Genomic DNA, 144,179 nt, shown 5'->3' on the forward strand with positions numbered 1-144,179 from the left:
CCAGAAGTAGGGAGACACTCGCAAATCTCAGCAAAAAGAGCTTTAAAAAAGAAAAGACAGCAACGTGATGGACCAGGAGTGGGCACGACAGTCCGTCAATTTTACAGCGGTCCTACGATGTGAGCGTTTACGGTCCGTGGCACTGCTTCAACTGTGCAATACCCTCACGAGGAGCGACTGGATTTCAAACATGTTTGAAATCCTCACAAAGAAGAAAAAAATAAAAATCCTTACGACCTACTATTGCTGATCGGGAACTGGTCGTGAGGTGTTAATCGCTTCTCGTGACCCCATGTATACTACACGATGCACGACACGCGATCTAGCAGAGACTCGCTCGATCCCACAAAATAGTCGCACGAGTCAAAAATTGGCTCGTATTTCTAAAGAAAATGCTGGATTTTTACATTTCACTGTTTTAGTTCATGTTCAGCAAACTAATCCGTGTAGCTTTCATTCTTTGGTTATTTTGTTTCAAAACCAAATTGAAAAAACAGATTCTTTTTTTTGGTTTTATTCATTTAAAACCAGAAACAGAAAAACAGAAAAACCAAACAAGTAGCGTTTTAAAATTAAATCTGGTTCTGTTTGCGTGATATTTGGATATTTACGGGAAAACTATAGGACGAGAGCTTCACGTGTTTTAATCTGTTAGAAATTCTAACATCTATTGTTCCTCGCACCAGTTGATAGTCAGTCACCAGTTTGTTTGGATACCATTTGGACCGTAACACCGCGAAACAAAACATAAACGTGAGCAGCTCTTTACGAGCAAAAACATCCACAAAACTGCTGAAATAAATCCTAAACAGTCCTATTGTATGAGGAGAACTGGTCCAGGACCTGGAAAACGAGGTGCAGCAAACTTCATTTCTCGTTCTATTGTCCCCGTAAATATCACACAAACAGAACAAGTTTTTTTTAAAAAAGAATAAAAAATACTGCTTATCTGGTTTTTGGTTTTTCTGTTTATTTGTTATTTTGATATGGTTTCAAAATGGAATAAACAAAGAACGAAGGGTACAGTCTAAAAATGTACTTAAGAACACACAATTAAAACCACCTCTATACAAAAAATGGCTGGTAAAAACAAAACTTAACCTTGGGAGAAAAAATGAGTTTAGCAGATGATTTACTTGCTGTAAAAAATACTTCCTGCCAATAAATCCTATTTTGTTGGAAAGATGCTATATAATTTCCCAAGAAGACAAACTATCATTGTCGTTATTTAGGAGAGGGACAAGTGACTCGTCAGTTGTGGGTTTTCCAGCCTCGAGAGCCTCGAGGCAATTTATTTTCCCCTCTCAAAAAGGCAAATGAGAGAATATTTTAAATGGTCATTTTAATTGGTCATTGTGTTACTTGACTATTGTTTGATTGTTTTAAAGAAAGTAAGTTTTGAGGCCTGGGGCTCCTTGGATCCCGTTGTTTCGGCGGCGTTTGGGTTCAAACATTGGTCATGGATGCACTGGCATGCCTTGATCTGTGGGACAAACTCATACTGGGCTTAACCTTAGACACGTTGATCCCAAATACCAGTTTTAGGTATAACCACTCACTCCTTCCCTCTGTTCACGGCCACCACTATTAAACTTAAGCTGGGTGCTGTGCTTCAATTTCTCCACACGTGTCACCAGACTGGCTGATCTGATTACACAAAACGATAAGCACATTATGCACAACTATAACATCACATCTCATTCTCACTTTAAAACAGTCAACTCTTCCCCACACCTTCCATTTCCTACCCTGACTCCCTCTTCCCTGTTCTCTTCCCCTTTTCTTAGATGTAACACTGCCCATTTTCCTACCCTGACTCTCTCTTCCCTGTTCCCTTCCCCCTCACCTAGGTGTAACACTGCCCTTTATTTTTATATTTTCCAATTAATAAAGTGTTTCTTACCATTCCTTAGGTGATTATCACAATTATGCAATAAAATAAATTCATTTATTTAATTTCAGTGACAAAACATGCATTGCTGTCTTAAAAAGATGGTCTGCACATGCTGTCGAAGGTCAACACTACAATAAATAAATAATGAAAAAAATAAAACAATATTATGGTTTTTATCCATGCCCTTTGTTTCTCTACAACAGTGTTGTGTGTGGACAACCGAGTGTTAGCAATTATTGTCAAATAATGTAGAAGTAGAAGACTTTAACTACCACTTTCCATTCCAGTCCTGTAAAACCATAGGATATTATTTATGTTCATCATATGTCTGTTTGCATTTACATCAAGTAGAAACCACAAGGATGTGGCTATTCTCCACTAGTATCTATAAATTGTTAATAGTTAGACAAAAAAGAAAACTTGGCTGTTCTAATGGAGAACCAGGCGACTGGGCTTCAATACACACACCCACCCACACATGATTGAATTCAGTTGCAAACATCTGGATCATCCAAGTTTGATTGTTTATTCAATTGAATGTGCATCAATCACCACTCCATCATTTATTAGAGCACACTGCCAAATGAGTGTGGGTGTTCAGATCCGATTTATATGTGTTGGTGGGACTGTAATTTGATAAGATCCATCTGAGCAAAGCTTGAAAATACAACTGGAAACAAAGGATTGTGTGTTGATCAGTGTGTGGTGGATGGCAATGTGTTGGAAAAGTCTGTCGAATACAAAATGTTGCTTTGTTTTTGACATAAATAACTGATTAATAGAATAACTGAGTCACATCTGATGCTTCAAAGTCGAGACAAATCTGTCCTGTTTTTTCTTTTAAAGTTGTGAGGATGGTTGGAGAAGCTGAGATATATTGGTGTCCCAGAAAATATGCAAATCCTCTAAATATATGCAAATTTTCTGGGACAAGGACAAGTCATCTTTCTCAAGCCTCTCTTTGAAGATTACCAAATTATCCCACACGGTATTTACTGGATGTGTTACTTAAGTAATCCAGTGGACGAAGATGAATTAATATGATGAATGCAGCAAATCGGGTTCATTTGGCAAAGTTTATGTGACTTGGGCTGCAATGTGTTGGTGTTTTATGAAGACGATAAAAGAAGGGAGGTGGAAGTCTTTGTAATGGACTGAAGGGCGAAGGCTAAAGCTGATTCAGAGCTCCTAGCTGCGTCAATGTGTGGAAAACTACAAAGAGCATAAACCTTGATCAACACCAGTATGTTAAGTCAGATAAGTCATATATAAACATAGCCGATAACCCTGACTTTCAATGCTTTACCTTGAGGTCCCTTTTTTTTCATCCTGTTCTTCAAATTCACACTTTAGCAGAAACGTCTTCCCCAAGCAGTGCGTCTCACTTATTAAAAGATCAATCAAATATTTATCAGACAAGCTCGCGTCTCACAAGAGAGTTGGACGCGCTCGTATATTTTCTGTCTTGTAGCGGTTTGACTTCAGCTGCAAATCATTTCATCTGCCTGACTGAAGTTCCACTAAAAGCCTCTCACAGTCCAGCATTCATCCCGTTCAACACAAAGACTACGATCTATTCAAAACAGCCTTTGTTCTTGAGGTGCATCAACCGGAGCAATTTTGCACATGGAAAAGAATTTGAAAAAGTCTTGGCGGGGAAACTCGGTTAGGTTGTTATGAAGGGGCGTAGTAATCACTCTGTAATGGAGTGACAGGGCTGGTAATAAGGAGTTCATGCATTGAGCTCTCACTCTGTACAGATGTTTAATCAGAATCACCCAGAGATGCCTGACCTGCTGAAGAAAAAAAAATACTACAATAACTTCTCCTGCTGGTTTATCCTCATACACTGGAATGCCCATTGTGACAGCTCATTATCACACACTAATCTCCTCTTTGCCAGATATTGGCAGTTTTCTAATTCAGTGATTGTGATCATGGCACCATGATCATTCACACTTAAAAGGCATGTAAGAAAATTATATATGTACTAAGCAATAATGATACAATAGGTCCAAATATATATAGAGACCCCCATTTTTTTCGAAAAATCGCATTGAAATGAGGAATCAAGTTGAGCAATTAGGGCCACTGGAAAATAAATAAATAAATAAATAAATACATACATACATAATACATACATACATGGGAGACCGTGGCTCAGGTGGTAGAGGGTCGTCTTCTGATCGCGAGGTTGGGGTTTCGATCCCAGTACCTGACTATGTGTCGAAGTGTCCTTGGGCAAGACACTGAACCCTAAGTTGCTCCCAGTGGTCGACTAGCGCCTTGCATGGCAGTCCTGTCCCACTGGTGTGTGAATGTGAGAGTGATTGGGTGAATGAGCTGATATGTAAAGCGCTTTGAGACTGCTTCAGTGTGGTGATAAAGCGCTATATAAAATCAAGTCCATTTACATGAATAAATAAATAAAACAAAGCCACCAAAGTTTTTTTTTTTCCGTTTTGATTTATTTTTTTTTATTTTTTATTTTTTTCAGTCTTGATTTTTTTTTTTTTTTTTTTTTTTTTTTCAGTTTATTTTATTTATTTATTTATTTTTCCAGTCCTGTTTTTTTTCTCCATTTGAAGAAGTAAAAATACTGGCCATAAACATATTACTTTGATTATGTTTTATATGATTTGTTTTGTAAATTCAAGCCAAAAACTGTCCCGATTACTGATAAAAATATTGCTTCACATTTTCTCTTTAACCCTTGAGCCCATTTGCAATACAGTATATAATACTTTTATGATGCAGTGACTGATAAGAGCTACATTTATTCATATACATCGATGAAGCAGTTTAGGAGGCCTTTTTGTAATGTTTATTACTATTTAGCACAACAATAAAAGGAACAGAAAGAGTTAAAATTGCAATGCGATTATGCGACATGTGTGCAGTCTTCCCATTGAATGTTAAAGGACCTTGAAATAGTCCACTTCTCAGATGGAGAATTCCTTTCTATAGAGCTATTAAAGCAAACTCTCACACTCCCCTCAGTGGAATTTCGCTGAAAGGCCACTGCACTCATAATCACTTGAATTGATCCAATGTAACATGCCGAGCAAGCAAAAAAAAGAAAAGCAAAGCAATTGGGATTCAGCAGGAAAACTTTCAGCGCTATTTACCCGCGTTGCCTAGAGTGTGCCTGCAGGCGCACACAGATGCCATCACCAAGAAATGATGCCTCATGGTGATTAAAGGGAAACATTTTTGAGTCTGGTTGATATTCTCATTACCATACAGACAGTTTCTGCTGAATAAAACATTATGCGCTTTTTTCAAACTTTCAGTCAGGAACCCTTTAAAAGTTACCTTTGTGTCATCCGTGAACTACGCAGATGTATCGTCAAGTTACAGCGGACCGTTCCATTGTCTCCCACTCTACTTTGCTAGAGCTCTCTTATGTTGAAAAGAGCTGAACTCTTTACAGTTGAGTGCAAAAACCTACACATAGATATTAGTCATGGATGTTCATGGATTTATCCATGTCAAGGGATATAGGAATTATAGGTAATTGCTGGACTCACAAGACCGTCCAGCTCTGGAAGCTAATGGCAGAGCAAGGGAGCGACTCTTTGGTGCTTATTGACTATGCATGAGCATCTGGTCACGATGGATGCAGATCTGATTGCTGCGCTACTCTTAAGAGCGTGTCCCTGTATTTGCCCTTTGGTGAAATGAAAACGATACAGAAAGAATAGCAAAATTTCTCCAAAAAAAAAAAAAAAACAGAAGACAACTACATCAATATACAAAACAATAACAAAAATACACAAAATATACAACATTTTGAATCTTTACTGTATACAAAATGGTCATTTTTCTAAACACTGACATCTCCTGTCTATGGTTATTATCACAGTATTTATTGTTTAATAAAACATTGGATTGTGCAAGACACTTTATTTGATCTGAAAAGATGGTTTCCTGGGACATAAACGATAGCCTGCACTGACCAGTATCAGCTAACCTCATCAAAGGGAAATAACTCCAATCAATCACAGCAGACGTGTTCCCTGTTTATTGTTGGTTCTGACCAAATGGTCTGGTAAGGATTTCTGACCTGCCTCATAATAATAATAATAATTATTATTATTATTATTATTAATAATAATAATACATAAATTTTCTCTGGAAGTCTTACAATAAACTTCTCTTAAAGGTCTGGTAGAGAGGGGTTCGGTTAAAGCTGTAATGCTTCATCAATCCATAATATACACTAAGCTGTAATTTACATTGCAGTTCTTTCAGGCACTCCCTGGTTCAGTTGAATGAGTTTTACTTTAAAATGCTATTTGAAGCGTGAAATTGGCTCATGCTTACCAACATTAGGCTTTGTTTCCTGATTCTTCACAAATACAACAAGCATGTCTGCGTAGGAAGTGCAAATGAATGCCAATTAGACTAATCCACTTCAGTATACACAATTTAATAACCAAGGAGGGACAAAAGCAGAAATTTTCTTACATTAAGATCCATCATTTTACAGTATTATGTCAGGTTGAAGGATGAACTGTGTTTGGTTCTCCACCCAATCATTTATCTCCGTTCATTCTATCCTAAGCTGGACAGAGGTCATTATGAACTGTCAGGGAGTCACATAATCAAGATGTTCTTTGCATTATGAATAATTATTATTGTTATTACATAGCTGTGTATGAATGATCAGCTTGGTAGCCATGCATACAAAGTGAAAAAGTTAATGAGCTAAAGCTGCAGCCAGAGATGGGGAATTACAAAGTTTGTCATTTCTTTTCTTAGAGTTGAACACCATCCAATTATTACTTTAATGTTAAAGTTAACATTAAAGTTATGATTTGTTTTAGCCCAGAATCCCCTCCTCCTAATTATACCCTGGCTTTTCTGCATTTCTGCCCCTGACTTGTTCAACAGCATCATTTACCATCTGTGCCTGGATATGTAATCAATGACACATTGGAAATGTTATATAGTGGGGCCACACCAGAAGTCACAGAGAATGCTTGGTCTAATTTTGAGTGGCTCCGAAAGTAAATGCACAAAGTTACAGAAAAAATACAAAAAAAGAATAAAAATGAACACAGTGACTCCAAAAGACACTACAAAAACTACACGATAATTTACAAAAAATACACAATAATATACAAAAAATCCACAATAATATACAAAAAAACAAAATGACAACAAATAATACACAAAATGACAAAAAAAAAACCCAACAAAACTACAGAGAAACACACAAAAGTATAACATAAAATAAACAAATTGACAAAAATATGCAGGGGGGTTGACTCCAAAACTACAGAAGCATATACAAAACAACAACAGTACACAGAAATGACTTGTAACACAAAATGACTCTAAAACAAAAATACACAACCTTTAATATTTTCTATAGTATTGCTCAAAACGGTTATTATTCTGAATGCTGTCAAGAATGTTATTAATGTGGCCCTTGGATCAGACAATCACCGTTTTGTGGTCCCCACTGTAATAAAAGTTGTCCATCTCTTGTTTAATGCATTTTGGGTGAAAAAAAAAAATCCAATTTTGTTTTTACTTTACTCACTTTTGCTTTTCTTTCACTGGCATGGAAATCTCATACTTCAAAGTTGCAAAGGACGCACATTGACAGACACCACCAGAGGAAAAAAGCTAAAATCCTGGCAGTGACTATGGAAATGTCACTTCAATGACGTGAAGTGACATGTGAATCCGCAACACCTCAGATATGCTTCAAATGGCATGTTAACAAGTGCTTAGCTAACCAAATTGATGGCTTTGTCACAACGCAATCAAGGAACGCAAAATGTACATTTGAGTATCCAACAGCAATCAGCAATGTCAGAGTCAACTGCCTGAGACTGGTACTGAATAAAGTCATCCATCCATTCATCCATCTTCAGACCCAAATTAGGGTCGCGGGGGTCTGCCGGTGCCTATCTCTGGCTCACACTGGGCGCCAGGCGGGGGTACACCCTGGACAGGGCGCCAGTCCATCACAGGACATGAATAAAGTCACCTCCTTTGAAATGGATCAACTAAAATCAAAATGGTCATGACGATGTGTTAACATTGATACAAACGTTTTATCATTTCTTTAATCAATAAAAGCTGAAAAGCAAATTGCAATCAGTCTTTTGTTTTAAAATCATTTATTATTCAGCAGTAGCAATATGAAGAATTATCTTACAATAATGCTGACAATTATACACAAAGCCCCTGATGTCAGCCTCCCTGTATATCCTATAATAATTGTCATACTGTCAAAAGAATTCCAAAAAAAATATCCGTGATTGTTGCTTAGCCCGTGCGCAATAGTCCAATGCAAATATTGCATCAAGAGGTACAAAAAGTTCAAATTGTCCAGTTGTGCACATCCAAAATTAGCTTTTAAATAAACAGACATTAACAAACACAGGTGATAAATAAACACGGTGTATAAGCTAAACTGAACACGTGATTAATCATGTCTTAAACTCATGTTATAGTGTAGAATCTTATCCCTTAAATTTGCACTTCATCCTTGATTTCACATTGAGAGGTAGACAAAAGTAGATTTAGCATTTTTAGTAATAAATAACTGATTTTACTCGCTAACAGCCTGCATGACATTAGCGCCACGAGTGTTCCTAATAAATCGTATAACATGCACATGGTGGTGATATACTTGAATGTGTGCAAGGACAGTACAAGGACAAAACACGATATAAGGTGGCAAGTGTCTGCTTTTATAGGAAAATAATAAATAAATAAATAAATGAAAGCACACAGTTGCTTTGTTGTATAGCTTGGTAGCACTAGCAAATATGGCGAGGGTGCATGGATGCCGCGTTATTCTCCTCTAACACTTTTTGGCAGCTAGCTTCATCTCTCATTTGTCCTTCAATTCTACCTTTTCAATACTGACCATTAGACATTTTTAGTCAAACTACTACAAGTAAAAGCAGGAGCCCAAATGTGAAGTTTAGCCTAGAATCCAATAAAATACTTGTCCTACTTCCTTAGGGCAATAATCATGCATTATTGATCCCAATAAGGTAAATAAAACAACTGCAGTTAAAGATGCCCTCCTTAACTTTAGGTTGACTACACATTGTTAGCTTGTTAGCTTGACCCTTAATACATTTAAACATGTCCATTACTTCCTTCTTCAGTTGCTCCTTTTACTGTTTTATTTGTGAAAGGCTAAGAAGACCTATATAGACAAAGCTAAACAAGACGGTCATGTTTTTTAGAGGTGGTTTAGCTAGTCTTATATTATTCCTGCCGCTTTGGTGCTTCTTTAACAGCAAAACAACACAGTTTTTTTTTTTTTGATGTAGCTCTATGAGCAGGTAGCCATAAAAGAGATTGGTACAGAAGTGTTTGCAGTAAGTAGGGGGCACAGATGGTGATCTATAAACTGACTCACAGTATGAACGGATGGATGGCTTACTGATGCTGCCCTTGTAGTTTTTTGGCAATGGACAACGTTGTCGAGCAACTTAATGGAAACTCCTTGATAAATCCTGAAGGAAAAAAAAACACTTGGAAATGATCACAGTTGTCATTATTAATATAGGGTGAGCAGATTTTTCAAAGTCAAAACCGGGACAGTAATTAAACCAAAGAAGACGACAGATCTTCAAAAGACAAACTATTTGCATACGCTTTTATTTGTAATAAAAAAAAATGGTCACATAAATGACTTTTCTTTTTTTCTCCCTTTAAGATGAAATGTATATTATTGCATTGGCTGAACCAAATTTGAACTGGCCATCAGTATTAAAAAAAAAGCAACATTTTAAGTTAACATCAAATTGTTTTGAATAATAAAAAAAACTTTTTTTATTTACTTTTTGGCATGTTGAGAACACATGAGAGGAAGCGAATGAGTAATATTGTCAATGCCCGCCACCAATCAGCATCGAGTTGCAAAGGATTAGAAGACTTTTGAGCTTTTTAATTGGTTTATATTGCAAGCGCTACTATGGCAACTGTTGTGATTGACAGCTCACAGTCCACAGAGATCAAGTTTTGAAGCGAAATGTGCTTTCAGAGTCTTTTCTATCAGCGGCAACAGACCAGAGGTCCATTTAAAAGTGACAAATGGGACTGAGCTTGTGCAAAACCGGGACAAATGAATGGTTTGGGGGAAATCGACAAAGACACGGGACGCAAGTCTGAAAACCGGGACTGTCCCAGGTAAATCAAGACGTCTGTTCACCCTATATTAATAAGCAATGCCCAGCAAGCCTGATAGTTTTTAAAGTGTTTCAGAGTTCTTAAGATACTTCTTGTAATCACCGATCAGCATTCATTCTGCGAAGTTTTGCGGGCAGATTGTCCTCCGGTCGACTGCTTGCTGACGGTATCTGAAACAGTGATGGGGTCGGGGCAGACGGGATACAAATGGCCGCCGGCAGTCTGTGTTTCTCCAACTCGCTCTCCTCAGGATCTCCATCTAAGGACAACAACTGAACCTGCTCCTCAGGCTGTCCTTGCCGCACAACTGGAACCGAGCTGGACCTCAGCCTTTGAATGCTAAGTGGTAAGTCACCTGTGCTGGAAGCCTTACCACCAGGTAAGGAGGGGGCGGTCTTCAACGCCTTCCTGAAGTGCTCTTCCTTAGTCGAGCTCATGCGCTGGAGTTTGGAAGGCAAGCGGGAGATTTGGTCTTCCATGTGGTCTACGCAGTCGGCCGAGAGGAGCCTTTCTCTGCGGATGTTGCGAGCACCGTTCCCCAGCGGTGGGGACGAGGGAGTGAGTGCAACAGGTAAAGGGTTGGGCGAAGTCAGGGAGGACTCCTCCTCCTGCTCTTTGACACTGTAGGGGGGTGTAGGAACCTCAAAGGTGTTGTGGAACTGAGAGTAATCCACTCTGAAGAATCCTTCCTCCAGTGACATGACTGGGAGGAAACGATGGCCCCACAACACTTCGTCCTCAGTATAGGACGTCCTTGCCTGGCATGTCATACCTGAAAAAAAAAGACAAAGAACAGATTACCCTTCAACGGCAAAAAAAAAGAGACTTAAGACTTGTCTTGGTGAGGTTTTTGATTATGAAATGAAAAGTGCTTGAGGTGGGGATGGGGAAAGGAAGAACGGAGCTTATAACAATGCACTTCAAAACTACAACTGCTGTGTGCCAATGGCAAAATAACCCCCATCAAATGAGTACGAAGAATGGGAATAGTTACAAGCTACTGTTAACAGTGGGAACAAATTGCATTCAAGGAAAGAAAAGTGCGTGATCCATACCAGTAGTTTCAACGATGCCCTCTAAAATAACAACAATCTCAAACTGCTCGTTCATGAGCGAGCGCTGTGACAGATCGAAGAACGGGCTGTTGGTGTTGATCTCATGGCAGATGGTGAGAGGCGATACCAAGAAAAGCTGGTCTGCCCCCGTACCAAAGCCTACGTCCAGCTCGCACTGGTCCAAGGGCAGAAACTCTCCCTCTGGGGTCTGTCGAGACTAGAAACACAAAAGCAAAAACTGTAAAATACTTTGTTTCTATTTGTGAGTATTTACAAGGGTAATGAGCAGTGCAAACCAATTGTTAAAATATGTTTACATGATTAGATGGTATTTGCCTGATTGGTCTTTTCTTTAAAAATGTCTGACAAAAGATTTTTTTATTTTGTTTTTTTTTCCATGATTAAAAAATATGAACCGATAGAACGAGGTGAAGAGATTTTCACACACAATCCAACTGGAGAACACATGGTGCACCATGCTCTAAATTAAGAGATTAAGACATTTTTTTTAATCTAATCAAGTTGAAAAGGTCATACCCAGAGTAGGTGTTTTCACAGTTATTGTCAAATAAAAGCTTGGTTATTTGTACTGAAAAACTCCTTTTTGTTCCCCCTTTCCTAAAATACTGTATTGTATCCTTAACTCGATGAATCATCCCACCCCCATGTTTTACATAAAAGAGCTGTTTTCTTCATTAGAATCTGTCTGCTGAGCTAAAAAGGTACATTGATGTCAATGAGTGGCAGATCAAGAGCAGAGTGGGCAGGGACCGTCCTCAAAGTGCAACACTGAAAGGAAATTTCTAAAAAAAAAAACAACATCCATCCATCCATCCATTTTCAGACCCACTTGTTCCTGTTTTTCAGGGTCGTGGGGGTCTGCCGGTGCCTATCTCTGGCTCCCACTGGGCACCAGGCGGGGGTACACCCTGGACAGGGCGCCAGTCTATCGCAGAACAGCAACATTACTGTCCTTTATGATGTTGCTCTGGAAATCGTGTGAAATGTTATATTCAGCTGAATAGGAATGAATGCTTTGGAGGAATGTTCAACAATATGTATTTATAAAGTATCATCAGTACTGTCATTAATTAGCAATAACCTGTTTAGAAAAATACTCTAGTTACATGAAAACCACAGACAGACAGTCTTTACTATGTCTCTCTCCAACTACTACAGCAAAAATATTAAGAACAAAAATTTCTCTGATTTACGCTGCGCTGCCCAAAAAATACAGTCTTCTGATTGTTGTTGGTTGTACTAATTCTTGGCTCTAGTTTGTTGCCAGGCAACCATCAGTGACTTGATGAAGTTCTTAGCTACTGGCTCAGACGTCATTTTCCCCACTCAGTGACCTTGTCCTCGAACTACAGTCCAGAAATCATTTACCGGTACTATCAATGCCAAATTACTTCTAAATTCAAAATACTGCAGATCTTGTGTGGGTCACTGATGAGGACTTGTGGCCACTTTCCAAGGCCTTTTAAATTCAGATCTTTTCCATACATCCCAAGGGACCTCAGTGGCCATTTTCCAGGGCCCTACTGTTCCCGTAAGAATTTATCTTCTTTTTTTTTTTTCTTCTTATTCTTTAACTGCCACTTTACTTGGATTTTTGGGCCCTTCACTGGGGTGCAATATCATTAAATTTGGCAGGACGGTATAGTTTGGTGACAGAGTTAATGTCTTTTTTTGATGCAATGTCAGGACTCATTAGCACCACCTAGAGTTTGTAACTTTTCACTGGTTTGAACTAGCAAAAAACCAGTGAAAAAGAATCCTTTATTAAGTAGTGATTTACACAATAGGCCAATCAACTCCACACTATGAGGCTTCAAACTCAGAATAAGAAAGAATAAGTAGACATAATGTGTGGGGTTATACTGCCAATTTGAAGCGTTTTATTTTGCCTGCAAATTAAATAAATGTCATTCTTTATATAGCATTAACTTACATGCAGAGTCATCTCCATGGCCCTTTGAGCAAAGACCTGCTTGATCCACAGATGGCAAACAGACTGTCATTTGTATTCACAGTGACACTGTGGACAGAAGGGTGTGACATTTCACAGGAAGACGTCTGTGCCCACAGATCCCTGGCTCGCCTTCCAGAGTGAATGTGTCACCCATCGGGTGATGGACACTCCGTGAATGTGCAGACAGGAAGCCTATGTTAGAAATCAACAATCACTAGGTCTGAAACCTAGGCATTGTTTTTTACAAAATCCCAATGGACAAAAATCCTAGTCTCATGTATAGGTATAAAAAAAAAAAAAGAATGATATTTAATGACAATCATGGGTTATTGATTCGGCATTTGGTGCATTTAGTCCATTAGAAAAGTGGTCTGAACCTGATTTTTTTCATTTTATTTTACTAATGCAGTGCCCGTAGGAAGTATGTATTGCTATAGAAAAGCAGAAGGTTAAGTAGCTTTCTTATGGATGGCCAAATGAGGTTGTGTTTGAAGGTGGGACATCAGGGACATTTATGTTTGTTGTGAAATATGTAGAGTGATAACTATTGTGTTTTCATATAATTAAATAAATAAATTGGGTAAAAGCAATGCACCAGCATGAAGTTATGTCTGGAGAAACACTTTGAAACACTCACATTTGCATGGGAGCTTTAATTCCTCTTTAATTCAAAATAAAAATTAATTCCTCTTTAAACTGACCTTGTAAACACTTAATTCCTGATGTAAATTGAACTCTGAATGACGCACACACACGCACACACAAACTACCACTAACAATGTTTTATTTTCTACTCTTCGGTTTAAACAAACCTGTTAAATCTATTTAGTGTGGGCTTCAATGCAATACCTAAACTTATGAATTGAAAACCAGTGGTACTTCAGCAACAGGTTCCTTGACACTAGGCTTTACACCGATCTGATTGGCTATATCGGATCGGCCGATATTGTGCATTTTATGCAATTAATGTGATCGACTGTAATGTCTTAATTTGCTGACCCAATTAATGACGTCATTGTCGTGACGAAACGTTCTGTAGATTCTCCCATTGCATTGTTTTATCGTCTCATTTACACCGAATAGTTGTTGGCTTTACGTGACACGGCTTTATTTCACTCACATTTGTGCACAAAGGTGAAAACTTCTGAGCAAAAATGTCGATTGGTTGGAGCGGAGCGGCTGAGCGCTGGACCTCTTCCCCAGTCTACAGGCTCTGAAAGCGGGGACAGTGTCTGTTGTTAGTGTGTGCGTGCGTGTTTCTTTTGTTTATTCAGGCCCAGCATGTTAAAAGTGAGTCCTAAAGCAGATTGATTCCTCTTATTTACTTTCGCTTTCATAGCGGACACTTCTGTTCGTTTCAGGTCGATGGTAGACACAGAAGCGTGTGTGTGTATGCGCCCCACCCCCGCTTTACACGCTCAAATTTTATCGTACTGCATCTAAAATCACCAATATAAGATGATAATCTGATAACAATTTCCGCTACAGCACTTCTATCCTATGGTACACACTCCACCAAAGTAACCTACTGTTGTTGACTATTGTTCTCTTGTTTGACTATCATCACTTGATCAAGCCTTTTCTCACATAAATAATATAACTATGTATGATTCGTACTGATGTTGTATCGGATGAATATCGGTATTGGCTGATACACAAGGCTGCAATATCGGTCTATATCGGAAGTGAAAAAGTTGTATCAAGACATCCCTAACTAAAAACGGCATACAGCTTATAATCGATCTGCTTCGTTCACACACGCTCCCTCACTCCACACAGTGGTCGAGCGACTAGGGCATTCAATCAATCAATCAATCAATCTTTTATTTGTATAGCGCCAAATCATAACCAATGGTATCTCAAGACACTTTACAGTAGAGCAGTCTTAAGGACGGACTCTTCATTTTATGGATACACACATATGCATATATACGTATATACACATACATATGTATCCCACACCCAACATGAATTCATCATGGCGGCAAGGAAAACCTTCTGTTAAGTAGCAGGAACCTTGTGTGGATCCCATTCCTATGATGAACAGCCATCCACGTTATGCTGTGTTGGGTGTGTGCAGAGGAAAGGGTGGAGACAGAGCCGCTGAGACTCTGTAACTCCACACTGAGGATCCCACGGACCTGCAAGACAAAAGCCAGAAGCAGTACAGGAGCAAACACACAAGGGAAGAAGCAGACATAGAGGGAGTGTTTGAGAGAGGAATGGGACCCTCTCCGGTCCCTCTCTAGCCTAAATGACCTCTCTCTTAATGCCCTCTCCAACCTCTCTCCAAACCGAGCATGCCAGACCCCCCCACCGGCAGTCTATGCCTATTGCATCTTAACTATGAGCTATGAGCTGGTTCCTAACTAAAAGCTTTACCAAAGAGGAATGTTTTGAGCCTAACCTTAAAGGTAGAGAGGGTGTCTGCCCCCCGAACCGTAGTTGGTAGATGGTTCCAGAGAAGTGGGGCCTGATAACTGAAAGCTCTTCCTCCTATACTACTTCTAGAGATGAATGGAACAACGAGTAGTCCAGCATTTTGAGAGCGTAGTGTTCTGGGGGGATTGTATGGCACTACAAGCTCCTTCAGATAGACTGGTGCCTGTCCATTTAGGGCTTTATAAGTGAGAAGAAGAATCTTGAATTCTATTCTATATTTTATGGGAAGCCAATGCAGAGAGGCTAATACAGGAGTAATGTGATCTCTTCTCCTAGTTTTAGTCAGTACACGTGCTGCAGCATTTTGAACCAGCTGAAGTGTCTTAAGCGACTTGCTCGGGCAGCCTGCTAAAAGAGAATTACAATAATCCAGTCTAGAGGTAACAAAAGCATGGACTAGCTTTTCGGCGTCGCCCTGAGACAGGATAGATCTGATTTTAGCAATGTTACGGAGATGAAAGAAGGCAGTTCTTGAAGTTTGTTTTATGTGAGAGTTGAAGGATAAATCCTGATCAAATAGAACCCCAAGGTTTCTATGAGTAATGAGTAATGCCATCTAGGGCAGTTAGGCTAGCATAGGTTTCTCTAAGGTGCCGTGGGCCCAGTACAATGACCTCAGTCTTGTCTGAGTTAAGAAGAAGAAAATTTTGGTCTATCCAGGCCCTAATGTCCTTTAGACATGCCTCAAGTTTAGATAGCTGATTTGTCTCACCTGGCTTTATTGATACATACAGTTGGGTATCATCAGCGTAGCAGTGAAAGTTAACAGAGTATTTTCTCATAACATTACCAAGGGGATCATATAGATACAGAAGAGGATTGGACCTAGCACAGAGCCCTGAGGAACCCCGTAGCTTACTTTAGTGTACACAGAAGACTTATTATTCATGTGTACAAACTGGTACCTATCAGATAGGTAGGACTTAAACCAGTTTAGGGCAGTCCCTGTGATTCCAAGTAATTTCTCTAATCTCTCTAGTAGAATATAGTGATCTATAGTGTCAAAAGCTGCACTAAGATCTAATAAAACCAGCACTGAGAGTCGTCCTTCATCTGAAGCCCAGAGTAGATCATTAGTTACTTTAACTAAAGCAGTCTCTGTGCTGTGTTGAGCTCTAAAACCTGACTGGAAGTCCTCGAACAGGTTGTTGTTTTGAAGAAATTCACAGAGCTGAGCCGCCACAACTTTCTCAAGAATCTTTGAAATAAAAGGAAGATTAGATATAGGCCTGTAGTTTGCTAAAGTGCTGGAATCAAGAGTAGGTTTTTTGAGAAGGGGTTTGATTACAGCTACTTTAAAGGACTGTGGCACGTAGCCTATTGATAGGGATATATTTATTGTCTCCAACAAAGATGGGCAGACCAGGGGAATAACTTCTTTAAACAGCTTAGTTGGGATTGGATCTGAAAGGCAGGTCGATGGTTTGGAGGATGAAATAATAGAGTTAAGTTCCTGAAGTCCTATATGTGTGAAACAGTTTAGGTTAGGCCTATTTACATTTAATGGTACAGCAGGCCCAGGTGAAGGCAGGGAGTGGCTAATTTTCATTCATGCAGTTAAAGGGCCACACACCCACACTCTGGCAACAAATGTTATGTTCATGTCCTGCATGGAAATTCTTCCACTCTTCCATGAATCTCTACCTAAAAAAAACAACTTGAATTCATATGATCGGATCGGTGACCATTTTTTTTTAACTCACTGATCGGTGATCGGCTCAAAAATGCTGAGCGCGTAAAGCCTACTTGACACCCCCCCCCCCACCCCCCCTTCACTGTCGGATTGACTTTCTGATTTGGGCTCAGAGTCATCTGTGAGGATTTGTTTCTCTAACAAACGAGTGACCACACCCTGTTTAAGTGCATCATCCCCACTTTCTGTTTTCACTGTGATGCCGAACTGGCGAGCAATTTGCAATAAGTCATTTTTGCATGAGTTGAGTGCTTCCCCAGTTGGATTTTCAATAAATGATTCCAATGAGAACTCCATGCTTTGTGCAGAAAACAAATGATACAAACGTCCATCCATCCATCAATTTTCAGTCCATCAAACACTAACGGCGTTGACTCTCTGGTGCCACACACACAGCTGACCAAGGGAACTGCAACAACATAGCCTCTCATCGAGAGCAGTCAGCAGAAGGAGAACATCACAGGTGCACCAAATAGCTCCTGATTATCTGTGACCTAGATCCTCAGAAAACGGCACACCATGACCTTTAAGAATCTGTCCATAACACGTAATATTAGCATAGTCATTAGAGATATTTCAAATTAAGATGCCAGATTGTTAGACACTGATATTGACGGTTCATTTTGGGTTATGATGAGTGAAGTGTTGGTTTGAATAGGATGTAAACATTGAATGGTCTCTGACCGTTTGAATTTGTTTATCTTGGTTCGTCCTAACTTTGCAACAACAAAAAAAACACAAAAAACAGCAGAAAGACCCCTGCAATGTCAGTGTCTGTGAAAACATTGTGTTTTAGCTCAGAGAAAAAAGAAACCAAAACAAATCCACCCACACAAGTTTAAAAACCCAGTTTCTGAATGTGCGTTGAATAACGATTTGCAGAATAAATTTGGTGGGGATGTATATTGACTTTGCAAGACTAGTGTGTGTTTTGCATGTTCCCATCCAAGCGTGCTTAGCTGTTGTTTTCATTAGTGTCTAATGGAGTGACAGTGTCTCTACGTGTCAGCAGAGTAATTAACTAAAGATATGATCAGGTGCCTATAGAAGATCAACTGTCTCCGTTCAGTCTGATCATCATTTGACTGATAGGACCATGTAATGACCTTCAGTCACAGTTATCTCATTAAAACTACACAGTTGTTTATTTCTATTGTCTTACATACAACAGTGAATAAATAGTACTGATTTTGCTCAAGATGAATATAGCAGCTTCCTATATCTTGACATATGACTTCACACAAAGGTAAAAACATTGATGCAATGATCTTTTAATACCTTGAATGAATATTTACAGTAAGTCCTCCAATTTTCCATTTAAAAATTTCCCATAATCCGTTTCAGGGTTTATGCTTTACCACGTTATACATTTCCGTTTCATCATCTTTCCCTCTTTTACTGTCTATTAAACTTCTCAAAACTGTGCCAGACATGCTAAATAGTATTAATGGAGTCAACTACTGTTATTAATTTGACTTTTTGTGTGCTTTTAAATTATTTATGAAAACACCATCGTTACAATTACGTCGCAAGAGCAACATTAGCCACAATGCTAGACCCTTAGCCACCCACTGAATGAGCAAAATACCATGAAAATACCATAGAAATAGCATGATCTCCCAAAAGATTATTTTTGAAACCTTTAAGTCGCGCTAATTGTTAGACTTTTTGCATAAAATCCTGCATTTCTGTGTCATGTTGGGGCCAAATTTTAATATATAAACAACTATTAATTTGGTAAATTAATTTATCTTTAGAAAATACATTAAAAGTGTAGAAATGTAAATGTAAACAAAGAGCTAGCAAGCAAGGTATGGATTATTTAACACTGGTAATTCATTCTCAATTCCATCATATACTGTATTATATTCACTCTGCCACCAGATTATAATACCTTACGTGTTCATAATTAATAAAAATATGGCTATCATTGGTTAAAAATAAAACTATGACATTATGAGTTTATGTCCTCTATAAAACCTTGAGAATTTAGTATCTGTTTTGCATTTTTCTGCATAAATTTCTGAAACGACTTCAGCCATGCCAACAAAACAAGTAAGAAGCTTACTTTTACCTAAGCTAATAATGAATATTTTTTCTTTATAACAAATTTAAATATGATATAGCTCAGACATTATTATGTAGGGATTAGTCAAAGTTTATACATTAACATTATTTTTGTGCAATGAGTATTGGTAATACATTGTGACATGTTTTAATGAGTGTGAGGAGGCGCACGCCCCCCCAGTGACTGACAATCCTTTCCTTTTCTTCCTTTTTCCACCCTAAACCCCCAACCCTCACCTTCCCCTTCCCACCAACAACCCCCACCCCCGCCCACGTGCTATGTTCTCAAGTTTTTGTTCAGACTGTGTTTTGTTTTTTGGTCCATGAGGAGGTTTTTACCCAGTTTTACACTGTCCTCCCCAATAGGGAACTCAGTTTAAAACCTGCCTTTTCCCCTCTTCTCTCCTACTGTTGTACTCCCACTTTTCATCTAAATACGGGGCGCTGCCCTTGTGGCGACCCACAGATCACCCACCCTTGTCCACCCTTGTACTCTCATGTCATTTTGTCTTTTCATGTTTTCTTGGACGGGACTGAACTGAAACTGAATTGCCACTCAGGGATAAATAAAGTTTCTGAGACTTTTTAAAAGGAAGTTTTCAATAATTTTTTTTTGGTCCATTTTCCGTGATGATGAAAAATCAGAGCCCCTAAATAGGTGGAGCGTGTTTACCAGCAATTGTTTTTGAAGCTCCATCATAGTAGAGTGCAATGTTCCCATGGCATTTATACATAAGCTGTAACTAAATCCTCAGAGAGATTGTGCAGCCAGGTGCACCATTTGTCTGCGTGGTGCATGGAAGCCAACAAGATTGGAAACCAATTTCCTGGGGAGTCCTATTTAAGACATTATGAAGGTGAAGCGGCTCATTTGGAGATACTGCTTTTGGCATTATTCACAAGCATCGCTGCTAAATTATACCCTCGAAAAGAAAAGCAGGCACCTGTTTATTCTAACAAGGTAAAAGCCTAGTGCGTTCTCTTAGTGTTGCTAAACAGTCGGAGCCACCAGGGGTAAAAGTAATGGTAATCGGAAAGAGTCCTGATATGAAGATAGTGCTTCATTTACCAAGCCACCTGAGATTGAGTTTGAGTGAAAGCTGGCCTTTTCCCTGGTGACTCACTTCCTCTTAAACGACAGTGAGTGTATATATGCAAAGGCAGCATTAGAGAGCAATGTACGCAACATTAGAGAGTGTCATTGTTTGTTTGTGTCTGTATTAAAGATGTGCAACAAAAAAGACTAAGTCGGACTACAAGTACTCATATTACTGTAATTCAGTTGCTTTTATGGGTACTTGTTCTTTTTTTTAAGTATATTTCTAAATCAGTATTTTTACTTGCACTTAAGTACATTTCAAAAGAAGTAAAGTAATTTGTTACATCTCTACACCTAACCGTTACTAAGTAAATTATTATTAGTAAATTATTATTTCTTCAACGGACATTGCAAAACTACAAAAAATGAACAATCAAATGCATCCCATCATAGCCGACCACCATATTAAATGTAACACACCACGGCAAAATAACATTGAACGGAGGTTATTTTCTCAGTTTTAGAGTTCATAAACTCAAGTCTGAGAATTTTTTTTTCTTTTTTTAAACAGAATTCATTGGTGTTATTTTGTACATTTTCACAAACCTTTTCTTTTATACAGATGCCTTTGTGCAAAATAAATGAAGTTCCAATTGTTCAAGATTTCATCTTTATACTATGAGATGTTTACTGTATGCAATGAAACTGTGGCAAGATTTATTACCAAAATAAACGTAGTGGTTGAGAGTAACTAATTACTTTTACTATTTAATTGAGCAACTTTTTACTTATACTTGAGTATTATATGTATACTTCTTCTTGAGTAGGATATATCAGTACTCTTTACACCTCTGCTCCATAGGCAGAGTTTGACAATCATACCAGGGAGCAAAAACAAAAATGGAACTAAATTCATAGACCGTCTCGAGATTCGCGCCAACCACTATGTGTGTAACATATACAATAATGCAAAAAATGATTAGTAACATAATTGATCATGTTGACTCCAAAAATTTGCATCAACGTGTCATTTAATGTTGTGAATTCATGATAAAGTCAAGCCGGCGGCTGCTTTTTGCTCCATTTTTGCTGCAGTACCATACATGAACTGCTGGGTGCAGTGAAGAATCCCGCAACAGAAGAAGAACCAACCTAAAGTCTAAAATGTTTGGGGCCATTTCACTGAAAACTTATCCTACACCCCTGAGGCAGAACTAACATCTGTGACATGAAACTAACAGTAATACTGCAGCAGAAAATGATTTTTATTTTTTATTTTTTTTCAATGAATTTGAGAAAAGTGTAATGAAAACTTTTGGCCACTGCCCCCACGGAAACTCCGCGTATGCTCTGCTCTACAAGCAAATTGAATTTATCATGTTTAGATATTGGATTTATTGAAAAGGTAGAGTATGTCCAGGAATGCATATACAGCTGGTAATATTTGGTGTTATTGGTCTATTCTGCTTGTCCTTCAGAGTTAGTCTGTGGATGATGTGGCGAGTCACGCCGACATGTTGTCTGTCTCTCAGAGCGTCGCAGTCTTGCACACCTGCCTGTCTAACAGCTGCGAGCCTGTATCCCTTGTGTCCTGCTGAGGACCAACACAATGACGAGTTGTCACACTCCCTCCCACACTCTGTATTCATCTTCATCTGTTTACTACTCTGCAGCGTTTTACCGCGCAGGTCATTTTAGGTTAGCTTTAGCTAAGGTAAACAGACCATACCTGAATGCATTATTGAAAACTAAACGCACTTTCCTGTTAAAGAACATTCCACCCGTGCATGGGGTCACTCCACCTCTGCATCCTCTTGGTTTATTAATGAGTGCCGCATTAATATTGATGGATAAACTCAAGGCCATTATTCTCTTTTCCTTAGTTAATATGCATAATGGATATAATGTGCATTACTGTAAGAGACTTTTGCTTAATAATTGCTGTAGAAAAAAGATGGGTTGGAGATTCCACTCCCTATTTATTGGAAACATCCTCATTTGTTTTGTTTTTTTTTTTTCAAATCTCTACATTAAAATAATTTAAATCCCACAGAATCTGTTTACTTTTATAGTTTAGCTGCAATGTGAAAAGGATTTTTACCCAGGGGGCCTTAATGTTGGCGGGGGGGGGGGGCGGTGGTCACTAATGGGAGGAGAAAAAACTACAAAGTAATTTTCCATGACTTTCATTTAAATAATCACTTCAGACTCTATAAAGTTACAAGAAGTAATATGGTCAGTTAGTTGTTATTCTTAAATCTGGTATTTATTTAAAGGCCTAATCTTATATTTAGTCTGCGCATTGCACAACAAAACACAACATCTAAAGCATTTACGGCAAAGTATGTGCACCGTTGTTTTGTGTTCATTTTAAATTAAAGTGAAATTATTACAAATGCGCTCTAAGCAAACAAATTTGGGTAAGAATTTGAAACCGTCGCTTTTCATTACCATTGTAATGGTGAAAAACGTAAATGTATCCCCTTTAGTAATCTTGTCAATTTGCTACAACAGTCACTCACAAAGGTACGAACATAAAAGAACAAATGAAGCGTAACAAATACTGAGCAGCAGGCAAACAAACTAAATTAAATATCAAGCTATAGAAAGGCAGCCGGGATCAAGGAAACTACAAAGAAACTTAAATAGTACAAGTGAAAGAAAAACAATGAATAAAGTGCTGTTGAAAACCCATGCAGACATCTGAACTAAACAAACTCAAAAGCAGATAAACATTGAATGTAATAAACAAAAAAAATACTGTTACATACACAGTAATAATTTTTCTAATATTTTACATTAATTTCGTACAAGGCAAGGCAAGGCAAATGTATTTGTATAGCACATTTCATACGCAAAGCAACTCAATGTGCTTTACGTGATCAAATAGTGCAAAAGAAAACATTTAACTGCTTAAAATCAATAACGACATGAAGTCGGCAACAAAAAAACAACAACAAAAAAATGAGTTATAATTATGTTTAAATTATATTTCTGACACTAGGCCTAAACTTTTTATGTGTGAGAGTTAACTGTTGAGAAAATATGTAAAATACAGCAAGACTTCATCTCCACTGACAAAATCCATAAGCCTTGTTGGCAGGTAAAGCAGATTTCTCAGCCAAGAAATGCTCCCAGAGCCACATCGAGTTATTACAACATAAACACATGAGTGTAGAGTTGTATATACATAGCTGCACATATGATAGGAAACAAACAAAATACATATTTGTGTCCAGTATCAAATTTTCTACTGACTGTCCAATGAAATTCACACTGTTGTTATATTTGTGCCGCATGTTTAGTGTTTAAATTAACCGCTTTGTGACCTACATTTTAACAGAGAGGATTTTCCAACATGGACATATGAAACTTTTCTACTCCTGCCTTCTGCAGTGTTATGTAAACCCAGAGGAGCTTAAATACTGCATTAAAAAAACACGCTACACAGCAATTAATCATTGCACAGAGCAGGAACTTTGCTCACTCTTGAAAATCCAATGTATCCAGGTCTTGCAAGCATTTACAGCCCATGCCTACCCCCCCCCCCCCCCCCCCCCACCTGTCTGTACTGTAATTGATTGCCACTACCATGTCACAGTGCATTTACACTGCTCCGTCATTTGGATGTAGTGCGGCACGCCTCGTTTCTCCATTATGCTTTGTGGGCAGCCTGTCGCCGCACAGTGACCTTGAGCTGGGACGGTACCTGAACACCACACTAGTAGTGGTGGTATTGTTTTCACACTGCAGGTGTAGTACAACAGGGTGATCCATTTAGTCCATTTAGTCCCCTGCACACACCACACCACAGTGCGGAGCAGTGCAGTCACACTCTGCAATGACGTCCCACTGTGGGATGGAAGACAACAGTGCCGCACTGCTTAAGTGCCGACTCACACTCTCGCACCATGACGTGGAATATTTCGAGTTTAGTTTTCTTTTTTGGCGATATAGAAAATTACAGTATCACCTATATCGATATATATCAGGGTTCTGGTCAATTACAGTTTTCAGTTAAAATTGCATTTCAATTACATTACAATACCATTTTTTTCCCAATTACTTCTAAATTACAATTATTTTTTAAACTCAGAAAGCCAATTACAATTATGTTCTCAATTACTAAAGTTCAGTAATCACAATTACTGAGCCTTTAATTAATAACCTAATAAAAGTTGAGCTTCCTCTTGTGTTAGCTTTCTGTTAGCATCTCTTATGATAACGGGTCCTAAATCAGCTGTAAAATACACTAAAACTAAAAATCAATCATCTAATTTATTTCCTATCTATTGGTTACCTTGTTAGGCTTCCTAATCAATGAAAATATAGGTTTTAATATTTTTGGTGTGTGCGTCTGAGCCTTTTTTGTGTCAGTATAGGCCTCAATTTCATTTAAAAATGTGGGAAAGCTTGATATGAAACATACTAATAATTATTAACGACGTGTGTAGAATTGTACATAGAATTATAGCATTTCCATGGCAATTACATTTATAATTACGCCATAATTGTAATTAAATATAATTTTTTTAATAGCTTATTTTTTTTCATTAAAATACTCATTTCAAACAATGGGAAATGGAACTGAACGTGATTTTGGATGATGGTACTTGGGGTGTACATGTTTGCTCTGGTTGTCATAAGGGGGTGGGGTGTCTGTCTGGAAGACTCACTCACACGTGCTGTCACATTGTGCAATTTTTTTTTCCTCCTTTCTTTTGCGTATTTTTCGATATTTTTCTTTCTGAGTTGTTTTGTGTATTTTTCGGTATGTATATGTTGTTCTCTGATTTTTCTTGTCCCATTGTGTGTTTTTTCTCTTTTTGTCCGCTTTCGCGTAATTCTTTTTCATTTTGTTCTGTTGTTCTTTTATGTATTTTTGTCACACTGTGCACTTTTTCCTCCTTTTGTGTACTTTATTTGTGTTGTTCTTTTGTGTATTTCTCATTTCATTTGTGTTTTTGTAGTAATTTTGTGTATTTTTTTTGTTGTCATTTTGTGCATTTACTTTTGGGCTCGCTAGTTACTCATGTTTGTGATACACGCACGAGTTGTTTTTTTTTTTAACCGATCTTAAAGCACTGTTGTGTTGTTTTAGCCTGTGTGGCATTTTGCATCAGCAAATTGAATTGTCTTTCTGGTAAGACTTTATCCATACAATAGGATAAGGATGTAATATAATAGTGCCTAGTAAAATATCCTTATCATATTATATCCTTAATAGGATAAGGATATTTGTTTTACTTGGTTGTGTACAGATATATTTAAAGTTCAATAAAAGTTAGGAGTTCTATTAGTGTATTTAATTTAATTTTTAATATATATTTATATCATATGAGTGTTTCATAATCAATGTATATCGGCTTTCAAAATCGGCTCTAGGTATCGACCTTTTAAAATCCCATAACCTCTATTGTATATCGCCATTTTGAGAAAAGATATCGAAATCGGGAATTTTGGTCCATATTGCCCAGCTCTACTTGATATATTCAAGGAGTAAAACTACTCAAGTTCAAGACATGCTTTATTTATCTACCATGCTAAGCAAATTATTAGCTTGTCTTAAATTTGTGTCCTTGCATGTGCACAATGATTGCATTTCTCTAAAGAACAAAAAATCCATTTCTTTATTGGCAGAAATCCCAGATTCAGATGATTATCAGAATGATATTACGTTATCCCTGAAAGAAAAGTAATGAATAAGCATGCATTAGGCTGTTCCCAGTGTTTCCACATTGGCTTCCTAGCTTCCATTCATCTATGGTACCCATTTTCCTGTTGAGCACAGCCAGGAAAATTCCATTTCGGAGCCAACGCACAGACTCACAATCAGTCAGGAGTTCAACCTCACAGCCAATTTGGAAATTGGGAAGACAACATTTTAACAGCTAGGAAATAAAAGTGTGTGACTATGGGATATGCACTAAAAACCACCAGTTAGCTTAAAATAACAATATAATACTGTGAGAGAACAATGATGCCTCCTGACATTCAAATATAATGCAATAAAAGTGTTTTTTTTAACCAAAAGCTGAAATGATCCATCAGTCATCATCATTTAAAGGTATGATACTGAGTTACTTCTGCAAGGTCTCTATTATATGGCCTGCAGCTATAGTGTACTGTAATGGATGAGTTTTAAATCAGACCTGTTGTATTAAATATAAATAGCGATAATTACAACAATTTTGCACCTCATTTACTATCAAACTAGTTGGACCAAATTAATTGAATTTTATTTCATTTGGTAACACTAAATTAGTTACTTTTTTCTTTTTAGTAAATAAATTAGATTAAAACAATTGATTTTTTTTTTCCTCAAATCAATGTTTTGCTTTAGTCAAATTTAAAATGAAGACAAATCAACTTTTTTCAACTTGAATTTTCCATTTTTCCAACTTAATAATTAATAGTTCGTATTAACCCAAAAGTAAAATATGGCTCCTTTCTGACATGATACTTTCTTCTTCTTCTTCTTTCCTTGAGGCTGCAACACCGAGCAGCAGTTAGTAAAAAAAAAACCTTTGCTCAAGGGCCCATAGCAATGGGGCACGGTAGGTTTCGAACTAGCGACCCTCACCCCATTTACAAATCCGCTTCCGTCCCAATTTGGCCACCACTCTGCATGTTTCCAACCTGACGCTTTGTTTTTATAAAAACACTTTTTGTACTATCCTTAAAAAGGAAATTTGAGCTTGCTTTGTAACTAAAATCATCATGTTAAGTTGTCAGAAAATATGAAAATATGATTATTTTTTTTCCGGAGATTTTTTTTTTTAAAGAAATTCTAGAGAATGCAAAGACATCATGGTGTCAGACACACACCATCATGCAGATTCACTCACATGAGAACAGATTGTAGACTGTCTTTACTAAACGGAAATCTGAATAAAACACTCTCAGAACTTTGACTTTCTTCAACAACTTTTGAAATACATTTTTTTTAGCACGTAGGCATACTTATTCTGCAGATTAATCTCCAAGCAATACTGTATATCCTGTAGCTGTATGTATTAAAGCGAGAGAATTACGAGAATGATTCAAAGCAACTACTACAGTGTGTGAAACTGTCTGAATCCAAGTACTTGGAAATTGATGATACTGCATATTTTGATGATAGTTTATCCATGCTGCTTAGCTTATTGAGAGTAATCAAAAAGCAATATTTCTCTTTAGCTTTTAATGAGGAAACGAGGGCACAGTGAAATGAGAATTGTCCAAATGAGAGCCGAGACAAAGATACAATGTTGTGTGTTTAATCTTTGTGTGCGCGGTGGCGCTTTTATTAAACTGTCAAACGCTATTACAGTTTTGTCGTGTATGTATTTCGAGTAACAATCTGCATGAATGCAAAACAAGGTGTTCAGTGTAACCATGGTGCGCTTAGGGAAATATGGCAGCAACAAACCGGAAAAGTAAACTGTCGCTCGAGATCACAACTCCACTCTGCAGCAGACAAACACACAGCTCACTCTCGCTATCACAACAAAGCAAGCCTTGTCTTTTTTTGACATCTACCAGAAATCACGGAGCTAAAGGAAACAGATGCAGAACTTGAAAGAAAACAAGTTTTGACAAAGGTGACCAAAGACATAAGAATAATAACGTATGGACAAGCTTTGTTTGTCTGTTATAACGGGGTCAAAAAAAAAAAAAAGCATGAAGTGTTTGTTTATCATACTCAACAGCTTGTTCAGACAAACTGTAGATCTATTAAAAGTAGAAAGTGTCTATTTGTACGTGTGCCGTACAGACAATCCCCGGTGCTATCGGTACGGTTACCGAAGTACAAGTATGGAGCGTCTTAGGGTTGGGGTTAGGTTATAACCCTATATCACAACCATTTTTAGGGTTAGGGTAAGGTTTAGGCTTAGTCATGTGACCTAAACTGGCCAAATGGGGCACTGCGTACGGATAGAATGTCGGTATATTGATACGGCAACCATACGGATAGCAGCTGCCATAAAAGTAGAGGGCAGCAGCATTACAGTATATTGTTACAGGAGTAAAAGGTGAGGTTACATTCTGTTTCTTAATAACTTGTGTGACAAAAGAGGATGTAGCCTGTCTGATGGCTGAGGTATTTTTAACAAACTGGCCACATTTACATGGGAGATTTAATTCCTGTTTAATTCAGAATAAAACTTAAATCCTCTTTAAACAGACCTTGTAAACACTTAATTCCTAATGCTAATTTAATTCCAAATTAAACTTAAATCCAAAATAGGTGGCTGGTTTATTCCCATTTTAATTCCGAATTAAATAATTCCTCTATCTTTCAAACACTTATTTACGCTTTAAGTTTATTCCGGTCATTCTGCGCATGCGCGACTTGAAGCGACGACGCACTGGTGATGACGACATAGTCCAGGATGGCCGCCCGGACTAGAGCCGAGACTATTTATTCATAAGAGCCTTAAAAGTGCGTGGACGGAAGCATAAACATGCAGAGATTCACACGGACACACAGACTTATTACGCACACACAGACCCCGGCAAACGGAACAGCTTCATAGGGGCATGAAGCGCCAGAGCTTCGCTAGTGATGAGTGGATCATTTTATAAAGTTTACTGTAGAGTGGAGGTAGAGCAACTGTTGCATTAACCGCTGGCTTTGATTGACCAAAGTACAGACTTCTATTTCTCTTCTCTATCTCTCTCCTGCTCCGCGGATCAAAGTGAAACCGCGTGTCATTGCTGGTTTTTGTAGGAGGGGTGGAGCCAACAGTTGATGTAGAAACCACCAAAACGTCACAAACCATCATCTCAGCCAATAGAATAATTCAATTTGGGTTTCAACCCATAGAGGGCAGTCACCTTTACATTTTTACAACAAAATATGACATGGTTATAAGTTATATCGCTTCAATGTTCAAGATAATAGTGGGATGTGCTTGGGTGTAAGAATAAACAAACCCTTTTGGAGTTTCTCTACTTCCTGCTGTGTTTGATATGTTAAATATGATTTTTTTAAAAACGAATTTATTGATAATATATGAAATACGAACATCGATATACACAGGATATGTACTGTACACATGAACACAAATTCTTATAATACCAAAATATGATGCAAGACAATAAAGCAAAACTGCTAAATTAAAATAAAGAACTTTAGTAAGTAACACTGTCAACATATACTGTATATATATAGGGACTATAAACTGTAAAGCCACTGATAAATAAGGAATGGCAAACTTTTCCAAACTGTATTTCCGGAATATAATAAAGTTGCACAAATCGGGAAAAACAATGAACAAGTGACTTTTCCCAGTGTTGTAATTTGTACTCATTACTGCTGATTCAAAAGTGGCAGCTTATGAAGCAGAAAGCACAGAACAGACATTAACGGAAAATTGAATACATCAGTTAAATATTAGACCAGTGTCGATTAATCTGTGATCGCTAAAATCAGCCGATGAATCATTCGGGCTCTAAAATACAACTTGCACTTTAATGCGTTATAATGAAGACATAGTACATTTGAAAAATCTTCTACTGAGGATCATGTTTCCCTTTGGAGTTGTTAGGTGACATACCCAAACATTATGTTTTTCAAACTCTTACACAAGTTTGGTTATTATTTTCTAAAAAGACCTTGTGGGTATTAATTTGAGAAAAAAAGCTGTCAAAGGAATAACAACTAAAAAATAATTTTCTAGTGGAAAAACGTCCTTTAAAACCTTCCTATTTTGAAGTCCACTCAGGAGGGTTTATGACACACACCATTTTCTTCTTCTTTCATCACTCCCGCCAACAGCAGCCTTTGATTTCTTTCACCTTCAGGGTTTTAACCATGCACTCTCCACAAAAAAAACCTCACACTCCCTAAGATTAGAAATATGTTTTGTCTTAAGGAAAGAGTGGCTTCAGCAATCACAGTAACTGCATGTAATGAAAAGGCTAGAAAGTGGTTCAATTGATCTTTTAGTCAATAAAGCGACGTTTCCCACCTACATTCCCCCAGGGAATCATTCATCTCATAGTGGACAGCTGAAACAGACTCTAAACTTAGATATACAACCCAGTGATGGGCGTTCTGCTGACTGGGTGATGGTGGGACTGTTTGTGATGACCCAGTCTGAAAGTAACACACTCAGCAGCTGACGTACGGGGGGGTGGGAGCTTTGGGGGGGGGGGACTCCGGACTGCTATGAATTAAAGGCTTCAGGATGGACACAGTGTGTTGTGATCCATTCTGGAGATGATCGGAACGTCAACGCGGGTCGATTCGATTTATATTGTGATTCCCATTTGTTAATATTGCGATTCAATATATAGTAACATTTATTACAATTTTTTTATTTTCTTACTTTACTTGAAGAAACATTATATGAGTCAGTTTCAGTCACTGACATTTATTTCAAAATAAACCACATGTTAACTTAGACCACATAAGCAGACAGACATGTTAAAAAAAAAAAAACAACATTTATATAGATCTTAATTTTAAAAATAACAATTCGAGAGAGAAATATAGATTTTCAATATGGTCACATAATAAATTGCAATGTATGGTCAATCGATATTTTTTCTCACCCCTACAGGGTACAATGAACTAATTCAAATTAAAGTCAATTAAATAAAGACCTTTTTCTACTATAATATAACTGTAAGCGCTGAGATGCTTTAAAGTTTAAAGGAAGTGCCCTAACACAGTTAGATTTTATTTTTTTTTAGATAAGCCATCTCATAACTAAAAATAAATAATTACATGACATTTTCTATGATGTATATAAATTGTAAATGTTTTAATAATTGATAATAAATTATTAGTTTTGTGACAAATTAAGCAGTGATTTTAGGGCTTTTAGATCTCTGTAAACATTCATATATTTCATAAGTACGAAATATTTGTCATCATTGCACAGTTTACATTAGATTTATCTGTTTTAATAGGGACACGCCCCCTTTGGGATATATGTAGGGCAGACTTTTACAGTAGGGGCCACAGTGTGATTCTCTGATCCGAGGGCCACATTATCAACATTTACATCAGCATTTAGAATAATGACCAATCTGAGCATTAACACAGGACAGAACAAAGGGTTTGTGTTTTTATTATCATTTTGTTAATTTTATCTAATTTTGTATGCATTTGTTATTGCTTTGTGTTGTGATATTTTTCTTGTTTTTTTTGTTTTGTTTTTTTTTTTTTTGAGGTTTTTGGGGGGTCATTTTGTGTTTTTCGAGTCATTTTGTGTAAAATTGTTGTTTTGTATATTTGCCTCATTTTTTGTGCATTTTTAGCCCCTTGGTTCCTTTTATTTTGTCTATAATCTGTATTAATGTGAAAGGTGCATTTTTGTTTGTATCTGTACTTGTTCAATCATTTAAAATACATAAATAAATACATTTTCTTTTCTTTTTTTTTTAAACTTACGTCGTTCTTTCCCCAGTGTCAGATGCAAAAATCAGTTACATATCTTACAGAACACATGACTGTGTCCCATCCTCCTCTTTGGGAAGGTCATGCATGTACTATATGTATTAGAATGAGTTTATATGAGTTTTGCGTTCCGCTGCCTTACCTTAATGAGTTTACACCTGATCTGAGCGGACACCATGTGGCTGTTCCGCAGGTTTCCGACTCGGAACATGAGGCACAACTTTCCATCCCGTTGGGAAATCACCGCGTCCTGGCTGAACATCAGCGTCTCTGCGCGTTTCTTGGGCTGTGACATCTTGATGAACATACACCCGATGAGGAACGCGTCCACTATGGAGCCCAGCAGCGACTGGAAGAGGAAGAGGATGATGCCCTCCGGACACTTCTCCGTGATGTAGCGGTGACCGTAGCCGATGGTCGCCTCGGTCTCGATGAAGAACAGGAACGCGGATGGAAAGTTGTAGACGTTGGCGACGCACGGGGTGTAGGACGAGTCGTGTCCGCTGTGGCTCAGGTCTCCTCTGATGAAGGCGATCACCCACCACATGGAAGCCATAACCAGCCATGCCACGGTGTAGGTGAGGATGAAGATGAGAAGGTTCCACCGCCACTTGAGATCCACCAGCGTGGTGAACAGGTCTGAGATGTACCTGCTGGTCTCTCCTCCAAGATTACCGTGCTGCACGTTACAGCGTCCGTTCTTCTCCACGAACCTCTGCCTCTTTCTCTTCACCGGCGCAGAGAAAGTCATGCTCCGGTTGGTGTTCACCACCTGGTAGTCCTCACCAAATTTCCTCCTGAGGGCCGACATCGTGTCAATCACAGGTTTGCTGAGGAAAAACAGTCGATATCTTATGCGCCCAAGTTACAAGATGCTGCGCGTTTCCAAGAGCGCACTGGAACTTTCAGCGCGATCCACGCATGTTTACGCACTGATGCGCCTCTGCTGTGAATGAAGTCTGCGGAGATTCTGCGCAGTGCATGATTCCAAGTCAAACGAGTCCAACTTTTGTCTCACAAATCATCCAGAGGTTGTCTGATGGATCCAGTGTTGCGCCCCAGTGCCCTCTGCATGGACCAGAGAGACTGGGATGTGACTTCACACATGGAGACTGGAGAGGAACTGCAGCACTGGAGGCCAAAATCACTATCCAGTGGGGGGGTGGATGAGCTGATGTGAGCATTGAGATTGGGACACACACACACACACACACACACACACACACACACACACACACACACACACACACACACACACACACACACACACACACACACACACACACTGCCTCTACATGATCTATCCGGCCTGTACCAAATCAAGTTGAAGCATCACCAATAATCCAAGTGAAAACAATAAAATAAACGATTTGTTCAATATTCAATAGTGGATTATTAGTGTGGATTATATTGATATTGATGTAAAACTGTTCAACTCTCCATCTCCTTTGTGCTACCAATCAGTGACTGGTTATTCTTTGCTATTTAGTTCCCTCTAGTGTTACCGCAGTGTAACTAAATTCTCAATTCTCTATTGACTTTACTTTCCCCAATGGCGCAATATTACAAAAATGAAAAATAATATAATCCCTTTATTGTCATTGCACAAAGTACAACGGAATGGCACATTTTTCTCCCAACAACATTCAAGTACACTTCAAATATTCAAGCCAAACAGACACAGTTATCATAAAAACAACATGGTACGGTTAAAAATCGGGCGGAATAAAAATTAATTTATCATTTTTATCATTTTTTTTCATCAATTTTTAATCATCCGAATAAAAGTGCATGGGTATAAAAAGTTCATCACAAATACGAATAAAATAGTCACATTTTCATTTCCAAACAATGTCAGACGTGCCAAAAAAATGTCGTTGTTTTGTTTTTGTTTTACATTTAATTTTAATAGTTGTATATTTGCACTAATATCCTATGTTGGTATTTATTTTTGTTCTTACTGTTTACTTTTGCTTTTCTGTGGTGTTGCTGCAACGTCCATGTGAATTTCCCCTATGGGAATCAATAACGGTTCATTCTATTCTATTCTATTCTAAATAAATACTATATATTTGCTCCAACAAATAAGACATTATAAAAAAATAAATAAGTAAATAAACAATATTCACTTGTCATCACCCATCCATCACAGAAAGCGGTGGAATAATAATCACACTCCTATAATTAATTAAATCTACAAAATAACCCAAATGTGTGATATTAGAGAACGATATAGAACTTGGAAGAAACCTACCAGATTTTCTGTGCGTATAAAGGCAGTATGCGATACAATATTTGTGCTGCAAAATAGTTAGAATATTACAGCTATAAGAGGTGTAAAAATAGTAGAGAATATATATTTTTCGCCAACGAAAGATACTTGGCAGCTTAAACCTAGGGCAGCATAACTACAAAAAATGGGAGCATGGTCTCCTAAAGAAGGAATTTGAACTAATTTTAACACAGAAAGGGTTTTATCCTAATAACTAAAACCCGTATTTGGTTTCAGAAAAAAAAACTAAAACAAAATAAACAAAAATTTTACATTGATTTCAAAAAAACGCCATAATTACTTCATGGTTCTCTAGTGGAATAATGCACAGCTTGATCCCATGATCTTTATTTATTTATTGGTTTTGTTTAACAGGGATAGTGTACATTAATATCCATATAGAAAATGTACCAGATTTAGCCAGAAAGCTATTTTTCATCTTTATTCCCTGGACAGAAAGTTCAAATGTCACCCTAAAAAAATACAAATTAAAGGGAATATACAATAAAACACAGTGAAAAATATAGCTACATAATAACATATCATACTTCCATGTTATATATTATTAAAGAAAAAAAAAAGAAAACAGTATTTGCCATCTATTATCTAAATACAACAGTTGGCTTCTGCTTTGCTGAGTTTGTAATTGATCAGTATTTTTTTTCTGCCTCTATTTGATAAATATTGTTAAAAACTGTCCCTGTTTGTTGCTGAAATTCCAGAAAATCACTGCTAAAAAAATACTTCCACATTAAAAGACTTTTACTGTCCTGTGCTGGATTGATGATGTCATGTGCAGTTTTTTAGTGAGATAAGAAAAAGGTATGACATCACGTATATTATCAAATCTTTATTTACTTTTTACAGATTTATTAACACCCATTGCTTAAATGAATACTTGAAATATAATTTATTTGTGTCTAACACAGGTGATAACTCAAATAAACGCATATATTTAAACATTTTGGTCAAAGTATGTCAGTACTTATGTAGATTATTTTGATTGATAAATAGTTTAATAGAGGCTTTTAATAGATTTTCGCTTTCAAAAGTCTTCTCGTGTGGCATTGTGTGTAGAATTTATTTCAATAATTTAAGAATATGGCTGTAACATGACCGGATGTGGAAGAAAAATAAAGTGCTTTATTATATCAATAGATAAAAAACTCGTAACATGTAACAGGTCAAGATAATGCATATCTACCTGTGAACATGTTTTTCAGACATTTTATCACTACAAAAATGTGATTTTCTGATCCGAGAGTCACATTATCAACATTCATGTTTATTTCATTTATAATAATGACCAGTTTGAGCTTTAATACAGGAAATAACAAAGGGCTTGAGTCATTTTTGTGTATTTTCTGCTCTAGTTTTATTTCCGTTTCTGTTGTTCAAGTAGTCGTCTTGTATGTTTTTGAAGCAATTTTGTGTATTTTTGCTGTTGTTTTGTAAATTAATCTTTTATATGTTTCTTTTTTGTGTATATTTCTGTAAAAAAAAATTATATCTGATGAATATCTTCCACCTCTCTTTTGTTTACCCTATAACCATCCGTTTATTCCCTTTCTCTCAGCCGTTATAGCAGAGTACCAAATGAATCTTCCTGCGTGATTACGATCACGGTTTATTTGATTATAGAGGATTTGCAGTCTGGGCCTTTCCTGGGTCATTCCAACACTGTATTGTCTTAAATTGAAGCTACTTTCCTGTTTATTGTTCCAGGCTTACTGGGCTGGTGGATGTGCAGACAATGTTTGTACTTCCTTAACTTTTGAAAGTACTAGTAAAAAGATTTTTTTGGATGGGTGGGTGGGGGGGGGGGGGGGGGGTGATTTCCAGTCTTGGTCGATCATAAAATAAGAAAACTCTTCCTTCTTTCCAATACAGGAAACTTTCATATAAGCCATATTCTCAGCATACATTACGAAAAACTGTTATTATTAACTTTTCTTTGAAGATCAAAGTCTTTGATTTAGTGTGCACCCAATAATTAATGACCATCAACATACTGTGATTTTCCCCATCATCGCACACACACTAAAAAGTCCCTCTATAGTCATAGACAGGAATTTAGAGAGTTTGCCAAATTTTAGATTCTCACCATCCCACTGCAGTAAAGTTTAAAGAGTGCAATAAAGCAGCACGAGTCATCGGCTGTACTTCATGCCTGGTTGGCAGGAATTACCACCACCTCCTTTTCTTTGTTCCGTCCTGTGAAAGGTGCACGGCATGAATTGAACATATTCTCAGTCCAAATATATTAAACGGAAATATTCCTGTAGCTGGGATTTAAGAGCATCCATATGTGTTATTTAAGAGAAATTCCTCTCTGCGTCAATGCCCGTTTTTTTTACCTTTTGCTTCTTTTGATCCATTAAATCAGTCACAATTGTAATCGAATACAAAGCAACTGATTACGCCATTATCTGTTTGACCACACACACACAAAAAAAGCCACACACCGTCATCTACCAAAACTAAGGAACGGTTTTAAAATATTAATAGAAAACTGACTGCAGCAACATGCACATCCCAGTGTTAAAGCACATAAAATTGTTTAGCAAATTGTCATTAATTGTGGCCATACCAGCCTGTCATTGCCCGATCCCGTTAGATCTCGGAAGCTAAGCAGGTCTGGGACTGGTTAGTAGTTGGATGGGAGACCACAGAATTCCAGGTGCCACAGTGGGGTGGCAGTCACCCAGTGGTATCTGTCATTGTGCCCTTGGGCAAGGCACTTCACCTACATTGCCTAGTATGAATGTAGTGTGTGAGTGAGTGAGTGTTGGTGGTGGTCGGAGGGGCCGATGGCGCACTATGGCAGCCTCGCTTCCGTCAGTCTGCCCCAGGGCAGCTGTGGCTACAATAGTAGTTTACCACCACTAAGTGTGGAGTGAAAGAATAATGCCTTAATTCTGTAAAGCGACTTTGAGTGTCTATGATAAAGCGCTATATAAAACTGATGCATTATTATTATTATTATTATGAATCTGATACGATACGATATATGTCGTGATATCAGTAATTACAAATCTCTTCAAATGTTTACTTGCAAAAACAAGTAACTGGTAACTAACTGTAATTCAAATACCGATTTCAAAATCAAGGGGTATGTTTATCAAACTGTCAAATTACATTTTTCAAAAAAGATGAACTTCTGTTTCCACAACAGATTGTGATTCTGTTATGTTTTTTTTTTTTTTTTTAGTTGACATCTATAAAAGTGGCCAGTATGTTTTATGAAAATAAAGTGCAATCATCTTCCAGGCTAAAATGCATTAAGGAGTGAGGTCGTTTAACAAGGTCTCATGTGCTTCACTGACACCCAGTGACCTGGCGCTCACGTGCTATAATTTGATTGCGCATTTAAATATATATTTCGTTAAACAAAACACGATTTGAAATATTTTTGGATCGATACGATAATCAAACCAAACGCGACTTCAGCGACTATAGTCATGCCTAAACTGCCTGTGGTAAGTCGCTTGAACACAGTCGCGCTTTTTGCTTGCTTCATTGCCTCAACTCGTTGCTGATTGAATGTCGTGACACAGCGTCACTCAAAGTCGTTTGAAAAGTTCAAAATTTTCCAACTTTGAGTGACTTCCAGCGACTCAGATCGCACGATTGAGTCGCTGGAATCGCGCAAGTTGCATCACTTGAAAGGAGGTTGCTTGTCATTGCGTCATTTACATTGATTTTGAATGTAATCTATGTTCGGTTTGAACACACCTTCACTATACATGAAAAAAAAAATCAATCTTTTCATAACGAGCAAAAAGAGAACTAAAGTATTATCCTTTTTTTTTTTTTTTGCTGTTCTTTAAGAATTAAAAGGCTTTGTCTGAGGAACGTGAGGAGCACTGACAGAGCCCTAATACAAAGTGACCTCCAGCAGGCCAATAATGTGCATGTTTCTGCTTAAACTTTTCCATCCCATACATCTGTCCTAAGCCAATGTATCTTTTCAACTACAGAAGACTATATAGTCAATGTCCAATTGTCTCAGTTGCTGCCCGAAAATGTAGAAATGCTAATACTGTTGAAAAACAACATGTCCATGTCTTTTAGACCAGTGGTTCTCACCTGGTCTCACCCTGCGACCCAATTTTGCCACTGTCATTAAATCGCGACCCACATTTAATCCTATTAATGCATAGAATCTTTTTTTAAAAACATGAATCTATATATTTGCCCATGCAACAAGCATTTCACAACAGGCCTGTCAAAAGAAAAGTTTCTTTCAAAATAAAAGACAAGTCCAACCCAACATGAGAGACATTAGGTTTTTATTTATTTTTGACCAGCTGTTTGCGACCCACCCAGTACAGGTCCGCGACCCACTTTTGGGTCCCAACCCATGAGTTGAGAATCACTGTTTTAGACTCGTAGTTTGATATTTTTATGCAAAGTTCATGAACACATTTTCTGTAGAATGTCAAGATGATGACATGATTTAGTTTTAATTGACAGCCTGTTTTTGCATTTCTTTTTTGCAGAATATCAATTTTTGATATTTACATAGGAAAAATTAGGTCATATGTGTTATTTGCGTGAGTTAAAAGGATATACCCAGAGTATACATAAGTATGGTTGTTTTTCAAACTGAATTTTTGGGGGGTGTCTTTTTTCCCACTTTCCAAAAATTGTTTTCGTTTCACCCCTAGGAATTTCCACAGATGTTGGATCAGCTGTGATCTGATTTTTCCACTTTCATTTTCAGTATGATTCTAAATCCATAGACCTCCATTGGATGAGGATTTCAATCTCCGCTGATAATTTTTTACATTATTTCATTCTTAACACATTTCATTATGTATTTGAATAAAGATTTTCAACTGGAATATTTCCTTCATTGAGATCTAGGATGTGTTCTATGTGTTCCCTTTGTTTTTTTTGAGCAGTGTAAACACCGTTGATTATGGACGCCCATTCCTGCCAGTAAAAAATATTAAATAAATAAATAAATGAAATTTAAGTCATAATTATGAGATACTATCTCAAAGCCAAATAAACACTATTGACAGAAACTGTCTGAACCATTTACAGAGAGAAATGGTTAAACTCTTCAAGTGAACATATTATATCATAATTATGATTTAGTATCTCATATATATGATTTAGTGTCTCATAATTATGAGATTGTATCCCGTAATTATGATTTAGTATCGCATAATCGTGACTTAGATTTTTATTATCACTGTTGTTATTTTACTTACTCCATAGTTGATAACATCAGCAATATTAGTATGTGATAAATTAAAACAATCTAAATGTTATAGTATTTTATCAACAACTGAATAAAGATTATAACAACTTATGGAACAAATATGCAACAACAACAAACAAAAAAACATGTTTAAATTTGCTTCCTACTGTTTATTTCTTCATGTTAAGAATACATGTTTTTATTATATTTTTTGTTTTATTGGAAGAAAAACGATAAGAAAAAAATGCGAGTGAAACATTGCAGGGTTGAGCAGATTTGTGGGGGGAAAAAAATCTAAATTTCATAGTATTTTATAAACAACAAAACTCTATCAACTTAATGAACAAATATGCAACAAAAAACATGTGTATATTGGCTTCCTACTGTGTATTTGTTCATGATAAGAAGAAATGTTTTCATATTTTTAGTTTTTATTTAAAGAAAAACGCTAAAAAAAAATTTTTAAAAAATAAAGAAAAGCGAGTGAAACATTGCAGGGTTCAGCATTTTTGTGAAGAAAAAAAAAACAATCTAAATTTCATAGTATTTTAGAAACAACTAAATAAAAACTATATCAACTTAATGATCAAATATGCAACAATTTAAAAAAAACTTATGAACAAAAAACATGTTTATATTTGCTTCCTTTTGTTTTTTTGTTCATGTTAAAAAGAAATTGCTTTATATATTTATATTTTTAGTTTTATTTGAAGAAAAACGCTAAAAAAAAAAAAAAAAAAAAAAAAGAAGAAGAAGAAGGAAAAGATGGTGAAACAGCAGGGTTGAGCATTTTTGTGAGAAAAAAATTTCATAGTATTTTATGAACAACTAAATAAAAAGTATATCAACTTGAGGAACAACTATGCAACAACAATAACAAAAAATGTTTATATTTGCTTCCTTTTGTTTATTTGTTCATGTTAAGAAGATTTATTTGAATTAAACGTTAACTTTAAGAATGCAAGGGAAACTGCAGGGTTGATATTTCTTCTGAAACTGAAACGTGTTTGTGAGTTATTTCCTCCGCCCTGAATGTGTTCAGCCATCACTCAGCAGTCATTAGAGGGTGAGTCAGGACCCCTGGAGCCTCGAGCCTTCGCCTGTCTCCTCTCACGACCCGTCCGCTGCACCCACAATTCCTCGCGCCGGGACAAGATGGAAGAAAGCAGCGACCGCTGGAGAACAATGTTTTGGCAATAAAATCCCCTAACGAGGCGAATACTGTGTGAATACCGGCTCGTTTGGAACCAACTGCGGTCATGTGTGGGTGAGTGATGAACTAAAGGGACTTTTATGCGTGTTGAGCGGCCGGGTCTTTGTATAGAGAGCGGCGGTGAGGGCAGATGCACGGCATCATTGTTTTGTGCTGCTCGGGCCGTAATGCGGCTCTCTGTCCGGGAAGCTAGCGGCTAACCTGCTAGCTCGTGGTTAACCTGATTGTTATAAACCCAACAGCTGCTTCACACCACAGAGTCTCACCTTGTGTATTACTGTGTGAGGTGTAAATGTGTTGCTTTATGGCTTTAGTTGGTGTTTTTAATCGACTTTGCGCCGCACGCTGGGGCCCCGGCTAAAGATAGCTATCAATAACCGGAGCTTCAGCGCTGCTGGCGGCCACAGATTTGATTTCACGGCGTCATCAAAGCTGGAGATCCGCACACCGAGACGCTGTGCTCATGTGAGCCAGGCATGCTCTCCACTATCAAACTACTGAGCACTTTGGAACCTTTTCATCACTGGTTCACCATGTTGTTAGAACTCCACATGGCTTCTAGTGAAGTTTAATCCTCATTACATGCGTTAATCGTATCAAATCATAGGCGATGTTTAGCATTAGCCTGGTAGCTATTGATGGCGACATAATAGTGGTTTCAATTTAATTTGATGTAATTGCTCCTTGTAGCCTAGGTTGTTTTAACATCTGTTGTTATAAATCAAATGTGGGCGTGATAAGGTGTTAAATGCTAGCTTTGAAGCCACTAAACAGTTGATTTGGTTGAGCAGGCAGAGATGGGTCGATTGTTTCTCATTGTGACCTGACGATGAGCTAACTATGCTAACTAGCTGGCTAACTACTCTGCATCACAAAAGCTGCTCTGCGGTGAAAGCGGGCGTCACGTAGCCAAATGGTCAGCTGGTCCAGACTAAACAATAAAGTCCACCTCGGTCCTCATTAACACGGCCATCAGACCCTCACAAATGTGTAAAACATTAGCCGGGTTGACCTAAATATATATAGTACACGTAAGAAGCTATTAATTTAGCATTTGAACACACACACAAAACCCTTAGCTGGAGCAGCTGGTCTAGATTAGTGAGTGTGTTGGGTTCGAGCTTAATTTAATTCACCTGTATCATTTAATATCTGAGTTACAGTTTTAAATTATGTGCTAAATGTAGAACAATACATACATTTAATTGTTTATGTTTTCTCCCTCTGATAAAACCCACAGTGTCTCACAATGTGTGCAGTCTGCTGGTTGTAAACATTACAATAATGGAACCATGGGCACTGGTGCATTTTGTGTGTTTTTTTTTTTTTTATTTATTTATTCCCCAAACACAGGATGACACGTTTGTTAGAAGTAGAACAATCACGTAGGATTGTTGTTGTTTCCTCGTTCCCATTTAACCTCATGTGAACCCGTGTTTGATTTGGTTTCTGATGCAATGGCAGCTGTCAGTTTGCACCAAGTAAACTGGCTACTGATGATGCATACCTCCATTATTATCACTGGCGTTACATACTGACTTGTGCAGGCTTTTTTTTTTTATTCCAACATAGTAATTTACATTCAAAAAGTGCAACAGAAAACATTATAGGCCGTGGCTACTGGTGCATTAAAGTATCGGTAGACTTCCACTCTATGGATACTCAGCGCCCCTCATTGGCCAGTTTAGGTCACGTGATTGGTGCACCACGTGACTTAAAGTTCCGTCATTTGTATTTTAGCTCATTTATTTTTAGCTACCCCACTAACCCTTTTATTTTAGCTTTAACCCAAATGGTAACTCTTACTCTATCCCTAACCCTAAAATGTTTATTTTTTGTCAGATATGTATTTATAAAGGTGGAATTTGCTTTGTTAAATATGTTAAAATGAAAAAGAAAAAAAATCATATGTCAAATGTGGGATTTAAACCCATGTTGGTTGTAAGTGCGGTGCCTTAGACCACTCGGCTATCCTTGCATGGTGGTAAACATAGGCACATTGCGCTTATGTAGAAAAGCTCCGGAAATGTACCCATAGTGCATTATGGCTATGTTTAACGTACCTCCAGACACTTTCGTCATTAAACAGAGAATGAATATGGAAAAACTCCTATGACTGATAACCGGCATTCATTAACCGATTATTTAATAACCATTAATAGGGCCAACATTCTCCGTTTCAAAATTTCCTCCATTCCGTTTCATTGTAAACCTATTTCTGCATTTTTCCTTGTCAGTTTACCCAAATTTAATTTTTCCACCATCTTTCCTTACTTCTATGTAAACATCTAAGGTTATTAAACTTTCCAAAATCATGGTAAACAAGCTAAATAGGGTTAATTGAGGCAACTACTGTTATTACCTTTTATATGCTTCAGGTGACACTACGGAAGCTGGGAATTCCAAACAAAGTCGCAACTCTGAGTTAGACCTGAGCGAGAGTAAAAGTAAAGAAAAAAAACCACAATGAAATATTATGAACATGTCTGTGTGATAACAGTGCATCACACATGTTGTTTTTATGGGAAAAAAATACTATGGAAATGGGATTGATTCATTTTTTTTTGCCATTTGATGATTGTGAAATCTTTAACTACAGCCACCGGGTGAATCACCCTCAAGTTTTGCACAAAATCCCCTGCAGTCGTATGACTAGAGCCGTTCTTATTGATTTTAAACAATTTAATGTTTTATCATGTAAAGCACATTGAGTTGCCTTGAGTATGAAATGCGCTATACAAATAAATTTGCCTTGCCGTGCCTAGAGTGATGGATTCTAAACGGGATTATGAGTGAGATTTGACATATTTGTCTGTTTGGTACATTTACTAAACATTCAGTCGCCTGTTTTCAAGGGAGAAATAGTGAGGAAATGCATGATATTGTCTCAAAACATTCATTCAAGGTATTTCTGTGTCATATTGGGACCTGATTTAAAAAAAATAAAAAATAGGTACACCCACATAAGTAACTAAATTAAAAAAATCCAACCGTTGGTGATAATCGGTCAAAGTTCTTGTTAATGTTTAAACGGGGAACCATGAGCATCCCTAATAGAAACTATAATTCAATGATAAAATTATTAAAAATCTCCCTCTCAGACATAAGCAGGAGATAAAATGAGTTTTTAACTTGGATTTAAAAATGTTCACATTGGATGCTTCTTTGCAGCATAACAACTAAAAACAGCATTGCCATGTTTTCTATGAACTCTGGGCTCCACTATCTGACCTGTGTCCATAGATCTGAGAGATCTGCTGTTTTCATACCTGACATCTCACTGATGGATTCTGGACCCAAATCCAGTCACACATTTATACACCAGCAGCAGAACTTTAAAGTTTAAAGCCAGTGTAACAACTCTAAAACTGGACCAAGGTTGTTGGTTCGATGTGTGTTTTGTTTATTTTAGCTTTATTGACTTGCAATTTGAAAGGTTTATTCTCACACATACCCTTGGCTTTTTCTGCTGTCCAGTAGGGTTGGGCATCGCTTGGATTTTAATGATTCTGATTCTCAATTTCGATTCCTGTTCTAAACGATTCTGATTCTTTGAGTTGTGCAGGTCAACAGGTCACAGATTTCACAGGATCATTTTTTCATTTGAAAAAGCCTTTACACAGGCCATTTTTATTAATTCATTTAGTTAATACAGTTTAAATGGGTTGCTGTATTGTAACTAGGGTATTCAATTACAAAGGTTTCCAACTGTAACTGTAAAAGTGAAACTTGCTGAAATAACACTACAAACAAGATGGCAGCAGTCTAAAAAAACAACGAACTGAAACCCAGGTAGATGTGAAACAAAATAAAACAAACTCAAACCCTGGAGCAGTCGTGACAAATCAATCTACAGTTCTATTTGCGAAAGATTAAGGTAATTTTGGTCATTTTGCGCTTGCGCGACTTACGGCGCTGACGCTCTGGCGACGACATAATCCAAGATGGCGGCGGCAATCCAGCCGACACTATTTAATAAGAGCCTTAAAAGACATGGATATAATTAAAAGAGTGGATGGGCGGAAGCATAAACATGCAGACTTTCACACAGACTTATCAAACATGCATGTACCTCGGTAAACACGGTAAATGGAGCAGGCTTCATCGGATGGCTGGCACTAGGACCCGGAGGCGGATTAAATGCGTCCCCGTACTGCATGTACAGGCTGTACTATCACCAGTTTATCATTTTACCAGTTGTTAGAGCTACTATCTTTACCAGGGAGAAACTGTTTATTCCTGGTGATTGTTTTCCGAAGTTTTACTGGGCTTTTTACAGGTGATTCCTTCCTATCTCCCTTCTGCTCCGCGGTCCAAACTGAAACCGTAGCCAGACACTCACACAGACTACATTCGCAACAGTCGTGTTCTGAACGCATCTTATAGAAACCCCGCGTAAACAAACAAAGCAAGCCACGGAAACAAACTAGTGTGGGCATTTAGGAATCGAAATAAATAATCAAAATGCAACATCTTCGTAACAGTTCCGAATCGGAAATTAGGAACCTTTTCTTATTTGGAACCGGTTCTCGGTGCCCAACCCTACTCTCCAGACAAGTATTTGTTATGTGATTTTTACAGTCTCATCAGTATGTAACATGGCTTCTTCTTTTTTCTTTAGGATATTCCACTCCTGCACCCCACTTTAGTATAGACGGCCTCCTTCTCCCCTGCACAAAGCAATAGCACCACCATGAGTATTGTCCAAGACAAAATAGGCAATGAGTTTTTGCGCAACGGTAGCATGGACCCCAACTTTGCACCAGGCATGCTTATGTTCAGCCACCTTCCTCCAGTCACCAGCTTCACACGGCTCACCTCCCAGTCAGTTATGGGCGAGCTCCCCCAGGAGATGATATTGAAGAAAGAGCGTGACTCACCCCCTGAACATCAGGGTGCTGCTGCCAACACGGGGGGCTTCCTTCACAGCATGGGCATCAAGCAGGAGAGACTGAACGAGCTGGACTACAGGATGCCCCTCTATGGTGCTGGTGGAGGAGTGGGAGTGAACTGTGGTGGGCCGGGTGCAGGGAAAAGTGGCACGGACATGACGGACATGTCTTCTTTCGGGAACCAACACCAAAATCACCAGAACATGCTCCTGCATGACCTCAGCATCAGCAACGTGCGGTCTCTGGGAGACCCGGTGAGTAGGGCTAGTTTGGCTTAGCTTTCTCCTGACTGCATGAAATCTCATGGTACATTTTTAACTTATGAAGTGTTTTAATTCATGTTTTCTTCTCAGATTCCCGGAAGACCAGGAAAAGAGCCAAAAGACCCCTCAGGCAGAAGAGGGAGAAGGAGCAACGGGGACGGGCAGGGGGGCAAAGCACGAAGGAAACGCAACGATGCTGCAAAGGTCATTTGTTTTTTGTTTTTTTAATTCATTTCATCTCCAAACAACATGGTGTTAGCAGCTGAAGTTTTCCCATTTAAAAAGACATTGTTCCCCTAAAATTTCTGATTTGTGTTTTTGGTCATAATGACAGAATAAGTGAGAGGGAAGGCGTGCGTGCGTGTGTGTGCGTGCATGTGTATAGAAACAGAATAACAAGGTGCTACTATTAATAAGTACTGGGACGAAATTCACAGACTTCACTTTAAGAAAATCCATATGCACACTACTATGGCCAAAATGATAATTATGATTATTTTTATCAATAATTTAATAATTAATCTTGATTATTTGTCCTGTTAGGCAAAACATCTGTATTTTTATTTTACTACTTTTTAACAAACAATATGTGAACAGTTTAGAGTGCAAAAGAAAAACTAGTCAAGCGAAGGTTTTGTAAATGTCTTTTTGGGATCTGTTTTCTTCATCATTGTCGGGTACGTATGTTGCATAGTTAAATAAAATTAAAAAAAAATCTTTAAAAAAAAAAAAAAAGATATGCACCAAAATCAATCCACACACTATAATTAAACCTCTATTTTTCCACTGTTGTTGCAGAATGAGGCCACTTTTTTTTTTATCATTTTCAAAAACTTTCATGTGGGTTCATGATTTACTAAAAAAAAAACTACAATTGTGTGTTCAGAACTCCTTCTCACAGTGCTGTATTTTCTGTGTAGGCCATGATGTTGGATCCAGATGGAGCCTGTCTGTCTCCTAACTCTAAGCCACATATCTGTGAGCATTGTAACGCAGCGTTCCGCAGCTCCTACCACCTTCGAAGACACGTGCTCATCCACACAGGTGAGGCTCAGCTATAACATGAGTGTAGAATGTTTCCTAAAATCTGATTTAAAGTTTTATATAGTCATTGAATTTGAAATAATTTAAATAAACATAATTTTTCAAAGCCAGGTGAAGCATTTCACAGCATCCAATTTAAAGTTTAAATAAATTCCAAATGGTTTTGATGATGTAGAGTCTGTTTTTTTAAACTCCACAAACATTTTGAACGGATGTGTCACCGTGAATGATCCAATCCTAGTTTAAATCCAGACAGTCACTGAAGCTAAGGATGACTCAGGGATTAATCATGTATTTCTGGACATCTTAGTCATTCTCTTTGCTGGGAATACCTCACGTAGCTTAATAATCTCCTTATTGTAGTCATTGAAAATGGTGTATTCTTTTAATGAAGTTTTATAAATTTATATATATATATAAAGCAATTTTTTTCAAACGGGGGTATGCGATGGCACTGCAGAGGATATGTGAGAAAAAGAGAGTGGGAAAATTAACAAATTAAAGTGTTAAAAACAGGATTTATCTTGATTTTAACATGAACTGAAAATACAAAGTCTTGGTCCGACACCAGATGGGAGATGGCCGGAAATGATAAAAACTATAGAAATAAATCTGTTCAGGAGCCACTAAATCTGTTTTTCAACCTTTGGGTCGGGCATTTAAATCTCTGAAAAATTAAAATACATTTTTGAATTTTTTTTGAATGATTATTCTTGTTTTTTTAATGAAGACAATACACAATCTTAAAAAAATATTTCTGTACTTTCACTTTGTGAATCTGGTTCAATTAAAATGCAAAAAAAGATGGTTCTTGTATTCAGAAATAAGAGAACAAGGCACTACTACTGATCTAGAGTGTGGGTGAGAATTAGGCAGAACTAAATCTGTGTGTTTTTAAATGAAGAGAACATGCCAGGATGTTTTATTATTATTGCCATGTGTCCTTTTCTGAGTTAATGTGGTGATGTGTGTGTGTGTGTGTGCATGTTGTATTTTTGATCACACAGGTGAGAGGCCTTTCCGGTGCAGTCAGTGTAACATGAGCTTCATCCAGAAATACCTGCTGCAGCGGCACGAGAAAATCCACAGTGGTGAGTCAGTGAACGCACACATTTTTATTTATGGTGTAACAACGCAATCTGACGTCACCACTGCTGTGTGTGGCAGGGGAGAAGCCTTTCAGCTGTGACCAGTGTAACATGCGCTTTATCCAGAAGTACCACATGGAGCGGCACAAAAGGACGCACAGCGGCGAGAAGCCATATCGCTGCGATACCTGCCAACAGGTGGGCTACTTATTCCTCTTCTCCTGTCCATACATTTAGGCAGTCATTTTAACTCATGGTTTAATAGAAACATGTACAAATAGAATGTTTTAATGTTCTGGTGCTTAAATATTTGGATGTTCACACAATCTTTATCATTACCATTTTACAGCCTTTGTCTGATCAGTGTTTTGGAAAAGCAGTCAGACGTTGAACTGCACGATTTTATTTAGACATTATTCAATTAGATTTGTCCTTTATGTCTTTGAGACTCAATGATGGTTTAAAATCTGTGGTGAACATGTAGTATTCAAGCTGTGGACATTTTCTCACACATTGTGCCTCACTCTTGTTTTCTTTATTTGGTTTTATTCTATAAATAAATATTTCTTGACAACAGTAGAGATTTATCTTTCTTATTGTTCACTCAATGGGAAATTGACACCTATTTGGATTTTAGTTCTTTGATTAGTTTTCTCTTGATTCATAGTTCTTTACACTTTATACACCGTAAGTTGATCTTATCACATCACAGACATGAATACGATTCTTAGAACGAAAGCTTTTCTCTGGAATAAAAGATCTGAGAATATTACATAGAGCTCAGCGATTTATATCAATTTTCAAGATATAGCAAGTTTTCTTTTTTGGAGAAACAAAAAATTACAACATCGCCTCTATCGATAGACTGTGTGTGTATATATATATATATATATATTAGGGGTGTTGAAAAAAAATTTATTCTGCGATATGTCGCGATAATACGTTGCGTGTTTCTCGGATCAATTCAAAATGCATCCATATTGATTTTATTTTTTTTAAATTTGTATTTCTTTTTTTTTTTTAACCTTTATTTAACCAGGAAAGTCTTTTCCACTGCAGGAGACATTGTAACTGCACAAAGAAGTTGCACTAAAGTCAAAGTTTAAAAGCCACAGGCAGATTGTATGTTATTTTTTAATTTTAAGTTGTTGGCACATGACATGTTAAAGCCAGTGTTTTGAGTGTAAAATATATTTCATACATAATGTTCTCATGAAGGTGTACGCAAGTCATATATAATCACCTTGTACTTTAATATCGGGATATATCGTATTGTATCGTGACCTATGTATCGGGATTTGAATCATATCGCCAGCTGCCAGGCATTACACACCCCTAATATATATATATATATATATATATATATGTATGTATGTATATATACTGTACTTAATTTTTAACATACTACTTTTAGGAGTCACTTTCACTACTTCTCAGAACAGCATAAAAAGCACAGATGAATTCTGAGTGCGTTCTAACCCAGACCTTCCCCTAAACAAGCCACACTACAGAACTCACTCACACATGCTGTCCCTTAGAGGAGAAAAAGGCTTATGTGTCACATATTGTGCAGCTGTTTGGTAATAATTGTGCCTGTGTGGCATTTGAATCAGCAAAATTATCTCAGAATTGTCTTTCTGGTCAGGTTTAATTTTAAATTAAGTTATCAAGATTTATATTGTATATATTGCTATTTTGAGAAAAAATATTGAGATATTTGTTTTGGTCCATATCTCCCAGCTGTAATACTACAACAAACTACAAATCAATCTAGCAGCTAGACGTGCAATTACTTTAGGCCTCTGTCGTTAGAGGCCATGTTGGAGATAAATTCTACACAATTCACCAGACAGAATTTTAAACACTTTTAAAGGCTGAAACCTTTCTAGTTGTGTCACAGCAGAGTAAGAAAATCTGACCTTTTTGTTTTTCCATTTCTTTCAGTTTTTCTCAAGAACAGACCGGTTACTGAAGCACAAACGCACGTGTGGAGAAGCCATAAAGAAGGGCCTAGACCCGAGCATGCTGGAGCTCAGTGAGGCAGAGCTAGGCCAGGGCAGCTATTCACTCTCTCAGGGAAACAACAACACCTCCGGGCGTAAGAGGGCCAAGTCCAAAAACGGCGAGGGTGGTGAACGCAGGAGGAAGAAGAACGCCTCAGCAGCAGCGGCGTCGTCCTCTGGTGGAATGGCTGGTGACCTCCTGGACTTCAACATGGACCACCCGTCAAGCTCTGACCCCAACATGCAGGGACGCACCCCTAAGCTCGTGTTTAAAAAGGCAGGCCGTAAAGGACTGGACAAGGGCCTCCTCTCTCTGGACGATGGTGCAGACGGACAGAAACTATTGGATCAGAAACCTGGGGGCATGGATCATGTTGAGGTCTCTGGTCTTGATAACATGGCTCTGCTTCAGGGGCCAGGGGGCAACAAGCCGGGGCCCGCCACCACCAGCAACTACGATGATGCAATGCAGTTTGTGAAAAAGCGGCGCTACCTTCATGCTGTCAACAATGACTATGGAGCTAGCTCGCTCCACATGGCCCCACAGGGCAGCAGCGTGATCCAGGGGTCACTGGGTCCAGAGCCCACACTGGCCATGTTGGACACCTCGCCGCTGGATCTCAAACACGACAAGTCGGGCATTCCAGAGGAGGTCCTGCAGAGCCTGCTGGACCACTACAGCCATAAACCAGAGGGTTCGCACCACCACGATGTGACTTTTGACCTGTCGGACCACCCGCACCACGTGGACCTTCAGCCCGCTGCCCCCGTCACTCCAGAGCTGGATGACGACTCGCCAAACGGTGGCGACAAAACGACAGTGATGCACGAGTACTCCAAGTACCTCCTGCAGGCCCTAGAACGCACCAGCCACACCAGCCCCTTCCCCAGCTTGGGCCCCAGTGGGCCCTTCACCCTCCTGTCCAGCAGCTCCAGTCCCACGGGCCCCATTTTCTCTGACAAGCACGTGTACGCCACCTCCCCACTGGACTGTGGCTACCCACCCGCCGTCTCCTCCCCGCTGCCCATCGCTGCGCCTTCATCAACCTCCTCCTCATCCTCCTCCAAGTCCCACTATGGTATGCTGGTTGGCTCCCCCTCCACGGCCGGATACCACCTCAGCCTAGAGTCCACGAGCCACCAGCAGCTGACGCCGTCTCAGGAGCTGACGGAACAGTTGGAGAAGCAGCACTCGCCCGGCGCATTTAACCTACCTCCCCAAGACCTCACGGCTCAGGTGGAGGCTGCTAAAGGGCAGCAGGCCAAGGCTGGGGGGGGCACCGCACCCACCAATGGCTCCACCTACCCAGACCTGTCCCCACTGAACCCACCTAAGGAAACCACGTACCAGATAGAGAACTTTGCCCAAGCCTTTGGCTCCCAGTTCAAGTCAGGTCGGCGAACCCCTCTGAGCTACGGCAGCGACCCCGGGTCAGAGGTCGACCACAGAATACGGACTCCAGTGTCAGAATTCTCAGGGTATACCAGTTTGTTAGCTGACGTCAGTGAGCCGGTGAGTACAGGATCCAAAACCCCGACAAGCCAAAGTTTCAGATAAGGTCAAACGAGGTGAATCCAGCAGGGGGGGGGCCGTCCTGTTTCTGTCCACGCGGCCCCTGAACTCATCTGAAATCTGTTCTTGTAGCAAAGATTTCATTTTTTTTAAAACACTGCCATTAATGTTGATACAAAATGACCAGGGAGGGTCTTTCATGGCCTCAAATGCAATTTTTTAAGATATTCTCATTTTTCTGTAGTGGCTTAATTTCATTTAAGAGTAGTGTTTTTGATATGAACGTACCGTAGATTGAAATGTAATTTAAAACATTTAGAGGGTAGCTATGACTTTGCTTGTTTTACTTCTTTCTCTACCTTTTGTGTTTTACCAATCAATGATACCAATTGTAAAGTAATAATGAGAAATGTTGAGAAATTCAATAATAGCAACCTTTTGTGGCAGGGAAAGGCCCAGAACTCAAATGGCAAAAAAAAGAAGTATATATTGTCTGTTACAACAAGCGTATTAACTCAGGAAAAATAGGCAAAATTTTGTTGTAAGACTTTGTATTAAGAGATGCAATGAGCACAGCTTTTACACGTGTGCTTTGAGACGACAAAGCTTTGATTTTATCACTTTTGTTTGAAATTGTCAGGAAAAACAAATGCATAACGATCCACTCGGGTTTTCTACTGTGTGTAGTTTTTGTCAAAGATCATGGTACTGTTACGTCACTGTGAAAACATCCACGTGCACGCCGCTGTGCACAGCCTGTAGCAGAGTTCATCCCATGGTGTTCACACTAAGTCACCAGCTGCTCCCCCCCAGTGGGCGGAGCTTATTGAGCGCTGCGCTCCTCTGCCAGACTGGGGCCTGACTGGCTGCAGCCGAGACAAAATCCTACCCAGAAGTACCTGCACATGGCTGTTACAGCAGCTTCTGAACACAGTGAACACAAACGTTTGCTGAAATAATCCTTTTTTTTTTTTTTTTTAAAGACAAAAAATACGGTCTCCACTTTTTCACTCCTTGCTGTTCGTTTTTATGTCAATGGAATCAAACAAGCACTTTTCTAAACATTGGAAACAATAACCCATTTAATCTACAGATGTGATACGTGACTATTATGCGAATGAATAAGAGGAGAAAACTGTGAATGGGAGGGAGGAGCTTGTTTTTTAACCGGGTTTTAAAGGCATGACCACGGGCATTTTATGTATTTTGTTGTGTCTTCTTAAGGGTAAAGAAAAGGGTGGGATGGGTGTATTTTAATTTTTATTTCTTGCGTTTTTTCGGGTGATGTACAAAGATGATTTGCCATAATTTTGTTATACAATATTTTGAGAGTACCTCTTTGTATTTAAATGTTTTTGAGATATGGATTGAGATGCTGGAAGCTTTTTTTTTTTTTTTTTTTTAACCCCCTTCTCCGGGTGTACCTGATGCTCACCCCGAACCCAAACTATTTATTCTCCACCAACCACTACACGACTCAGCAGCTGATATTATTAGGCGAGCCTTTGACGGACCTACAGCCGATTTCCACCTTTGAAAAGAAAAAGAAAAAAAATGAAAAAGATTTAAAAAAAACTTTGCAAAACATCCGTTTTTTGGAAGAAATGGTTTCAGAAATGCACTGAACAAACCAAAAGTTCAGTATTCCTCCCCTTCAGTATGCAGCCCTGCACTCACAAGAATTAACAATGGCCTTCTTTGTCTTCCATGGCTAAAGCCATTCTTTCCCGGCAGCCAGGGTTGATATTTAATTTAGTTGATTTCCTGTGAGCCGTAACCCCCCCCCTTTCCCCCTTTCCCTTCGTCTGTGAGCGCCACAGCCAAGAGACTTTGAAGCTGCTTAGATCACAGGGAACAAAGACTGACCAGCCCCTTTACTCCAAACACACACTATGCTTTTAAAAACGAGAGAGAGAAAGCGGATGAGACAGGAAAACAAAAAAGACAAAAAGATTGACCTGAATATACCTCATATCACTAAAGCGTAAGAAAGCAGGGACGTGCGTTTCTTGTATGTAGTGGAAATATTTGTAGTATAGGTTTGACATATTGTATAATCATTTTAACACTGCCTGTGTTTACAGTTATAGAGTAAAATGCTCATCAAAATGCAAATGTACTATTTTGTTTTCTGTGTAAACATCCACGCCAAGCAGTGTTGCATTTTAGATGCCTCATAGAACATTCATTTTTCTCATGATATCCCTTATTTTTGTTACTTGCCATATTTGTGTTTTGATATGAACTTTAGAAGGAAATTGTTTACAAAATGTACAAAAACACTAAAAATGTGTGTTCATTTTTTTTTGTTTTTTGTTTTTTTTTCCGAGTTTTTTTTCCTCTGTATGCATGATAAAAGGCGTTTTTTGTACGGCTTTTTTCCCTGTCACCTCAATACCAAATTTTTGTAGCAAAGCCTTCCAATTCCTTTGTCTTATTTGTTCTAGACCCCCCCATGTGATATGATTTCCCAGGCTGTGTCTGTTATTGAGATGATGAACGGATTAGAAAAGCCAATAAACAATTTTTGTTACAAAAAAAAAAAAGCAGGCTGGTTGGGTCCTTTTTACCGGAGCGCCATTTTGACTATTTCTAATAATTAATGTTGTCGCTGTAACCAGAATTGTAATAATTTAAATGCAACACTGACGTGCACTCACTGTAGTGTGCACCAAATAATGACATGTTATATGTACCTGACACAAATCACTTAACTTTTGCCATACAAGTCTGTTAAAGTATCATAAGCTTCAATGGGATTTTTACTATTTTACCTTCAATGAGCGCAAATTAATGCCTTTAGAGATGTGTCAGAAGAATAAACCAAAAATGTTTTCTTATTCAAAAACTATTATCCTCAAATTAGGGCTGGGTAATATATTGAGATTCAAGATATATCGAGTTGTCTGTTTTGGCGATATAGAAAATTCCAATATCGCCTTTTTTATTTTATATATATATATATATAGCTTATTTTGTATTGAAATACAGCATGAAAAGCAGTTAGCGGTAGATGGATTTCTGAATGTGTTCTAACCCAAGCCAACCCATAAACAAATCCACACTACAGAACTCACACGTGCTGTCCACTATCGGGAGAAAAAAAAGCCAAAAGTGGCACATATTGTGCTGCCATTTGTAAATAAATCTTCCTCTGTGGCATTTTGTATCAGCAAATTTCACCCTGAATTGTCTTTCTGGTACTTTGTTTATTAAATAGAGATTTATAGCATTTAATGCCATTTTCAAAAAAAATATTCAGATATGAGTTTTGGTTCACATCTCTCAGCCGTACCTCAAATACTTTACTACTAAAGCTTAAATATATATGTATACAAATGTATATATTTGTTGGTGGTTCAATGGTTGTGCCTGTGAATTATCACTTATTTTGTTGAAGTTAAAATCCTGCCAGTTCTTCCCTTCTGCTGCCACAAGGTGGCGTTCATCTTCACATAATCATAAGGCAGGGTGACAGCAATGAGTTGTACATTTGGTACATCATTTTTACAATGCCGTATTTAACTGAACGCATTTCTGAAACAAACATCTGTCTCCAGGCTTGAATTATATGGACTATTAGCACAGACGTTGGGATGCTATAGAGTTTTCCAGAAGAATTCATGGTTTTTGGTTAATAGGTGCAATAGAATGAGGACGTTAGTACCAAAATAAACACCAAAGTTGCTTTGATCACATTTATTTGACGATATCCAACACGTTACTATACAAAGTGTATAAACGGCAGAATACAAACAATATGCTTATAATCCTACTTTCATGTGTAAACATTTGCAAACTGAATCTCTTGTATTTGTCTCACAGCAGTGGCTCAGTAGTTTCTAAAGAAACAAAAGTCAGTCCATCTCATTTATGTAGGAGGAATATCTATTTTAGGCCCGTTATTACTATGACTTTCATTCCTTTGATTTCCCTTTGATCACAAGCTTTGAGGCACTAATCTGATTCGGCTCCAGATATTTCCAGTGCGATCCTCTCGATGGACTCGGTGGAGGAGCTTTGAGATCTCTGGGACTCAGAGGCCTGAGGACTGTCCACTGCAGAGTGCATCAGAGGCAAGTAGATATCATCCATGTTTGGGAGCACAAACACTTTCTAAAAAGGGAAGATGAAAGTCAAGTAAAGGGTGAAAATAAGTCCGGCAAGTTAATTTTGTCTCCTTTTTGAATAACATGTTTCATTTACTCAGACAACTTTTTTCAGGAAATGTACTTTGATCTCTTGACATTTACTTTGATCGCCTTCCTAAGAGGCATCTGCTGATCGCTTTGATGTGTCCTTAGGAGTTATTTCCGACACCTAGGACCCTTCTTCTCCAGAGGCCATTGGGTCACAGGGGGTGTGGCCAGCCTGACAGAGCAGTCAATTTGGCCACGGCCCAGAAAAGACACACCAAAGCGATTAGCAGACGACTCTGAGGAAGACTGACAGTTAACAGTAGAAACATGTCAGGAGATCAAAGTAATTTTCCTGAAAAAAGGGTGAAAATGTATTTCCTCTCAACAGATTCACATTTCCGTTTCTTTCCTGTACCTGAAACTCATCCTGCAGCTTCTTTTCGATCCATTCCGTCACATGGCAGAAAGTGACTTCCCTCTCTCCCAGTTTGGGACGAACATGCAAATCAAGTTTGGGTGGAACGCAGAAGCTGTACCTTCAGCGAACAATGAGACGCTGTAATTATTAACAAGTCCTACAATACCTCCATTACAAACAAAAGATCAATTAATTTTTCTGCGTCAAAGACTCGTAGATTAAAAATTGTAAACATATACATTTATTCATTATTACAGGTTTTAAATAAAGAAGCATTCCATAATTGTTTCCACTCATACCATATTCGGTCAGTAGGGGGCGGTGGAATGTTGACGACTAAGATCCCTGACAGCTCTTGAACCTCTACTGTGAGAAGCAGTGGGGTGTTGGACATCTCCTCAAACTTCTTCTTGATGAACTCGTTCTCCGCGGCTTTCTGAAAATACTTGGATTTTGCGATTTTATCCACAAATCTTAGGATCTTTCTTCCAGTCTTTGCACCCGCTGCCCTGCAGGAGAGGAATAGAGTTAGGATCAGGACATCAGCCATCTGCAGAGACTCAAGGAGGCAAAAAGCAGTCTCAGCATGAATCCACTCAAGCTGTTTGTTCCACAGAATACAATGTGTTCTAGAAAAAAAAAAATCTAAAAAGAGCTGAGGAATGAATTTAGGTTGTTCTTCATCAAACGGTGCGTGCTGTACCATGGAGACGCTATAGCAACTGACAGAGCAAAATTGTCCTCTAGATTAGTGTTTCTCAAATAGGGGTACGAGATGGCACTAGTACGTGAGAGAGAAGGTGGAATGGTAACAAACAAAAACATTAAACCTATGGGGTTTTGTGATGTTTATTTTTTAGTTAAAAAGCAATAATAAATGCAATATCTTGTTTTATCTGTTGTAAAAGATGATTCACCTTATCAGATGTTGAATGTTGACATAATTTACATATTGGACTGTCACCAATCAGTCAAATCTGAAATACAGGGGGTACTTGAGAGAAAAGTGGGAAATTAACAAATGAAAATGTAAAAAAAATGGGGGTTTGTATTGTTCATTTTTGGTTAATAATAATAATAATGATGATGATGAAAATTATCTTGATTAGAACATGAACTGATAATAGTCTTGGTCCCACACCAGGTGGGAGATGACCAGAAATAAAAATAACAAAATATATAGAAATATAGAAATTCCTCAGGAGACTGTTTCTTTCCACTTATTTACAATGGGATTCTTTAAAATGTGTGTTATCACTCGTTCATTCCATCATTATGATCTATACAACTAATGTTGAAGTCAAATAAAGGGGGTACTTGGGTCAAATAAGTTTGAGAACCACAGATCTAGACAATATCAAAATTTAGCAACAAAGTCAGATTTACCCTTCAGTTGCTGTTGCGGGTCCTTTCTCGCCCACCGCACCCTGAAGGTCTGACAGGAGCTGGTCCTCATCATCAGATGATCCAGCACTGGATGACTCCTCATCACTGTCTGCCAACACACTGAGCACTGGCCTGCAACTGGTTAGACACACAAAGCGACGGGCTAGGCATTAACCACTAAAGTAGAAAGAAAGGGTTTAGCTTAAGCATTCAAGTTGGATTTCACACATTCTAAAGAGGCAAAGCTGATACCAAACTTGTGTAAAGACACATTTCTTTCTGTCCCGTTGCATTATTTATTCAGGATCTTATATTGATAATGGGAGATTTGGACGCTTGATAAGTTTCCTCCATGAATCCATTGCAGATTGTGGTTGTTTGCTATGGTTTTTCCTGTTGAGTTGAAAAGGTCACATATGGTAAAGTCGATTAAAAGCATGGCTATTTTTCTTGAACAGCTAATTTTTTCGGGGGTTCTTTTTCCACTTTAAAAAACATCGTGTTGTATCTTTTCCGCACGCTCATTGTCGTCTATTGTATCGTATCGAACAAGGTTCCCTACAAATTGTCATGCTCCTTCCAAATGTTTCCCCCACTCTCCTTCCAGTTTTTAATATTCTTTCAACATTTTCTCGGCTTGATGCGCACCAATAATTGGACCGGTTTTTGAATGGCTTTTCCCACAACCACAGGATGTGTCCATCCACGTGGAAGTTACTCACTGCACCATTTAGTTAGGGTCTAATAGTTTAGTTTAGTTGAAACTCAGTATGCCAGGACTAAGAGGAATTAAGCACGTAAACATGTGTACAGTATATACACATAACACAAGGGGTTAAAACGTGTAAAAATGTGAAGCCACATTTGATTTGATCACAGGCTGATAAATGAAGGATTAAAATGATCAGATTCAGTCCCAGCTCCTAATCTGCTAGAAAGTCAAAATAGATTAAAATCCAGATTTAAATACTTCCTTGTTCACTTTGCATTCATTCAAACTTTAACCAACATTGATTTGAACCGTAATCCACTTTTATGTCCAATTTATGTTCCAATTTCCATGTTTTTGTTGTTGTTGTTGTTGTTGTTGTGGCTTTGAGAAGAACAGAGTGATAGAATCCTTGATTTTTTAGATTTAATTCAGTCTATTTAACCCACTCCTGCTGATAGTGATGAGATACATTTGTAACTACCACTAAAATTAACATTATTCATGATGTTTTCACAGAAGAAAATGCAAAAGCAGCTAAAAACATACTTTGTGTGTGTGTGTGTGTGTGTGTGTGTGTGTGTGTGTGTGTGTGTGTGTGTGTGTGTGTGTGTGTGTGTGTGTGTGTGTGTGTGTGTGTGTGTGTGTGTGTGTGTGTGTGTGTGTGTGTGGGGCACTGACCGTGTGCTGCCAGTGTCAGTCACATGGTGCACTGCATCCTGACCACCATCTTTACCCAGTTTGGACAGGTTGAACTTGGTCTGCAGAGTCATCTGTAGTTTACCTGTGTAGACCAGTTGTAGCTCCACCCATAGGCCTATAAGGGGCAATGCAACACACACTGTTGCAAACTAATAATAATTAACAAAAAAAACACAAAAAAACAACCTTTTTATAATACACAGAAGGAAATAACAGTTTATTGCAGTTTGTTTTGCGGGATTTTCTTGTCATTTAAGTTAACTTTTGTTGTTAATTTGTATGCTTTAGAAGTCATTTTGTTCATATTTGTTGCCTTTTTATTTATTCTTCTGTTATTTTGCGTGTATTTGTGTGTCTTAGAAGTAATTTTCTATGTTTTTGTTGTCGTTCTGTGTAATTTTTGATTAATTCTGTTTATATTAGATGTCAAATTTTGTTTTGAGTCATTTTGTGTATTTATCTTGAAGTTTTTTGCATTTTTATTTAAGTTTTGTGTAATTTTGTTGCTGTTGTGTATATTTATATGTTAGTTGTCATTTTGTGTGTCTTTAAAGTGATTTTGTGTGTTGTTGTGTCATGTATTTTTGGATTCTTTTTGTTTATATTTGTGTTCGTTTTGTTCGTTTTTGGAGTAATTTTGTTTGTATTTGTTACCAGTTTGTGCATTTGAGTCATTTTGTGTATTTACCTTGATGTTCTGTGTGTTTTTGGGGTCACCATGTGAATTATTGTTGTCGTTTTGTGTGTTTTTGGAGTCATTTTCTCCATTCACTTTGGGGTCAATGTGTCTGGTTTAGTGAATGCAGGTTGTTTATTAAAATGCCAGAAATGGGATGGTTTTTTGAAGAAATATGAAACCTATTGGAGCACAAATCTGACCTAAATGTGGGTTTCAGTGGCTTTTCGTAATGAGATTACGATAGCAAAGGAGTCTGATCACACTGCAGGAACAACAGTTTACCTTCCTGTGTATAGACCGTTACATTGTACTTGTATATTTGTTTTTATTGCATCGTTTCATCACCAAACTGCACTCACCTCTGTGGTTCACCTCTGGCCTGGATGTGGCTGTGATCTGTGGCATTGAGGAGCCCATATCCAATTCGTTGAGAGTCAGTTCATTCATAAAGTACGGCAGCTGCAGGAGGGGTTGCATGTCAGATTGGATTTGGTGTATTTATAGGTGGCCACACACTGTCGGGACACTGTAGATTTCACTAAAAAGTGATCTTACTTTGATTTTGCTCAGTTTCTTTTGAATCTTTTGAGAGACGGCATCCGCCCAGTACTTTTCTTGTAGAAAATCCCAGAATATTCGACCAATTAAAGCATTCGTCCACGATGTTTGGCTTTTTCCAGTGTGCAGTGCTTGATCACAGGTACACTGAAAGGAAAAATGAATGAGAACTTTAAAATATTGCATTTTGCCGTGAATGGTGAAAAGTAGCAAACAATAATTGACTTTATTTGAGTGTGCCTCACATGATCCTTAAGAGTAGGGCTTTCCTCTGTGCTACTCACTCCAGGACTGGACAATGGGGTTGACTCCTCTGCTGCCAGCACACATGTAGCCATGTAGCTGTGATAATCAGGGAGAGAACAGCACTTGTTGTTCCCTGACGGAGCCGCAGAGATGCAGGAGAACTGGAGTGTAGTGGGGGCGTCTTCTTCACTGCTGCCAATTCTACTGGAGCCTCGACTGTTTGGGTTACTAACCTGGGACGTAACTCTCTGTGCTTGTTCACCTGGACGAACAAACACAAGACTAAGATGATAAATAAACAATAAGTCTTGTAAAGGTTAACCATAATCTATTTTTTTTCTTATATCTGTAATCTAATCGCTAATCTAACCCCTTTGTCCAAACATTTACAAGTGAAGTTGTAAAGGCAAAATAAGGTTCCTTTCCTGGGGAAGATAACTACATTTTTTTCAACTCAACCTATATTTCATCCTCTACTGATGCCAGTGTGCCCCCAAAAACTCCAACTTTAATGTCTCACGTACTGAGTTTACATTACTCATGAAAATGCTTGAAATCCAAATAGCCTAATAAAAACTGTAATGAAACACAGCTATAGAGTGACGTTGTATCGCTAGGAACAGCATAAACAAACGAGAACTAAAATTGCGTCAAGTGATTCACTAGCTGCGTTTCCATAAGCCTTGGAAATGCGCAAAATCTAAATAGCGCAATAATAACTGGTAATGGAACCACCTGAATTTAAAAAAAAAAAAAAACTCTCAAATATTGCGCTTTCATGAGGTTTTTCAGACTTTTCGAGATTAAAATGTATAACAAAAGCACAATGGAAACACTTTTTTCCGCAATTGCACGTCACAGGACATGACGTACCTGGTCACATGACCACTTCTCTAGGATGACACGAATCACACGATGCAACGCGCAAAACTGTGCGTAAGTTCAAGCCACATGACCATTTCTCAACAAACTCATTGTTTGTGATGGGGTCAATAACAATCTATCAAACGGCGATTTCAACCTATGACTTTTGTTTGTAAGTAATTCTCCCATTTCTCCCTGGAAGAAATACTTTCCATTTATTGATCTATGAGGCCTACAATAGGTCTTTATCAGTGTTAAAATGTGTTATCGTACATATGTAATTCATCTTTTTCTGTGAATATGAACCTGCAGTACACACCTTGTTAGCATACAACAAATGGGAAGAAGAGAAGTTTAGTTCAACTACATCAAGATATTTTAAAAAAGTATAAACCAAAGACATCGGAAGATTGCGACTTTATGATAGATATTAAGTACAAAACCACAAAAACCATTTATAACTCTATATGTAAGCAGTTTACGGTAATTTTGCAACTTCAGATTCATGTGTTTAGTTGCTGGTCTGTGTTCATTACAAACTCAACAGGCTTTTATATGACAAAAAGATTATATTTATATTATATTAGAGTTTCGTTTGCTTTTAGAACCTTTATGCGATTGCCAAATGTTTAAACTCATGATGTTACATTATCAAACAGATAAAAGACATGTTGTGTGGGTTTAGCTGAAGTATACTGAGTATATTTAAGTTCAAATGCCATTGATGTTTTACACTTTTAATCATCTTCTGTGTCTTCTGATTAGAAATCATTTCAGTGGCAAATACGTACCCTTATTTGCTGCAGTATTCTGGCTTAAAATATGTAAGAAGATACGTTTTGTTAAAAAAAATCTTCCATAAATGTGCAATTTCTACGAGTTTTTGTGTCAAAATGCTTCTTATCTGTGCTGACGTGTCTATGCTTTGAAGCCTGTTCAGACTTTAAAAATAGATTATTGTATTCCCAAAGTGTTGTTTGTTCTGTGAAGTCTAAAAATAGCCAATTGGATTTGTCACCCACACCACAAGAGTGACTGAGAACAAGGAACAAAAAGTTGCAACAAACCAAACTGTGTGACAATGGCAGGATTTACAACAGCTTTGTTTTGGAGATTCTAACCCATGGGAGAGTTGTATTTGTTCCTTTAAATCATAGACGGTGACTCTGGGAGCTATAATGCCTGTAAAGGCTTTGTCAGATCAGGTCATCTAGCAACTGTAGGGTGATGTTGTCGACTGATACGGATTGGAGAACTAGAGCATGTAATCCATAATCCACACATGTATCGTTTTAGTGTTGATGCCTTATCGAGAGGCCTTCTCGTCTCTAATGCATTATCAGCGGTTTTCATACCTGATCTGGACCCACATCTGGCTGGCTTGTGTCTTTTCTCCCTGTCTGTCTCTTTGTCCATGGATGCAAAAAGGAAATGACGAAACCACTCCTCTTTCTCTCGCCCTGTGCGTCCAAACAGGTAAAGTGTGGAGAGAAGGTCTTGAGGGCGTTGTGAAGAACTTGCAGGTTTAGCATCTGTGGCCTCTTCATAGTTCACCTCCGGAATAATAACTTCTTCTTTCTGGGATATTTCTCCATTGGATAGTTGAATGCAAATCGGATATTTTGGATTCCATATTCTCTTTCGTGCTAATGCAGATGGAAGCAGGAACACCTTCAGATCAAAGCCGCAAAGATTAGTTGTGACAAAAAAAAACAAACTTGTTTATATTCAATAGTAATCAATACTGAAATCATGACTCATAATCGCCTTTAGTGTAGTATTCTGCATGCTTGGCTGGAAAATCCTGGAATTTAGAAAAATATTTGCTCATGCAAATATTTCACTTGTCAATTAGCATTTTGATATAATGTAACAACAACTCCCTTGACACAAGCTTGGAGTGTGATCGTACTTTACTCTTTGTGAGTTGAAAGCAGCGTGACTTGACAAAGGTAGTCTCGTAGACTCGCTCGTCATACGTGGCCCTGCGGCTGATGTTGGTTCTCGGAGTGTCCAGACGTAGGCAGGATCCCTCCAGGGTGGCGTACACAGAGTGTGTCAAAGCCGGGTGGCACGTCTCTGGGTCATAATCCTGTATTTCATTCATCCAGCCCTGAAAAGCCGTAAAAGTGATTGGTGGTTTAAATCCACGTCAGTGTTGATAGGTTCAAAAGAATGAAGGCAGTGGCTATTCTTACGGTTGCCGTATCAATATACCAACATTCTATCCATATGCAGTGCCCTTATTTGGTCAGTTTAGGTCACGTGATAGGTCAGTCATTGGCCAGTTTTGGTCAATCCTTACCCTAACCCTAACCCTAACCCTAATCCTAAAAATTGATGCGATATTGGGTTATAACCTTACCCTAAACCTAAACCTAAACTTTACCCTAAACCTAACCTTAAGACGCTGCGTACGTGTACTTTGGTACCAATTGCACTGGGGGTTGTCCGTATGGCAACCGTACAAATAGACACTTTCAAGAATAAATAACACGAATGGTAAAAGCTTGTGAAGTGAAGTTGTTGGGTTTTTTTTAAGTCGGATCAAAGCAAGGCATGATCTTATAGAAGCTTATCAGACTTAAAATGCCTGCAGGTCTGCAGCCTACAGTTACTTACAGTAACTTTGTCTAAACTTACACTAAAATTAAATATAATTTTCATTAAACGAGAAACTTGCTGCCATAATCAACACTTTTCCAAACTTTATTACAGAACATGTCATTCGTACTACCTCTTATCCTTGCATAAACACGAAGACCAGTTCAGACCGGTCACAGAATGTTCTATTTTGTCAAATGTGGGTGTCAGTGAAATAATATAAATATGTCTGAGTGCGGGGCGCATGTTGGTGTAGTGGTTCAAGCCCTCGGGTGGACATTTGGGTCCTTTCTGTGTGGAGTTTGCATGTTCTCTGGTTACTCCGACTTCCTCCCACAACCCAAAAAACATTACTTTTAGGTTGATTGAAGTCTCCAGATTGCCCGTAGTAGTGAATGTGAGACAAGAGTGATTGTCTCTCTGTGTGTGTGTTGCCCTGTGATGGACTAGCGCCCTGTCCAGGGTGTACCCCCACCTAGCGCCTAATGACAGCTTAAGATAGGCACTAGCAGACCACCACGACCCTGAAAAGGAGAAAGCTGGTCGGAGAATGGATGGATGGATAGAGGATAGAGTAGCCTGAGAACATGCAATCTCCAATGACAAAAGGACACATGTCATTGTGCTCCTCTGAGTCACAATATAAAAAATACTGTGAGGACTAGTTGTAGTAAATCCAGATTATTTCCCTGTTTTTTGGTATATTTTAGTGTATTGATGGACAGTGATTGATTGTAATTCATCATTTTATTTGGTAATTAGAAAAACTAGGGATATAAATTAGGGATGTAACGATTAATCGTAAGGCAGTTAAAAATAGGTACCACGGTTCACATCGATGCTCTGAAAATTGAATCGCAGTACTTTTTTTAACCAGCAGAGGGCGCTATATATTAATCCTTCCAGAAGCGGACGTGACGGGCGGAATCTGCTACTATTTTCTTTCTGGCCGCCATTTACTGTTAAACATGCTCATAAATAATTCTTTACTCCTTTAGCACCGAAAGAATATCTGTAATATTACGTGAATATCTGTAAAAGTCACGTTTTTCTATTAGCTCTGTCTGCTAGCGTAGCTTCTCTTCTTCACTGGTGGAATAACTGCATGCCAACCGACTACTGGGTTACCAGCGCCCTCTGCTGGTCTAAACAAATATCTGCCGTAAATACAGTAAAATGACTTTTTTTTTAATTTTTTTTTTTAAAGTCCAATCGTTAAGGCACAAAATACATTTTCAGTTGCACTTTTAAAAAGAAAAAGAACTATTACGCAGTTTTGAATTGTTTATTATAGAACCAGAATTTAAATTAATAGGCTTCTTCATTTGTATTACTCCTTTATTTATTTCATTCAAGATTTATTTTTAGTTAAATTGCATCATTTTGAATAGTTTATCAAGGGATTCTTTTGACAATGAAAAATAAAAGGAAAATAGTACAGTATTTTCCCCAAAAAAATAAAGGAATATTTTTCAGTCATTTGTCAACATTCCCATATTGTAAAATAAATCGTGAGAAAATCGTATCGTGAACCCAGAATCGTGAATCGAATCGTATCGGGAGTTGAGTGAATCGTTACATCCCTAATATAAATGTTACATGAAATGCAGAGACAAAATAACAGCAAGAATCCAATACTTTGCCACAAGGATATTTTCTTTGATACATCTGGGTGTTTTGATGGCACATCTAATTTATTCTCATTACCTTGAGGACTTCAGGCTCGCTGCTGACAGCAACACCGGTTAAAATCTCCTCCCCCAACATCATCTGTGGTTTGTAAAAGGATGTTGGGCACTTTGTCGTGGAAGAACCCATCCGAATGAGCAGCATTCCAAGCAGGTATCCCAGGGCTAAACCCAGAGCCAGGCCAGAGAGATATGGACTGAGAGGTAGGATGAAGTATCCATAGGTCAGAACTGCCACACAGAATAAACTCATCTGAGGCAGAGGGTGAGGGGGCTGAGGAACAGAGCGCTTACTAAGCAGGGAACCTGAGGTAGTCTGAAAACCTGGCCACTTCCTCGTCTGTGTGCTTGTCTCGGTCACTAACACTTGCGTCACATCACCATCTGCGCACACATGCTGCTCTTCGTTCCTGTGATGTTTCCTGCGATGATGCACGGGGCAGGCAGTGCTAGAATGTCTCCCATAGTCTCTTACAGAAGGCCATTCAAACACAGGCAAAGCGTCTGCACCTGTTTTTTTAGAGTTTCTAACAGGAGAGTCTGAAAGAACTGTATCTGTGCTACTTTCACGCCCCAAACCCCTTGAGCTGGTTTGCTGACATCCTAGAGTTCTGCACTGGTGTTTGGGGCTACCTCCACTTTCTTCTCTCATGATCTTACTGAACATGTTGCTCAAAGGTTCTTGCATAGCCTCAGAGAGCTTCCGCTTTGTGTCTTCCAGTTCCATTTTAAAGAAACCCCCTTTGAGACTTTCTCCACTGGGGGAGTGAGAACTCGGAGAGGGTGGTGCTGTTCTAGAATCTCCATTGCTCCTTGTTTTTTGATGGGTCAACTGCTTCCACAGATGTAGATTAAGGCGTGAATCAGATTTTGATTGGGACACCTCAGGTTCTGAGTGGGACACATCTGTAGATATAGATTTGACAAGTGTTAGAAATGGCCTGGGTCTGAGAGTGGAACCGTCTTTTAGCTCCAGCTCAGTGGAGAGGGACTTTACCAGGCTGGCTAGGGGACAGGGAGTGGGCGAAGACGAGCCGGGGGAGAGGAAACTCGGGCTGACAGTGGAACAGTTTCCCAATGATCCTGGGGATGAGGGCGAAAGAGGGACATGGAAGCTTTTGGATTGTTGTCCATCCTCCTCTAGAGAAATATGTCTCTCTGTAGAGAGTGATATGGATGGGTAGTCTTCATCGTGGTCAAGGGAGAAGATGAGCTCACTGTCATCAAGGCTGTTCCATTCTCCTTCCGTCCCCGTCAGCTGGATCACAATCCCTCTAGATAGATGCCTCTTTGACCCCAGGCTGGAGGCGCCCACTGGGGAACGAGAACGGTATTCCTGCAAAGGTCGACTTCCATTATCCTTGGCTCCACTTTCCTCTTGTTTGCCTCTCTCTGCCATTTCTTGACTTCACATCTTCAACCCAAGGCACCTTTGAGTCACTGAATGAATAAAGAACACGGTCAGCTGCATTATTAAGCCTCAGTAGCGTAACAGATCAGAGCAGAGAGAGAGAGACATGGCATCTTTTCAGCACGTCTACAGAAAATGCTTACTGGTGCCAACTGCGCATTAATGTGTAAATGTCACATAGCTTTGCTCTGAAAGATTGTGGAAATCTACAGTAATCTGAAGACTGGGGAGCCTGAATCACAGCCAAGTGAGCGCTTCTCCCAAAGCTGTTGCTCTACATTCTGTGAGAGCTTTAGAGGCATACAAATATAGAAAAGATGGACTTACTTTCACAAATTCTAAGACAGCCCAGACTTTGATCTGATGTATTTTGAATCTATCTGCGGAGGGTAAAAAAACACAAGGTCAATAAAACCAATAAAACCTTGTCAATATGTCAGATTGGAAAAAGAATATTAGCAGACATTATTACAGCTTTTTTAACTTATCTCCTTAACAAAACCATCTACTTTGTCTTCCATCCATTTCCTCGCTATCAGCTATTAACAGAGCACTGTGTCATAAGACCTAAGGTTTAAGAGTTACTTATCTCCTCTTTAGTTCTCTCTGGCATAACTACCATTTAGACTAAATGTGTCATCGATGTCTGTTTCCACTTAAAGACTTTTCGATGAAAAACCCACAAACATGTTGCATTTGCATCACCATTAAACTATAGTGATGCAAATGTCTCGTTGGTCAAATGCCCTGCTCTACACAAATGAATCCCTTACTTCTGCTTGGTTGGACTTATGTAACTATGTTACAGCGTGATGTGGCACAATTTCAACCAATTCCACAGCAGCTGGTGGAGTCAGACTAATCTGCACTCACCTAAAATTGATGGTGGGGATTTTAAAACTAACAGACGCAAATGTATTCTGGCAGCAAGAGATCCTCCGAATAGGTTGTTCGGTCACCAAGAACTGTAAGCTGTCAAATAGGCAGAGATGCTAGTTAGATGACCTAAGCAATACCATATCTAGCTCTAACTCTAACTGCATTTGTTTCTGGAGTAGCTCCCTTGTTATGAACATATTAATGCAAAATATAGGAAGATACAAGCCTGAAAATTCTTGACACAGGTGTGTAGTTTTCAACATGACCTGCACCAACACGCATTTCTCATTCTTTTCTTGCTGCGAGACATGACTTTCAAACTCATGAGTTTCGATTGGAAGTTACTTTGTGCTAATACATCTTATTATCTTACTTCATTCAGGGTTTTGGTAAGGGTTATGGTTAAGGAGACATACATCAGTTTGCAGCTTCCCATAAATTTGTGCCACGCAGCATGAAAAAAAATTGTGTCACCGACCACGAAAACAGTTCATGCTAAGCAGCATGAAGAAATGTGTTCCCTGCAGCAGGAAAGATATATCGTGTTGCCACGCACGAAAAATTATATGAAGTAATTTCTGTGACAGGATTATGAACTCTGTGAGACTGGGCTGAACTTTGTGACAAGAAAATTCATCCATTGCTTATGTACGTAGATGTAATCAGGTATCATAATTGGCATAGCACTAGATTGACATTAGCAAAAATAGCTAAAAAAATATATATATATATATATATATATAAAACGAACGAGTTTCTTGTGTGTGTGACTCACTTCTTTAATTATTACAATGAGTTTGTGGCTAAGTTTCCTTTAGCATACCATAGCATATCATGCATATTCATAGAGTGAAACAAGTGAAAACAAAAGGGCAAGATTAACTACAAAAAGTGTGAATGTAAAATGTATCTTTTTTTTTTTTTAACAGTAAGTTATGTGTGGAAAAACGTTGATTTAAACATTTATATACTGTATATATATATTGCAGAAGACTTATTTACTAATTGCAGGACATTAAACACAGTGAACAAATTAATAAATTATTAAATGCGGCATGTGAACAATTTTATACAACAAAGTTGTAAATGTTGATTTGTATCTGTTGTTTTGGGCTTAGTAAAGAATTATATTTGCAGCAGGACTTTATAGAACTTTTAGTCACTGAAAGCTTTTCAAAGATAAAGAATAATAATCGTTTTTAAACATCATTCATTTCTTCTTCTTCTGGTATAACTGTGTGCATACTGGGGATGGATAAATGCATGTATTGGAGCATATGGCTGTGTGTATCTTACAAAACAATCGTGCAAACGCCGCATGAAACATCTGAGCACAGTGGCCATCTTTGCTGTCATGTCAGTGTCAACCTGGCAATGACTGTCTGAGTGTGTGTGTGTGTGTGTCTGTGTTTTTTGTGCCACACACTCAAACATGAACAGTAACAATCCCAGATTAACACTAATGCAGGGATTTTACTTTTAAATCTGACAATTTAAACAGCTGGATTATGGGCTGAACCATTTGGTGGGGAGGTTTTCCGAGCTAGCTCGTCTGGCTAAGCCAGTGTTGGTTGAGGTTGTTTGGTAGAATCCCAATCCTTTGGCTGTAACGTCGGTCTTTTTGCTTATTGTGTGAAACTTGTAATTAATTCAACTTTATTTATTCATATAGTACAAATTAGATTAGGTCTCTTGTGTAGCTCAAAATTTGGAAAGCAATAAATATATACAGTAGATTGTATTGAGGTGACTGTTATGGTACAATAATGGAAAAAAAATGACATAGGAATATTAACTGAAAGAGCATTATTAAAATGGCAGCCATAGGTCAGAGCTAATTCAAATTGTATTTGATAGTATACTAAAATGTTCAATTATGTCATTAAAAATATAAAGTAGGGGTGGTGTTTAGCTCAGTGGGCTGAGCGCCCGCCCCATGTACAGAGGCTATAGCTCCTCACCTGCAGCGGGTCCAGGCTCGATTCCCGGCCTGGGACCCTTTCCTGCGTGTCATTCCCTGCTCTCTCCAACCCCCTTCCTGTCAAGCAACTGTCATATAAAGGCCACTAGAGCCCAAAAAATCCTTTAAAAAAAAAAAAAAAAAAATATATAAAGTAGCCACAATAGAAAATATATTATTTCCAAAATCATCTCTTGTATTTAAAAAAAAAATAATACTAATTGCACGTTGTAATTGAAGATTGTAGAAAATAAAGTACTTTATGTGCATTGAAAGTGGCTATTCATTGAAATGTTACGTAAGTTTTGTTGACATTAAACTAATTATTAAGATATATATGTATAACACTTGTAATTCATAGATTATTACTGATAATAATCATTTAAAAAAAACACTGAACAACACCATAGAATAAATTAAAACAACATATCTCATACAATAGATTGAAAAATACTAAAGGCAGTAACCTTGCAGCTTTAGACATTCAGGATTCAGGAGTGAATATGAAAAGATGATGTGATAATAACGATGTGTCAAATAAAGGCTAATATTGTTGTGGTTTTATGGTATTCACACTTTCCAAAACAGTTTCTACAAACTGTTAAAGAACAAGTGTGCTGAGGATTCTAGAAACCAGGTCAGCGTCTCAAACATTTACTACGCGTTGTAACGTAGGTGGAAGTTTAACTCTGGAATTTTAACACTTCAGACAGTTTTAAGAAAATTCAAGCTTATTATGAGCTGATGATGGTGATCAAAATCATGCAGGGTACATTAAGGATTAGATTTGCAAACTTACCCAAATTGTGGTGTAGTTGTGCAAAAAAATTTGCAAAAAACTGCCGATTTCTCTTTGCTTCTCTTCTGTTCTCTTGTGTACAGCAGGATTACAACACTATCTATTGCTCTCTCTGTCTCTTGCTCCCCCTCCCTCCTTCCCACCCACAGTCATACACACACACGCACACACACACACACACACACACACACACACACACACACACACACACACACACACACACACACACACACACACCTCCAGATGCTGTGAATCAGGCTCACCACACTGATGATGGATAACATAGCCATGCTGCATGCTAATCCAGATTATGGTTCTTGCAGCCTGAACATACATGGATGCACAAACCCTCCCACACTAGCCAGAGTGTCGTTGTGGGTTAATGTGATAATAAATGAATCTGTGTCAGTACAAAACATGAATTATTGATCTAGAAATTCCTTTGTAGGAGTGTTACATTGATCGTTTTCCACAAGCAAGTGAACAGAATGGAGAAAATGATTAATTTCATCCTTGAAATCCTTAAATACACAATGTCCAGGAGGAACTCAAAGTAGAGTTTTTGCTCCTCGGCATTAGGAGTATATCACATTTTGTTCAAACACCTTGGTCACTTTTTTAAGAGGTGTTTCATCACATTTATCCACACTTTTTGTACAGCACGTGAAAAGTGTTCAAAGAAACTAATAGAGCAACACTGCACATGCACACTCACAGGAAAACGAACCCATATAATCAATGGATCGTTGCCACTATATGACAACACTATCCTTCCTTTACTGTTCCACCCACACAGTCGATGATCTGATCTCATTTTTCCTATTGTTACTTCCTATAGCCAGGCGTAGGTTGATTTTTTATTCATGCATGAAATTCATTGATCTGATTTAAAAAGGCTAAATGTATAGAAATGTAACTGTTAGCAATAGTATAACGACAGTGGCAGAATAGGGTATTATCAGTAGTTAAAAGCAGCAGTATCAGAGAGTATTTAATACATTTTTATAATGTTGCTATTTTCCTTTAATTGCTGCTTTGCATCAAATATTCTCCCTTCACTGTACTTCCATGAACTATTTTTAGAACACAAGAGTAATCCTGGAGTTAAACACGTTTCCCTGGCATATGGTTTTCTGATAATTATACAGTTACACTGATATAGTATTAGCAGTTAGCATTCCTTGATTTGAATACTCTGGTCACATGACCCTACGATTAATCCCACACCAGCTCTAGCCCGGCCCCTTACCCTAATAATCTTAAACATATGTAGAATATGGTTGTAAAAAGTGCTTGCACATATTATGAGTCAGGACCTGCAAGTCAGGTTTGCCAACTGGTTTCACTCGCGCACACATACCTTACCATCTGTTGACATTTGCAGCTATTCAAAAATAGACCTCCAACCAGAAGCTCCGCTAAGTGGCCAACAGGCAGGTCAAAGCAGAGTTCCTGCCGTTAAAATGAGCAAATGTGAATCAAATCTTTTATTTGAGAGTTGCTTTCATGTCTTTTCTTCTCTTTGGTACTTGACTGGGGGACCTCATGTAGGTTTGCGATTTCGACTCACTGAACCAGAAACCAGCTTGAAGAGCTACAAGTAGGACTGGACATGGAACCTTGTGATGACCAGTTTTTGGAGTTCCACCCTATACATGGTACCAACGTAAGACTGAACCCTTCTGGAACACAAGCCACGAGAGTGGAGAGCTTCGCCAATGGTGTTTGTTTTAGCAAAGAACCCTTGAAGCCCGGGGAGATTTTTCTCATCGAGATTGAGGATAAAGAACTGGGCTGGTGTGGCCACCTCAGGATGGGTCTGACTGCCAGAGACCCAATGAGCTTGGAGGTAGTACCTGAATACTCCATCCCAGACCTAACAGATTTAGGAGACAGTTGGGTATTTGCCATCACTCGCAACCATAACAAGGTCTTAGAGGAAGAGGAGGCCCCGGCTCTTGAGGATGGCCAAGCAGGAGGAAGAAGGCTTGGTCGTGGAGAGGCAGAAGATGAAGCTCGGGTACCTCAAGAAGATGAAGGCAGAGGTAACAACACAAAGCCAAAGACTTTTTTTACAGACACTCACCTGTACATAGAGAATTTTCGAATCCCAAGGGACAAACTTGTTGGTCGAAGCCGGCCTGGACGGTACAGCCACATTTTGGATGACTTGTACAAGAGCAATACTTTGCCTCCCACAGCGAGGCGCAGCAGGATAGGGGTACTGTATGTGCCAAGGAGCCAACATCTGGCTGACATGCACATTGTTATCAATGGTGAGGATATGGGAGCTTCTGCAAAGGGAATCCCAACGCTCCAGCCTCTTTATGCTGTCGTCGATGTTTTTGCTGCTACCAAGTGTGTTCGGATTGTCCAGGTGGAGTATGGATGTAAGTTATGTTAAGTCACGTTTGTTACTTTAAGGCACAGATATTTGTTTTGCATGAATATTGAAGTTTTATGTATTTGTTACATACTTATTTTCAGAGTTGTGTCTCATCGTGAGAAAGTCTTAATGCTGGGGTTACACAGAGCCCCAACAAGTTATGAACGTGAGTGCTTGACATTTAACGCCACGTTACGATGCAGTACGAAAAATGGCACAAGTTAGTGTCGAGTTGTCAGGCTATGTGACGCTTGGTCAAGAACTTGACTCGCACCAGTGTGGATTGTCACTCTACGATAAGCGGTACCCCAAGTTTGACAAACGAGTAAATATTTGGTTAAACAAACCAAATTTTTTTCTTCAGCTGTGGCATCTTGAATTGGTGGGAAATGAAGTCATGAGTTGTCTGTAGCCTAGCATATTCTCATTTGCGAATGTGGACGTGTTGATCTATATCAATCCGTTCAGTTCTTGCCAGCTTTCGTGCTGAGCCATAACGCCGTGTGAAGACGTCATCAACACAAATACACTCCAAATGCTTTCACTGTCTGTTGCGAGCCAAAATGAATCAGCGCGAGGCGACAAAAATTCACGCACTCATAGCATTTGTGTAAGACTTTTTGATATGTCGAAAAAAATCTCCACAAATGCTACAGAATTTTAAGGTTGATTATCAGAGCTACGCAGATGACACACAACTATATATATCACTGAACCCAGATGACTATGGTCCCATAGAGGTGTTGTGTGACTGCTTAAAAAAAGTAAACTGCTGGATGAGTGAAAACTTCCTTCAACTAAATCATGACAAGATGGAGGTGATTGTCTTTGGTAACAAGGAAAAGAGGACTGCTGTCAGCGAGTATCTCGATCTTTAAAAGCTAAAGACCAAGTCCGAAACCTTGGTGTTCTGATTGACTCAGATCTGACATTTAGCAGTCAGAACAAATACATTTGCCTTGCCTACGCGCTGTTACAAAACATCTCCAGTTAGATTGTGCTTCGTTGTAACTGTTAAGAATGTGTCATGAATCATGCAGAATTGCGATTCGTAACGTGTCGGGCCTCTGTGCAACCCTAGCATAACGGATGGTTTATGCATGCTTTAAAGCCTATCTGCCCAGGTGCTATTTTATTTTCCATTTCTTGTCTATTCCAATTGCTATGATTTTATTAATTTGCGTTCTCTATTCTGTGTTTTCTTTCACTAGTTTCGTCCTTGCAGACATTGTGTAGGAAGGCCATCCAGAAGCACATTGTCCACAGGATGGCAATTGATTGGTTGGAGCTGCCAGAAGCTCTCAAGCACTACTGCAAATATGAATGAAGGGTGTATGCTGGTGATGGGCATGAAAATAAAGATATGAAGGGTTCACTTTGTGATTTATGATATTCATGTATTCCCTTTTTAAACGCTCAGGAAAAAAAAAAAAAAAAAAAAAAAAAAAAAAACTAATTTCAGGCATTTGGAAGTCATGTTTGTTTCACTGATGTGAAAAAAGGATGTAATTATAGAATACTCACTGCTGTGGGTCATGTGATATGTTGTTACTGACATCTAGTGGTAGAAGGCGTTACTGCAGTGGGCGGGGCCTAATGTTAAACCCTGCCTGGATCAGACCAAGAAGAGGAAGCCGCACCGTCCGATTATCGATCAGAAAAGGATTATTCATAGCGATTGATCATCGACAACAGCTCACCATGTCCTTCTGTCAGTTTTTTAGTGGTGAGACGTACAAGGATCATTTTAAACCAGGTAAACACCATTTCTGGTATTACAGAGCAATGACGTGACGTAACCGCACAGGGTCAACCGCTTTTTCAGCATTATTATCCTTATGCTTCGATTAACGAGGTCATTTGGCTGCAAAATATTCGTCTTAAACAAGAGCAATGTAGTGTTTTTATTTTTTTTTATATAACAAAGTGTATCAAAAGATGGATTGTTTAAATCAAAGGTTGAATTATGTATATATATATACAGTATATGATCAATACACATACACCTGCTATCAAATAATAATATTTGGAACGAGTTTATATTAATTAAAAGAAAAAAACAAAAACAAATGATTGGAAAAAAATTATAATTTGAGTTTTAAAACCACTCCCATTTTTAACCTCACTTTTAAATTCCGAGGGTCATAACTATCAACATTTTTAATATTTGGAATAAAATGGTTTTTTTTTTTTCTCTCTTCTGCTATTTTATACGTTTTTTAAATTGATTTTGTGTATTTTTGTTGCTGTTATGTGTTTTTTTTTTTTTAACGTGTGTTTTTGTTGTCATTTTGCTTATTTTTTTGTTCTTTATTAAATGTATTTTTTTAAATATTTTATTTATTTTTTGCTTATGTGTATTTTTGTAGTCATTTTGTATATATTTTTTGTTGTTTATGTATATTTTTGTAGTCATTTTGTATATATTTTTTGTTGTTTATGTATATTTTGTAGTCATTTTGTATATATTTTTTGTTGTTTATGTGTATCTTTGTAGTCATTTTGTCTATTTCTTTTGTTGTTTAGGTATATTTTTGTAGTCATTTTGTATATTTTTTTGTTGTTGTTCATGTGTATTTTTGTAATAATTTGTGTCGTCATCTTGGTTTTGGTTCATGTTAAATTGTACGCTGGAAAAACACCACAGTCTTCTGTTGTAATGCACTATGACCTCAAAAATTGAACATCACGTGTTGTTTTTAATTGCAATAATAAAGTGTATTACTGTTGAACTACAGTTCTGCTTTATTTGACAAAAGTAAATAATAAAAGCAAAGTGTCTTTTGTTTGTAATGTGAATGTTTGTATTCCTTTTTCACTCTTCAGCTTTATTGTTTGATTGATATCATAAGGTTGTTTTTTTTTAGCCCTGGAAACCAAAACTTTAGCCTTTATAATCGCTATTATTTTGCAATGTGATGACTGTCCTTTGCAGGAATGTACGTGTGCTCCCAGTGTAACCATCCGCTGTTCTCCAGTCGCTCCAAGTTTGCTCACTCTTCACCGTGGCCAGCGTTTACCCAGACCATCAGAGAGGACAGTGTCACCAAGATGATGGAGTCACTCACGGCCTTCAAGGTTTGAGTCATTGTCAGATAGAAGCAGCTGTAAATAGCCTTTAATATATACTGTAGTTGATGGTTATTGTGGTTGTGGTGCGTTACGTACACAGGTGCTTTGTGGGAAGTGTGGAAACGCTCTTGGCCATGAGTTTGTGAATGATGGTCCACAGGAGGGAATGTCTCGATTTTGAATTTTCAGCCACTCACTCAAGTTCGTCCCCATCAAAAGGTACGAAAACTATCATGACAGAGAGACTGAGGGCCCCAAAGACATGGCTTTGGTTTGGAATACAAATAAAGATGATTCTTCACCTTTTTTTTTAAATTTAATCTTTAGTCAAAATACTCATTACCCAGATTTGGCATGTGTAATGCTTCTATATCACTTTTGTTGAGGGGAAAGATACAACAAGTGTACCGTAAAAGAGTATTTGTTTGATGAACTCAAACTAATATGAACTCATATTCCAATCCTCATCCAAAAAAAACCACACAAAATTGTGATTTTCTGATCTGAGGGCCACATTTTTCCCACCATGTCAGCATTTTGAATAATAACACATCTGAGCATTATTACAGGAAAGAACAAAGGGTTTGTTTGTTTATTTTTATTGTCATTTTGTATATTTTTGGTATTTTATGTTATTTTGAAGCCATTATGTGTGTTTATACTATGTTTGTGCGTGTCATGAGTCGTTTTTGCATATTTTTTTAGGGATTTCCTGATACAACTTTTTCACACCCGATACGATACCGATATTGCAGCCTTGAATATTGGTCGATATCGATCCAATACGATATCAGCACAAATTATACATACTTTTGTTATTTATTGTGTAGTGTGGAATGTTAGAAAAGGATTAATCAAGTGATGTCACTCAAACAGACAACAATAGTCAGCAACAGTAGGTCTGAGGAAAAACTGACCCATTTATTATTAACCAATTGGTTACATAACATTTAACCTTCAACATAATGTCTACACAGTACTTTATAGGGGTATCCCGATCCGATATTGATATAGGAGATTTTAGATGCAGTCCGATAAAATCCGATATTCAATGTTGCGAAAGCTCAAATGTAAAAATGTGATGACCCAACTTTTTCCTTACATCTCGGCTATTTTCCTTTAAACAACACTTTTATTATCTGTGTCTTTCTAAATCTGCCTCCTTACATAGAGACAGCAGTGCTTTTTTTTCTCCTTCCCAGGTAAGGACACGCACTAAAGAGTGAGCGAGGGCACATCACCAACCCTTCCTGGATTAGCTATTGGGTCCCAGTCCATGTGAGCAGCTGTGGTCAGTGGGTGACGTGGTCAGGGGAAAAGTCTAAAACAGACGCCCTGTCCACTGAAGGATATTTGACTGACTTGCGACACGAGGACTTGTGCAAAAAACACCTTAGCAAAACATCCTCAGCCTCAACAATGTGACATTTATTTAAAAAAATGATAAAAACACAAACCTGAAGGGAACGAATACATGTTTTATTGATGGTTTTAAACGCAAGGTGCATTTCTACGCTGGAGCATTGTAGCCAGTTTAAATGAAAAAATAATTTTTCCAAATGTATTTATTTTTTTAATTCGTTCTGAAATTTTTTTTTTAATTCCTTTTCCAAAGAATTTTTTAAAACCTGTTTTCCAAAGAATTTTTTTTTTTAAATCCGTTTTCCGAATTAGTTTTTTTAAAATCCATTTTCTGAACACATTTAAAAAAAAAAAATCAGTTTTCCGAATAATTTTTTTAATTTGTTTTCCGAATTAATTTTTTTTTTTTTTAAATCCGTTTTCCGAATTATTGTTTTTTTTTTCTAAATCTGTTTTCCAAATAAATTTTTTTTAAATTCATTTTCTGAATTAATTTTTTTAATCCGATTTCCGAATCATTTATATATATATGTTTCCCGAATTATTTTTTTAAAAAATCCGTTTTCCGAATTAATTTTTATTCTAAATCCGTTTTTCGAAATAATTTTTTTCAAAATCCTTTTTCCGAATTTTTTTTTTTTTTTTTTTTTTTTTTTCTTTATTAATTATGGAGTTAATTAATGACTTCACTGTTTTATTACAGAGTAGCCTACCAGAAATGAGATATCAACAAACCAAAACCCCAGATCTGAACGGTAGATGGCAGCAAAGTGTCACTGATGTTCTGACCATAACCAAGCAAAAATATATGGATTGTATTTTTCTATGTAAACATTTCATTCTTTAGAAGGTTGCATGATGACTTTACATTCTCACTTTACTTTTTAACTGCTGTGATGAGTCGGTTCAGGATTTTCACATAGATGTGGAAATGTTTGCAACTGGAAAACAATATCTATTATTATAGTTATTTGAATATCAAAATAAAACACTACATTGTGATGAGATGTTTTGACTTTGTATTTTTGGTATTAACGCACATGTGCACTTGTATTTTCATAGTGTGCTACACAAACTTTGCTGCTCTATTGTCCTCACCTAAGGAGCCACAAAATACACGCTAACGTCAGAAGTTTTCATTTTGAGGCACCACTCAAAATGTAAAAACACAAAAGGTAATAGATTACTGATGTGACTCTATAATCAGCACACAAATTAATAAATAGATAAACAAAAAATTATATTTTTCTCCATTTAATCTCTAACTTAATCTAAATGTTTTTTTTTTTTTTTCATGTTTGCCGCCAGATAAAACTGCAAATTTTCAGTTTTAAAATTTCCCCTGTTACTATCCAGAATAGATGTGATTTTTATGTGTTACATTATTTCCACGACCACACTTTTGTAGCCTCAGATGAATCGCTGATTTTGTCGAGCAAAGAAAAACAAGGATTTATGGTAAGTATGAAGTTAAAACACTTTTTGAATATCAGAAATGTAACTTCTTGGAATTAAAGTGGAGTCTCGTGCAATGTCTAGTAATTGATAAAAAAAAAAAAAAACACTGATTAAAATTCTATTTTTACATTATTCGTCAACAATGGAGTCAAAAACATTGACCTATGAGACCTACACTATGGCTGTGTTTGAAATATCCCTACTATCTCAGTGAGTATATACCATCTACCATGCACTATAATGAAGTATGATTATTTATATTTAGTTTCCCACATACTCTGAGCAGCCAGTGCCTTCAGGGAGAAACCTTCCCAAATTAGGAGGCATTAATTTCATACATACAGTGCATTCCAAAAAACAACATTCCAACATTTTAACTGAGGTTTTGAAATGTTATTGTAAGCACGTAGTTCTGTTGCTGGATTATAGATTTGGGATGTCTAGTCGTTTCTGAAGCTTATCAACGATTACATCCAAGTAGAGATTTTAATTGGGACTATTCATAGAGCTGTAATGAGCTATAGCACATATACCACACCAGCCCTCTACATTATCAGAGGACACTATGTAGAAGCTGTTATTAAGTCAGTAATGCTCAACATGTGGCTTTTAATGTTTTTTTTTTTAAATTATTTTTCCACCAGAAATTGTTAAAAAGCTGAACTTTAACCCCTTTTTTTTTTACCTATTTCCTTTGGCCATTTTGACCTTCTTTGTCCCATTTTTGCCCCTTTTCAAAAATTTTTTCAGACTTAAGCTACTGTTGACCAAAAATATCCTTTTTTTCCCCTATTTTTCCAAGTTCTTTTTGACACTTTTATCCAATTTTTGTCCTTTCTTGAATTTTTCTGGGCACTATTCAACCCAATAAGCTTCCTTTTGCCAATAAATACCACTTGCTTCCTTTTCCCCCAACGTTTTGCCTCTTTTTGTTGCACATTTTTGCCCTTTTGTCACTATTGTTTGCCATATTTGTCCATTAAAGCTATCCTTTGCCATAACATACCACCTGGTTCCTCTTTATTTGTCCATTTTTTGGCCCCTATTGACTGCTTTTGGCCCATTTTAGTCAATTTTCACTCTTTTCTTGCCACGTTTGGACCATTTTTGGCCACCAGTTACCATGTCTGCCTCCACTTTGGGTCTACGGCCCACCGGGATGATGCCCGGTATCATGTTAGATGGCCATTCCACCCCTGTATACATCTAAAACACTCAGAATGTGTATATACCATAAATCGGTGTACAAATATGCATAATGTGGATACAAATGAGTCAAAATAACTGTGCAATCTGCCTACTATTTATCATCATCATGCTTGTAAACTATATGAATATTGTAAAATAAATAATGTAGATATTGTAAACGCTGTGTTTTTATTGACATTTAAACTTTTTATTAAACCTCTTTTCCTAGAACCCACGACAAAACAGGGAACTGTAACACTTACATAAAACAATTGATCTGAAAGACTTTAACTCAATTTCAGACGGCACTCCTTGCAAAACTAATAATAAAAAATTAATATTTTTGAATATTAATTACCCTTTGTTCTCCTATACAGGCATAAGGACTTCTGTTGTTTCGAATTTAAAGAAATATGACTCTGCTCCAAAATGCATTTCCTGAGAATCTGTGTTAAAAACTTTGCCTTTCATGTTCCACATCTGTATCTTTATGATCTCTCTTTGCTCTGCTTTGTTCATTCCTTTCATCTTGGCTGACGACGACGACTCTCCAATAGCTTCTCCTGTTTACACACAACAGTGTGGACTTGCATTTTAATTGCTAGTTTTCTGGAGTTCTTTAAGAAAAACATTGGTGTATAAAGTTAGCACAGAAAGGTCCAGATAGATTGTCTTTCAGCGCAGTGGCAACAGAGACAGGAAGTGGAAGGGCCTGGCCCAAGCATGCCTCAACGCTCAAGTCCCGCCCGCAGGAAATGCCTGTCCAGACTATTTGAGTCTGCTCTGATGAAAAAGCAGTCTCCTGTTTGTGGAGCTCAGACTGTGACGAAGATGGGGGGAAAAAAGGGATGGATGGAGTAATAAAGAAATGTGCTGGTGGTAGGTTTAGATAAGCAGACGCCTGATGGGTTTCAGAGACATTTTGGGTGATCTTGGAGGGTCACAGGTTACGACCCAGAGCGAACGAAGACTAAACAAATGAACACATATTACTTCACTCACTTTTTTTGGGGAGGCGAGTGGAGAAAAGCACTGATAAGAAAGAAGTGTTGCTATTATTTAACTATTGAAAGATGTTTGGTGTTTGTTGGTTCTGTTTTCCAGCTTTTAATGAGAGCTCAACCAGAAGTTTCCACTGTAGCCTAAAGTCAATGATGTAACTGTTCAAATATTTAAGTAGGTTTTTGATGTCTTTCTTTTTTAAAGGGTTATACAGTAGTTGTTAAGGGGAATAGAGCCAATAATGGGAACACAGGAGGGACGTCTTGTACAGTTTAAAGGAAAACAATGGTTTCCATGTTTGACATTAAAGACGAAGACGGCACAAGGGTGAAGCCTCACCGTATCATTATTTCTGCTATTTGACATTTGCTAATAGTTACAGTATGCACCCAAGTCTCCATGATGAAGGTGCATATGTTTGATCTTACAAGGTTTATGTTACGTTCCCTAAAACACTGATTGAACCCAACGGTTGGTGAATCATTGGAAAAACCACATAATCATTTACAATCAAGGACATTTAGAAAGTATAATCAGAGAACGTGTTTTTTTTAAGGGTGAGCTTTGATAATATAATTGAAGAGCTGAATATTAATGTAAACATCTTAAAACAGAGATGATTTAAAAATGCATGTAAACTCAATCATTTAATAATCAATCAGTTAATATACATAATATATGGTATGATATAATAATGTACATGAAAATGACACATACCATATTAAAAAAATCAATACAATGTAAATATTATACCATAAACATGTAAATAAAACTCTTACTTCTCTTTCATTAACTAATGCACTGCAAGCCTCGCATATTAGTAAATATCACAAAATGTTGCTTTTTTCTTTCTTTCTTTCTTTCTTTCTTTCTTTCTTTCTTTCTTTAATTTTAAACAAAATGGTTTTTTAATGTGGTGAATTTGAAGCATTGTCATAATTATTTCTATGAAGAGAAACTGGCTGATATTGCTACTCAGTCCCTGAGTCCCTAAAAAAATGTGGGCCACACTGGAGATGTCCATTCTATTGAATATTGTATTGAATTGAATTGTATATTGAATTATGCTCCAGCCTTATATTAGCCACATTGCACAGTTGGACTATTGGAAGCTCTTGTTTTGTCATGAGTTAAAAACCAAAATGATGTGTTTTGGTATATCTCGTGAATAATCTCATTCGATTTAAATATTAATATTTTTATAACATAATATAATAATAAATATGTAATGAGTTTACATGAGGTGAGAAAGATTAAACAATGAGTATGAGTGTAAATTGAAGTGTGAATGAAGTCTTTACTGACACTAAAAACACCCCATATAAAAAATGGCCACCAAAGGAGAGAAAGTGACTGTATGTGTTTCAACTGTTCAATGTGGGTTAAATTTCAGGCTGAGCCTCACTTCAAGCATCTCTCAATGTTTTCAGTCAATGGACACTCAGCACACTCAGCACAGCAAGGACGAAAACATTTCAGACACCACAAAATGAAAGAAAGACTAAAGTAAGGCATAAAAAAATGGTGAAAAAAATTTTAAACGCCAAAAATAGAATGAAGATTATAGTATAGCATAAAAAAGAGAAAAAAAAATTCAAACGCCAAAAAATGAAGGTAAGGCTAAAGTAAGGCAAAAAATGGTTGAAAACATTTAAAACGCCAAAAAATAAAGGTAAGGCTATAAAAAGGCATAAAAAAAGGGTGAAAAATTTTCAAATGCCAAAAAATGGAGGTAAGGCTATAGTAAGCCAAAAAAAAAAGGGCAAAATTTTTCCCATGCCAAAAAAATGGTGGAAAGGCTATAGTAAGGCAAAAAAGGGCGAAAATTTTCCAATTCCAAAAAATGGAGGTATGGCTAAAGTAAGGCAAAAAAATGGGCAAAATTTTTCAAATGACAAATAATGGCAGTAAGGCTATAGTAAGGCATAAAATAGGGCAAAATTTTCCCAATGCCAAAAAAATGGAGGTAAGGCTATAGTAAGGCAAAAAAAGCTGAAAAAATTTAAAATGCCAAAAAATGGAAAAAGGGTTTAATAAGGCATAAAACAGGGCAAAATTTTCCCAATGCCAAAAAATGGAGGTAAGGCTATAGTAAGGCAAAAAAGGGCAAAATGTTTCCAATGCCAAAAAAATGGAGGTAAGGTCATGTTAAGGCAAAAAAAAAAAGGACAAAATTTTTCCAGTGCCAAAAAAATGGTGGTAAGGCTATAGTAAGGCATCAAAAAGGGCAAAATTTTTCGAATGCCAAAAAAAAGGTGGTAAGGCTATAGTAAGGCATCAAAAAGGGCAAAATTTTTCGAATGCCAAAAAAAAGGTGGTAAGGCTATAGTAAGGCAAAAAAAGGGCAAATTTTTTCAAATTCCAAAAAAATGGAAGTAATGCAAAAGTAAGGCATAACATAGGGCAAAATTTTCACAATGCCAAAAAAATGGTGGTAAGGCTATAATAAGGCAAAAAAAAGCTGAAAAAATTTCAAATGCCAAAAAATGGGAATAAGGCTATAATAAGGCATAAAATAGGGCTAAATTTTTCCAATGACAAAAAAATGGAGTTCAGGCTATAATAAGGCAAAAAAAAAAAGCTGAAAAATTTTCAAATGCCAAAAAATGGAAATAAGGCTATAATAAGGCATAAAATAGGGCAAAATTTTCCCAATGCCAAAAAAATGAAGGTCAAGCTATAGTAAGCAAAAAAAAAAAAAGCAAAATTTTTCCAATGCAAAAAAATTGGAGGTAAGGCTATAGTAAGGCAAATAAAAGGGCAAAATTTTTCCAATGCCAAAAAAATGGAGGTAAGGCAATAGTAAGGCAATAAATCGGGCAAAATTTTCCCAATACCAAAAAAAATGGTGGTAAAGCTATAACAAGGCAAAAAAAGGCAAAAAAAATTTCCAATGCCAAAAAATGGAGGTAAGGCTATAGTAAGGCATAAAATAGGGCAAAATTTTTCCAATGACAAAAAAATGGAGGTCAGGCTTTAATAAGGCAAAAAAAAAGCTGAAAAATTTTCAAATGCCAAAAAATGGAAATAAGGCTATAATAAGGCATAAAATAGGGCAAAATTTTTCGAATGCCAAAAAAATGGTGGTAAGGCTATAGTAAGGCATCAAAAAGGGCAAAATTTTTCGAATGCCAAAAAAATGGTGGTATGGCTATAGTAAGGCAAAAAAAGGGCAAAATTTTTCAAATTCCAAAAAAATGGAGGTAATGCAAAAGTAAGGCATAACATAGGGCAAAATTTTCACAATGCCAAAAAAATGGTGGTAAGGCTATAATAAGGCAAAAAAAAAGCTGAAAAAATTTCAAATGCCAAAAAATGGAAATAAGGCTATAATAAGGCATAAAATAGGGCTAAATTTTTCCAATGACAAAAAAATGGAGTTCAGGCTATAATAAGGCAAAAAAAAAAGCTGAAAAATTTTCAAATGCAAAAAAATGGAAATAAGGCTATAATAAGGCATAAAATAGGGCAAAATTTTCCCAATGCCAAAAAAAATGAAGGTCAAGCTATAGTAAGCAAAAAAAAAAAAAGCAAAATTTTTCCAATGCCAAAAAAATGGAGGTAAGGCTATAGTAAGGCAATAAATCGGGCAAAATTTTCCCAATACCAAAAAAAAATGGTGGTAAAGCTATAACAAGGCAAAAAAAGGCAAAAAAAAATTCCAATGCCAAAAAATGGAGGTAAGGCTATAGTAAGGCATAAAATAGGGCAAAATTTTTCCAATGACAAAAAAATAAAGATCAGGCTTTAATAAGGCAAAAAAAAAGATGAAAAATTTTCAAATGCCAAAAAATGGAAATAAGGCTATAATAAGGCATAAAATAGGGCAAAATTTTTCCAATGCCAAAAAATGGAGGTAAGGCTACAGTAAGGCAAAAAAAGGGCAAAATTTTCCCAATGCCAAAAAAATGAAGGTCAGGCTATAGCAAGCAAAAAAAAAAAAAGCAAAATTTTTCCAATGCCAAAAAATTGGAGGTAAGGCTATAGTAAGGCATAAAATGGGGCAAAATTTTACCAATGCCAAAAAAATGGTGGTAAAGCTATAGTAAGGCATAAAATAGGGCAAAATTTTCCCAATGCCAAAAAATGGAGATAAGGCAACAGTAAAGCAAAAAAAGGGCAAACTTTTTACCAATGCCAAAAAAATAGAGGTGAGGCAATAATAAGGCAAAAAAAAGCTGAAAAAATTTAAAATGCAAAAAATGGAAAAAGGGTTTAATAAGGCATAAAATAGGGCAAAATTTTCCCAATGCCAAAAAATGGAGATAAGGCTATAGTAAGGCAAAAAAGGGCAAAATTTTTCCAATGCCAAAAAAATGGAGGTAAGGCCATATTAAGGCAAAAAAAAAAGGGCAAAATTTTTCCAGTGCCAAAAAAATGGTGGTAAGGCTATAGTAAGGCATCAAAAAGGGCAAAATTTTTCGAATGCCAAAAAAATTGAGGTAAGGCTATAGTAAGGCATCAAAAAGGTCAAAAATTTTCCAATGCCAAAAAAATGGTGGTAAAGCTATAGTAAAGCAAAAAAAAAGGGCAAAATTTTTCGAATGCCAAAAAAATGGATGTAAGGCTATAGTAAGACATAAAAAGGGCAAAATTTTTCAAATTCCAAAAAAATGGAGGTAATGCTAAAGTAAGGCATAAAATAGGGCAAAATTTTCACAATGCCAAAAAAATGAAGGTCAGGCTATAGTAAGGCAAAAAAAAAAAAACGGCAAAATTTTTTCCAATGCCAAAAAAATGGTGGTAAGGCTATAATAAGGCAAAAAAAAGCTGAAAAAATTTCAAATGCCAAAAAATGGAAATAAGGCTATAATAAGGCATAAAATAGAGCAAAATTTTCCCAATGCCAAAACAAATGAAGGTCAAGCTATAGTAAGGCAAAAAAAAGGGCAATATTTTTCCAATGCCAAAAAAATGGTGGTAAAGCTATAGTAAGGCAAAAAAAGGGCAACATTTTTCCAATGCCAAAAAAATGGAGCTAAGGCTTAAGTAAGGCATAAAATAGGGCAAAATTATCCGAATGCCAAATAATGGAGGTAAGGCCATAATAAAGCAAAAAAAAAAAAAAAAGGGCAAAATTTTTCCAATGCCAAAAAATGGAGGTAAGGCTATAGTAAGGCAAAAAAGGGCAAAATTTTTTCCAATGCCAAAAAAATGGTGGTAAGGCAAAAAAAAAAGGGTGAAAAAATTCAAAATGCCAAAAAATAGAACTAAGGCTAAAGTAAGGCATAAAATAGGGCAAAATTTCCCCAAGGCCAAAAAAATGAAGGTCAGGCTATGGTAAGGCAAAAAAAAGGGCAAAATTTTTCCAATGCCAAAAAAAATGGAGGTAAGGCTATAGTAAGGCAAAAAAGGGTTAAATTTTTCCAATGCCAAAAAATGGTGGTAAAGCTAAAGTAAGGCAAAAAAAAAAGGCTAAATTTTTTACAATGCCAAAAAAATGGAGGTAAGTCTATAGTAAGGCAAAAAAAAGGGCTAAATTTTTCCAATTCCAAAAAAATGGAGGTAAGGCTATAGTAAGGCAAAAAAGGGCAAAATTTGCCAAATGCCAAAAAAATGGAGGTAAGGCTATAGTAAGGCAAAAAAAGGGCAAAAACTTTTAGATGCCAAAAAATGGAGGTAAGGCTATAGTAAGGCATTAAAAAGGGCAAAAAAATTTCCTGAGCCAAAAAATAGAGGTAAGGCTTAGTAAGGCATTAAAAAGGGCAAAAATTTTAAGTGCCAAAAAAATGAGGTAAGGCTTTAGTAAGGCATAAAAAGGATAAAAATTTTTAAATGCAAAAAAATGGAGGTAAGGCTATAGTAAGGCATAAATAAGGGTGAAAAAATTTTAAATGCCAAAAAATGGAGGTAAGGCTATAGTAAGGCATAAATAAGGGAGAAAAAAATTTAAATTCCAAAAAATGGAGGTAAGGCTATATATAGTAAGGCATAAAAAAGGGCAACATTTTTTAAATGCCAAAAATGGAGGTAAGGGTATAGTAAGGCATTAAAAAGGACAAAAAAATTTAAATGCCAAGAAATGGAGGTAAGGCTATGGTAAGGCAAAAATAAGGGTGAAAATATTTTAAATGCCAAAAATTGCAGGTGAGGCTACAGTAAGGCATAAATAGGGGGAAAATTTTTTTTCCTGAGCCAAAAAATGGAGGAAAGGCTAAAAAAAATTTTCACCCTTACCTCCATTTTTTGGCATTTAAAAAATTTTGCCCTTTTTTATGCCTTACTATAGCCATACCTCCATTTTTTGGCATTTAAAAATGTTTGCCCTTTTTTATGCCTTACTATAGCCTTTCCTCCATTTTTTGGAATCTTAAAATTGTTCACCCTTATTTAAGCCTTACTATAGCCTTACCTCTATTTTTTGGCATTTAGAAATTTTTGCCCTTTTTTATGCCTTACTATAGCCTTTCCTCCATTTTTTGGAATCTTAAAATTGTTCACCCTCATTTATGCCTTACTATAGCCTTACCTCCATTTTTTGGCATTTAGAAATTTTTGCCCTTTTTTATGCCTTACTATAGCCTTACCTCTTTTTTTTGGCTCAGGAAAAATTTTGTCCTTTTTAATGCCTTACTATAGTCTTACCTCCATTTTTGGCATTTAAAAATTTTTCATCCTTATTTATGCCTTACTATAGCCTTACCTCTATTTTTTGGAATTTAAAAGATTTTGCCCTTTTTTATGCCTTACTATAGCTTTACCTCAATTTTTTTGGGACTTAAAAATTTTTGCCCTTTTTTTGGCTTACCATAGCCTTACCTCTATTTTTTTGGAATTTAAAAAATTTTCCCCCTTTATTTATGCCTCACTATAGCCTTACCTTCATTTTTTGGCATTTAAAAATTTTTGCCCTTTTTTTGGCTTACCATAGCCTTACCTTCAGTTTATGGCATTTAAAAAATGTTTGCCCTTTTTATGCCTTACTATAGCCTTACCTCCATTTTTGGCATTTAAAAATTTTTCTCTCTTATTTATGCCTTACTATAGCCTTACCTCCATTTTTGGCATTTAAAAATTTTTCTCCCTTATTTATGCCTTACTATATAGCCTTACCTCCATTTTTGGCATTTAAAAATTTTTCCCCCTTATTTATGCCTTACTATATATAGCCTTACCTCCATTTTTTGGCATTTAAAAATTTTTCACCATCATTTATGCCTTACTATAGCCTTACCTCCATTTTTTGACATTTAAAAAATTTTGCCCTTTTTTTGGCTTACCATAGCCTTACCTTCAGTTTATGGCATTTAAAAAATGTTTGCCCTTTTTATGCCTTACTATAGCCTTACCTCTATTTTTTGGCTGAGGAAAAATTTTGCCCTTTTTAATGCCTTACTATAGCCTTACCTCCATTTTTGGCATTTAAAAATTTTTCTCCCTTATTTATGCCTTACTATAGCCTTACCTCCATTTTTTGGCATTTAGAAATTTTTGCCCTTTTTTATGCCTTACTATAGCCTTACCTCCATTTTTTGGCATTTAAAAAAATTTGCCCTTTTTTATGCCTTACTATAGCCTTTCCTCCATTTTTTGGAATCTTAAAATTTTTCACCCTTATTTAAGCCTTACTATAGCCTTACCTCCATTTTTTGGCATTTAGAAGTTTTTGCCCTTTTTATGCCTTACTATAGCCTAACCTCTATTTTTTGGCTCAGGAAAAATTTTGTCCTTTTTAATGCCTTACTATAGTCTTACCTCCATTTTTTGGCATTTAAAAATTTTTCATCCTTATTTATGCCTTACTATAGCCTTACCTCTATTTTTGGCATTTAAAAAATTTTGCCCTTTTTTATGCCTTACTATAGCTTTACCTCAATTTTTTTGGGACTTAAAAATTTATGCCCTTTTTTTGGCTTACCATAGCCTTACCTCTATTTTTTTGGAATTTAAAAAATTTTCCCCCTTTATTTATGCCTCACTATAGCCTTACCTTCATTTTTTGGCATTTAAAAATTTTTGCCCTTTTTTTGGCTTACCATAGCCTTACCTTCAGTTTATGGCATTTGAAAAATGTTTGCCCTTTTTATGCCTTACTATAGCCTTACCTCTATTTTTTGGCTGAGGAAAAATTTTGCCCTTTTTAATGCCTTACTATAGCCTTACCTCCATTTTTGGCATTTAAAAATTTTTCTCCCTTATTTATGCCTTACTATATATAGCCTTACCTCCATTTTTTGGCATTTAAAAATTTTTGCCCTTTTTTTGGCTTACCATAGCCTTACCTTCAGTTTATGGCATTTGAAAAATGTTTGCCCTTTTTATGCCTTACTATAGCCTTACCTCTATTTTTTGGCTGAGGAAAAATTTTGCCCTTTTTAATGCCTTACTATAGCCTTACCTCCATTTTTGGCATTTAAAAATTGTTCTCCCTTATTTATGCCTTACTATATATAGCCTTACCTCCATTTTTTGGCATTTAAAAATTTTTCACCATCATTTATGCCTTACTATAGCCTTACCTCCATTTTTTGACATTTAAAAAATTTTGTCCTTTTTAATGCCTTACTATAGTCTTACCTCCATTTTTTGGCATTTAAAAATTTTTCACACTTATTTATGCCTTACTATAGCCTTACCTCCATTTTTTGGCATTTAAAATTTTTTGTCCTTTTTAATGCCTTACTATAGTCTTACCTCCATTTTTTGGCATTTAAAAATTTTTCATCCTTATTTATGCCTTACTATAGCCTTACCTCTATTTTTTGGCATTTAAAAGATTTTGCCCTTTTTTATGCCTTACTATAGCCTTACCTCTATTTTTTGGCTCAGGAAAAATTTTGTCCTTTTTAATGCCTTACTATAGTCTTACCTCCATTTTTTGGCATTTAAAAATTTTTCATCCTTATTTATGCCTTACTATAGCCTTTCCTCTATTTTTTGGCATTTAAAAAATTTTGCCCTTTTTTATGCCTTACTATAGCTTTACCTCCATTTTTTGGGACTTAAAAATTTATGCCCTTTTTTTGGCTTACCATAGCCTTACCTCTATTTTTTTGGAATTTAAAAAATTTTCCCCCTTTATTTATGCCTCACTATAGCCTTACCTTCATTTTTTGGCATTTAAAAATTTTTGCCCTTTTTTTGGCTTACCATAGCCTTACCTTCAGTTTATGGCATTTAAAAAATGTTTGCCCTTTTTATGCCTTACTATAGCCTTACCTCTATTTTTTGGCTGAGGAAAAATTTTGCCCTTTTTAATGCCTTACTATAGCCTTACCTCCATTTTTGGCATTTAAAAATTTTTCTCCCTTATTTATGCCTTACTATAGCCTTACCTCCATTTTTTGGCATTTAGAAATTTTTGCCCTTTTTTATGCCTTACTATAGCCTTACCTCCATTTTTTGGCATTTAAAAAATTTTGCCCTTTTTTATGCCTTACTATAGCCTTTCCTCCATTTTTTGGAATCTTAAAATTTTTCACCCTTATTTAAGCCTTACTATAGCCTTTCCTCCATTTTTTGGAATCTTAAAATTGTTCACCCTCATTTATGCCTTACTATAGCCTTACCTCCATTTTTTGGCATTTAGAATTTTTTGCCCTTTTTTATGCCTTACTATAGCCTTACCTCTATTTTTTGGCTCAGGAAAAATTTTGTCCTTTTTAATGCCTTACTATAGTCTTACCTCCATTTTTTGGCATTTAAAAATTTTTCATCCTTATTTATGCCTTACTATAGCCTTACCTCTATTTTTTGGCATTTAAAAAATTTTGCCCTTTTTTATGCCTTACTATAGCTTTACCTCAATTTTTTTGGGACTTAAAAATTTATGCCCTTTTTTTGGCTTACCATAGCCTTACCTCTATTTTTTTGGAATTTAAAAAATTTTCCCCCTTTATTTATGCCTCACTATAGCCTTACCTTCATTTTTTGGCATTTAAAAAATTTTGCCCTTTTTATGCCTTACGCCTTACCTCTATTTTTTGGCTGAGGAAAAATTTTGCCCTTTTTAATGCCTTACTATAGCCTTACCTCCATTTTTGGCATTTAAAAATTTTTCTCCCTTATTTTTGCCTTACTATATATAGCCTTACCTCCATTTGATGGCATCGAAAAATTTTTGCCCTTTTTTATGCCTTACTATAGCCTTACCTCCATTTTTTGGAATTTAAAAATTTTTGCCCTTTTTTATGCCTTACTATAGCCTTTCCTCCATTTTTTGGCATCTAAAATTTTCACCCTCATTTAGGCCTTACCATAGCCTTACCTCCATTTTTTGGCATCTAAAAATTTTTGCCCTTTTTTTGCCTTCCTATAGCCTTACCTCCATTTTTTGGCACTTTAAAATTTTTTCGCTTTTTTATGCCTTACTATAGCCTTTCCTCCATTTTTTGGCATCTAAAATTTTTCACCCTCATTTAGGCCTTACCATAGCCTTACCTCCATTTTTTGGCATCTAAAAATTTTTGCCCTTTTTTATGCCTTACCATAGCCTTACCTCCCTTTTTTGGCATCTAAAAATTTTTGCCCTTTTTTATGCCTTACTACAGCCTTACCTCCATTTTTTGCCCTTTTTTATGCCTTACTATAGCCTTACCTCTATTTTTTGGCTCAGGAAAAATTTTGCCCTTTTTAATGCCTTAATATAGCCTTACCTCTAGTTTTTTGGCATTTAAAAAAATTTGCCCTTTTTTATGCCTTACTATAGCCTTTCCTCCATTTTTGGCATTTAAAAATTTTTGCCCTTTTTTATGCCTTACTATAGCCTTTCCTCCATTTTTGGCATTTAAAAAAATTTGCCCTTTTTTATGCCTTACTACAGCCTTACCTCCATTTTTTGGCATTTAGAAATTTTTGCTCTTTTTTATGCCTTACTATAGCCTTTCCTCAATTTTTTTGCTCAGGAAAAATTTTGCCCTTTTTAATGCCTTACTATAGCCTTACCTCCATTTTTTGGCATTTAAAAAAATTTGGCCCTTTTTTATGCCTTACTATAGCCTTACCTCTCTTTTTTGGCTGAGGAAAAATTTTGCCCTTTTTAATGCCTTACTATAGCCTTACCTCCATTTTTGGCATTTAAAAATTTTTCTCCCTTATTTATGCCTTACTATAGCCTTACCTCCATTTTTTGGCATTTAGAAAATTTTGCCCTTTTTTATGCCTTACTATGGCCTTACCTCCATTTTTTGGCATTTAAAAAATTTTGCCCTTTTTTATGCCTTACTATAGCCTTTCCTCCATTTTTTGGAATCTTAAAATTTTTCACCCTTATTTAAGCCTTTCTATAGCCTTACCTCCATTTTTTGGCATTTAGAAATTTTTGCCCTTTTTTATGCCTTACTATAGCCTTTCCTCCATTTTTTGGAATCTTAAAATTGTTCACCCTCATTTATGCCTTACTATAGCCTTACCTCCATTTTTTGGCATTTAGAAATTTTTGCCCTTTTTTATGCCTTACTATAGCCTAACCTCTATTTTTTGGCTCAGGAAAAATTTTGTCCTTTTTAATGCCTTACTATAGTCTTACCTCCATTTTTTGGCATTTAAAAATTTTTCATCCTTATTTATGCCTTACTATAGCCTTACCTCTATTTTTTGGCATTTAAAAAATTTTGCCCTTTTTAATGCCTTACTATAGCTTTACCTTAATTTTTTTGGGACTTAAAAATTTATGCCCTTTTTTTGGCTTACCATAGCCTTACCTCTATTTTTTTGGAATTTAAAAAATTTTCCCCCTTTATTTATGCCTCACTATAGCCTTACCTTCATTTTTTGGCATTTAAAAATTTTTGCCCTTTTTTTGGCTTACCATAGCCTTACTTTCAGTTTATGGCATTTAAAAAATGTTTGCCCTTTTTATGCCTTACTATAGCCTTACCTCTATTTTTTGGCTGAGGAAAAATTTTGCCCTTTTTAATGCCTTACTATAGCCTTACCTCCATTATTGGCATTTAAAAAATTTTCTCACTTATTTATGCCTTACTATATATAGCCTTACCTCCATTTTTTGGCATTTAAAAATTTTTCACCATCATTCATGCCTTACTATAGCCTTACCTCCATTTTTTGACATTTAAAAAATTTTGTCCTTTTTAATGCCTTACTATAGTCTTACCTCCATTTTTTGGCATTTAAAAATTTTTCACACTTATTTATGCCTTACTATAGCCTTACCTCCATTTTTTGGCATCGAAAAATTTTTGCCCTTTTTTATGCCTTACTATAGCCTTACCTCCATTTTTTGGCATTTAAAAATTTTTGCCCTTTTTTATGCCTTACTATAGCCTTTCCTCCATTTTTTGGCATCTAAAATTTTTCACCCTCATTTAGGCCTTACCATAGCCTTACCTTCATTTTTTGGCATCTAAAAATTTTTGCCCTTTTTTATGCCTTACTATAGCCTTACCTCCATTTTTTGGCATTTAAAAATTTTTGCCCTTTTTTATGCCTTACTATAGCCTTTCCTCCATTTTTTGGCATCTAAAATTTTTCACCCTCATTTAGGCCTTACCATAGCCTTACCTCCATTTTTTGGCATCTAAAAATTTTTGCCCTTTTTTATGCCTTACTATAGCCTTACCTCCATTTTTTGGCATTTAAAAATTTTTGCCCTTTTTTATGCCTTACTATAGCCTTTCCTCCATTTTTGGCATTTAAAAAAAATTGCCCTTTTTTATGCCTTACTACAGCCTTACCTCCATTTTTTGGCATTTAGAAATTTTTGCTCTTTTTTATGCCTTACTATAGCCTTTCCTCAATTTTTTTGCTCAGGAAAAATTTTGCCCTTTTTAATGCCTTACTATAGCCTTACCTCCATTTTTTGGCATTTAAAAATTTGGCCCTTTTTTATGCCTTACTATAGCCTTTCCTCCATTTTTTGGCATTTAAAAATTTTTCACCCTCATTTATGCCTTACTCAAGCCTTACCTCCATTTTTTGGCATTTAAAAAAATTTGCCCTTTTTAATGCCTTACTACAGCCTTACCTTCAGTTAATGGCATTTAAAAAAATTTTTGCCCTTTTTTTGGCTTACTATAGCCTTACCTCCATTTTTTGACATTTAAAAATTTTTGTCCTTTTTAATGCCTTACTATAGCCTTAACTCCATTTTTTGGAATCTAAAAATTTTTCTCCCTTATTTATGCCTTAATATAGCCTTACCTCCATTTTTTGGCATCTAAAAATTTTTGCCCTTTTTTATGCCTTACCATAGCCTTACCTCCCTTTTTTGGCATCTAAAAAGTTTTTCCCTTTTTTATGCCTTACTACAGCCTTACCTCCATTTTTTGCCCTTTTTTATGCCTTACTATAGCCTTACCTCTATTTTTTGGCTCAGGAAAAATTTTGTCCTTTTTAATGCCTTACTATAGCCTTAACTCCATTTTTTGGCATTTAAAAATTTTTGCCCTTTTTTATGCCTTACTATAGCCTTTCCTCCATTTTTTGGAATCTTAAAATTTTTCACCCTTATTTATGCCTTACTATAGCCTTACCTCCATTTTTTGGCATCTAAAAATTTTTGCCCTTTTTTATGCCTTACCATAGCCTTACCTCCCTTTTTTGGCATCTAAAAAGTTTTGCCCTTTTTTATGCCTTACCATAGCCTTACCTCCCTTTTTGGGCATCTAAAAATTTTTTTCCCTTTTTAATGCATTACTACAGCCTTACCTCCATTTTTTGCCCTTTTTTATGCCTTACTATAGCCTTACCTCTATTTTTTGGCTCAGGAAAAATTTTGCCCTTTTTAATGCCTTACTATAGCCTTACCTCAAGTTTTTTGGCATCTAAAAAAATTTTGCCCTTTTTTATGCCTTACTATAGCGTTACCTCCATTTTTTGGCATTTAAAAATTTTTGCCCTTTTTTATGCCTTACTATAGCCTTACCTCAATTTTTTTGGGACTTAAAAATTTTTGCCTTTTTTATGCCTTACTATAGTCTTACCTCTATTTTTTGGAATTTAAAAATTTTTCACCCTTATTTATGCCTTACTATAGCCTTACCTTCAGTTTATGGCATTTAAAAATTTTTGCCCTTTTTTATGCCTTACTATAGCCTTTCCTCCATTTTTTGGCATTTAAAAATTTTTCACCGTCATTTATGCTTTTCTATAGCCTTACCTCCATTTTTTGGCATTTAAAAAATTTTGCCCTTTTTTATGCCTTACTATAGCCTTACCTCCATTTCTTGGAATTTAAAATTTTTTCTCCCTTATTTATGCCTTACTATAGCATTACCTTCATTTTTTGGCATTTAAAATTTTTTGCCCTTTTTTTGCCTTACCATAGCCTTACCTCAATTTTTTGGCATTTAAAAAATTTTCACCCTTATTTATGCCTTACTACAGCCTTACCTCCATTTTTTGGCATTTAGAAATATGTGCCCTTTTTTTAATGCCTTACTATAGCCTTTCCTCCATTTTTTGGAATCATAAAATTTTTCACCCTTATTTATGCCTTACTATAGCCTTACCTCTATTTTTTGGCATTTAAAAATGTTTGCCCTTTTTTATGCCTTACTATAGCCTTACCTCCATATTTGGCATTTAAAAATTTTTGCCCTTTTTTATGCCTTACTATAGCCTTACCTCCATTTTTTGGCATCTAAAAAATTTTGTCCTTTTTAATGCCTTACTATAGCCTTAACACCATTTTTTGGAATTTAAAAATTTTTCTCCCTTATTTATGCCTTACTATAGCCTTACCTCCATTTTTTGGCATTTAAAAATTTTTGCCCTTTTTTATGCCTTACCATAGCCTTACCTCCCTTTTTTGGCATCTAAAAATTTTTGCCCTTTTAATGCCTTACCATAGCCTTACCTCCCTTTTTTGGCATCTAAAAATTTTTGCCCTTTTTTATGCCTTACTACAGCCTTACCTCCATTTTTTGCCCTTTTTTATGCCTTACTATAGCCTTACCTCTATTTTTTGGCTCAGGAAAAATTTTGCCCTTTTTAATGCCTTACTATAGCCTTACCTCAAGTTTTTTGGCATTTAAAAAAATTTTGCCCTTTTTTATGCCTTACTATAGCTTTACCTCCATTTTTTTGGCATTTAAAAATTTTTGCCCTTTTTTATGCCTTACTATAGCCTTACCTCAATTTTTTTGGGACTTAAAATTTTTTGCCTTTTTTATGCCTTACTATAGTCTTACCTCTATTTTTTGGAATTTAAAAATTTTTCACCCTTATTTATGCCTTACTTTAGCCTTACCTCCATTTTTTGGCATTTGAAACTTTTTTGCCCTTTTTATGCCTTACTATAGCCTTTCCTCCATTTTTTGGCATTTAAAAAATTTTCACCCTTATTTATGCCTTACTACAGCCTTACCTCCATTTTTTGGCATTTAGAAATATGTGCCCTTTTTTTAATGCCTTACTATAGCCTTTCCTCCATTTTTTGGAATCATAAAATTTTTCACCCTTATTTATGCCTTACTATAGCCTTACCTCTATTTTTTGGCATTTAAAAATGTTTGCCCTTTTTTATGCCTTACTATAGCCTTACCTCCATATTTGGCATTTAAAAATTTTTGCCCTTTTTTATGCCTTACTATAGCCTTACCTCCATTTTTTGGCATCTAAAAAATTTTGTCCTTTTTAATGCCTTACTATAGCCTTAACACCATTTTTTGGAATTTAAAAATTTTTCACCCTTATTTATGCCTTACTATAGCCTTACCTCCATTTTTTGGCATTTAAAAATTTTTGCCCTTTTTTATGCCTTACCATAGCCTTACCTCCCTTTTTTGGCATCTAAAATTTTTGCCCTTTTAATGCCTTACCATAGCCTTACCTCCCTTTTTTGGCATCTAAAATTTTTGCCCTTTTTTATGCCTTACTACAGCCTTACCTCCATTTTTTGCCCTTTTTTATGCCTTACTATAGCCTTACCTCTATTTTTTGGCTCAGGAAAAATTTTGCCCTTTTTAATGCCTTACTATAGCCTTACCTCAAGTTTTTGGCATTTAAAAAAATTTTGCCCTTTTTTATGCCTTACTATAGCTTTACCTCCATTTTTTGGCATTTAAAAATTTTTGCCCTTTTTTATGCCTTACTATAGCCTTACCTCAATTTTTTTGGGACTTAAAATTTTTTGCCTTTTTTATGCCTTACTATAGTCTTACCTCTATTTTTTGGAATTTAAAAATTTTTCACCCTTATTTATGCCTTACTTTAGCCTTACCTCCATTTTTTGGCATTTAAAAAATTTTGCCCTTTTTATGCCTTACTATAGCCTTTCCTCCATTTTTTGGCATTTAAAAATTTTTCACCGTCATTTATGCTTTTCTATAGCCTTACCTCCATTTTTTGGCATTTAAAAAATTTTGCCCTTTTTTTGCCTTACTATAGCCTTACCTCCAATTTTTGGCATTTAAAAATTTTTGCCCTTTTTTATGCCTTACTATAGCCTTACCTCCATTTTTTGGCATCTAAAAATTTTTGCCCTTTTTTATGCCTTGCCTTTCCTCCATTTTTTGGCATTTAAAATTTTTTCACCATTATTTATGCCTTACTATAGCCTTACCTCCATTTTTTGACATTTAAAAAATTTTGCCCTTTTTTATGCCTTACTATAGCCTTACCTCCATTTCTTGGAATTTAAAATTTTTTCTCCCTTATTTATGCCTTACTATAGCCTTACCTTCATTTTTTGGCATTTAAAATTTTTTGCCCTTTTTTTGCCTTACCATAGCCTTACCTCCATTTTTTGGCATTTAAAAATTTTTCACCCTTATTTATGCCTTACTATAGCCTTACCTCTATTTTTTGGCATTTAAAAATGTTTGCCCTTTTTTATGCCTTACTATAGCCTTACCTCCATTTTTGGCAATTAAAAATTTTTGCCCTTTTTTATGCCTTACTATAGCCTTACCTCCATTTTTTGGCATCTAAAAAATTTTGTCCTTTTTAATGCCTTACTATAGCCTTAACACCATTTTTTGGAATTTAAAAATTTTTCTCCCTTATTTATGCCTTACTATAGCCTTACCTCCATTTTTTGGCATCTAAAAATTTTTGCCCTTTTTTATGCCTTACCATAGCCTTACCTCCCTTTTTTGGCATCTAAAAATTTTTGCCCTTTTAATGCCTTACCATAGCCTTACCTCCCTTTTTTGGCATCTAAAAATTTTTGCCCTTTTTTATGCCTTACTACAGCCTTACCTCCATTTTTTGCCCTTTTTTATGCCTTACTATAGCCTTACCTCTATTTTTTGGCTCAGGAAAAATTTTGCCCTTTTTAATGCCTTACTATAGCCTTACCTCAAGTTTTTTGGCATTTAAAAAAATTTTGCCCTTTTTTATGCCTTACTATAGCGTTACCTCCATTTTTTGGCATTTAAAAATTTTTGCCCTTTTTTATGCCTTACTATAGCCTTACCTCAATTTTTTTGGGACTTAAAATTTTTTGCCTTTTTTATGCCTTACTATAGTCTTACCTCTATTTTTTGGAATTTAAAAATTTTTCACCCTTATTTATGCCTTACTTTAGCCTTACCTCCAATTTTTGGCATTTAAAAATTTTTGCCCTTTTTTATGCCTTACTATAGCCTTACCTCCATTTTTTGGCATCTAAAAATTTTTGCCCTTTTTTATGCCTTGCCTTTCCTCCATTTTTTGGCATTTAAAATTTTTTCACCATTATTTATGCCTTACTATAGCCTTACCTCCATTTTTTGACATTTAAAAAATTTTGCCCTTTTTATGCCTTACTATAGCCTTACCTCCATTTCTTGGAATTTAAAATTTTTTCTCCCTTATTTATGCCTTACTATAGCCTTACCTTCATTTTTTGGCATTTAAAATTTTTTGCCCTTTTTTTGCCTTACCATAGCCTTACCTCCATTTTTTGGCATTTAAAAAATTTTCACCCTTATTTATGCCTTACTACAGCCTTACCTCCATTTTTTGGCATTTAGAAATTTGTGCCCTTTTTTATGCCTTACTATAGCCTTTCCTCCATTTTTTGGAATCATAAAATTTTTCACCCTTATTTATGCCTTACTATAGCCTTACCTCCTTTTTTTGGCATTTAAAAATTTTTGCCCTTTTTTATGCCTTACTATAGCCTTACCTCTAGTTTTTTGGCATTTAAAAAAAATTTGCCCTTTTTTATGCCTTACTATAGCCTTACCTCCATTTTTGGCATTTAAAATTTTTTTCCCTTTTTTATGCCTTACTATAGCCTTTCCTCCATTTTTTGGCATCTAAAAATTTTTCACCCTTATTTATGCCTTACTATAGCCTTACCTCTATTTTTTGGCATCTAAAAATTTTTTGCCCTTTTTATGCCTTAGCCTTTTTTTAGCCCAGTTGCACAGCTGGACTAATGGAAGCTCTTGTTTTGTGTGCTATCATGTCATGAGTTAAAAACCAGAATGATGTATTTTTGTATGTCGTCAATAATCTCATTTGATTTAAATATTGTTTTTTTTAACATATAATAATAATAAATATGTCATGAGTTTACATTAGGTAGGAAACCTTAAATAATGAGCAAAAGTGTGAGTGTAAATTGAAGTGTGAATGAAGTCTTTACTGACACTAAAAACACCCCATATGAAAAAATGGCCACCAAAGGAGAGAAAGTGACTATCTGTGTTGTTCGACTGTTCAACGTGGGTTAAATTTCAGGCTGAGCCTCACTTCAAGCATCTCTCCATGTTTTCAGTCAAGGGACACTCGGCACACTCAGCACAGCAGAGGCACACACACAAAATCCTCTGTCTTGGATCTACGCACACGCTTCTACAAGCCTTAAAAATCAATATACACACAGAACTGAGCTCCACAAAGGGCAGGGTGGAGTTCATTCTGCTTTCTCAGCAAATCCTTTATTTGTGCAAAAGTGCAAGTCCCATTTTTTAAAAATTGCATTTCATTTCCAATCGTGGAACTAAACACACTGGGGCTCTTTGTCTTTGTGTATTTTAGTAAACCTTTGCACGGTCAAACTGTGCGGAACTTAGTGGATTCTTGCAACATGGGAGCCAGTGGAAGTGTCTATAAAAAGAAAATCTGAAAGGAAGGTTTCTGACCAGACATCAACAACATTCTTTGAGCAGCATTTGCTCCCCGACTCCATTGCAAGGACACGTAACTTTAACTGAAATTGCGTTAGTTCGTTCCTTCCATTTGTCCTTCTTTTCTACAGTCCTGTAGATTGCTTCTTTCCCAGTTGGCTCAGTGTGAGGAATGCTACCCAGTGGTGACTGGGCACTATTCCATGAGAAGACATGCAATCAATGCTGGAAACTGGTGGAAAGAGTGTGTGTGCATGTGTGTGTGTGTAAAAAATAACAGTCCACGCTCACAGAGTTTGTGAGACTGTCACAAAAAGTACTTTATTTAATTTTTCCTGCATGGCAACACCATTACGTAATTTTTTTATTTAAATTAAATATATACAGTATATAGCATAGTATGTCAACATGTATCACCTTTACCATAACCCCATCCTTAAAGGAAATTCAATCAATTAAATTCAACTTTATTTATATCGTGCAAAATACAAAAAACTTAATATCGAGTCAATAGTAAGAAAGAAAAAACACAACAAGATTCACATGAACAAGCATTTAGCTTAGTTTTTGTTGTTGTTGTTGTTGTTTATTTTTCATTAAAACAAAGGCTTTACATCGAAAAAGAAAAAAAGCAATAAGAATATCGATAAATAATGATTGAAGGGGTCAAGGCTGAAAAGTACACCACTTATTGATGCCTAATAAAATAAAATAATTCGGTTACAATCATCAATCCTGTCCAAATCCAGAAACACAATGCAAAGGATAAACAGAAAACATTAAACCCTTATTTGTTTAATAATGTTTATATATTTATTTCTCCACCCTTACACACATACAGTTTTTCCAAGTGTTGACCAGTAATACCTGTGTTCTTGTGTTCTCACCTTTCATGGATGGTACTGACCATGGTACCATGACTGAATAAAAGAAATACCCCTACCTGCTCTCTGTCTGTTGAGATTTGAGATTTATTATATATTTTTTATGTCAAATATAGGACTGTGGAAGATTGGAAAACTCCTCTCTTTACAAAACACACTGGTACTGAACACATTTGCTAACTTCAAGACATGTGGCAGGTGTCTGACAGAAACATTCCAGTAGATTTTTAAAAGAAATGTTTAAACAAAGCGGACATAAAAAAAAAAAAAAAAATTAGAAAAAAACCTTTGAAATAGGACGTATATTTTTTTCCGTGTAAGTCATTGACATTTTAGGAGTTGAACTTTTCAGAATTTCTTGAATTTAACTTAATAAGTCAATCATTTCACGATACTGGGTTAACGATACGATTCTCTCACGATTTATTTTACAAAATGGGAATGTAGACAGATATTCCCTTATTTTTTGGGGGAAAAAAAACTAGAAAATGTCAAAAGAATCCATTGACAAACTATTCAAAACAATGCAATTTAACTAAAAATAAATCTTGAATGAAATAAATAAAGGAATAATACAAATGAAGAAGAAGCCTATTCATTTAAATTCTGGTTCTATAGTAAACAATGCAAAACTACATAATAGTTCTTTCTCTTTTTAAAAATGCAACTGAAAATGTATTTTGTGCCTTAACAATTGGACTTTAACAAAAAAAAAAAAAACAGTCTGCACTGTATTTACGTCAGATATTTGTTTGAACCAGCAGAGGGCGCTGGTAACCCAGTGGTCGGTTGGCATGCAGTTATTCTAGCAGTAAAGAAGAGATGCTATGCTAGCAGACAGAGCTAATAGAAAAACGTGACTTTTACAGATATTCACGTAATATTACAGATATTCTTTCGGTGCTAAAGGGGTAAATAATAATTTATGAACATGTTTAAGAGTAGATGGCGGTCAGAAAGAAAGTAGTAGCAGATTCCGCCCGCCGCCTACACTTTTAGACGAGAAGGATATATAGCGCCCTCTGCTGTTTAAAAAAAAGTACTGCCATTCAATTTTCAGAGCATCAACGTGAACCGTGATACCTATGAATTGATTTTTAACTGCCTTAAGATTAATCGCTACATCCCTAGCTAAAAGATTTTTTTTTTATTTATTTTTTTGGTTGCTTGCATGTTGCATAGAGCTTCTTACCCTGATAAGCATTCCAAGATAGACTTGTATTATTCCATCACATGCATTCACTTTATCTCACACAGTGTCACATGGTTTGTATTTTTCTCACTACATTCACTTACAAATGCAAATCCATTGTTTAGCAACATTTACAGACAATCAGTTGAACACATTCATTCGCTTCTGGAGCCAATTTAACACACTTAAAGAAAACCCACTCAAACACACATTAAAACATAATTCAAAAATAGATCAGTATAACTTTATTCCTATATATTTGGCTATTTTATCAATTCAGATTTAATTGATATACCACTGTAGTCACACTGTTATTCAGTTACGAGTATTAAGAACGAGGTCCATTGAGTTGAATGGATGACATTGTAGTCCTAGTAAACATACAATGGCTTTGATCAATTCTGACAAATGTGGAGAAAAACAAAACCATGTTTCTGGTCTGAATGAACGTGGTTGTGCATTCAGTGTTTAGTGTTCCAGGTCAATCATCCATAAAAGAGACGGACATTCCTCACACAGACGTGGCTCTTTGCGTTGACCTGGATTCCATCAGGGCCTTGGACACTGACACTCAGTGGATTAACAAAGCAAACAGAAAGTACAGTTTATACAAGCCTCTGTTCTCACACCTTCAGACTTTAAAGAAGCGCTCCCAGCCACACACACACACACACAGCTTAATAAACGTTCTGTTAACGGCTTATCTTCCCCTTTGACTCAGTGTTAGCGTCAACTCGTACATCATCCATGCTTCATACCAGGTTTCTCACTAAGCTGAAAGGTGCCATGACCGAGGTCACAGTCTGACACCTGTATACATGGAGCTGTGATGTGTGTGTGTGTGTGTGAAAGGGTGTAGTGTGTCCGAGGTCCAGTGCAATGTATCAACAAACTGACTTTTCGTTCTCTTTCTTGAGAACAAACTTGTGAATGAACACACGGAAAATATTGTGTTGAGAAGGGAACTCATTTGACACTTGAAAAGTATCGTTTGATAATCAGACTCCCTGTTTTTTTTAACTTTATATTCACTAGTTTTTTGTGTTCACCACTTATTTCTACCTCAGGTTGATTTTTCCATGGGCTGGTGTTAGCCTTTAGTGCAGGGGTTCTCAAACTTAGGTTCAGGACACTAGGAGGAGGTCACCAGATGCCTTCAAGAAACTAAGAATATTTTTTTAACAATCTGAACCCATTTTTGCTTATTTATTTATATTTTTTTTACCTTTGTTCTGCAACTACACCAAACTTGCCATATTTTAACCTATTATCTTGCCAAATTTTTGCTCCTTTTGATGCATTTTTTGCTACATTACTCCCATTTCTGCACATTTTTTCCACTTTCAAGACATTTTCAGGACTTATAAACCCTTTCTCACCACTTTTTCCACCTAATGTCACATATGTTGACCCATTAACCACTTTACACTATATTTCATGCCTATATTTGCCAATTTAACCACATTCACGATTTGTCATGGCCACTATTTGCCAGTTTAAATTAATTGTTCCAATTTGAACCCTTTTTACCACTTTTTCCTCCCATTTTTGGCTACTTTTAACCCATCTCGATGGCCCTGTCTTCACATGAATGTTCTTAAATGTTCATGTCTTTGTTCAACCACCTTCAGGTACAGCGGCCTCTAGCACCTTTATTTTGGGGGTCGTGGGCTGAAACGGTTGAAAACCACTGCTTTAGCGTTTTTATCAAACATCTTAGCTTACATCCTTGCAAGGTACAACACATTCCACATTAGTTAGAAATAAGTTATTAGCATAATAAACATTCAGTCTTGATAGACTGAATTAAAAAAAATAATTAATTAAAAAAACACACATTAGGACCACAAAAAAACACAAAAGGACAACAAAAGTACACAAAATGACTCCAAAAACACATTGAATGAGGTAAAATTATACAAAATGACAACAAAAGTACATAAAATATATAAAAAAAAAAAAAAAACATATACAAAATGACAACAAAACTACATAAAATTTGAAGAAAAAAAATACAAAAATGTATAAATATGCATAAAATGATCTTGTAATTTTCTGTAATAATGCTTAGATTGGTCATTATTCTAAATACTGACATTGATGTTGATAATGTTGCCCTCGATCACATTTTTGTGGACCTCACTGTGATAAAAGTTGGACCAGTTATACATTATTTACTATATCAAAGTGAAACACTTTGCTTAACTTAGTTTTGGAGAACAAAAGATTTGTGCAACGTTTACAATGCAGTGGATGGAATCTGCTCTTTGTAGTTAGTAATAAAGATAGGACAGGTGGTATGATGGTAAAGCGTGTTTTCCGATGTATTCCCACAGGTTAGGAGTAATGTGCAGGAGTATGTCCCTGGCTATGCGTGTTTTCCTGTTTCAACCTCGCCGTCATTAAGTGAGTTCTCACAATAGTCCATTGTCCAATCTCCCCTCCACGTTTCCTGCAAGTCATAATTCACGGAAATAAGGACAGAGTGCAAATAAACAACTACGACTACAGTTCCCCACCCACCAACGGACCCTACAGGAGGAACGCGGCTGCTGCTCAGGCATCGGGCGGTATCTTTGTTGCCAGGAAGCTAATCAACATCGATTTCCAGTTTGACAAATAGAAGAGAGCCACACGTAGGGTGTGCATGAGGTTCATGTAGATGTAGACTGATGTGAGGGTGGAAAGCAGAACTAAAAAAGCTATGTTGGGAGTTATTATTGAAAGTGTCTATTTGTACGGTTGCCGTATGGACAGGGGTTAGTTTTAGGGTTAGGGTTAGGTTATAATTAGGGATGTAGCGATTAAACGTAAGGCAGTTAAAAATCAATTCATAGGTATCACGGTTGATATCGATTTTGTGAAAATTGAATCGCAGTACTGTATCCACAAGTGTTGGCGGCGGGCGGAGTCTGCTAATACTTTCTTTCTGGCCGCCATCTACTCTTAAATATGTTAATAAATGATTCATTGCCCCTTTAGCACCGAAAGAATATCTGTAATATTACTTGAATATCTGTAAAAGTCACGTTTTTCTATTAGCTCTGTCTGCTAGCATAGCTTCTCTTCTTCACTGCAAGATATCTGCATGCCAACCGACCACTGTGTTACCAGCGCCCTCTGCTGGTCCAAACAAATATGACGTAAATCAGTGCAATCGTTTTTTTTTTTTAAAAGTCCAATTGTTAAGGCACAAAATACATTTTCAGTTGCACTTTTAAAAGAAAAAGAACTATTATGGAGTTTTGCATTGTTTATTATAGAACCAGAATTTAAATTAATAGGCTTCATTTTATTTGTATTATTCCTTTATTTATTTCATTCAAGATTTATTTTTAGTTAAATTGCATTGTTTTGAATAGTTTATCAAGGAATTATTTTGACAATGAAAAATAAAATGAAAATAGTACGGCATTTTCTAGTTTGTTTTCCCAAAAAAAAAATTTGTCTACAGTCCCATTTTGTAAAATAAATCGTGAGAAAATCGTATCGTGAACCCAGTATCGTGAATCCAATTGTATCGGGAGTTGAGTGAATCGTTACATCCCTAGTTACAATCCAATATCGCAACAATTTTTTGGGTTAGGGTTAGAGTTAGGGTTAGGTTTAGGTTAAGGTTTACTCTTAGTTACGCGACCTAATCTGACCAATGACTGACCTATCACGTGATCTAAACTGGCCAAATAGGGGAGCTGCGTACGGATAGAATGTCAAAATATTGATACGGCAACCGTACAGATAGCCACTGCCTTTATTATTTTGTTCTGTGTTTCAAATAGCAGGATAACCCTCACAAAGTGTTGGCTTTGAGATCGTGGGAAAGTCATCTTTACTCTGATTTAGGGTTTATAAAGTGACCCAAAACTTACCACTGTTTTAGAAAGTGAATGTTTTGGTTCAATTAATAAAGAAGAGGTTTGTATTCATCAACAAACCAACTGTTACTGAGTCAGACTTAACCAGTTACAAGGAAACCATCAGGGTCATCATCAGGTTTTTGGGTTCTGTACCTCAGCGGTTCCCAAATAGCGGTACGTATTTTTTGGACAAATTCACCACAAACTATCAGTACTATTGCTCAATAAAATGCTATATTTTCTCGTAATTTATTGAAACAGAATTATGTTTTGATGTAGAGGCCATTTCATCACACTTCTGACAATATGAAACAAAAATTTGATACATTTTGCTAAGGAGACCATATTTACTTACTATTGAAGTAATCACATAAAAGTGCATCTGTATTTTTGCAAAAATAAATTCCACTTTTAATTTCACTCATTGCTTTTAATCAAGGAATCAATGTTCGAGACACAGTTAGGAGTTTAGAAGAGCTCGCTGTCAAATTATGGAGAGGGTACTTAAGAGGGGGTACACATGTTTTGACAAAAAATGCAAAGGGGGTACACGGGACAAAAAAAAGATTGAGAACCACTGCTGTAGCTGATTTTGTTAACAGCTAATAAGTTGTTTATTTGATTTTGTAAAAAACATGAGATTAGCGCAAGAAATAAACATAGATACAACGTTTTAAAAGGTTTTTATTATTAATATTATTATTACTAGTATTGTTTCTACACAAATTCTACACAATACCTCTATCAAATTGTATTCAAATCCTTGTGTGTTAATGAATCAACTTTAACACAGTGAAATAAACTACAAACTAAACAACACTTGTAAGTATTGACATTTTAATAAAGCCCTGTTAATGTTGCAGCTGATTTTAGAGGTAAGTCTACACCTTTTTCCATATAATTACTAGTTATTTAAGAGTGCTGCTGTTCATTACTGCTAATGACTCTGGTTTCTCATAAACATATTAAAGAGTTTAACAGCTATGTTGTAGCTGTAGGTGTAGTAACATACTTCCTCTCCTGTGCTCACTTCTGCAACTCAAACTTCCTCACCCCTGTTTTATCTCTAACATCTTATTTCATCTAAAAACCAGGTAAAGTCTGCTTTTCTTTACTTGTATTCACTCCTGTTCGACTTGAATGTAAATCTAGTTTTTAAAGGAGAGGCTACATTTACCTAAAATAGCCTATGCATTTTGAAAAAATGCATAGACATTTTAATAGACATAGAAAAAAATGCATAGACACACACAGTGAAACACTTGACCAGCTAACCTTAGCTGCTCTGCTAATGTTACTGTTTGGATGAATGAGACGAAGTGAAGCGTTAGGGTTGCTAGTCAGATGTGGACACAAGGTTTATTATGTCAAACAGGTTTTGGGGTACACCAAGTCTGGGATGTCAGATGTTAAAAAGCCTTCAATGTGTGTGCCTCATAGGAGTGTGGGGGGAAAAAAAATTGATTTCACAATATATATATATATATATATATATATATTTTTTTTTAATATTTAATCAATATTTTCCTAATTGTATTTTTCAATAATAATAATAATAATAATAATAATAATAATAATAATAATAATAATAATAATAATAATAATAATATAATAAGATGTTTTGACTCACTTTGTCCTCTGAATGATCAATATCTTCTGATGAACATATACAGCAACTCGCTTTTTCATCTCTACATTGAATTTTGATATTAACTGAGTAGAATATCACAACATATCATGATATCGTGATAATAAATCTCATCGTGACCCAAGTATATCGTGATACATATCGTATTGCAACATCCTTGCCAATAATCACCCCTGGGGCCTCCGTGAATCTCCTGCTATTCAGTGCTCTCAATGTGATGCACTGTATGTTGCTGACAGTGTTAGGAGTAACTAGTTATTTTTGTAATATATTACAGTAATATAATCCTTATTGAAGTAACTCAGTAGTGTAACTCATTATGAAAGTGAAAAGTGGTAATATGATACTACCTAGTTACAATTAAAGTGCATATTTGCTTTGTTTTCTCACTGTTTGCAATTATTTGAGGAAAAAAAAAAAGATGATCATTATAGTTAAATATAACTTATGGGGAACAAAAAAGAGCTTTCTGCTCCAGAAACAGCAGAAGTATTTGAAACAAAACTTAGAGCGATGTTATTTGAACACTATCAGTGTGATATAATTAGTGTTCTGGACCAAAAATATCTGAAAGTAACTCAAAGTAGTGTAACTCAGTTACATTTTAAAAAAAACAGTATTATTGTAATACAAATAAATTGCATTTTTATCTCCAGTAACTAGTAATATAAATATATTACAAGTTTAGAGTAACTTACCCAACACTGGTTGCTGATAGCGGTAGTAATAACAGAGCGGAGTGAATTCAGCGACCCAATAATGTAGCCAGTGTAAGAACATGCCAGTGATAAAGAAGAAGTATTACAGTACCTGTGATCATTTGAAAAAGTTACAAACAAAAGTAAAGAAAAAAAATATTTGATTTACCCAACATCAGCCAGGATTCGACCTCTCAAATGAGGACACAGTAGAAGAAACAAGTCTCACTAAAGCTGGTTAAATTTAAAGAATAAAATAAAATAAAGGCATAATTAGATGTAACAGTAAAACACAGCGTGCAGTTTTGGCAAATCTAAACAAATAAAGAGGAACTTTTCCTCATTGTTTTTTTTTTTTCCATTGTTCTGGTCAGCTTGTGCCACTTCATTCTACCAGCACTTTGTTTCTTTTTCCTTCCACTTTCAGATAATTACCCATTTATGGTACTGGGACCGACAAAACCGTGATCTGTATTTCCATATAGGAAAATCCTGTCTAGTCTAAAAACTTGCACACTCGTGTTGTACAAGTAGTGTGTGTGTGTGTGTGTGTGTGTGTGTGTGTTTTTATCAGAGAAACACATGTTAGCGTTTGACATAAGACAGAAATATGTCATATTTGTTTGAATTACAGGAAAGTACCGTAGTTTAAATGATGTCAGAGCAATAATAAAGCTGATTTTTTTAAATAAGAAAACAGAAAGAAACGGCCAGAGAAAGATCATCAAACAGAGAAAGCTTTTAACTCACTGAGGTTAGTTAGTTTAGCAATAGTCAAATAGTAAGTACAAGACTTAAGAATGTGCTGGTGTGACCCCCAATGGGATTTATTAGAAGCTGCCTAAAAGGATGCAACTGTACTAGTCATGTTTATAACATAAAATTGTAACAAACATACACATTTGAAGTAGTTTTTTTTGCACATTTTTTTTACCTTAAAACAGAGGTTCTCAACTTTGGGGTCTGAAAGACACTGGGATGGGGTCGCCAGATGTCTGTTCTTTGAACAGTTTGAGCAAATTTTTTTGCAACTACACAAACTTTTTCTTGCCATATTTTTGCTCCTTTTAATGCATTTTTTTGCTTCATTACTCCCATTTCTGCCACTTCTCCATTAAATTCTGACATTTTTTCCACTTTCAAGATATTTTCCCTCCTAAAGTCACTTATGTTGACCCATTATTGTCACCTTTAACCTCTTTTCATCATATTTCATGCTTATTTTTGCCAATTTAACCACGTTCACGATTTGTCATGCCCAATTTTTGCCAGTTTAAACTAATTGTTCCTACTTTTTATGCCACTTTTTAAGCCAAAATTGACACTTTGAACCCTTTTTTTAAGCACTTTTTCTGTCAACTTTTGCTCACTCGAGTTTGCAACTTTTAACCAATTTCTGTGATTTTTAAAATCCTATTTCATCACCTTTTCTACCATTTTTGGTCACTTTTAACCCATTTTATTACTGATTAAAACAAAGATGTACATCTTTAAGATGACTATATACCATGGTGCTAATAATGATATACTTCGTTTGGTAAATGTTCATCTGGACGCGTCATGTTGTTGATTCTTTGCGTCAAATAGTGGCCACCTTGTCTCCCGTACTACCAGGGTTTTCTACTCAACCGAACCTTGAGTATCATATATTACCTTCTGAGAGCCTGCAATTTAAATTCACAACACGTACCGTTTAATTGAGTTTCTGAGTCGTGACTCGTGAGAGAGTTGAACAACAGAAGGAGACCTTTAAAAATACAAAGGCACTAAATTTGTAACGCTGCCTCCCTTTAGGGATTTAGACTCTGAATAGCATCCAATAACTTGTGAGTTTCCTGAGCAAATAGTCGACGTGCCTCTGAACATCGGCTGTTTATTTAGGGTTGAAGAAAAGGAGGGAGAGAAGAAGGGATGTAAGTAAAGCCTGGGAGAGGCAGAGTGTGGTAAGAACCAGGGGCGTATTGGCCATTTGGCATACTGGGCATCATCCCTTTGTGCCGTTGACCTGACGTGGGCCGATCCGTTCTACTATGTGTTTTTTCTTTTATGAGCGAGTGGAGGCAGACATGGCAACAGGTGGCCAAAAATGGTCCAAAAGTGGCACAGTGGCAAGAAAAGAGTGAAAAGTGACTAAAATGGACCAAAAGCAGTCAAGAGTGGCCAAAAAATGGGCAAATAAAGAGGAACCAGGTGGTATGTTATGGCAAAAGATAGCTTTAATGGGAAAAATGTGGTAAACAATAGTGAAAAAGGGCAAAAATTATGAACAAAAAGAGGCAAAATGTAGGGGGGAAAAGGAAACAAGTAGTATTTATTAGGCAAGAGGAGGTGTATTGCGATGAAAAGTGTCCCAAGGAAATTTAGGAAAGGACAAAAATTGGATGAAAGTGTCAAAAGGTACTTACAAAAATGGACATAAGATAGGGAAAAGGAGAATATTTATTGGCAAACGGTAACTAGAGTCTGAGAAAAGTTTTGAAAAGGGGCAAAAATAGGACAAAGGACGTTGAAAGTGTCTATTTGTACGGTTGCCGTAACGACAACCCCCTGTGCTATTGGTAAATTTACCGTACCGTGTTAGGGTTAGGTTTAGGTTTAGGTTTAGGTTTAGGTTTAGGGTTAGGTTAAGGTTAAGGATAGGGTTAGGGTTAGGGCTAGGTTATAACCCTATAGCAACAATTTTTAGGATTAGCGTTACGGTTAGGTTTAGTCTTAGTCACGTGACCTAAACTGGCCAATGAGGGGCGCTGCGTACGGATAGAGTGTTGGTACATTGACACGGCAACCGTACAGATAGCCACTGCCTAAAAAGTTTCCCCCTTTTAAGGTTTTCTAAGGGAATACTAATTAAAATGAAGACATGTTGCGCATCACTGACTTAATAACGACTTCCGTGTCGCTGATAATGTAGTGTAGGGCTGAATGTTGGTCCTAGTCTGGTAAGAACACAGAAGAACATGGTGATGTGGGATAGTGGAGCAGTGACGAATGAAGAAGAAGATAGATGAGATGCTTGGGAAAGTTCTCTGTAAAACAAGAGGTAGACATGACAGGTTTGGCAGATGTTCAGCGATTATATTTCACTTTTGAAACTCCCCTTTGGCTCCCAGATGAAGACAAACAACAGGCGCTAAATATGGAAGAAGAAATGTACCGAGCAGCGTGTATAAAAGAGTCACATGGTGACATGAAGAGATGTAACCTGGGAAAAATGCCAATCGATCTCCAGGCAAAGCCTTGATTGCACAAACACACTTTCAGCTTGAAACACTTTATAGAGATGTAGATATCAGCGCTGACATAAACAGATAACAGCGGTGAAAAAACACACACAAAGACCTTTAAATGCTTGCTAGAACAAACACGATTATAAGTCCTGGCAACAGCAATTTACTCAATCATCTCCAGGTGCGTTGGGAAAGTAGAAACCTGATACTATTACGTAGAAGTTCAGTTCTACCAAACGGTCATCGTGAAAATAACACCATTTAACTTGAATTATCCAACAATATTTGAAGTCTTAGAGCTGGAAGCAATTTAGGAGCTAGAAATATTCTTTACAAAACACAAACTGTACATGTTGGCAACAAAACACACAGGCTACAGAGTCTACAAACAAGAATATTACACAAGTAGCTAATGCTTCAGATGTGATCTTTCTTTTTCACTTAAACAATGTTCTATATTCTTGAACTTTGACTAAAAAAGCTTTGGCAAATGTTCCATAAAAAGGAAGATTGGAATCAAATCATAATGGTTTTTTTTTTTTTTTTTAACAAATGTTACGTCAGAACTATTCCATCAAATGCAGTTCATTACAAATACACAACAGAGCCCTTAACTAGCCACCCTGTTGTCCAATGAAAATCATTTTAATTAAAAGGTATTCTTCTGAATAAAAGGCCAAACATTTGCAAAATGACAACTTTAACTTGCTTTTTTGTTATTCATTTTTTAAATTGTCTTCACAGTTTAGATTTTTTTTTTTTTTTTTATCAACCAAAAGTGTCGTCCGTGCTAATTATATACACTATGCAATTTAGGTTTTTTTTTTTTCATATTTTTTGCTTTGTGTTTCTGTCAATATGAATTAGTTGAATTGTTTTACCATCCTTAAATAAATGCACGAGACAAAAGTGGCAGATTTATTTTATACCAAAAAATTTATTTTTTATTTATTTTAAACAAAAAACTCTACTCTTATTTTGGAAAAAAATAAGATTTTTTTTTTTTTTTATCATTCATCAACACTGGTTCAAGACTGATTTTAAACTGACACTGGCTGAAGTATTCATTTATTTTTGCTATTTTGTTCTCTGTATAAGATGTAGTAAATGTATGTACATTTGGCTTTATACATATGTTCCAATGTCGGGTGGGTCTATGTTTCAATGTTTTTCTAAAAATTCAATAAACATATTAAACACCAAAACAACTAAATGCACAAAGACATGACGGTCATAACATTTTCAACATTCAAGTGTAGTTTAGGAAGTATTTGCTGAGGAAGTTGTCCCTGAACACACCACCATCCCCCACAAACCTCTACCGTTGAACCCTGTGCAGAGGTGCAGCATTGTTTTATTTATTATAAGACGGAATAGAGCGACCCAGATTCTGTGATCCAAATATCACACAAACAAAACAAGATTTCACCATTTTCTCATTTTCATTTTAAAACAGAAAAAAACACTGCTCATCCTGTTTTTGTTTTTTCTTTATTTCCGTTTTTTTGAAAATAACTACATTGTTCACTTAGTTTTGAAATGGAATAACCAAAGAAGGAACTGACCCACAGTAGAACCCTTAATGAAGAGCCTTATTCCACTTTATAACATTGCATCATTTAGATTAGTGATTATCAACTGGTGGGTCGGGACCCAAAAGTGGGTCACGGATCTCTACTGGGTGGGTCATGGAAAGCTGGCCAAAAAAAAAAAAAAAAAAAAAAAAAAACTTAATGTCTGTCATGTGTGACTTGTCTTTTATTTTGAAAGACACTTTTCCTTTGACAGGCATGCTGTGAAAAGCAAAATATATGGATTTAGGTTTTAAAAAATATTCATGTATGCGTGTTTTCAACAGCTATTTTGGAAAAAAAAACTAAATTTGGTTGGTTGAATTAAAAAAAAAAAAGGAAAAGAAAGTGGGTCGCGATTTGATGACCGAGGCAAAATGTGGGTCCCAGGGTGAGACGAGTTGAGAACGCCGATTTAGATTACTGTACACCCCAATTGAGCAACTTTTTTGTTGCCTTACCATGTATAGACTGTGCATTGCATTACCTGCACTTGTTTGTCCATGCAAAGTTTGCATGTTAAGTGGATTTTCTCCCAGTTTCTCCCAGTACGCAGACATGCTTTCATGGGTGCACCCTGCATTATGTCTTGTATAGACAGGAATAAGCTGTGATAAGCTCCAGCAGAGAATGAGTGATTGAATAAATGAACATTTTTAGGTTGTCTGTCATTGCAGAGTGGAGATACATTACAGAAAAGCAAACAAAGACAGTGACATCAGTGAGAAGAAGTCTCTAATTATACGCTTCACCTAAACCACACAGTTGAAGAATATAATAGGCACTTTGTCAGGTAATGTGCTGCAGAGGATTGAAGTGTGTCTGTGTGAATAAGCCAATGCTGTATGAGTGTGTTAGAGGTGTTCCAGTATGCTGAATCAGTTCCATGTAACACAAGACTCACTTAGCATGCACTGCACATAGTGGGTTTGCTAGAGGTTCAAGGTGATCCTTAGGAAAACAAAGTTCAGTCCACCTGAATAAATAGCAGCACGGGAAAGTGACTGTGCGTGATTGTCGTGAACTTTAAACGGTTTCATGGCACAAAAATTGCCTGGCACAGACAAAACCCTTGGGAGCAGCGGATACTGTCATAGACATATAGAAAACATTAGAAATACGCATTTATTATTACTTTTCCCTAATGTCTGCATATGTCGTCATCGCGGCAGAATACATTTTTAAAAAATTTAAAATTTGGACTATTTTTCTTCAAAATCTCATAAAAAATAACCTACAATACAACAGTAATAATAATTTTCATTTATTTTTCATACTCAATTATCCTCGTAATGCAATTGTTCCAAAAAAAAGTTCAAATGTACTGAGACAATTTCTCGGAAAAATCAGAAAAGTAAGAGAATAAAATGGAGATCAATTTTAAGTATACTTTCAAGTTTCCCAAGATGCATTTCGAACCTACAACGACAAAAACCAGAAACACAATGAGGCGAAATATCTTAAGAGGAAATATTTCCTCTTTTGAAAGATCTGAAAACATTTTAAGAAAGTGACCAAGTAGAATATCAACATGTGGTCATTTAATTCATAAAACTCACGGAAACCTATTTTCATGCTGACATTTCAGAAATTTTTGGACACCCTACATTGTGCTACTGGGGAAACGTCTGTTTACCTTCAAAACAAGAGCCCTATTTACAAAGGCGTTAAAAACTAATGGAAGACAAGAAGAGATGCTTTTGTTTTGAAAAGGAGATGCTTGATTGTCCCGGTGTCATGTACTGAGTTTGCATCGTATTGAGATTGCGCACATATGCGTACTACCGAAAAATAATTTTTTGCTAAAAAAAAAAAAATGGATTTTTGTTTATTTTTGTTTTCAAAGTGAACAGACACGTGTTTTATTTGTTTATTGGTTGGATTATAATCTTGGTACGGAGGTAAACTCAGTACGTGACACTGGGATGATTTTACATTCCACTCGCAATGCATCATGGGGCGGTTGAGTATGACTAGTGTGCCCACCGTGCATACTTCAAAAATGTCCCAATATAGTATACATCCGGTTATTTCTTGCGTACTCAATCTTTACAATCTACTATCTAACGTGAACGCACTACATACTAAATTTGGTGTCAGACTTCTTATGAGTAGGACGTTAATATGACATTTCGAACACAGTTTTTATTAGTCCTAGAGCTTTATTGTTATTTACATGATTTTTCTCATGTTGCGTTTATTAACCATGTGGAGGGAACCGCTAAAAGGACATTTTATTAGTGATCGTGCTGCGCAAAGACGGTAAAGTCACTGAGGGACCCATGAATAAAATAAGTAACACCATCACTAATGCTAGATAATACCAATATAAAAGTACTGATCATCAAAATATAGTACTTTTCATTTGTTGTATATTATTTGTCATGTATTGTCATAAAAGTGCTTTTATTTATATTCTTATTGGGTATTCTATATCACTAAAATTGACTTGGCGTAAGTGATGGTGTTACTAATTTTAGCAATAGTGTTCTAGGGATATTAAAAAAAACTCAGTTGTAACCTAGCATTCATTGTCCTACCCTGACTCCTTCTTTCCTGTTCCTTTCCCCCTCACCTAGGTGTAACACTTCCCTTTCTTTTTATATTCTCTCTTTAATAAAGTTTTTCTTACCCTTCCTTAGGGAGGGCTGGTGATGGTCACAGTTATGCAGTTAAATAATGACATTGCAATAATAAAACATGCACAGCTGTTGTAAAAACATTGCACTACATATCGTGTTGTTGACCTTCGACACCACGTTTCACCTTATATCACGGTGAACTTAAGCTTTTAGAGTGTGAAAAGTGGTTTTTGAGGCAGAGGACGATGGCAACCTTCCAGATTCTTTGTGGTTGTGTTATTTCCTCTCTTAAGCAAAACATGTGTGTTTCAGTGTGTGTGTGTGTGTGATACCTGGGGTTGGAGTGTTGTGCTGTAGCTCCCCCTCAGACTCACAGACCACAGACGACTTTTAACAACAGGCGGGTCAGTCCGAGGCCTTTGAGGATGGGATGAGGACCCTGTTCCTGTTTGATAAGCCTCTGTTTCCTCTTGGACAGTGCGGCGCTTGACCATTGTCATGTGTGATTTATTGAGCTATACCTCTGAGTGCTGGATGAAGCTCTGCAGTTACTCTAATCACAATTAGATAACAGAAATACTCATGTAACCTTTGTTTTTCAAACATCAATATATTTTCTGTATAGAATTAATTCAATTAAAAATGCAAGTTGACCATTTGTGCTCATACTAGTCACATGTATATATGGTTCTAAAACTGTCATATTTCAGTTCATGCTGTTTTATTTTGAAATCACACTTCACGATATTAAATATATATATATTGTATAATAACTTTGTTTATTTAGACTTTTTCCACAGTATTTTCAGTAACTTAATTGATTATCTATATCAGAGACATTGTTCGTTAGTCCATGGCAGTGGCTCCCAACCTTTTTTGGGTTTTCTTTAAAATTAGTTTGTGATTATGTTTGTAATATTGTGTTACAAATACAGAGTAGGCAGGATTAGTGCACTAAGTAACAACATGCCCCAGTGCATTTTATTTTTATTAGCTCAGAATCAGAAATACTTTAATGATCCCAGGGGGAGATGACTTAGATTAGACTTTACTGGGTTCATATTTGAGAAAGTGTAAGTATAGATTGTTTCAGATTGCGTGTGGTGATTACATTTGGAAAAAAAATAATGATAGAAAATTTTATTTAATTTTAATCAGTCATTTTTTTAATCTTATTGCTAGACAATTTAGGCGACCCCATTATATTTCCAGAAACCCCAAAGTTGAAAAATACTACTCCTAATCATCTCATGACTATGTATTTATTCTTGCCCTTAAATAAATGTATTTATATTTTGGAATTGGAATTTTTCAGCAGGATCTTTCATTTATATTAGTTTTGTCATCTACATGTGATTATCAGTTAATGCATCCATCGCTTTCGGATTCAATAAGATTATTACAAAGAAGGTTTTTGTTGGAAGTTTTAGGTAAGGCGTTGGAACAATTAAGAGCCATATGGGGAGCCTAATTATTTACTTTGTGCAACATTTAGCAACAAATCATGTTTAAAAAATGTATGTAATTTCTTTATGTTACTTTTGAGCAGATATACAGCAATATTTGTGAAATTTGTGATGTTAATGGTAAATCTAAATGTTAAATCTACATGTTGCATTTAAATCTAAATGTTAAATCTAAATGTTGCATTTAAATATAAATGTTAAATCTAAATGTTTCATTTAAATATAAATGTTAAATCTAAATGTTACATCTAAATATAAATGTTACATATAAATAAAAATATTACATATAAACATAAATGCTAAATCTAAATGTTACATATAAATATAAACATTACAAATAAATATAAATATTACATAGAAACATAAATGTTAAATCTAAATTTTATTTTGGTACTGCAGGCGAATTTGCAATTTAACTAAATATTTAGTTTCACCTGTAACATTTAGATTTAACATTTACATTTAAATTTAACATTTACATTTACATTTTACATTTAGCAGTGAAATTTAACATTCAGCAGATAGATTTAGCATTTAGATTTAACATTTAACATTTAGATTTAACGTTTTTCACGAGGGAAAAAAACCCACAAATTTCACAAATATTGCTGTAAATCTGGTCAAAAATAACATTAAAAAATCAAACACGTTTTTTAAACGTGTTTTTTAGCAAAGTGTTGAGAAAAGTTGCTGTTTATTTTAGCACATTCAGCGCCCCATAGAGCCATGATCAAATTTAAAATATAAAGGAAAACAGTGATGAATCAGAAAATGTTTCCTAAATCTGCATTTCCTTTGTTAGTCAGCAGATACTCAGCTGATGAGGTCTGATGATCTGTTGGAGGAAGTTATTTATGAACATAAACAAACTCCTTCGGGTTGAAGACATGTGCACTGATAACGGAGCAGACGGTGTGGAAATCAAAGCCTCTCCCCGCCCCTTTCCTCAACCTCCGCGCTGCGCTGCTCCACACACCGAGCGCACCGCGGCTCAGTCCGACTCAAGCCTCGAGCGTCGGACTGACCGCAGCGCTGAGCGCGCGCTCCTGGAATCAAAGTCACATTGGAGCAAACTTTACACTTCCTGTTGCTATGGTGAGTTAATGGCTTTTGATCACATCTATGTGTGTGTTTATGAATAGTTAACTACTAATGTTGAGTTCTTATAGATGCTGATGCTGCATCTTTGTGTTTTAGGCTCTACTTAACAATGTCCACAGTAACAATGAATACAAATGTAAGCCATTAGTTTATGTTATTAACATATTTGTGCTCTTTTGTGGCTTTACTTTGTTTTAACTCTTTAAAAGCATTGGTGTTCTAGTTTTTAAAAGAAATGTTTCCTGAGAGTTGGTTTGGTGAAAAACATGTATATTGTTTGAAAATTGCTTTTTAATTAACTATAAATCATCTGATAAATGTTTCCATGGGCCATCATTAGTAACCCTAAGGTACACGTACCCCATGTTGGGGATCACTGGTTCAGAGGACAAAGCACTGTCATGTAATATTATTCGAAACCCTAACTTTTATAGGAAATCATTCACTAAGCTATTAGTTATGTATTATTAATAAGATTGTGCCCTTTGGTGGTTTTACTTTGTTTTAACTCTTTAAAAGCATTGTTACTCTTATTTTGAAAGGTTTTCCTGAAAGTTGGCTTGGTGGAAAAGCTGCATATTGTTTGAAAATAGCTTTTTTTAAATGACCAAACTTACTTAACTTATTAACTCTAAATCATATGATAAATGTTTGCATGGACCATCTGCAATGTGATCGCCACTCACCATAAGGTACACGTACCCCATGTTGGGATCACTGGTTCAGAGGACAAAGCAGTGGGTTTATCACCAGTGTGTCATGTTATTATTATTATTATTATTATTCCACTTAGTTTGTTGTTGTTGTTTTCTCTGTTTTTGCATAAATTACTGTACTTTTCAGACGCTCCCCAACTTTTAAAGGAAATCATTCACTAAGCCATTAATTAGTTTATGTATTATTAACACAATTATGCTCTTTGATGGTTTTACTTTGTTTTAACTCATTAAAAGCATTGTTACTGTCATTTAAAAAAGATGGCTTTGTGAAAAACCTGTATATTGTTTGGAAATTGTTTTTTTTAAATGGCCAAACTTATTGTATTAATTCACCTGATAAATGTTTCCATGGACCATCTACAATGTGATTACTAAGGTACACGTACCCCATGTTGGGATCACTGGTTCAGAGGACAAAACACTGGGGTTATTAATCCATACAGCTTGGTTTGTTCGGCTTTTTTTTCTCCTTTTTGCCTGAATTACTGAATTCTTCAGATGCTCCCTAACTTTTAAAGGAAATCATTCACTAAAAACATCAGTTGCCGGCTGATGTCATTGTTGTGGTATGATGATCGGGATTAATCATCTTTACTTTGAGCACAGTTTAACCATTGCTTGGACTCTGGGAGGTAAAGTAAACTCTGGTTTAACTTGAGATAAGACAAAAGTATTTAGCCTTGTAAAATGTTGACTGAAACTCAGCTTTTCATGGTTTTAATGGTCTACTAGCAGCTTTTTTTTAAAAAACCATTTCCAAGAAACCTTATCTATTTGGCAGCATAAATACAGTATGTTGCCAAAGGTAATTGAGTGGAATATGTTGAGGTCCATGAAGGCGTGCATTAGTTGGATTGGCCTGTGCACGAGTTGTGATCTTAACCATATAGGACAACTTCAGGATGAATTAGAGGCATCTTGTCTGACATCATTCACTATAAACTTACATTTGACTTATAGTCAAAAACAGACACAAAAAAGGAGAGCGTTACCAGCTCTGTATTAAACCTCAAGGGTAAAGAATGGGGCGTTACTGTCTTTGTGTTCATCATTTTTGTGTAAATCAGCAGCAGGAGCTTATGGTTACTCACTTTCGTTCCAAATAAATGTTGGCACTGACTCGTATTCTGTCACTCAGCCTCTAATTACACAACACAGTCCATCAATTTTCATACATGACGTGTTCTCAGTCTAGCCGGACTCACTGAAACGTGTCACGGTGCTGTTGAGGTCATTGGCCTCCATGTGTTTTTTAATCATGGGGACAAACCGTCAGCGCAGCATTTGGCCCTTCGACCCCGCAGCATCCCTGGAGGGGGGCCGCCATGTGAAACAGCACAAACACACAGTGATGAAAGAGACACACGCTCACTGGGGATCAATACAAAAGCCCACTGCTTCATTGATGACAGCATGAGACTGACTAAACAACAATGTAGTCCACAGTACTTGTGATCAGAGCTGGGCAAAAAAAAAAAAAAAAAAATTGATTTAATCGATTTATCGAATTTGTAGATAAAACGATTTTTATTTTGCAACTTCAAGTTTTTGAAAAAAAAAAAAAAGTAGTTTTTTTAATTTAATTACATTTTTTTTCCACGACAATTTTTTCGGACTTTTTCACGTTCCGTCCTTGTGGGTTACCGTAGCGCAATGTGAGCCAGCCCTAGGGCTGGGTAAAAAATCGATTTAATTGATTAATCAAATTTGTAGATAAAAACGATTTTTATTTTGCAAATTTGAGTTTAAAAAAATAAAAATAAAAAAATATATATATATATATATAAATGTATATACATTACATGCAATACGCTGCCGTATATGTAGGACTTGTATTTTATTTTGAAATAAACTTTTTTTTTTTGACAGATGCTGTGAAAAGCATGTTGCACAAATAAATATATAGACTTGTGAATCACTGGTTTAGGGGAAGGTCTGGGTTAGTCGGCACTCAGAAATCCGTCCAACTGTACTTTTCAGTATTTTAATAGAAAATAAGCTATAAAATAGAAAATATATTGCTATAGGTGATATTGTATTTTTCCATATTGCCAAAACAGAAATATGGATATATGTTGAACGACTTAAATGTCAATCACAGGTTTAGAACATGCTTAAATAAAAGCATTGGGTTGGTCTGATGGCAGCGACAGATGGTTAACACATGCATGTAACGTGATTAGGTAGTAGAGTGCAGACCTTCCCTGAGGTGTTCTTTCAGCATTCTGCTTTTTTTTTTTGTACCAAAGTCCTACATTCTTCTGAGATCGACCTTCTGCAAACTTTAGGTGTCAGTGACGCAGCGACACGGGGAAGGGTCAGCTGTAGAGGTGTGAACTCTGCACTTTATTTGTTTTCCCACTGCAGGCCTCCCCGAGCTATACCTCGATTTTATTCCCTCCTTTTTCCAGCCACACAAGGCGATGTGAGCTGTGCTTTATCACCGTCTGCCGTCACCAAATGGGCACAACCAGTGACGCCCTGAACTGTAGGAGAATTCATCTCAGGTCAATAGTTATTGAAGCATCCAACCCGTAGTAGTCGAGGTGCCACATCATATCATAAAGTTCCACCAGTTTTAGAAACTTCCCTCTCACAGTGAATTAAAAAAAAAAATAATTTTTCACGCACCCCCATTTTTTTTAAACAATCATGACAAAATTCTCAAACTGGATCCAATCCAGATGAAATTCCATTTTCTAACTGAGGCACCAACAAACATAACTGAGTCAAATTTCATTACGATCAGTCAATTATGAACCGAGATATGAATTTTTGCAAATCCGCCAAACGCTGTTCAAGCCAATGATGAAAATTAGGGATTTTTTTTAAACTGATCCAGAATCAGTATATTGATCCAAATTCCCTCCAAATTTGAATGGAATGTTCCATGGCGTAAGGTAGACATGGGCCACTGACGGCCCTCGCTCTAATTTTGAGTGGCCCCTGAAGTAAATGCACAAAACGAGTTAAAAACACAAACAAAATTACAGAAATATACACAAAACGACATAAATACGCAAAATGACTTCTGAAACACACAACGGCAACAACATCAACGACATATAACACCAAATGAGACAAAAAATTATAAAAAGGCAACAAAAACACAGAAAACGAATGCACAGAAAATGTCTCCAAAATGACAACAAAAATACACAAATTGGCTCATAACACACAAAACAGCAAAAAAACAAACAAAATGAAAGGAAATATGCTAAATGACTTCAAAAACACACAAGACAACGTCAGAAAGCGCAAAAATGAAAATAAAAACTACACAAAACGACCACAAAAAACAGGAAAATGACACCAAAAACACATGAAATGACAACACAAACCCATTGTTCTTCCCTGTATTAAAGCTCAGATTGGCCATTATTATTCTGAATGCTGACATGAATGTTGATCATGTGGTCCTCATCAGAAATACCCTTTTTTGTGGCCCGGCTATGATAAAAAGTTGCCCATCTCTGGCCTAAAGTTCATCTTTGGTTAAAATGTTGTCATATTTTTGACATAACTCTTGACATAATCCTGCTAAACGCTGAATTTAAAACACGAGCCTTATATATAGAGTTTCTAAAATGAAAACCGACCAAAATCATCTTTAAACTGTACAAACCCAGTTTAAATGAATGTTTCCATAGATCTTACATTATTGTTAGAGAACAATATCACCCTCTTGCTCTGCTGCATATTTCATGTTTTTGGACTTTGGGATGAAAACTCAACACTTGGGAAGAAGCTTGGATTTAAATTGACTATTTTTACTGCTGCAACAGTCAGAGTGAGTGGCATTATTGAAAGATAGCATTAGGTGTATCTACTGTTGTCATTGAGATAGTAATCATTAAACATAGTCCAAAATAATTGATTTATATCCAGTCAACAGATGGGATTTAAACATGGTTAACCTCATACTCACCCAGGTCATGATTTAAGATTAAGGGGAAGTGGTTTGTGGTGGTTTGCATGTTCTCTCATGTTTCTCTCACAGTCCAAAAAATCCACAAAACAGATGTCTTATGTTAAAAAGTCTTATCATTTTTGCAAACAATTGATTATTTCTAGCAATAAAGTTATAGTATTGGTTTTTGGAGTTTAATGAGGATGCAAGACTGGGGTCCAAGTATTTAATTTGCCGCTAACTTTGTCACTTTTCTTTTTATAATTAATGTGCTTGAATACATTTGTACAAAAATATATAGATAAAGATGAACATTTGGCAAGTCGTATAATTTCACTGAAACCAGATAAGCTAAATAGACTTCCTGTCCTAAAAGGCACCTCCCCTCCTTCTATCCTGACTCAACACTTTCGCCAATTCTTTGCTTAATCCTCCACGTTTCTACATTGCTATTTTTTTTTTTTTACGTACCGTGGCCAGTCACTATAATTCCAATATGAAAAGTTCAGTCCGTGAAATGCCAAATCAGTGAAATACATGACGGGCAGTGACGACAATGTGTCAATTTGCCTAAAAACTAAACCATTTTTATTTTTTTTTATTTTTTTGACAAGATAGTGATACATGTTATCATGTAGATCAGACAAATATAGAGCAGTTTGATCTAAAATGGGCCAGAGATTTTATGCAGGAAAATGAGTGATTTCAACATTATTGTCCCTAGTTTACACTTCTACGTATGCATAATATACAAAATATGTAAAAAAAAATAAAATAAAAAAAAAAATATATATATATATATATATATATATATATATATATATAGCCAATGATGAAAATTAGGGATTTACCGTAAAAAAAAAAAAAAAAACTCATCCAGAATCGGTATATTGATCCGGATTCCCTCCAATATTGAATGGAATCTTCCATGGCATAAGGTTGACATGGGCCACTGGCGGCCCTCGCTATAATTTTGAGTGGCCCCTGAAGTAAATGCACAAAATGAGTTAAAAACAAGCAATAAGTGACATATATCACTCCCAACATTGTCTCTATACATTTTGTGACACATTTCTATTAATTAAAGGAAATGCTATGTCATAATTTGAGGAAATATGAAGGATTTCGTAACAATTTTGAGTATTTTCCACCATGTTAACATTAGAAATTGCTGCAATCATGTGATATAAGCAGCAGGAAAACTGTGAGCACCTGCAAATATTGTTGAGTTTCATTTACACAATGATTCATGTTTTCTCTGTCTTTTTTATTTTCCTGTGGACCAAATTGGATTGTCCAAAGTGCTGGATTTGGCCCCCGGGCCATGAGTTTGACACATGTAATGTAGATGCTGCAACATATTAAAAAAAAAGCATCAAAGTGACGATAAATGTCACAACATTTTGTAAGTTTATGATCTTAAAAAGAATCACAATAGTTACAACTTTACTTTAATGAGCAAACTGGAAACACTGAACATGTCTGACAGTATGTGATATAAGCATGAAGAAATATCAAGTGATGTTTTTAGGTGAAGTCACTGTTTATGGATCTTTTGGTGCATCAGAACAGTCCAAACACTCCACAGTGTTCCCATGTTGCCATGTACTGTACAGTCCTGAAATGGCTTTGCCAGATATAAACCAGAGCGACCACAGCCTTAATGGGAGCCGTGTGTTGGGACTGTGTGTGTATATGAACACATTCTTGAGCAGAACATCAATCCGTGGACTCTTTTTCTCATTACAATCATCTAACATCCTTCTTTCTAACCATGGCTATGATTGAAACCATTTCTCGGCCTCTTCATTTAAGATTCTTTTTTACTTTTTCATTTAGAGCCATTTTTACTTCTTTTTTTGTTACTTTTAATTAGTCTATTAATGCTTTTTATCACTTTGGACTTTTTCCCTCGGCTTTTTTTGCTCCATCATTCTGGTCGATGACCCTTCATACATCTTGACGCTCCTAAAAATGGCTGAAAATGTTCCCACATACAAACACTACGAAATGTTGCACTATTTCAGGTTGTGTTGAGTTAAATCAGCAGTAGACTTTGTGCTTTGTGTCGTGTCCTCGGACCATGCACTGACCCTGCTAACCAGGTGAACAAACATACAAGATAAGGCCACATTTTTTCCAGGGTCACCCTTTGAATTTCAATTACGTTTCCTATTTTCACCATCTTTGCTCCGCCTCAGTCCAAGCAAACAGGCCTGCACTTCCTTCACAGCCATGAAAACATTTTCATGCTTCAATAAACATCCATACGCTCCGAGCACGGCTGGAACTGGCAGGCCTAATTAGCATTCTTTGTTGGCCTTTATGCTATTTGAATATGTTTTTTTTCTTGACTCCTGTGTGAGCTTTCACCTTTCGTTGTTGTTGTTTTGAAGGAATGATTTAGGACGGCACATTCCAAGATAAGCGAAACCATTGGCTCGGCCATGATGACAGAAAACATTTTTATCTTGACAAAAATTAAACAGGATAATGCATTCCTTAGTCATGGCTGTTTTTGGTTACACTAGATTAGAAAAGTCTATTTTCAAAATAAAAGAAATGATTAATTACATGTTTACACAAGTCTGACCTTTTTTTTTTTTCTTTTCAGTGTTTCCAGTGTGCTCTTTCACACGGCATAAAGTTGTAACTTTAATGTTAATGGAACTTAGAAAACTATTGTGATTCTTTTTAAGATCATACACTTACAAAAAGTTGTGGCATTTATCATCACTTTGACGCTTTTTGACATTTTGTTGTCTAGGGGTGGGGGAAAAAATTAATTCACATAAGACTCGCGATTCCAATCATAAAAATATATATATGTATATTATTATTATTGGGTTTTTTTTCAAGACAGTCTGATTCAGATGATCCACTTAGAGTCTTTACTCAGGAAACACTGTGAACTGAACATACAAATACTGTACATATTACTGTTCTCACAAATAGAAAATACACCACTGTTATTGCTTAAAGGTCCAGTATTATGCTATTTTTCACCCATCTCCAATTGTTCTAAGAACCTCAGCAACATAGTATTTTAAGGTTTATTTTCCCAAACTCACCTGTTTTTTTGGAGTTTTAGCCTCTGAATAGTCACTTTCGTGACGCTTCTAAAAACAGGCTGGTTTGGGGCCTTCATGCATATGCATGAGTGGGCGTGTCTGTAGACGCTGACTCTGCGCCTCGCTCTCAGAGAGGGCTTGGCTTGAATTTATATTATTCTGCGTCTTTGTTTGGTGTGTGGGATTCCAACAGTTGATTATTGTAGCGGTTGTCTTTTGCTATCCACACACTGCACATTACAGTAAAACACGTGGCTATTTAAGCGGCTATTGTGATTGTGAGTCCGACAAACGCTGCTGGGGTGCATGTGCAGCAACACCAGTGGAGTAAACTGTCAGCTGAGTCTGCTTAGGACTGGGCGGTATACCGAGTTCATACCGAATATCGGTATATATTTTAATGATAGGAATTTTTAATATTAATATACCGCCATACCAGTGTATCTGATTACACAACTTTCGGAACGCTACGCTGCGCCGCGTTTCAGACCAGACCATTTTCAACATTACACTTCTAAATAGGAAGGTAAACAGTAGGTATTAGTTGCGGTGTAAATCATACGTGTAAATGGATCAGAAAGACACAATTGAAAGCTCTGAAGCTGCATGTGAGCATGTGCCTGCATGCGCATGCCTCTACTGAAGGAGAACAACACTCACAGACACGGAAGCATAGTTAGCTTAGCAAGTTGGCAGTTCGGCAGTAATACACAAAAAAAGAGAGCAAAGGATAGCAATTTGTAATTTCTATAATGCAGAAATAAGTCCTGGTGGAGCTGCAAACAATACGCTACTTTATTCACCATAAGAAACCACCACACCACTAAGTATGCAGCATTTAAAGCTAGAAATAAAGCTAATGCTAAAGCTAAGCTAGCACAGCAAAGAGCCATTGGGCTCCACACTGGTATTACTACCACTGTGGAATTATTCTACAATATTCACTCATCATGACAGTAAAATAGACCATCCTAAGTCAATCTACTGCAGTAATTCCTCTCTCTTATCTTTATTTTTCTATATCCTCTATCCTTTATTAATCCCTTATCCTTATATTTATCACTATTATTATTATTGCTGCTGGCTTGTGTTTTTGTTTTTGTTCCGCACACCAACTACCAAGTCAATTTCCATGTGCTGTTTATATATATATTTTTTTAAATTGTACTCGGCAAATTGAACCTTTCTGATTATTATAATGATTCTCAACCAGTAGAAAATGCTGTGAACACCTGATTATTCATGAAAAATAAATAAATACTGTCATATACCCTGAAACCGTTAAAATTTAGAAAAACACCGTGATATACATTTTTGGTCATACCACCCAGCCCAAAGTCAGCTGTTTCAAACACTCACCGGAGTGTTAAGTTGCTCAGTCACTTTCTTGTCACCCTCACCTCTTCTAACCACAGGAACCGTGCATTGTTTTGTCCCACCGCTGCGTAGCATTGGGTCACAAACACGTCAGATCATCCCATAAAGGCGATATAACGGCTACTAAAAATGAAAGTGATTGTGAGCGCTCACGCTGCGCTTCAGATTATCTTTATACTGGATTATCTATATACTGAACCTAAATATATGAACTGTGGATAAAGGGCAGTGGTGGCCTAGTGGTTAATGGAGCGAGCGTATAATCTGAGGTTAATTGGTTTGAATCACCCTGGGCCATCACTGTGGAATTTTGAGCAAAGAGCTCACATTCTTATAGGGTAGAAGGAGCCAAGATTGTCAGGGGGAGGAGTTTCCGCCTTATGAGTCATAAGGCGAGAAAAATCCAACTTGCCCATTTGGAGCTGACTTTTTACAAAATGTGGAATAGCAAGGGAGGGAGGAAACATAACTTTTTTCAACTTTGGTCCTCTGAATGAGGCTAAAGGCATGTATATCACTGTAGAAAAACCATTATAAAGTGATTTTTTCATAATACTGACCCTTTAATTCAACAGCGATGAACTGAATGATAACAATTGAGTCCAGTGCTTAGTTTATTTTCTTCTTGTATTTTCCATCATTAGAAACTGCTTTGATGTTTCACAATAATCTTTAGGCATAGAAGCCTTGTTTTGTATATTTACCCTGGCCTCCCCTCTAGCTACACCCCTGTTCCCCGATATCAAATCAGTTTAACTGGCCCACACTGTATATTTTATTAAATAACATCCTTATTTATCTTGAAATAATTCCTATTCCTGAACTTTACCAACTTGTTATGCCTCAGGCTAAATTCAGGAGCGGCACTAAAAGACGTCCCCCTATCACATATAACAGAGACGAAGGATTAGAGGATAATCCAGTATGTCTGTGATCAGGAGGCTGCATGTTGGATTATCAAATTACATCCTCATTGTGTATTAGGAATCATTTTTTGTGTACATTAAAAAAGAAAAAAAGCAAGTTTAAGAATTTTGGGTTTCAAAACTTAGCAATGCACCGAGAGTTTAAATACAGGGAGCAGCCATCAGAGGTCTTTTAACAGGATTACAGGAGAGACCAAAGCTTTCAGTAAGCACACAGGCGGAGTATTTATTGCTTCCCCTGGCTATCCCTTTAATACCTCACATTATTAATCCAACTGAGGTTTTATATCCCTCTGTCACAGCTAAAGTAAAGATGTTTTCCTTGCTTGATCACTTGTCTCTTCAGTGTAGTTCATGGGAACGTATCCAAGGCTCCGATTCAGGATCACACCTCAGAACCCTAGCCCTGGTGTTTAGTATGGCCTCGCTCAGTGCTGGTATGTGGCATGTTTCCTCCCCCTCCACCCCTCCACCCCCACCTCCCTCCCACCCCAGATGCCCCCTTCTTAAAACAGCAGCAGGGGAAGTGGAGCGTGAGGGCCTGGGACTGTGGTAAAAAGCAAATTATTAGACGGGTTGGCTCGGAGCTGATGCACCCCCGCTCATGTGAAGCCAGACAGCACCGTGCATGTAGAGCCATGGACATGTAGCCACAAACGGGAACGGGAGAGGATCATCTCAGAACCAGGCTCTGCTTTAACAATATTTGATTATCAAGTACTGTGCAAAGGGTTCAGAACATGAACTGTTACTATCTATCTATCTATCTATCTATCTATCTATCTATCTATCTATAAAGCAAGGAACCCCTGTCTGTGGGTGTGTCTGTTCCTCAAATATCTTTGCGAATCAGGCCCAGACTGACCTGAGACTTTCAACATGGCTGCTGCTTGGTTCAAGGGTGTGCAACGTCTGATTTGTTTGGACTGCAATGATACCATTCATGAATTGTTTCATAAAATTGTCTTTACAGAGCAGCTCAATGTTGACAGGTAGTCATGGTAACTCAGGATAAGTTAGAACAGCTCAGTGTTGACAGGTAGTTAGTCATGGTAACTCAGGATAAGTTATATGATTTACTACTGATGACACTTTCGGTTATTAACTTAAAAACAAGAGCCCTATTTACAAAAGCGTAAAAAACTAACGGAAGACAAGAAGAGATGCTTTTGTTTTGAAAAAGGGATGTTTGACTTTTAGTTTGAAGCCGGTCCCAGGACGATTTTACATTCCGCTCGCAATGCATCATGGGGCGGTTGAGCATGACTAGTGTGCTCATTGTGCACACTTCAGAAATGTCCCGATAAAGTATACATCCGTGTATTTCTCGCGTACTCAATCTTTTCATACAATCTAACATGAACGCACTACATACTCATTTTGACGTCAAACTTAGTATGAGTAGCACTTTAGTATGCCGCTTCGAACACTGCAAGAGTATTAGAGTTATGGACACTAATGCAATGTTCTTATTTTTAGTTTGGAGAAAACGATTATTAGTTCATGGGCTAAAAACGGACCCATTTAATCTTCAAAATAATCTGCAGATTTTAGGAGGTGAAAACGAGCCAAATTTAAACATTAATGTGCCCTAGTTTGCACCTCCACATAGAAATGGATGTCTAAAGTATGGAAGGTCCCAAGAATATCCAAGTTATAAGTGACAGATGGATATCAGTCTCAGAAGGATCTTCACTTTAAATATATTTTATTTTTGACCAATTTTGTTTAAATTGGTGAATTTTTTGGGAACAATTTGAGGAAAATTGCAGGATTTGGGCAAAGTTTTTAATCTTTTCAACATTTTGTAATTAAAAATGACTCATTATTGAAAGTTGTAAGCCCTTGCTAATATTGTGGCGTCTTGTTGATTTTGTGTATTTGGAGGGGGTGAAATATTTACAATTGAATTAGATGGTATAATTTACACAATGATGTTTTCTCTGTCATTTTTACTTCCTCATGTGGGCCACATTGGATGCTATAAAGGGCCGGATTTGGCCCTCGAGCCTTGAGTTTGATATATTTCGGCTTGTGTTTTCAAAATAGAAAACTATTAAACAAAGTCGGCGTCTACTGAACTAAAGTATGACAAAAGAGAATCGTTTTAGGAAAGAAAAGTTTATGACAAATGTGTTATGTAAAACTCTCATTTCCATGATTTAACACGCAGACTTCATGCTGTCATGTTTTTATAAGTAAAGGTAAAGGTTATTTTATTATCTGTAAATTGTCATTCTAACTTTCTATGTCACTGTAAATCCTTCACTAATTCACAAACAATCCTGAGCCTGTTGAAGGACATCTGTTAAGCTTTAAGGGAAAGATTAGTCGGTCTGGGTAAAAAGCCAAATGCTCCGTTTTTGTTACCTGCGCGGTAACCATAGCAGGACAACATAAAAACAGGATTTGGTCCCTGAAAGCTCATCCTTTAAATGGACTGAAGGCAGCACTGAGAAATGACCGTGCTCTAAATTTAGATTTAGCTCCAGAGGAATCTGAAAGTTTGGCCAAACACCAAGTCAAGAGTAGAAGCTCGGCTTTACCTACAAATATCAACATATTGGTTTTTGTTTTGATTTGTTTCTCTTCTTCATCTTGTCAGATGTCTTCATGATGCGACCGCAGAGCTCCGACTATTTCTGAATCGATGTTGGAGAACCCGAAGCCTGAGACAAGCCAGGCAGTCTGACCGCTCTCTGAGTGGATTCACCGCCTGCAGGAACGTTCTTCTCCATTTATTCCTGTTCAAGCCAGATATGCACAACAGTGGGCTGCACAGAGGAGGGCAGAATCTGGCCTCCACTGGATAAACACAGATAATATCCCAGTGTTCTATAGGCCAGAATTGGAACTTCTCAGCCTCAATAATTACACAGATTTCTATCTTGGCATCGCCTTTGAGGGTTATTTTTGACTTAAACAGACTTTTCATTTGTTCTTCTGAGTTGGCTTTCAGTGGATTTCTGTAATAGTTCGTAATTAGACGTTTGTTTCAGCTGTTCATCTTTTCTAATCATGAATCTACAAGAAAAGCTGTCGGGCCTCAAAGGTCTAGTCTCACACTCTCACAGCAAGCGCCGCCACAAAGGAGACCTCACAGTGGACATGATCAGCCCTCCTCTGGGGGATTTCCGCCACACCATGCACGTGGGTCGAGGTGGGGACGTGTTCGGGGACACCTCTTTCCTCAGCAATCACGGCGGGACGGCCAACGCCAACAATGCGGACACAGAGTCTCTCTCCAGCCCCGACAACAAGATTGGAGCGTTCTTCTCAAGGACCCTTCGTCATATCAGAAGAGGATCTGATAACCGACCCAGAGAGGCGTCCAAGGATCTGTCGCCACCGCCTCCTGCCGTTTCCCCCATCATCAAGAATGCCATCTCCCTCCCCAGGCTGGATGTGGATTGGCCTAATGGGAGTCCCACCACTAAAGTTCTCTTTCCCAGTTCACAAAGCACCCCCGAGGAGCATAAAAGCACATATGGTGAGTTAGTTTTCAATTACCCATGTTCAATTACAACTCAATTACGATTGCAGTGACCAGCAGTTTTTCCAATTGCAATTTGAGGTTGAAAAATACTATTGGTGGCTCCTGAATAGATGTATTCCTATAGGTTTTTATCCTTTCCAGTCATCTCTCAATGGATTTTAGACCAAGACTGACACTTTATTTGTTAATTTTCCTCTCTTACTCTCTCTCTTTGTCTATAGTGCCATCACATACCCTTAGGGGTACACATACCCCCATTTGAGAAACACTGAGTTAGAGCATACTGTATGTGCTTATATTGTGCCAGTTTAATCTCACATGGATTCAAATGATGTTTAATGCAAGTTGATGCCTCTCCTGACAAACCCACAGTGATCCATTAGCATAGTTTGTTGTTTTCCAACCCGTCCATGGAACATTTTTGATGTTTGATTAGTTTGGCTTTTATAGTCCAAATCCTGCTGTTTGGGGTCTCTCTGATCACTGTTATTAGCAGTTTTCCAGCAGCATCTGCCAGTCTTTTACTGGAGAGAGACCTGGTGCACTAATGGGTCTGGCAGACATTTTTTGTTCACAATCACTCGTGAAAGAATATGAAGCCAGGAATGGAATTGACAGGCTCCGAATTCTGATGAATGCCAGTAGTTCCTATTAGTCCTAAATGTATTGGCAAGAACTATAAACATATGAGCTCATGCCATCTGTTTTGATGATGATATGTTAGTTATTTAAGGATTTGGCGCACCACGCTACCAAATCCCCAAATTGCTCCTAAGCACCAGAAATATCAGATTTCTTTTAAACTAAATGACTGCAAAATGAAGCAAAGTGTTAACTGGAAATGACCGAAAAGTGGCATTTATTCCCACTGCTTCTCTCTGTAACTTTTGGATACTGACTACTATGGGATAACCCATTGTGTTTATCATATTATTATTAAAATCTAAGTTTTTAGTCCTTGACAGGGACAGTTTGTGCAAATGTCTGCAATAACAAATCTAATGCCTTCAGTAACAGGAAAAATGCTTAGTTTAAAAAGATTAAAATGAACGTCTTCAAAGCACTGTGACCCATTGAAGATTGTATTGGAATTTGTAACCACAAAATACAGCTTTATTACAAATCGTATTCCCCTTTTAAGATTGCATGGCTGTGTTTCAGGGTTTAACAAATGAATAAATAACTAATTTACAAAATTAAATGAACTAATAGATCAAATTTACAGTGTTTATTGTCATCCGCACAACAAAATTCCTACTTTGCTCACCACACCGGATGCCAGAACAAAACCCTAACAAATAAAGAGAAATGCATAATAACAATAATCATAATAATTCAAAAAGTAATAAAGATATATATGTACAAGAATTGAACAAGACTAAAACAGAATTTAAAGTTAGTTTGCTTATATTAAATGCAAATGATCAAGTATTAATATGTATTTTGGGAGTGCAATGATTGGTTTTCAATTTATTTTATTTTTTTAATTCATGTTGTTTGGCTTTCTGGGTGTATGTTATTCCTTTCTAGTGGGGGGGTTGATAACATCTGATATTAATATTTTACAATTTTGTGCAGACAACGGACTATAGTCAATGAATTTTAATTAATGTATTATTATTATTATTATTATTATTATTATTATTATTATTATTATTATTATTTTTATAGAAACAGTTTGGGTTCCAGTATTATCTGTATGGAAAAAATCTTCTCAATAATATTTTTAAGCTCTTTCCAAGAAAAACTGTTTATTTTCCTGCTTTCCCACATGCAGTGAAATAATGTCCCTTCGAAGCTTATATCTTAAGAAAAATGTCAAATAATGTATTCTAATGTTTGTGGTATAGTGATTAAATTTGTGGCATAGGATGTAGCAAAAAAGAAATAAATAAATAAGGTTACATTGCCCTCTGTTGGAACTGTATGAAAATAAATGCAAAGAAGAAGAAATCTTTTAAAGATTGGATATAACATTACAATTAGGGCTGAATGATTAATTGCATTTGCGATATTATCGCGATATCATGAAACGCGATTTTCTAATCGCAAAGGCTGCAATTTTTAAATTTTTTTTTTCTTGTCCTGTCTTGTACTGTCCTCTTAAGTTCAGAGTGTTTTAAGAAGTGCAGTCCACATGTTTACATGTTTCATGAAACGTGAAGTTAGTTAGATACAGTATGTTGAAGAGGTAAAGCCACAGATTTGTTTGCTTTATTGTTGTAATCTGTGCTTTGAAATTTATATTTTATATTTATTTAAAGTTTAAATAAATCTGAAGTTGTGTATTATGAAACTGATTGATTTATTGCTTGTGTTCTTTGAAAAATACATGACAAGATGCCCTTGAAAAAATAACCGCTTGTTAAATCGCAATCGCAATATTGAAGAAAAAAATCGCAATTAGATTATTTTTCAAAATAGTTCTGCACTAATTACAGTATAATTCTTGTTTCCTTTAAAATGTTTTCTTTTCAAATGAGCAAACTTAGACGCTACAATGGCTCAGAAATGACCCGCATGCTTTTATTTTGACACGTGTGCATTAATCATTTGGTAAAATAGCTAGCAATAGTTCTAACTTTCCATACCTGCATTCTATTACACCTTAAGAAATGTATATACAGTTGTTTACACGTGGAAGTGTTAAAAACAAGAGACAATAATGCTGTATTTTTCTGGTTTGGGCCACCTAAACTAAAATGAAAGAAAATAAATGACAGATTTTGGCGTCTTGGACAGATTTAGGAGAGAAATGTGTTTTTGTTTCTATGCTCCTGTATTGATATTATTATTTCTTGCCCAGGTTTGGAGTCTGGCTTCGTCACTTTGCCTCGTCTGACCCGCTCTGAACGTCAGCAGGAGGCTTCAATCACCACCTCTTGTTCTCCCAACATTCACCGGGGCTCCCTGACGGATCCGGCCGACGCCGTCTTATCCACCTCCTCCTCCTCCTCCTCCAATGTGACGTGCACACCCAAACACACCGCCTACTCCGACTCCCTTCCCTCGCTTACCTCATTGGATACCTTCACCTTTGACCTCGGCCCCTCCCTCATGAGCGAGGTGTTTGGTCTGATTGACGGCCACTCGGAGCACGTCCATGTGGCCTGGGAGGGAGAGGAGGTGGGGTCGGCTTGTGGATTCACCAACGAGGGATCGGAGATGGGCTCGACTACTATCTCGTACGTGGATTCTTTGCTGAGGGAGGACTGCGAGGGCAGGAAGAGTCCACATGTGACGGAGTGGGAGGAGGAAGAAAGTAGCGTCATGGAGGTGAACGGTGTGAGTCTGTCTCCTAATGTACCCGATGTTGTAATGGGCTCCCCCGAACGACTAATGGTGGGAATGAAGACGGAGAGTGAAACGTTTCATAGCGCGACGGATGTGCTGGCACATCACCGTGACATCGGCCTAATGAAGGGTGGGTTGGAAGATGTCGACGCAGAGACGATCATCATGAACCAACCAAAGATGAAAATGTCCTACAGTTGTGTTGACGACGAAGACGAAATCAAAGTCTGAACGGAGCGAATCAAAGAGGTTTGACACAAATTCAGAGAAAACTCAGTCTTTACTTGAAGTTTTATCCATAACGCTGACATTATGCTGTCATTAGTATGGATGTAGCGATTCACTCGATACTGGGCTCACGATACGATTCTCTCACGATTTATTTTACAAAATGAGACAGTAGTCAAATGTTGATAGAAAAATATTCATTTTTTTTTCTTTGAAAATAAAAATACTGTACTATTTTCTTTTATCTTTCATTGTCAAAAGAATCCCTTGATAAACTCAGCAAAACAATGCAATTTAATTAAAAACAAATCCTGAATGAAATAAAAAAATAAATAGTACAAATGAATAAGAAGCCTATTCGTTTAAATCCTGGCTCTACAGTAAACATAATAGTTTGTTTTCCTTTTAAAAGTGCAACTGAAAATGTATTTTGTGCCTTAACAATTTGACTTTAAAACAAATCCCATATCAAAGAAATAATATGAATAAACAAACTACGGCTTTCATTCTCTCTTGTTTCTCCCTTTCCTCTCTGTGCCCCTCCTACATGTTCTTTCTTTCTCACTTCTTTCATTTTGTCTTGGAGAAACCAAAATGCTTCCACACTTCTGATTTAAAACACGGTGGTGCGTCCTGAATTTCAAATTCTAAATAGATAGCGCCCTTTACTGTTAAAAAATAATAATAATAATAATAATAAAAAAGAAAAGTACTGCGAGTTTCAGAGTATTGATGTGAACCGTGACACTTTGGAATTGATTTTAACTGCCTCAATATTAATCTTTACATCCCTAGTCATTAGCATTAATAAGGTCTCATGAAGGCTGTCATAAGTGTTGTTTGCTAAATTATGACACCTCTGGAGCTGTGTTGGCATTTTTTGGGTTAGGTGGAGGGATCTAGTGGGGTTAGGGTTAGGGTTAATGTTAGGGGTTAAGGTTTGGGCCATCTAGCATACCGGGCATCGTCCTGGTGGGCCGTCGACCCAAAATGGAGCGGTCCGGTTCGTTTTTTTACGAGCAAGTGGAGGCAGACATTGTAACAGGTGGCCAAAAATGGTCCAAAACTGGCGAAAATGTGGCAAGAAAGGAGTGTAAAATGACTAAAATGGCAGTCACGAGTGGCCAAAAAATGGGCAAATAAAGGGGAACCAGGAGGTATGTAATGGCAAAGGGTAGTTTTAATGAAGAATATGTGACAAACAATAGTGAAAAACGCCAAAAATGTGGAATGAAAAAAGGCAAAATGTAGGAAAAAATGGTAACACGTGATATTTATTGGGCAAAAGTTAGCTCATTGGAATGAAAAGTGGTCAAAATTGAATAAATGTTTTTAAAAAAAACTTGCAAAAATTGGGAAAACGGGTATTTATAGGCAAAATGTAGCTAAAGTCAGAAAAAAGTGTCAGAACTTTTTCAAAAGGGTCAAAAATGGGACAAAGGAAGTTGCAAAATGGCCAAAGGAAATAGGTAAAAAGGGGTTAAAGTTTCCCCCTCTTAAGGTTTTCTGGGCTAATAATAATTAAAATGAATACATAAAAAGCATCACTGACTTAATATCAGCTACATGGTGTTAGCTGATAATATAGTGGGCTGGTTTCATCCTAGTCCACCCCTGGTTAGGGGGTAGGGTATTGAAGGGTTAGGGTCAGGGTAACGAACGACACTCAATGACACATTATTCATGCTAATGACAGGTGTCACGTCATAATAATGACAGCGTAATGTCTGCCTCATGAATCAAACTTCAAGTAAAGTGTAAAACTTTGACTCTTAATTTCTTCTCAATACCAATCACATCAGTCATATAAACTGATTTATATTTACCAAAAGAGCAAACATACAGTAGATTTGTGATTACAATATTTGGGTTTCTTACATAAATACAATGCTGCGTATACAGCTTTAATACACACCTGAGGCTGAAAGAAGGAAGGATGCACTACTTGCATGTAACAAAGCCTGGTTTCTACTCTTATGCCGATATACACTTTCTCATCATCTTCAAAGTGACACACAACACTAAAAACACAATATTAAATCTTATTTTTACTTTGTTTTTGACAATGCTAAAATCTCTCTTTTTGGCTTTTCACTCAGGAATGAACCAATCAGGGCACTGAGTGAGAGATCTTTAACAGCTGCATACAAACAACTGTGATTCTCACTTGTTACACTACAAAAAAACAAAAAGTATATGACTGACAAGCAATAGCAACGTTTGTGTAATGGATCATAAGCCTGAACCTTTGGTTTCCTATTGCAGTTATCCTATATTAATACTATATGCACCTTTTTGATTTAAAAGATTGACCCCTTTATTCCTTTTAATCAAATAACTGCCATTTATATTCCTTTTTATACAGTTGTACATAAATATATGAACTGAGCTATAAATATACAGAATGAGTACCTGCTGTTTATAATGTAATTCACATCCACATGACGTCATAAATTGCAAATAAAGGATTTTTTATTTTTTTTTTTCTATGAAATTCAGTCCGTTTTTTCATTAGAAAGGAAACAAACTGTCCGTCGTGAGTGGAAGTATTTAGACTAACGATGCTATTGATGTAAACTTAATTATGAAGAAATGAAGGTGTGTAAATAGTGTATTAAACGAAGCACATGTTAAACATAAAAGGTCGGCTCTCTGTTTAGCTGGAGCAGGTTAAAGTGTTACATACTTGGATCAAAATGTGCTTCTGCAAATTCAATTAAGTACGTATCAACTTGCAATTAATAATCGTCTATAAATTAAACTGTATAGTGCAGCATATTAATTGCATATTTCAAGAGAATCGTTCACTTTGGTATAAAAGCATGACGTTTGGCACAGATACTCTCTGAGGATTTTGGAAAAAAGTGTTGACCACTCAAAAATTCAACATGGCTGCCATTTTTCAAAATGGCCACCATTGCTATTCAATGGTTATTATATAACCAAAAAATGCTCTGTCAATGGGAGAAAGCAGTATCAAAGTCGCTCCCTTTTGCTCATACTCCTCTGTGGTTACCCCTGGTGCAGGAAAACGACAAACTTCCACGGCCTCGGGAGAACCAGACCTTTCCGCTGATACCTCGTTTGACCAGATCCAAGCATTTTGAATTTTTTGAGGCGATTGAGTGTTTAGCCTCTAGCGGGCATAGTCCTGACTATACCCAAGGGGGATACACATATTCGTACGCCTTTTTCCAAAATGGTGGCCCTTAGAGAGTATCTGTGCCGGATTTCATGCTTTTATACCAAAGTGAACCTTTTTTTTTTTTTTTTTTTTTTTACTAATCTGTGGCACTAATGTAAAATGTGGAAGATTTGCATTAAATTGGTCAATTTAAAAAAAAAAAAAAAAAAAAATGTGTACGAAAAAAACCAACCGATTGTATTACCGAATGTAATTGCAGTTTATCACAGACATTGGCAACTTTTATCACAGTGAGGGACACACAGATGTGATTGTCTAATCTGAGGGACACATTTTGCAAATTTCCCTGTCATTTTGTGGATTTTTGTTGTAGTTTTGTGTGTTTTTCTGTAAATTTGTTTGTTTTTGTCCTGTTCTATGTTTTGTTGTCCTCTTGTGTATTTTCTGTGGTCCTTTTGTGGGAATAATCTTGTATCTTTTTCACATTTTGTTGTGCTCTTGTATTTATGGTGTATATTTCTGATATTTATTTATATTAATATTTAAGTGTTTATTTTTGCATTTTTTAATCGAAATATATATATATACAGTATATATATATTTATTTTCCCCATTTTGTGAACTTACTTTAGGGGACGCACAAAATTAGACCAAGGGCTGCCAGTTACCCATGTCAGGTTTATTAGTTTTATACATTTATAAAGATTAGAGATTTATTATCATTTTAGGGATTAGTATCAGTTTATTATCTTCTTAGGTTTTATTATGCAGGTTTTGTAGCTGCTGAGCAATAGCTTTACATCAAGTAGGTTTTCTAACACAGTGGGACAACTAAAACAGAAGACTGGCTTGCAACATTTTTATTCAGTTCCAGAACAATCTATGGGTTCGACTCCCTTTTGTTACCACATCACAGGATAAAGTGCTGGATGCTGCAAAATCATCCGCTACTGTACGTTAGTCTGGGACAAAGGCCAGACTTTGTTTGAAGGCAGTCTCTCTGACAGAGCACAAAAACATTTTTTAATGATAACTTATTAAATAATATGAATTAATTGCTATTTTTTTGCAAAATCTTACTTTATCATCTTTATAACCGTATTTCTAAACCAACCTGAGGTCAGTAAATTTTGAATCTGCAATAATAAGCTTTTATTTCTCTTTTTAAAAGTGCTTTTGGAAACACAAAAAAGGCAGCAGTTCTGACCTCCAAACACAATTTAAACAAAAAATTGTTTGACAAAAATAGAATATTCTTCTCATTACAGTGAGCAAATGTGTACTGAAAAAGTACCATTTTACCACTTCTTCATAGAAGTGTAAACAGAAAGCTCCATAAATAAATCCCTTTCAAAATAAAAGCACAATAATGTCCTTTTCCAGATCCATGGAATATAAGGAAACTTTGAAATTGTTTTAAGAAATCAGCAATTATGGATACAAATTGTACACAGTCCAAAGAGAAACTAGAGATTGGCAACTTTCATCACAGCGGGGGCCACGAGAATGTGATACTCTGATCCGAGGGCCACATTATCAACATACAGGTCAGAACTCTAAGCATTATTAAAGGAAAGAACAAAGAAGGGTTTGTGTGTTTTTGTTGTCATTTTGTTTATATTTTTCTCTTATTTTGTGAGTTTTTGTTTTTTGAGTATTTCTGTGCATTTTCTGGTCATTTGTGGCTTTTCATGTCATTTTGTGTAATTTTCTTGTATACTTGAGTGTATTTTGCTGTGTTTTGTGTTTTCATTTTTTTGCATTTACTTTGGGGGGCCTTACAAATTTAGACTGAGAGCCGCATTTGGCCCATCGTGGGACATATTGTGCAGCTGTTTGAGTCCATTTTGTTTATTTTCTGTTTTCCTTTAGTGTAATTTTGTGCTTTTATTGTTGTCCTTCTGTGTTTTTTGAGCAACTTTGTGCATTTTTGTTGTCCTTGTATGTATTTTGCTGTCATTTTCTGCATTTTGGAGGCTTTGGGGGTCATACAAATTAGATCTTGGCCACCTGTTACCCATGTCTATACATGGATGGAGCCTCTCTCTCAGTGTGCTAAAGACACAACCCCTTTAGCCTGGGCGGGTGGGGGCAGTGGTGGGGGGCAGGTTGGAGGTCTGAGTCCAGGCTTTTTGGACGGAGTCTTTTTAAAGTTGGACGGCTGAGCTTGGGGTTTGTGGGCAGAGGCTGTGGGGGGGAGGGGGGGAGCTGCGGGGATCTTGGGAGGCGGTGCGTCCTTTGGTCTCTGGAGCACTGGATGCTCAGTGGCGTCAGGGGCTTTGCTTGCGGCGACTGATCGCTTCGCTGTGGAGTGACGAGAGGAAATGATCAGGTGAGACACAAACGACATGAAAATTTATCTTTAAGCTTATTGTTATTCCTGCTTTCAGTCAAAACACCTCCCATAATGGAAACATGGTGTTTACGATAAATAAAATCTTTAGAAAAGTAAAGTTTCATTGAAAGATGAGAACTTTGACTTTACTATTCTGACTTAACTCTATCTAAAATCCCAATATTGAATAAAATAATAATGTTTGATTTTGCCATTAGAAAAAGCTAAATAAATGTCAGGTAAAGTAAAGAAAATAAAGAAAGATGATGTATAAGGAAAAGAATTTCAGCTCGTCAGATATGAAAGCGAGATGACGAATGGTAGCAGTGATATTTTGGTCAGTGGTCTGAGACTTCCTGTTTCCTGTGTACATCCTGGTTGGTACAACACCAGTAGTAGGTTTATTCTCCTCTGTCAGCTTCCACTGTGTTAGCTGTGTGAAAGGAAACAGGCAGATGTCCTGGACATTAAACAATAGAGTAGAGACGTGTCGCCTTAGGGCGTAGAATGTCTCTCTGTTATAGCACCGGGATGTTAACGTCAGCAAAAATACATTTTTGGCTTTACTTCTACTGTTACGTTACTTTCTGTAACTTTTACGATTTGTCTGTGGTGAAGAATAACAATTTCGGAATAATAATAATTTTAGAAAACAATACAATCATTTTAATGAGGGATTTTTTATTTTATTTTTTTTTTAATCAATTACTTGACATTTCAGGTGAGCCCATTTTAATTCCAGGTGACCCCACATGGGTCACGACCCCAAGGTTGATAAAATTAGGACAAAATTATCCCTGACGATAGCACCTTTAAACTGGTAGATGCTAATAAACTCCTTAACCTTACTCCAATTTACACTGAAAATGTAAAGGCATTTTTTATAAATCTACTTTATGGAAAGGGGAAATATTCCCAGCCTTCCAGTGTTAAACTAAATTTACATTAAGGTGCCCAAGTAAATTAGACATAAAGCATCAATAATATCTACGCAATAAGTGATAGATACTTAAATGTCCTTTGAGTTATTTAGTTTTTGAACAATTTTTACTTAATTTGGGGAGATTTGGTGGAACAATTTAAGAAAAATGTCAGAATTTTGGAAAAATTTTGAACTCTTTCAACAACAATTTACAACTGAATTATTTGGTAATTTACACAATGATTCTGTCATTTTCACTTTCTCCATTGGGCCAAATCATATGCTCTGAGGGGCCAGATTTGGCCCCCGGTCCTCGAGTTTGACGACAGTTTTTTTTTTCACTATATAAAACTGGGTTTTGTTGCAACCTTTACTGCTTAATGCACTGTGATTTAATCATATGTTTTTTTGGGAATTTTGTGACACTGGAGCTGTTCTCTACTATGTACGCCAGGGGTCACCAACCTTTCTGAAACTATGAGCTACTTCATAAGTACTCTATGGTACAAAGAGCTACCAGTTAGAAAAAAGTTCTTCTTAAATATTACATTTTCACAGTTTCACTTTAACTAGAAGGTAAGATAATAAGGAAGGCTGAAGCAGAAACTTGAAAAGGTAGGAAATAATTCCATAAAGTTCTTTGTCTTCTTTTTTGAATAATATGTTATGGTTTCATTCATTCAGACAACTGTCTTTTTTTTTTTTACATCAAAGCGATCAGCAGACGCCTCTGAAGAAGACTGGCAGTTAACAGTTGAAACAAGTCAGGAGATCAAAGTAAATTTCCTGACAAAAAGTTGTCTGTTGCTGAGGTGTGTGCACATAGTGAGAGAGAAACGCTGCAGTAATATGCTTTTAACAGAGCATGTTATATTACTGTGATGTTGCTGTCAGACTAACGTTGGCTTGTTAGCTCCTCTGAGGGAGGAACTTTGGAAAGTTTGGAGGCAGGGCAAGAGAGGGAGGGAGGGGGAGTGCGGACTGCACCTTTAATGTAATAATGAAACTGTACTAACTACATCTGTTGTATGTATTTATCTTTGTGAGCTTGAATCCTGGAATGTAAATTAGATTTTAGATGGAGCTCATTCGTGACTAGAGTTCCTGAGGGCCCCTCACATGGGGCACCGCGTTGGTGAGCCCCACTCTACGCCTTATTGCACTTAGTGAAATATCTGCTGAACTTACGCTTGCATGGTGTTGTGTTCTTCACCAAAGCTCTGGACAAATCTGGTGGTGCTGGCAAACTCGTCTGATCCGAGCACTTATTTTGGGCGGGGCTTCTCGTCTGAACTGGGTTTGAGTCCGATGCAGTTGTTGATACATGAGCAAACCGGTTTTGGTTTGCTGTTGAGCTTTGGGCAGAAGAAATGTTGGTGGTTGAATCCAGAGAGGATGCACTGATCAGTGCAGCCTCAGTGATGTCATGACTCCTCCTCGTGGAACCAGATCTCCTCATCAAGGACAAGCTGCTGTCCTGAGGGACTGAGCTGAAGGAGGACAAACATATGTTGGGGCAAAATGAATATATCATGTGTGATTTTCTGTGTGCTTGCATGTCAATGATCCATATCTATCCTGTGACGTCTTTCCCACACTCCCTCCCTGCCTGAGTCACATAGCTATAGGGTCACAATGGGGTCGCAGATCATGATACTGGTCCACTTGGTACCAGACTTCAAGGTTGTACACACACACACACACACACACACACACACACACACACAGTTAAGATAGAAGGCACATCCACACACACATACACACACAGGCAAGACGCCGCATCAACTGTGGTGGGACAAGTCAGCAGCGCCGCCATCTGGGACCGGTGGTGGTGGAGGCAGCGGTGCATGGACATTACAACAGAAAGACATATTTCTCAATCTCTAAGTAGATTTCTAAACTGTTAGAAAAATTTAAAACGTCACACATGTAGCTATGATAGAAGGTGCTTGGATATATTTAAAATGCTGGTTATACCACTCAACACTTAATCTCCACACCCACATCCTTGAATATTTCAGTTCTTTGGCTACAATAATTAATGAATATGATATAATAGTAATAGTGATAGTAATAATAGTAATAGTATAACAGTAATGGTTATAATAATAATAATAATAATAATAATAATAATAATAATAATAATAATAATAATAATAATAATAATAATAATAAAAATAATAATAATAATAATAATTATAATAATAATAATGTAATATAAGAATATAATAATAATAATAATAATAATAGTAATAATAGCAATAACAATAATAATACAATGAGAATACCACTAACTATAATATAAAGTATTAATAATAATAAAAAATACAATAATATGAGAATATAATGATAATTAAAAGAATAGCAATAACAATAATAGTAATAGTGGTAGTTCAGTTATACAATATTAATAATAATTGTCAAATGCAATGTATAGCCATAAACAATGTTGTCAATAAAAACCTGAGCACATCTGAACGTTTTCTAGGTTCCCATAGTTCTATTTATGTCTATCTATCTATCTATCTATCTATCTATCTATCAATTTATCTATCTATCTATCTATCTATCTATCTATCTATCTATCTATCTATCTATCTATCTATCTATCTATCTATCTATCTATTTATCTATCTGTCTGTCTATCAATCTATCTATCTATCTATCTATCTATCTATCTGTCTGTCTATCAATCTATCTATCTATCTATCTATCTATCTATCTGTCTGTCTGTCTATCAATCTATCTATCTATCTATCTATCTATCTGTCTGTCTGTCTGTCTATCTATCTATCTATCTATCTATCATGTCTGACATTTGTTACAAACAAT

At 36.6% G+C, this 144,179-nt stretch overlaps 6 protein-coding genes and 2 pseudogenes across 9 annotated transcripts in view; 5 read left to right on the forward strand and 3 right to left on the reverse strand.

The window, feature by feature from the left end:
• Positions 1-8,067: 8,067 nt before the first annotated feature.
• On the reverse strand, positions 8,068-32,904 carry LOC114481775 (G protein-activated inward rectifier potassium channel 1-like). The gene is made up of 3 exons (XM_028476814.1): positions 31,869-32,904; positions 11,119-11,335; positions 8,068-10,835 (listed from the first exon to the last, which is right to left on the reverse strand). Exons 1-3 carry the CDS (start codon positions 32,535-32,537, stop codon positions 10,162-10,164), a joined length of 1,560 nt encoding a protein of 519 aa, XP_028332615.1. The 5' UTR covers positions 32,538-32,904; the 3' UTR covers positions 8,068-10,161.
• Positions 32,905-36,574: 3,670 nt separating this feature from the next.
• LOC114482070 (uncharacterized) lies at positions 36,575-36,690 on the forward strand (annotated as a pseudogene).
• Positions 36,691-40,264: 3,574 nt separating this feature from the next.
• LOC114481739 (zinc finger protein 281-like) lies at positions 40,265-53,763 on the forward strand. Its single transcript, XM_028476757.1, has 7 exons — positions 40,265-40,477; positions 45,045-45,569; positions 45,669-45,782; positions 46,499-46,622; positions 47,630-47,713; positions 47,790-47,908; positions 49,655-53,763. The coding sequence occupies exons 2-7, from the start codon at positions 45,117-45,119 to the stop codon at positions 51,269-51,271; spliced, it is 2,511 nt and encodes an 836-aa protein (XP_028332558.1). The 5' UTR covers positions 40,265-40,477; positions 45,045-45,116; the 3' UTR covers positions 51,272-53,763.
• Positions 53,764-54,978: 1,215 nt separating this feature from the next.
• tex2l (testis expressed 2, like) lies at positions 54,979-70,368 on the reverse strand. 3 transcript variants are annotated; one of them, XM_028477183.1, is made up of 13 exons: positions 70,269-70,365; positions 66,958-67,010; positions 65,239-66,659; positions 62,840-63,040; positions 62,283-62,598; positions 60,063-60,325; positions 59,815-59,964; positions 59,619-59,718; positions 58,560-58,695; positions 57,170-57,307; positions 56,083-56,292; positions 55,781-55,901; positions 54,979-55,342 (listed from the first exon to the last, which is right to left on the reverse strand). In XM_028477183.1, the coding sequence occupies exons 3-13, from the start codon at positions 66,616-66,618 to the stop codon at positions 55,184-55,186; spliced, it is 3,174 nt and encodes a 1,057-aa protein (XP_028332984.1). In that variant the 5' UTR covers positions 66,619-66,659; positions 66,958-67,010; positions 70,269-70,365; the 3' UTR covers positions 54,979-55,183. The 3 variants fall into 3 exon arrangements, with proteins under 3 accessions (XP_028332984.1, XP_028332982.1, XP_028332983.1); XM_028477181.1 differs by having other exon boundaries at positions 58,560-58,719; XM_028477182.1 differs by lacking the exon at positions 66,958-67,010 and having other exon boundaries at positions 58,560-58,719; positions 70,269-70,368.
• A 1,282-nt stretch (positions 70,369-71,650) lies between these two features.
• neurl2 (neuralized E3 ubiquitin protein ligase 2) lies at positions 71,651-74,027 on the forward strand. Its single transcript, XM_028476279.1, has 2 exons — positions 71,651-72,658; positions 73,866-74,027. The coding sequence occupies exons 1-2, from the start codon at positions 71,881-71,883 to the stop codon at positions 73,979-73,981; spliced, it is 894 nt and encodes a 297-aa protein (XP_028332080.1). The 5' UTR covers positions 71,651-71,880; the 3' UTR covers positions 73,982-74,027.
• A 30-nt stretch (positions 74,028-74,057) lies between these two features.
• LOC114481444 (methionine-R-sulfoxide reductase B1-A-like) lies at positions 74,058-77,349 on the forward strand (annotated as a pseudogene).
• Positions 77,350-117,765: 40,416 nt separating this feature from the next.
• Positions 117,766-135,434, forward strand: cdc42ep1a (CDC42 effector protein (Rho GTPase binding) 1a). The gene is made up of 3 exons (XM_028476488.1): positions 117,766-117,918; positions 130,533-131,417; positions 134,230-135,434. The coding sequence occupies exons 2-3, from the start codon at positions 130,946-130,948 to the stop codon at positions 134,946-134,948; spliced, it is 1,191 nt and encodes a 396-aa protein (XP_028332289.1). The 5' UTR covers positions 117,766-117,918; positions 130,533-130,945; the 3' UTR covers positions 134,949-135,434.
• A 3,501-nt stretch (positions 135,435-138,935) lies between these two features.
• Positions 138,936-144,179, reverse strand: part of sh3bp1 (SH3-domain binding protein 1) — an 18,387-nt gene continuing 13,143 nt past the window's right edge. For both annotated transcript variants that reach the window (XM_028476579.1, XM_028476578.1), the window contains exons 17-18: positions 142,536-142,837; positions 138,936-140,394 (exon numbers count right to left, since the gene is read on the reverse strand). In XM_028476579.1, coding sequence (XP_028332380.1) covers positions 140,138-140,394; positions 142,536-142,837 — 559 coding nt within the window. In that variant the 3' untranslated portion in view covers positions 138,936-140,137. The remainder of the gene's footprint in view (positions 140,395-142,535; positions 142,838-144,179) is intronic.

The sequence above is a fragment of the Gouania willdenowi genome, chromosome 19 (assembly GCF_900634775.1).
Source record: "Gouania willdenowi chromosome 19, fGouWil2.1, whole genome shotgun sequence".
NCBI classification, from domain to species: Eukaryota; Metazoa; Chordata; class Actinopteri; order Blenniiformes; family Gobiesocidae; genus Gouania; species Gouania willdenowi.

What these genes read in the sequence shown, in the direction of transcription:
- neurl2 (XM_028476279.1), top strand. Translation starts at nt 71,881, where the DNA reads ATGGAACCTTGTGATGACCAGTTTTTGGAGTTCCACCCTATACATGGT. An exon ending in TGTCCAGGTGGAGTATGGAT is followed by an intron (nt 72,659 to 73,865) that starts GTAAGTTATGTT and finishes TTCTTTCACTAG; the next exon opens with TTTCGTCCTTGCAGACATTG.
- cdc42ep1a (XM_028476488.1), top strand. Translation starts at nt 130,946, where the DNA reads ATGAATCTACAAGAAAAGCTGTCGGGCCTCAAAGGTCTAGTCTCACAC. An exon ending in GGAGCATAAAAGCACATATG is followed by an intron (nt 131,418 to 134,229) that starts GTGAGTTAGTTT and finishes TTTCTTGCCCAG; the next exon opens with GTTTGGAGTCTGGCTTCGTC.
- LOC114481739 (XM_028476757.1), top strand. Translation starts at nt 45,117, where the DNA reads ATGAGTATTGTCCAAGACAAAATAGGCAATGAGTTTTTGCGCAACGGT. An exon ending in AACGCAACGATGCTGCAAAG is followed by an intron (nt 45,783 to 46,498) that starts GTCATTTGTTTT and finishes TTTTCTGTGTAG; the next exon opens with GCCATGATGTTGGATCCAGA. An exon ending in ACACGTGCTCATCCACACAG is followed by an intron (nt 46,623 to 47,629) that starts GTGAGGCTCAGC and finishes TTGATCACACAG; the next exon opens with GTGAGAGGCCTTTCCGGTGC.
- LOC114481775 (XM_028476814.1), bottom strand. Translation starts at nt 32,537, where the DNA reads ATGTCGGCCCTCAGGAGGAAATTTGGTGAGGACTACCAGGTGGTGAAC. An exon ending in TCAGGTGTAAACTCATTAAG is followed by an intron (nt 11,336 to 31,868) that starts GTAAGGCAGCGG and finishes TTGTGTTTCTAG; the next exon opens with TCTCGACAGACCCCAGAGGG. An exon ending in GGGCATCGTTGAAACTACTG is followed by an intron (nt 10,836 to 11,118) that starts GTATGGATCACG and finishes TTTTTTTTTCAG; the next exon opens with GTATGACATGCCAGGCAAGG.
- tex2l (XM_028477182.1), bottom strand. Translation starts at nt 66,618, where the DNA reads ATGGCAGAGAGAGGCAAACAAGAGGAAAGTGGAGCCAAGGATAATGGA. An exon ending in GCGAGCCTGAAGTCCTCAAG is followed by an intron (nt 63,041 to 65,238) that starts GTAATGAGAATA and finishes ACGGCTTTTCAG; the next exon opens with GGCTGGATGAATGAAATACA. An exon ending in GCCCTACTCTTAAGGATCAT is followed by an intron (nt 59,965 to 60,062) that starts GTGAGGCACACT and finishes TTTTCCTTTCAG; the next exon opens with TGTACCTGTGATCAAGCACT.